General features: G+C 33.5%; 3 protein-coding genes across 5 annotated transcripts in view; 1 reads left to right on the top strand and 2 right to left on the bottom strand.

The window, feature by feature from the left end:
* The window catches only part of LOC129221423 (brefeldin A-inhibited guanine nucleotide-exchange protein 1-like), an 84,356-nt gene extending 64,147 nt beyond the window's left edge, over positions 1 to 20,209 (bottom strand). The window contains exons 1-8 of the mRNA XM_054855908.1: positions 19,975 to 20,209; positions 17,811 to 17,838; positions 16,856 to 17,000; positions 15,670 to 15,816; positions 13,510 to 13,689; positions 3,111 to 3,228; positions 2,116 to 2,371; positions 1,665 to 1,899 (exon numbers count right to left, since the gene is read on the bottom strand). Of these exons, the coding sequence (XP_054711883.1) occupies positions 1,665 to 1,899; positions 2,116 to 2,371; positions 3,111 to 3,228; positions 13,510 to 13,689; positions 15,670 to 15,816; positions 16,856 to 17,000; positions 17,811 to 17,838; positions 19,975 to 20,098 (1,233 nt within the window). The 5' untranslated portion in view covers positions 20,099 to 20,209. The remainder of the gene's footprint in view (positions 1 to 1,664; positions 1,900 to 2,115; positions 2,372 to 3,110; positions 3,229 to 13,509; positions 13,690 to 15,669; positions 15,817 to 16,855; positions 17,001 to 17,810; positions 17,839 to 19,974) is intronic.
* Positions 20,210 to 28,891: 8,682 nt separating this feature from the next.
* LOC129219794 (sodium-coupled monocarboxylate transporter 2-like) lies at positions 28,892 to 74,309 on the bottom strand. 3 transcript variants are annotated; one of them, XM_054854097.1, is made up of 16 exons: positions 74,099 to 74,309; positions 69,448 to 69,897; positions 63,567 to 63,632; positions 62,631 to 62,682; positions 61,383 to 61,450; positions 57,765 to 57,919; positions 54,700 to 54,840; positions 49,686 to 49,815; positions 48,757 to 48,845; positions 47,020 to 47,135; positions 39,159 to 39,226; positions 38,430 to 38,516; positions 36,800 to 36,984; positions 35,954 to 36,054; positions 34,373 to 34,488; positions 28,892 to 29,125 (listed from the first exon to the last, which is right to left on the bottom strand). In XM_054854097.1, the coding sequence occupies exons 2-16, from the start codon at positions 69,793 to 69,795 to the stop codon at positions 29,015 to 29,017; spliced, it is 1,833 nt and encodes a 610-aa protein (XP_054710072.1). In that variant the 5' UTR covers positions 69,796 to 69,897; positions 74,099 to 74,309; the 3' UTR covers positions 28,892 to 29,014. The 3 variants fall into 3 exon arrangements, with proteins under 3 accessions (XP_054710072.1, XP_054710073.1, XP_054710071.1); XM_054854098.1 differs by lacking the exon at positions 74,099 to 74,309 and adding an exon at positions 71,322 to 71,379; XM_054854096.1 differs by lacking the exon at positions 74,099 to 74,309 and adding an exon at positions 71,223 to 71,345.
* A 34,635-nt stretch (positions 74,310 to 108,944) lies between these two features.
* Positions 108,945 to 132,500, top strand: part of LOC129221418 (glycogen phosphorylase-like) — a 49,146-nt gene continuing 25,590 nt past the window's right edge. Inside the window, exons 1-6 of the mRNA XM_054855903.1 lie at positions 108,945 to 109,315; positions 122,852 to 122,953; positions 124,320 to 124,502; positions 127,621 to 127,752; positions 129,414 to 129,525; positions 131,066 to 131,148. Of these exons, the coding sequence (XP_054711878.1) occupies positions 109,070 to 109,315; positions 122,852 to 122,953; positions 124,320 to 124,502; positions 127,621 to 127,752; positions 129,414 to 129,525; positions 131,066 to 131,148 (858 nt within the window). The 5' untranslated portion in view covers positions 108,945 to 109,069. The remainder of the gene's footprint in view (positions 109,316 to 122,851; positions 122,954 to 124,319; positions 124,503 to 127,620; positions 127,753 to 129,413; positions 129,526 to 131,065; positions 131,149 to 132,500) is intronic.

Raw genomic sequence — 132,500 nt, 5'->3', positions numbered from 1 at the left:
ACAAATTCTAAGTTTAAAAAAATTTTTGAAGAAATGTGAAGTCCCTCACAAGTCACACTTTTAACTAGAGCTTTTAATACAACTAATTGAAAGCACTAAAAATTTCCACTCACAATAAAAAAAAGGGGCGGGGAGGGGGAATTATTGAAATAAAAAAAAAATCTATTTAAAATGATAAAAAACAATGAACTACATAAAAACATTTAATTTTGAAAACAAATGAAAAATTAAGACTTTGTTTGAAAAATTTAGTATATTCCCCTCAAAAAGTAACTTACTTTACCAGAAATTTGATATTAACTAAAATTGTTAAAAAAGAAAAAAAACTAAAAAAACTAAATAAATGACATGAAAATAGATGACTTCAAAAAACTTTCCATTTTTTAAAACAATTGAAACATTTTAGAGGATGCAAAAGGATTGAAACTTTAAGCACAACACTCAAATTTTCAGCAAAACATATTACCACATGTTTGAGAGTTCATTTCCAAACCAAACCTATATTTTGGAAATCTTGAAATGTTTCTAAAACATATAGGTTTGTACTTATCTCTTAAATGCGTGATTTTTTAAAAACACCTTAAAATATGTTCTTTGGCTTTAAACTTCGGTACAAATGATGAGGAAACTGCTTTAAAAAACCATAGTATAATTAAGGGGTCGTTCATGATTAAACAACGACTTGATAACATCAGGCTTTAACAGAAAAGCAAATAGCAATTTACCTACAAATGCCCCCAAGACTTGTTGTAGTAAAATTTTAAGCTGCAGTAAAATTTATTCGCCTTAGATTATAAGAAGTAGGCATTTTCAAGCGTACTAAAGTTTTTTTTCAAAAGGCCTACGTTGCAGAATTCCTAAAAAAAGAAATCTACTTTTGATTTCCATCAGATTGGTGCATTTATAAGTTTGAAATTAATTTAATAGCATCTTCAGTGGTTTTTTTTTTTTTTTTTTTTTTTTTTTTTTTTTTTTTTTTTTTTTTTTTTTGATTACTGGCAACCAGTTTCAAATTGTTCTTATAATATTTTAGAATCCTAAATTGTGTATGTTACCAAATGGCAACACGATGCATTTAAGGGTTAAACAAGGTAGAAATTAAGAAAATTCAAACAGTAGAAATCTTATCTTAAAATTTTGGAAAATTAGTGTAAATATCAAAATTTTACAGATCAAAAAATGTTAGTAAGAAAGTAGCAAAAAAGTTAGGATGTTCAAAAAATGAAATTAAAAAAAAAAGTTTAAAAAAATGTAGACAACATTACTAATCTTTGAAAACAAATTACTGTTTACTAAATAAGTGTAGTCAAAGGTTTTTAAAAATACAACAGTATATGTGAAAGCTTTCACCCTGATCGATAAATTTCTAAGTTAGCCTGTGATATTTCCAAAAAGTTATGCTTTCATTTGTTAGAACACCTCGGGTGAAATTAAGCCAGCTGATTCACTTCTCTCTGGAGTACTCAAATGAAAATAATGATCTGCCTTACTAATTCTGGAACTAAACCCAGGTAAGGGGTCCATGAGAAACAGAAAAAAAATCGACAAGTAATTATCAAAAAAAAAAAAAAAAATGGGAACCTCTGGTTAACGCAATACTTTAAGTGAACAAAAATGCAATTCATAACTCAAATTATTAAACTATAACAAAATCTATGACTTACCTCCATTTGGATCTTTAAATGCGTTTTAAAATTCTGAAATAAGGCTAAAAATATGGAAAGTGACAATTCGAAGACTTCTGGAATAGATGACACACCGTTTTTTGATAATGCAACACAAAGATACTGTTTTATGGCATTTATGAACATGTCTGTAGATTTAAATACAGGACCTGCATTTTGTAGAATTGTAAGTAGTAATTGTAATGATAATATTTTTGATCTGAGCTCATGAGATCTGAAAAAAATATAGCAAAAATTAAAAGTTTAATTTGATAAAAAAACTTATAAAAACCAAAATATCATGCTTTTTAATATTTTTTGTATATACAGTTTCTCACTTAGCATGTTTATTTTTATGCTGAGAAAACTTCTAAAAAAATACACTATAATTTAAATTTCACACTTCATAGGACACAAATTTAATTTAAATTATAATTATCTTATAACCTACTTGGGGTCCGGTTGACCAGTGGGTAAAGGCTTCATGCTCAATTTGCACAAGGAACGGAATACTAAGAAGGCATCTTTTTGCAAAATGTGAGAAAAATTAGTTTGAGCTGGCTCAGCATTGCTCAAGCTTTCTTCGGATGGAATTCTAGGAATGACACCAGGAATGGAAGGTTCACTGGAGGAACTAATGGAATCAGCAGCTGGACACGATGCAATGCTGGCAGTTCTCTCAGACTTAGGTGAAGAATTATACTCTTCTGCAGAAAAAAGTGCCATTAAACTTAGCTCAAAATTGTGAAAGTAAATAAATTACACAATGCAACTATATAGAAGGGACCTTCAGATAGTAAGTTCCATTTTGAAATAAAAAACTAACTAGTACAAATAGAGCAAAGAAATTTATTGTACAAAAATATACCAACCTTACGCTATTTTTCAACACTGCTCTTGTGATTTTCCAAGCATTTATCATAGTGTGGTACAAGTTTTCGTAGCCTATTGGTAAAATATTGCTGCTTGTGTAGTCAACCATGTGAACTCTTACAGGGGTTTGCTGGGACGTTTTTGACCCTCCTCTGCACAAACCTGACATTGCTCTCAGCAACTTTCATTTGTTTCGGCATCTGAAGTCTTTTCTTTGTGATCTTCAGTACAACAGCAATGATGAGCTCAAAAAAACATGTTACCCCAATGTTGACTATACAGGTTGCAACACTTTGCGAAGAGGGTTCACGAAAGCTTGTAACCATGCTATGGCTAATGCCTGGAAAATCACGGGAGCTATGTCGAAAAAAACTGAAGGTAGCAGATTTTTTGCAATAAATTTCATTGTTGTACCTGTACTTGTTCTCTTCTTATTTAAAAACGGAACTTGCTTTTCAAATGTCTTTCCAAATTTTTTACTTAAAAAGTAAAAAATAACATATTTTCAAAAAATAAATTAATTAAATTTTAAAAATGAAAATAAAGCTCAAAATTCACATGAAGTAAATTTACCATTTGATACTATATCGACTAAATCTTGGAGAACTGCAGCAACTTCAAATTTAACATTTTCAGTTTGTTCATTATCACAACTTTCAGAGTTTTTGGCATAATTTTCTCCAGCTATCACCTAAAAAAATGAGTAGCATGAGCAAATTATTCTTTTAACAATATAAAATGTTAACATCTCTGAAAATAGGGACACAATTAATTACTTTCATTTAAAAAAATAATTTGCAGTTTGACGGTGCATAATGTACAAAGATTGCTTTAACTGAATGAAATATTTCTTTTTAAAGCATAAAACTTAAATTTTACACAAATTGTTGAAACATCTTCATTAAAATAAAAAGTTTAATTGTAATCAAATAAAATACAGAATTGCGTTTGAACTAAACAAGAGCTTTATGCACATAGCATTCAAATAAGTAATTCTTTGATATTTGAAGAACAAAAAACAATATTTGTTTCAAATCTTATGCTTCTACAATAGACATTAAAATGTAAATTAGTTCCTACTCACAAAATGTTTTGGTGGTTATTTCTTTGAGTAACTGTCCATTTTTAATTCCAAAATTTTGAAAAACTTAGCAGAACTTTTGATCACTAGGTGTAAAAGCAGTGCTGCCCAACCTACAGTCCGCGAGCCACATGGGACTCCCAAAGCTGACCCGCATGGTCTGTTATTTGGTTTAACGTTACAAATTGACGACCGCAATTAGTAAAATTTCAAATCAAATTTTCAGATATTGGTTTTTGGAAAACAGATGCAATCTTTGCATCTTAATAGCATAAGCATCAAATAATGATAATAATTTTTTGTTTAGATTTCTTTTTATGTCATTTTTTTAAAAAAATTAATTTTAAAGGAAATTTTAAGTGTTTTGTGACCAGCCCCCGAGAATCATCTTAATATACAATCCATTCCTCCAGCAAAAAAGTTTGAACCCCAGTCTTAAAGTATATGTTTCACCGACAAATACAACTAGAAACTGAATACTAACATTTTTGGGTGGTAATACGAGGGAAGACCCGATCTTCAGTTTTTCTCGTGTGCTACTTACTTTCCTCAATGTTTGCTTGTATTTGGTAATACAAGCAAATATTGCAAATCTTCAAACATGCAGGCAACGAAATCTTAAATGTGTTATTTTAATTTCTGAACCTTCATGTATTATAGCCTGACCACGATCTACCTTTAAAAGGTAGTTCATTGTGGGTCAAGGTCTTTCTCAGAGTATTTTTTTCTGACTGATTTTGTTTTGCATGTTTGATTTTTCCAATTACTGAGATAAAGTTTTAAAGTTCAGGGGTCGATCCAGCGCGAAATTGGGGCCGCTTTGCGACCCCTTTCACAAAATTCTGCGTCGCAAAAGCGGCCCCATTCACAAAATTCCCCATCGCAAAAGCGGCCCCATTCACAAAATTCCGCGTCGTAAAAGCTGCCCCTTCACAAAAATTTATAAAAAGGCAGCCTTTTCACAATATTTTTTAACCGCAAATGTGTACGCATCTACGCGGAAGCCTACCCCTCTTCCCCCATCTTATCTTTTTGCCTACTGCGTGAGGTGTTTTTGCTTGAGAGCATCAGAGGTGGGGGGGGGGGGGGCGAGAGAGGGATGCTTGTGATTGGTGGCTAGCGAAAATCCAAGAAAAATAATGAGCATGTGATAAAGAATTGATTCGATGATTTTCTGCTGTTCCACGAGTGCGAAATGAAGACTGACTCATTTCACGCCACGGCAAATTAATCGCCTATATTCTGTTAATTTGATTTGCTTCAATGACCAAATACTTCTGAATTAAATATTCCTTTGAATCATTGTAACTTTCAATTGTGTCTTAGTTAGGACTCGACCGATGCATCGGCTAGGCCGATGCATCGGCGCCGATGGTTCAACAATTTAGCCATCGGCATCGGCGGCCGATGCTAACTTGCAGGAAACATCGGCACATCGGCCATAAAAAACATTGAAAAGCCGATGGGATTGGCCGATGTTTTTGAAAAAAGGACCTTTGTTGTTTTACTTTTCAATACAAAGTAAATTGAGTTACCGTTTTCATATAAAATCGTTTACTTTAATTTCAGTATGAATTTCTATTTTAGTCACCCCTGAAAGAGTTTTTAATACTGCATTCAGGTCCGAACATGTTAATTGTTGCGTTGTTTCTTGCAGCTGGATGTACGTATGTACCTGTCATGAGTCATAACTCAAAAATGGTAAGCTGTAGAAGGCTAAATTTTCGCATGTGGGGTGTGCGTGCGTTCCAGTTGTGCATTTCACCTTTTTGTTTTCGATCGGGTGTTCTAAAAAGCCTATTTACTTATTTTTTGTGGCTATTAATTACTTATTTCAATGCAAAACTAATTTAGCGTCTCAGACTGACGATCATTTGGTGATATTTTGCCGCATTGGAGACCATGGAAACAAATATGAGATGGCGAAACCGGTTTTGTTTCATTTCGTTAGATTCCCGTTGAACCGACGGTAAATTTTACTTTTTTGATATTTGTAATATGAATCACAGTATTGCAGTTTTTTCTGTATCGCTTCGGCGGAGTTACAAGTTTGAGGCCCGTCGAAATACATTCTGGGGCCCTATTTCTCTATCACAGAAGTTGTAAAATATTTATCATAGGCATTTTTGTAATTCCTGCGGTTCCCCTATGGTTATGGGGCCTCTCGCGCAATTACAACATTTGCTATATTTTAAATCCGCCACTGCACATCAAAACAAACTCGGATGCAAATATTAAAAGGGTTTTTCTGCTCAATGTTTATGATTATTTTGAACTCTATTTTTTACGACTATTTTTTGTATTTCTGAGAACACTTATGTGCCCCTCCTCCCCTCCCTCAATTTCTGAAACTAAACTCTAGTTGTACTTCTGAGTTGTTTAAAACTAACACCATTGATAAAATTAGAGATCTTTTTTTTTTCAAGCTTTATCTATTGTTTAGGAAGAATTTCGAGCATTAATGTAAGAAATTGATAAAAGACGTTTTGAATGGTGACATAATTTGGAAATCAAAGAGACTTTTGAATTTTTTCTTCGGAAGTGCTGAAGTAGATTCAGAAACTCTTCCGAGGCGTTGATGGTAGCGGTTCTGTACTATAAAAAGGGGGCCGAAGTTGGGGCCAAAGTTTAATGTTGTGAATTACTCCAAAATCAGAGGTTGACCCCCTAACCCACCCTTGTCGTTTCAAGCATTTCTTAAATACTTAACGATAATTTATTTTGATCAAGAAATGTCATTTTGCATATTTCTTATACTTGTTTCACCTATATTTCGTAATGAGCCATCTTTTTTGCATCATTAATAGCGATCGATTTTTTTCTGTTGTAAGTAAACTATTTTTATGTATTTATGTAAAATCAATGAATAAGTTATTTTTGTTTTCATCATATTTTTAATAATATGTTGTAGAAAAGTTTCAAGGATTTTCTATTATGCATTTTTTTTTTAATTTCAGAAAATTATTGTTAAATTGACAAATTTAATTTGAACTTGTTTCTAGTGCTTCAAAAAAGATTAAACAATCAAATTGTTCAATATTACGTGTGCAAACATCAGATCAAGTAGTATATGTATTCAGTGATTAACTTGGTGTAAATATTGAGTTTGTTTATTTTGGCTGCGTTTTAAGAACCTTGCTCTTTTCATGGCCATTTCTTTTTTCCGTAAAATTTGTCACTGTTATAGCTTTTATGAAAAATGCAAACTTTTCTGTTCATAAACTTTAAATAAGTATAAAAATATTCCTGTTAGGATTTAATATTGTAATTTATCTGTTACCTTTTTTGTTTAATTTGATGACTAAAAAATATCTACGTGCACTCTTTCCACTTTAATTGCGTAATTTGTTGACGGTTTCATAGTTTTATTTATTTATTTATTTATTTTTTTTGAATGATTAAACAACATAATTTAATGTTTTTTAACTATCTTTAGTGTACCTAAATCCAAACATTATTACAATATTACTTAAATCTTAGTTATATGTTCAATTAAAAAATAAAACAAATCAGTTGGTTATTAAACAGTCTCGTTGTTTTTCTTTCTTTTTTTTTCCTTTCTCTTTTTTTTTTTGACTTGTTTTCTGTCTTCCATCATACAGCAGTCGGAAAAGGAGAAGCATAACTACACCCTGTACAGATTGTACGTAGTACGATCCAAAAGCTCGAGGGACAAGCTGTATTATCAAATCTTACCCAGAATAGTTCACATTACCGAAGCACATCCACCTTCAAAAGGTCACCTTGAGGGACTATGTATTTCTGCCAGCGTTCATATAACTTTTAGAAACACTCCTGGAAGCCACTTTTTCGCTACCTTCTGTGATGCAGTTTTATCTTCTCCTGACGGAAGAAAGCGGTGCTCATGCAAATGTTTTTTTGCTGAGAACAGGTAAAAGTCACACGGAGCTAAGTCCGACGAAACGTTACGTTATTTTTTTGTCATATCAGAGTATTGACCAATCGAACAGTGCATCCTCAACATGAAAGTCGACTTCTTCCCCACGATGAAGTTAAAGCAGCAGCACAAGAGGCCTTACAGAAGGTTGCGACAAATGTGTTCCAGGAGTCCTTCTAAAACTATACGAACGTTGGCATAAGTGCATAGTCGTTCAAGGTGACTACTTTGTAGACATGTGTACTTCGGTAATGTGAACTATTCAGGGTAAGGTTTTATACAACTTGTCCTTGAACTCTTAGATCATACTACATGCGTATGAGTTTTCAACTTACTATTTCATAACGTTTTTGACTGACGCAAGTTTTCGCGCATTAAGACATCACAAAAGAATTTGCGATAATTAACTAAGGAGGTGTTCAAAATGTATATTTTGGTCATCTATATTTTCTTAGGTACATATGCATGTACACATGTGCCGAAAAAACTTGTGAAGTTTAAATTGGGTAATCGTAAAATAGAAATTTAGGTCGAAATCTGATTTTTTTTTTTTTTTTTGCGATTACAATTTCTTATTCGGAGCAAGGAGGCAAAGTGAAAGGAATTAATGATCCTTTAAATCCCTGACAATCTTATCAATTTATTTCTGTTAAATTTTCTTTTTTTCTTTTTCTTTTTTTTTTTTTGCCATCGGCCATCGGCCATCGGCAATCGGCCATTTGGAGGAAAACAATCGGCAATCGGCCATCTTTGAACAATCGGCCAACAATCGGCATCGGCCCATCGGCCAAAAAATGCCATCGGTCGAGCCCTAGTCTTAGTTGCACGTATCCTTCCTTTATCCATATTATTTTGCCAGATTATGCACTTTTAATTCTCAAAAGTAGTTGCAAATTGAAACCTTGCCAGTTGCAGATCTTCTAGTTTTTTTTTCTTTTTTTTAAAAATATTCTCCTGTTTTTTCAATTTGTTCCTATTTCCTTCAGTTTATTTTGAAAAAGTTTAAGGTTCATAGTAGGGGGGTTATTTTACGGAACGGACGAGCAAAATTTCTGAAAATTATTCCCGAACGAAGGTTAAAAAGAACACTCGAAAATCTTATATTTTCCTTTTTTACTTTCTTCTATATCTAATATATGGAAGAAAGTATTGGATTCGTGCAAATTTTCGAATTTCGAATTTTGACGGATTCGAACGTTTTGAGGTGTGCTGAGTTCATTTCGACTATTTTTGGAAAATGTCTGTGTGTGTGTGTGTATGTATGTGTGTGTGTATGTATGTGTGTCACGTCTGTGTGTGACCAAATTTTTGTGGCCACTCTACAGCAAAAACTACCGCATGAAATCGAACGAAATTTGGTACACATATGTGCCCGTATGTGAACTTGTGCCCATTGGTTTTTGGCGCGAATTCCTCCAAGGGGGGTGGAGCAATGGGACGTTTTTTGAGTTACGCGTGCTTGCTATTCCTCAGGAAGTAACTGGCGGAATCAAACAAAATTTGGTCCATATGTTGCCATTAACAGGAACAGTTGCTGATTCAATTTTGGTGTCAATAACTCAAACGGGGGTTGAGCTATAGAACTTTTTTTGTCGTCAATTGTGACTGCTGTATCTCAAGAAATAATGAACGGAATGAAAGAAAAATTTATCGGCAAGTGGCCCTTAGTGGGTATAAGAGCTGATTTTATTTTGGTGTCAACAGCTAAAAAGGGGGTAGCGCAATCGCCCGTTCTTTTTTTCCATTGTGAGTACCCTATCTCAAGAAGTAATGCTACGTTCTGGTTGAAATTTGGAATATATGTGAATACATACGTAAACAGGCTTTGGTTCAATTTTGACGCCAATCGCTTCAAGAGGTGTTGATTTTTTTTTTTTTTTTTTTGCGAATAAAAATAGTTTTATTAATGCAACAATAAGAAAGATAAATCGTAATAGATTGTCGTCTGCGTATTTCTCGTGATTTTAATTGTATGGAAATGATCGGAAATATTATCTCAATGATTTAAAATTTTTAACTGTTGCCATCTTATGTTTGTTAACACATAAAATATTTGTAATTAATTCAAGCAAGGCTTTTAAAATAACTTTCAATTTTCGCTCTTTGCTTTGCTTTTGCAATAATTCAGACATTGGGATGGTCGTCAAGTTTTTGCATGTGTAATTTTGTTTTTGTTGGGAATATTGCTTCCTCGTCAAGCATGGGGAGGGATCAAAAAAGAAAAATATAGAAGAAAGTTTCGTGATGGCCACAACATACTAGTTAATCAATTGCACAGAAATTCGCATTGAATACTGGCGCATGCTGATGCAAATCGTATTGTATGGCAATTAATTAAATCCTGTTAGAGTATGAGTGACTACGCGGGAAACGCCGAACAACCGATTGGCGAAATTCCCTGTAGTTTGTAGTTGATACTGTCCGTTCTCGAAAGCTCACTTGACACGATTGCATTTAATGAAAAAAAAGGTGTGATTAGTCCAGGGGTACCCACTTTTTCTCATATTCTTTAGTTTAAAGCAGCGTTTCTTGATCTTTTTTTGAATCTCGGACCGGTAGAACTTCGTCAAAAATTTCACGGACCGGTAGAGATTTTTTTTTTTTTCACTAAAATAAACTAATCTGTGTTGTCCTTTTTTTTTAAATAAATGCCAGAAAGAAAACCCTTCTACTTAAAATAAACTTACAAAAGTTAATTGTAAGATTTTTTTTAATAACTTACACACTTTGAATGTAAAAATAAGCGCAGCTAATTTGTGTAAATTTTCATAAGCGAATAAATCTTATAGAGAAACCACAAAACGTATGCAAAGTAATGGATATATTAATGTATAAAAAAAACGTATAAAATTAGGAATAAAATTAAAATAAGGAAATTTTATTTTATTGGAAATGGGTATAATTCTTTGAAGACCGGTCAAATTTTCTCGCGGACCGGTGCCTGCGGAGAATTGCTGGTTTAAAATGCATTATTCATTTTTTCTTTCCTGCTATTTTTCTTGTAGACTGTACGCGTAAGAGCAAAATATAACTTCCAAAGTCACGCTAGTTTGAGCGTACAGCATAAACCAAAAGAATAACGGTATTATTTTTTTGTAGTTTAATTCCTAGATTCCTTCTTTTATTGATAAAATACAATGCCAGCTGAAAAATATCGTCGGTCATTCTATTTAATCTTGCTGTCTTCTTAAAATAAATATGAAACTTCCAGATGAGCAATTTCGCAATTTTTTAACGCATGTCCGCTAATGGTGAGCAACGGGAACAGCACGTAAAGGAAGTTTTATCGAGTGGGATTTTATTAAAAAGTGGCGGGAATCGCGTAATCTACAGACGATAAATTAAAAAATTGCAGTAATTGTATATTATTCCAGTTTGTTTTCTTTCTCGGTATTAATTTTTCTTTTGTAACAGATCGTCTGCGATCCAGGAGCGCAGTCAATACTTTTCGTAGTTAGCGTTCGCGCCTTCGCGTGTTTAAGAGGACATTTTTTAGGCGCATCAAAGAATAAATTGATATTCTATTCGATTATAATTTGTGTGGGAGCGGATAATGGATAATTTTAGCGGATAATGGAGCGCTGGAGATAGCAGCCGCAATAATCTCAGTTTGGAGAGATTGCTTGTTCGTTGAAAATTATCCTTCAAGAAATTAAAATATGAAACGAGGACGTCCTGCAACGGGAGGTACCTCCCGAAATTGTGCGTATTATGTTAAAAAATTTCGCTCTTCGAACGTTGGGTCCCAAAATATTGTGAATTTCTTCAAGTCAGCAATTAACAACCCCGATAAAATCGCTACCACCACTTCATCATGCAGTAACAGTAACGCAAATGTTCCCGTTTTGGAGGGCTCGGGAAATGCGGTAAAAGATAGTACATCAAATGACAGTGAGGCAGTTCGCGAAAGTATAACGATTTTTGAGCAGAAAATACTGGAAGTGAATCTGGAGCAACTTCAACTGATGATGATATTGAGATTGAGCCATCAAATAATGATTCAAGCATTGTATTTGAGAGTACAAATGGAAATAAGAAGCATGCAATAAATAAAAAGTACTTGCAAATTATGAAAAGGTGTACTGCTGGCTTTACTATAGTTATTCAGCTAAGGGTTTTTGTGCAAAATATGTTCATCTTTCATGAATGTTAGTGATTTGAACAAACCTTGAGTAAATATTGGAGTTGATATCAAGAAAAGCTGTCACCCTATAGAGTTTTAAAAAAACATGAGTGCAGCAAAAATCACTGAGAGGCTGTCAATATACAAAAATAAAGTGCAAAAGAAGGAATTCTCAAAAAAATCTGAAAGTGAAGAGATTGGAAATGAAGCAAAAAAAAAAAACAGAAAATTGATTGGTAAGTTTATTCAAATTTTGTACTTATAATCATGAAGCAATGGGCCATTTTTGAAAATTTTGAATTTCTAGTTAGATTTTTGGGGGTAAATTTAGATGACAATGAAATGAAAAAACATTTGCTAACTTGTGGTAAGAATGCCACGTATTTATCCCACATTTCAGTTCAAAACATTTATCTTTGAAAATACCAAAATTCCGTTGTTTTCATGAAAATCCTAAATTTTACTTTGATTACGCAATATATATTTAATATTAATTTGTGTTGAGTTTCGAAATCCAATTCTAAAATAACTTTACTAAAAATAAAATTCTTTTATATGCTGTTTTTATATTTTTATTTCTTTCGAAGATCTTGATTTCCTTACATGCGCCATGGTAAATGAATTTTTCTTTCGCATTTTTGATGTTGACTGTACCTTGTTAAGTGGCAAACAAATAAAATTTCTTTATATATTTATTAAAATTATTAAATTGCAAAGTTTTAAACGAAATACCTACTCTGTAAGAACGTCAAATGTCAAAAAATTAAACGCTGAATGCTGGTGCAGTATTATTTTGGGTTTTAATTACTTTTAAGTTTTTCAAACACATACATTCTTCTGTGTTAAGAAATATGTGATATCTTTGAGTCTGTTCATATTGTATTTATTGGGAGTTATCATTACATTCAGCAGCATGCGCAATTTTCATTGATCTAAAAGTATTTGAAAGGGGCAAACAGTAAATCTGTTGTGAGACTTTCACCTTAAGAAAGTGTGCCTTGCATATGTATATTTGTAAGAAAAAATAAATGTAATGTGTGTCAAATTACGAATAAAATGTTAAGGGTCTTACTTCCCCCCTCCCCCAGCGCATTTTCTCTAGACAGCTTTCAGGTATTCTTCAAGAACTTGCAATCACCCCTGAAACCTGTCTAGGGCTTTTCTATAACGATACGACAGCTAAAAATGCTTTTATATAATCTTTTCCAAGAAAAAAATCACAAGAAGTTCTTTTTTGCAAAAATAAAGAAAATTCACAAAAATATTTTGCTTTTTCACAAAAATAAAGAAAATTCACAAAAATATTTTGCTTTTTCACAAAATGGGGACCCAAAAAATAAAACCTGGATCGACCCCTGAAGTTATTTTCTATATCACCATTTGCATATTCTACATCCTGTTAAAATATGATTAGAAATTTGCCAATGACTAACATATCTGTGATGATGATCCAAAATTGCCTTTCCTTCCAAAAATTGTTAACTTTAATGGCTAGTATGGACAGATGGCGTTACTTTCTGCCATATGCATTTTGGGTTACTTGCTTGTTCTCTTGAAAATGTCGAAGCCTTGTTTATAGCACTGATTTTTGTTACAATGTTTCTATCAAAAGTAGGTCACATAAGTTTGTCTCATTTTGTTAATGTGCAAGTCTCCAAGGCATAATTTAAAATGAATAAAATGATTTTTCGAGTGGTAAAACTGTGTGTTTTCATTTGACAAAAACTCAGAATTTTTTAAAGGCCATAAAGGCATTAGCTGCAAATATAAGACTATGCAAATAAAAAGTAATAGTTTCAAAATGATTTCTTTTGCCTCACAAAATATATTACATTCAAAAAATACAGAATTTTTTCCAAAGGGTACTTACAGCTTCACCTTCCATTCGAGCAAAAATCACATTAAGCATTCGAGTAAGAGTGGCTCTAGCTGTTGTTTGATTTATGAGGTTCCGACTGGCAAGATAAATATTATAGCAAGTTCTAACAGCAAGCAGTATGCTTCCTTCATGCACTTCACATGATTGAGAGGTAACTACTGTTAGAAGAGCCTGCAATGAACAATATTTAATGGGGAAAATGTCTAAGTTTGCAATACTGTCTAGGTTTTATAATAGGAAAAAAGATAGAGGTATTTAATCAAAAACTGATATATATATATATTAGTTTGGATAAAACCAAAAAAAAAAAAAAAAAAAAGACATGTGGTAAAATAAAATATCATAGTTTTGCAGGTATACAAATATTGATGGAATAAATAGCGAAAAATGGGCACCAAATCAAATCGATACATTTTTATTACAAAATCAAAAAAGAAAAAAAAGAAAAGATCATACTGTTTCCCAATCAGCTACAATTTGCCAGAATTAAAATGTAGCAAAAACCAATTATAATAAAAACCAATACAAGAAAATACCCATTAAACAAAATAAATTTTTGGTCCAGATTTAATTTTCATCACATCGCTTGAATTCCATTGCAACATAACTCCTGGTACATTGAACAATATTTGCAGTTCCTTGAAGTTTGTTGCAATGGGATTTTACTGTATTGGATTTACTGATGAAAGTTGAAGACATACTGAACAAACAGAGAGCATTGTTAAAAATCTTAGCTTTAGCACAGTAAGCAACAATAGTGTTTCTATCAGACCAAAAAAAAGGGCAAGGTCTGGCCCGGATATACATTCCCAGACCTTGCAATGACAGAGGGGGGGAGGGGAGTCACCCATGGGAACTGTTGGAAACAGTTAGGGGACCTGCTGAATTTTTGCAGGGGTCCAAAAGTCATAGATCTGGGCCTGGACAGGGTGCTTCCAAATGAAAGGGCACTTTAACTCAATTAAAAGCATGCTTTTGAATAGACTTTTCATTACTTAAAGGGGTGCTTTTTTCTTTTTATGTGTACTACTAGCTGCATTGCTCGGCTTTTGCACGATCAACCTAAAAAATAAAAGTTATGTCAAGTGAAGCATGTTCAACAATCAGGCTCCAATTAGAGGAAAAAATACAGTAAAATTTTCCGTCAATATAATCATTCTCAAAGAAAGAAAATGGCAAATCAAAAAATCCCGAATAAATTACACGCAACCCTCCATAAATACAACTAAACTACTTGACTATCTTCTGCTGGCAGTACAGAAAAAAGAAAGAAGATAATTCGCCATTGATATATGAGTTCCATTAGGCTTAAAAATGCTTTCAAATTTTTTTCAGATAATTTTAACGCCATGGTTTTTTTTTATAATTTGAAGAAAGTTAATTAATTCAAGGTTTTTTTTTATTTGGCGGGCTTTTGAATGGGACCTAAAGCAAGAAAATTGGATAATTATTTCGAGTAGAAAGAGCCCCTAATGCCATTTTCGGGTCTTAAAATTAAAATTTGAACGGTTCGGTTCCTTTTGATGGGTGTTTGAAAACCCCTTTACGTTCTTTCTCGGGTGCCCAATTACCTCCCTACCAAATTTGGTCGAGATAGGACGTAAACTGTGGATTTGTATCGGGAACAAATAAACACACTTACATACATATTCTTTGTTTTATTTATATAGCTATACATACAAAATCTGCATCTTTCAATATAAATTATTCTTTTGATAGTTATTACTACAATTATGTTTTAAATAATTAAAAAGAATCTTTCTAATATTTAGTTAGATATATTTCTGGTTTAAAGATGCACAACTGCAACACTTTTATTCAAATAATTTATTATTTAACACATTTCTTATGTTGCTTAAAGTTACCCTTTGAGTGTCAGGCTCACTTTGAGGAAGGCTAATAAGTCATTTTAAATGGTTTTAATAATAATCCTATTTCTTAATATTTTCTATAGACTAATTTAGGAATTTTTCTTTTATTTTAAGCTAATAGATACACAACAATCCAACTAAAATAGAAGTGAGACAATTAAAAGTGGAGAAATTGTAGCTCAAAGTTACTCTGAATGACTTTACAGTTGTTAATTAAGCAGAATAAATATCTTATGAGCAGAGAAGATGTCATAAAAGGTTTATTGAATAGGTTACTAACTTTAATAATTTGTAGTTGAACACCATCATCAGTATTTGGCCCATGAAAACAGCCACAGATTGATTCAACTATTCTGTCAATTAGCAATTTTGCTGGATTTGCAGGATCATAGATGCTTCCCGTAAGGTGACCATATGCAATTAATTTCTAAATAGAAAAATATATTACAACATATACTAATTGAAACTCATTTCTTTACAAAAATTAACTGACGTGGCACACTTGTACATTGTACACTTAATTTAATCTGTGTTAGAAATAAGTAGTTGATGGAAACATTTTGCAGTCAAATATTTTAACACCAAGATTTCTATCTTCTCTTGTCCTACATGTGTATTACTTCTACTTAATTGATTTTTCATCTGCTGGCCACTAATCTAGACCACATCTATTTGATGTGTAAAAAGATAAATGTTTGATTTTGACAGCTAGAAAATGGATCCGGGCATCATCAAAACAGAAATTTAAATTCTTATTTCTGACAGCACATTGACTGAATAACATATTCTTTGCAAAACTGGATTTTAAAAAACAAAAAATGAGAAAGAAATGTGGAGGAGGGGGGGGGGGCAAAAAAAATTTAATTTGAACTTTGAAATCTTGAATTCAAATTATGTTTATCGCAATCACGAGTGTGTGTGTGTATGTAGGCGTGCCTGTTTGTGTGTGGGGGGAGGGGGTATGTTTGTTTGTGTGTGTGTGTGGGTAGTTGTGTGTTTGTGTGGGGGAAGTGGTATGTTTATGTGTGGGTAGTTGTGTGTGTGTATGTGTTTGTTAGTATGCATGTATGTGTGTGTATGTATGCCTGTATGTGTGTGGGCAAGTGAGGCAACCTGGAGCCGGTTTTCACTAGAGGAGCAGCATCGTGAGGCGGCTGGCCAACAGTGGTGCTGCAGAGGGCGCAGGGGGGAAATAAAATCATAGGACATCAAAATAGTCAAGTGAGAACAATAAGCAATCGTGATTGCTCAAAAAGCATTAAATATAGCTAAAAATGCACTTTTCCCAGGCAAAATACCAATAAAAAGTGTCAACAATGACAATAGTAAACATTTTTATTGCAAATTTTTTCATAAAGCAAAAAAAATATTCTATTTAATTTGCATATTGCAAGAAACAATATATTTTATTTTTAATATTGATTTTCAATATCAGAACATAATAACTAGCTTTAAAGAATGCTCACCTCAATGCAATCAATAGCAGTAATTACAATTCGAGGAGATTTTGATTGTGTAGCCAACTCAAATGGTACGAAATATTTTTCAGCTTCTAAACTTCCAGCTTTTGATTTTGGCAGAGGAAGGCATGATGATGTATTTTCTTCATCACTAAAACATAAAGCAACCAAAAATATTAAAATTCAAAGCATTTAAAAATTAAAACAATATGCAAAATAATAATACATTAAGTTTGTGTTTAAAATATAAATTACTGCTAAATTTTCAGAAAATAAATCCAACATTTGCTGGTGGAGTGACAATTTGTCTTAATAAAACAATGTAAAATCAAGGAATTTTTACAAATGTCCTTGTAAATGCTCAATATACCTTTTGTTAGCATTCTAAACTTACAAAATATTTTTGTAGACCATAAAATTCAATGTTTAATGTAGTTATCAGTACATAATTCTGACTTTTGCTATATAATATATGCTAATTGATGTCTCTAGTATCATCTTTGTATCTCATTTAATTTTTTATTATTTCAACACAGAGTTTTGATATTTTGATCAACATTTCTTATTTTTCATTTTTATTTGAGACAGTAAGTTGAAATAAGATCCTCAAAGCAGTATGTGGTAAAAAGTGTGGAGCACTCAGCATTACAAGCAGGTAGCCACAGAACCATTTCAAACATGGGAAATGCTGTACCCCGGATACAAGAATTTTCTGAATGTACGCATGAAATTTCAAGCTCATATTGCAATAAAAACTATAAATAGTTCAAATGAAGTTATAATTTAATGTTACTGCTTCAAAATAGAAGATTATTAAAATTGCAATAGCTAAAATGAATCTAATGTTGTGACTCAATTAAAGTATGCTTAATGTTTAAGACAACGACAAAACTACAAAAACCACAATTGAAAAAAAATTCAATTGAGCAGTAACCTAAAAATAATATAAATCATTACATACCTATTTTTGCTCTCATTCTTGATTTCTTCTGCAAATGAAAGTATAATTTTCATCAATATTTGAAAATATTTGCTTATTAGATATAAAAATTTTATAGGATATTTCAAAAATAAACTGTATAAAATAATAATACTAAATAATAAATTATTAATAAACTAAATATTATTAATAATAGTACATGGTTTACAACACTCTTTAAGAAATATGCAGAACAATTTAATTTTTAATATTAATTTACACATTTTATTATATGATGCATATAAAAAATGCAATACAAAAAAAAAAAAAAATTGGAAGAGGGGGCTAGAGAATGAGCTGTAAATCAATAATAAAATAATTGAAAAGTGAAAGAAATATGGTTGTTCATGTGATAGCCAATGAAATTACAAGAGGGAAAAAAAAACAGAAATCCCTGGAAAAATTCTCGATATATGAGAAAGCACTGGGGTTGATTAACATGGTTTAATTTGTAAATTTTAAAAAACATTAAAAGAATAAATAATAAAAAAAATATATCTATTTTGGTCAAGGCATAAAAAAGACATTCGTTATTATGTTTTGTCCAAATAATATTAATGCACTGACTATATTAAATTCCATACAACTTGTCAGCACTGGAGGACATAAATAACATTCTAAAGTATAGGTCCCTGCACCAAGAACACTTGGATACAACACCTTTCGGGATTTTCTATCCTGACCCAAAATACCTACTGCAAAAATTATCCTATTGCGCAATGTTCCGCACATTTTCGGAAGTTTTGCATAATCTTCGTGCTAAATTTCTACTTTTTTTCTTGATCAATCTCAATGAAGATATAGTTCAGTATGCTAAGAGAAAAATTGGAGTCAATTTGCAGCAGTCTATGTCTATGATCTGTGGATGTCACTATTATACTTTATACGATGCGCTGCTGCTGTTCAATACAACTAATAAATCATACTTATGCTCAAAATAGATTATATTTTGCTCACTTGTCTTGCATTGCATTATTGTATATTGATAATAAAAAATTTTAAAATATTGTTAACTAAAGCAGGTGCTAAAAGATTGCTGCAATATTACAGCAAGATGCTAATTTACACATGACGGGTGGCATCGAAGAAACATTAAAAAAGCTGCAAGTACTAAGTTTTCAACAACTAATAGCCCAATGTTAACAATTTTAAACCTTTACCACGCTGTTTTTTTTATTTATTTTTTTTATTTTTAGAACATATCACATGCTTGGGGCATGTTGATCCGCTTGACAGAGTTCCGTTAAAAAGTTAAAGTTAATGAATTACGCTTTCAAAAAAAATCTGGGATATTAAGAAATGATTAATGAACCTTGTGGTGGAAAATCAAACTGTTCATTTAATTTTTTGATGAGGCAAAAAACAAAAAGTAAAAAAGTGGACCCACATACTCCATCTCCTTCGACATTACCTCTGACATCTATGGATTTCAGAACAGCAGATTTAAAGGTACACTGTACATAATTAACAGAAATAAATGAGATAAACATCAAAATTGTACTCTCTGCATCACTGAAATTTAAAAAACTCATCATGATGTGTTAGCATAGCTGCATTGCAGTTTTTTTTGTTTTGCTCACAAAACACAACATTACCTTATGGTTGAAGAAAATATTTATGTCACATTCCAGATATAATGTAAGATTTTGCATATTGAAGTTCTGAACTAATAATACTATCCTTAACAAAATATTCTCACATTAAAAACTTTTAAACAGCTGCGTGATAAATCTTATGAACTTGAAAATTAAATGCAAGTATTTATCAAACCAAACCCAGCAAGAGACATCTAAAGCAGTTTATGTGATAATGCAAAGTTTTTTAAATGCCTTAATAAATGCATTTTACATGATTTAACAATTACTAATAATGTGAAATTTTGATCAGAAAAATAAGTTTATGCAAAGTTAAATACATGTAATCAAACACAAGAAAAATTATGAGGTACGTAAAACAACCGGTGTCAACAAAACACAACTGCCGAACGAAACACAACTTCAATACACTGCAACTTTAAAATCAAGAAATCAAGTTTCCTCGCAAGCAAAAATTAAATATTTCAACACTACAAGGTCATGGTTCTGAAACCAATGAAACTTTTGGCTTGATTTTTTTAACGAAAGGAAATAAAAACAAAGTAAATTACCTAGGGCAGCTTCACACGCTTTGCGCAGCTGAGAATGATACGAACGTTTGATCTCACGATCATTCAATATTTTTTCCAAAGCACGGGTAATGAACATTTCATTGGTTTTTACACTTTCGCGCATTATAATGTAGGTAATCAATTAAGTTAACATTCTTTAAAGAATAGTTTTTAATAAAGAAAGACAAATAAATACATTTATTTAAAGAATAATCACAAAACTTGAGGACGTCATCATAACATTTCTAAACAGAACTGCCATGTTGATGTCATGACATTACAGTCATTGCCAAACCGAAACCTAAATGTATGATCAAAACAGAATGAGGCTTAACCAGATCAGAATACAGGTGACTGTGGATTTGTGGAATTTCGGAGACAGCCCGCAAATTTGAATTTTTATAGTGCAGTACCCCTAAATATGCAGGGTCGTTGAGGTAAATCCGGAATTTGTTTATTAACTGCCCTCTAGCGGTTGTTGAGTGCATATTTGCGAATAGGTTATCTAATGTGTAGTTCATATCGTCACTAGGCGCGCGCATATAGACACGTTACAACAAGCAACAACATGAGCCGGGAACAAGACAGAAGAGCAGCGATCCTTGAGTCCCTTCGTGCCGGTAAATCACCAAAGGAGATTATTGAGTGGTTATCTTCAGGTGTTATCTTCAGGTGAGTTGAGTGGATGCTTCAGAAGTGCCTATAGGGACTCTAGAAGTGCCCACCGTCATGCACACCAAATTTCCAGCAGCGGTCATAGTCCTTGGGGTTATCAGCAGCGAAGGGGATGTTATGCCACCTCATTTCTTTGAAGAAGGTCTCAGAATCAACGCCGATGGATACATTCACGTATTGGAAACGGTAGTCAAGCCCTGGATGGACATGGTGGCCGCCGGAAGAGATTATGTCTTCCAGCAGGACTCAGCGCCAGACCACAAGTCGAGAAAAACCCAAGCGTGGCTTCACAGTAATGTGCCCTACCACTGGACACCCGATTTGTGGCCACCCTCCAGCCCGGACCGCAATCCTCTCGATTACTACTTTTGGGGCGTAGTTGAGGAAAAGGTTAACGCAAAATTTCATAATACCAAGGACGCGCTGAGAGCCACCATTACTGAGGTGGTGCCCAACGTGGACAGGAAGGAGGTGAAACATGCATGCGGTCGGTTCCACGGCTGCTATATAGAATAGAATAATTTCTTTTTATAACATATTTTCTATAATATTGCAAAGTTGTCTACAAAATAAATCCTTTTTGTTTGCGTTATAAGAGTTTTAATACTTGTGTCCCATTTTCCGGATTTACCTCAACGGCCCTGTTAGTATTAGTGCTTTTGAAAGCAAAAAATGTATAAATTCAACCGTCTGCAACTGGCCGGTCGGTTGCTAAAGCATTGGAGCTGACGTTAGAGCCGCTATATAGATAGGGGCCGATTAACCCGGGACCAAATTGGGCGCCGAGCCTTTTGGGCGCTGGGAACTTTGGGCGCCGAGCACATTGTGCCCAATGTTCCCGGCACCCAATGTTTCCGAGATGCACTCAATGTCTGCGGGGCCCAATCTGCTGCGCCCAATCTTCTCATTTCGGCATTCAATGGAGTGGTTCGGTGTCCATATCCACAAAATTGATAATACACCCCCTCAAATGCAGCGGACCCCCCCCCCCATAAGAAAAGAAAAGAGACCCCACAAATCATCAAGGGTCATCACGACAGTTTAGCAGGATCAAAACTCCTGCTAAGTTGTCGTTCATGAAAATTTCATCAGTACGATCTGCGCTATAAACCCACCCCCTCTCTCGTGGGCATACCTGACATCTGAAAAGGCATAAACAATTGCTTGTATAATAGTATGACTCTGATAAAAAAATGTATGGCCTAGAGAGAATTCATTTTAGTGTGGACAAAAGAAGATAGGGATACTCGAGGGGGGAGGGAGGAGTCCTGACGCAGACTAAAGCATCATTCATATGTTTCAGGAAAGGGGAATAATTTTAGAAGTGTTTGATTTTTTCTTTTTCTTTTTTTTTTTTTCTTATTTATGGGGATGCTGTGTATCATTTGAAGGGAGCTTCCTGATCCTTGGAGGCTGGGCATTTTGACTAGGGTGTGCATGAGTGGGGGAGATGGTGCTATCTGTGCCACTGAAATGGTTAGGCGGAATAGTTTTTCAGGATTCCTGCTATCATTTTGAGGGGGGTTATGATTGGAGGATAAACAAAGCATTCGAAGGGTTGCTACTCTGCATATCCTCCCAAGAATGAGATCCCCGAAAGTGAGATCATAAATTGTCTAAAATACCCCCTCCCCTTCAGTAAAATTTCAATGGTGCAGTCTACGCCATGAACCCGCTTCCCCTTGTGAGCTCCCCAAACATATATTTGTCTGAAAAGGCTTAATCAAGCAATCATACAGTATGGCTCTGATAAAGAGATATTTGACCTTGAGAGAGTTCATTTCTGTTTTGAATTGCGTTGCGTCATTGACATTTGAAGGGTGGGGAGGGAGTGACTTGAGAGGGTTTTTGCTCAAATTTGCTCATGTCTCGGAATTAGAGATTTTCCAGTAGCATTTGAGGGTAGCATTCCTTGAAGGATGGGCACATTTCGCAGGGGTACCTGCGATGGGCACAGTCTGCATCATTTTGAAATTTTAGGGGAATATTAATTTTAGAGATTTTTTCATCTCACTTTTAGGGGAGGGGGCTCATTTTATTGATGTGTGTTCCGCAGTAATTGACGGGATGCGTCGGCACCCCTGTCCCCTGAACAGGCCAGCGTTTCCAGTTTCGACGTTTTCCAGGGAGTGGGTAAAGAGTAGTTCTCAAAGAAAATTGCATCGGAAAAAAACACGGCCACTAAGTAAATGCATTAATTTTTCAATGCCAAGGGGAAACTCCATCCTGACCAGGGACGGACTGGCCCGCCCTTCCGCTATGCGCCATTGTGCCCTCAAGTTTGACACCTTTTTGCTTTTAGTTGTTGAATTTCCCCCCAGCTTTTAATTTGTCTTTTTTTTTTTTTTTAAAGGTTGGTGCCCTCTTGAAGGCGGTCTAGGAAGATTGGGTGCTGCAAATTGAGCGCCGAGCATTTTGGAAGCCGGGAACATCGGGCTCCGAGCATTTCAGGCACCGGGAACTTTGGGCGCCGAGAGCATATTGGGCTCCAGAAACTTTGGGTGCCGAGCATATTGGGCCCCGGGAACATTGGGTGTAGAGATCTTTGGGTGCCGAAAAAATTTGTTTTCTTCCGCCGTATTGGATTTCGGCTTTTCTCGCCTGCTTTGCTTGACGCAGTTCGATTATTTTGTCCTACTTGAACTATTATGATTAGATAAAGTATTAAAATAAATTGTTGCTATGTTCATTTATCGAGATGGCCGATGTCTGTCTGTATTACAGATCTTAGAATGCAATAGGGGTGCCATCCCTGCAAGTGCGATTGCTCCCCACCCCTCCCGGCGCCCAAAAAAACTTCTTAACGATAAACTGATATAATCCTTGTATCTCAGTAATTTTTTTCCCCACAGAATAATGATATTCCTTGAATTCCTGTTAAGCATAAGTTACCTGTATTCTTCCGGGATAAGTGCTTTTCTTTTGTTCAACATAGCAAGCATATCAGTTGATTAGATCAGTGTTACATCTGATGCAGGGGAGGGGAGGAGGGATCTCCTCTCTCCCCTCCTCCGTATAAGATGTAACTATGTATCTCTAATTTAATTCTCAAGCCGCCTCCAAATATTGCTGCAACTTTCAATTAGACAATTTTTTAAACTTTCTTTTTCAAAATTTTAAACAAATATTTTTCGATTTGGGAAGGGGGGGGGCGTATTTTTAGGATTTTTTCTTTAATAAAAAATGTTAACAGGATTCGTATTCGTCGTCTGCTTTTAGCACCAACATGTGCTTCTGCTTGTGCAAGCCAAGCACGTGATTCAGGTGGCCAAATGTTGAAATTCTTTTTTTACATCTAGTCTATATTTCCCGTGAATGAAGTACAGTTCCAATTAGGTGTGTCAACCAAGGTAGTCAGATCTGATAGAATCCGGGTTCATGTCTGAAAGGTCGTGTGAGTTGAATAATAAACAGCCCTTCAAAGAACCTTCCTTGAACGCACTAATTCTGCCGTAGTCATAAACTCCTTCAGATTCCCATATATCATCAGTACCTCTTAAGGTGTTGATTCAGAAATCGCTGGTTTGAAAGGTTGCTTCAGAACCTAACTCAACTGATAAACTGCATTTGGGACCCTGGGCCAGCCCAGGCAGGATGAATGACGTCCATTTACGTTTACGCACAAGGCCAAACTTTGATATTGTACCAGCACCACACCTCACACACCCGAACTCTACCGCAACCATATGTTTCTCTCACCTTGAGAGGTAGGAACTCTGAAGATTTCGCGTTCCTCCCGTTTGTTAAAATAAAGGACGAGTTTCTCTCTAATTTTCCTTCAATGATATTAGGAAAAGTGGAATTCGATGAGTGGTGGGCTCCCTCAAGTTTTTTTTCGTAGTTGCAGAATTAGAAAAACAATTGCAGACTATCCTTGACAAAGTTACGGGAGGGATAGTATTCGGGACCCACCCGAGTTTTTCAAAATTTAATTCTTAAGTACGCAGTTGCAATAGGTCAGCTTTGATGACGGAAGAGGAAAAAAAAAGTTCGGGGAGTCCTCCCTCTCCTTCGAAATTCAAGTCCTAAAAAATAAAATTTTAACGGTTTTTACTGTCGCAAAGTTTTTGAAATAGAGGTCTTAAAAATGTAATTTTTGAACGTTTTTAATGATGAGGGAGCGGATGGGGGGGGGGGGGGGGGCAATCGGGGCTCCTTCCCAGAAATTTAAGTTTTAAAAACGCAATTGCAGAGGACATCTTCTATGACGTTAGGCTTTGGCTATTCTACCCATAGATATTTTTTTAAGTCTGAGACCAAAATACGCTATTATACCAAAATACGCCTTAGAAGCCATTAAGCGAAATGATGGGATTCGTTAGCTTTTCCGCGGAACTATTTCGAAATTGAAGCTCTAAAAACGAAGTTTTAGGCTATTTTAATCATGGTGGAGGAAGGCTGAAGTTCTTTCCCGGAAAGGTTTCAAAATCAAATTTGAATCTTTCACGAGTTTTAATAATGGGAGGGGAGTGAAGTCAAAGTCTTTCCCCTGTAAAGTTTTCGGAATCAAGGTCCTAAAAACGAAATGTAATGACGCAGATGTGTTTGACTGTCGGAGGTCCCTGAAAGATTTTCGAATTCTATATGTGCACCAGTAAGCCATATGCTAGGGCAAGGGAAGGGATTCAGGTGTTATCCTCCTGATATTTTCCGAAATGGAATTATTAATTATTGCTATTGTATCATTTCTAATAGGTTGTTTGTTTTCATTTTGTAATAGATAGGATCAACGAGAATGCGCCTCTTACTACTCGGCACTTTCGGATTCGGACTGATTCCTCCAATTACAAATTTTATGTCGTTTTTTCCAGTTCACTCTGGCCGTGCAACAGGTGAAACAAAGCATAGCTTCAATAGTCAACATTGTGCTAGCTAGATTTTTACCAGTCTGCTCGATATTTTTGAAGATGATGCAAAATTGGCTCTCTTTTACATAATCAAATTGAGAGAGAAAAAAATTTTATCATCTTATGACAAGAGTTCCCAAAGTGGGTGCCACAGAGCGAAGCTAAGGGTCCCGAGAAGTGTTCATTGCTTCAATAAATAGTAATATAGTAGATATAGGCAAGGGTGTCGTGAGAAAACTCTAAATCTTCAAAAGGTTTCCCGAATTGTGAAAATTTGGGAACCTCTGCCTTATGGGATAGAAACAAGGGTGCAAGAGAATGCACTTGCACCAATCAGGCTTTTGAAAATAAAAAAAAAAACATTAATTTGCTTTTTTACAAAAAAATTTTTTAATAATTAATTCTTATGTTAAATAAATAAAATTAGTTTAATTTTAAAAGTAGGACAAACCACAAAATGCTTAAACTACAATGTATTGGAATGTGGGGCAAAGTGAAATGGTGTAATATGTTGTTGCTTTTTGCACCTCCAATCCGGTTATATTTACCCATGTAGTGACACATGTAGTCTACTCCAGACAGGAAACAATTACGTCTGACGATCAAAGCATATCATAATACAAACTGTTTTCAAAAACTGATACTCAAACTGTAAGATTTTTTGTAAGTCAAAAATTATTTTTTAAATTATCAAACGATAAAGTTCTTGTTATTAACATTTTAAATGTTAATTGAGACCTACTAATATTCGGTGCAGTATATATTTAGTTAATATTAAGCTTATTTGACCTTTAAATATTTTGCACTATTAACCTAGTCGATGTGGGGCAAAGTGGATCGGGCAAATTGAAATAGTGTTTTTCATTTATTCCAACCCCCCAGTAAATCATTTAATACATCACTTAAGTATTCATTTATTAGTTCTTTCATTTACATTCCTTCATTTAATAATAGGGAAGTTTTCGATTTTTCAATTTTATTTTTATATGATAGAGTAACATGTATGAACATCATAGGTGAAAAAATTTTTGCGATACGGTAAGTAGTTTTTTTTAAATTAATTTTTAAAGTTCAAGCGCCTGTGACGTCAGATGGCATAGGAAGTGACGTCCGATAGGAGAGAAACGCAAGCGAACCGGTTCCCATGTCATGGGTTAAATCGAAGAACGTGCATTCGACTTCGAAGATGAAACGTAAAAGGCTTATCTTCTCGCGTTTCTGGAACATTAAACCTCTCATCCTCTCTGAAATATTCGAAGATCACCATTGATATTATTTGAGGAAGATTATTTAGATTGTGCTTTAACGAATCCGGCCTCCATAGTGTGTTCAAAAGGATTATTGAATTTCTAAAAAATAAAAATATCAGCGCGCTCAAAATGTCCCTAGCGAAAACAAGGGATCTTTGGCGGAAGGCTGCCCATTCGCGCCCTGTGACGTAGGCTCGTGACGTTTCAGAAGAGCGCACTTTTGCGCGTGGATTTTTAAAAATTCATTAAAAATCAACCACGGTGTTTTAAAATTCGGCGATGGTGAATTTTTTAGTTTTGAGGGTCCATTAACAATATCCAATAGCCAAAATATGAACATTTAATAGGTTGCAACTTCCCTATTCCCTTATTTATTCATTCATTCACTCATTTTCTTACTTATTCACTGTTTTAGTCACTCATTCATTTTTTCCCCATACATGAACTATTAATTTATTTATGTATTTGTTTACTGTATCATTTTATTGTTACCTTTTCATTTAGTAGAGAAATAGTTTATTTTTCACTTTGCCCCATTAAAATAAAAAGGGAAAAAATTTCCACCTCTTTTTGAAGCCACAAATGTACTGCCAAAAAAAAAAAAAAAAAAAAAAAAAAAGAAAAGAAAAGAAAAGAAAAATGTTTCAATGCTAGTTTTATTATAAAATATATTGTTCTTTATGTACTGTAATTTTCAAAAAAAAATTCCAATTCGTTCATTTTGAAAAAGCGAAGTCATCTTAACTATTTCACTTTGCCCCACATTCCCCTACATCACGAAAAAACCTTTAGCTCATGTTTATATCCATGAGTGCCCGGCAGGCGGATGCCCCTTCCCCTCCTAGCTTTTAAAACTAAAATTTAATTAATTAGAAAGAAAAAAGCTACTAAAAACTGCAAAATATATCGCGAAAGTTATTCATCGCATGTTTATGTCCATGTGGGTTGCAAGGGGGTGCATCTTCACCCACTAGCTTTAAAAGAAAAAAAAATTAAAAGTAATAATTTATTCTTTTAAAATACTATTGCTTTATGTATTAAAAAATGATATTTTTTTAAACAAGTAAAATTAAATGTATTTTAAACAATGAACAAATTACAAAATTATTGTGATCAGAAAAATATGTGAAACTTCAAAACTAAATAATTTTAACAAATATGAAAATACTTTTCAGTACTCGTTTTAAAACAAAATGAATAAAATAAAAATAAAAATGAATAAAATAAAAAATAAAAACTGAAAATCAATATTTAAAAAAAAACATAGTTATTTATTTATTATTTTTTTTAGTGATATACTCGAGGGTGAGCCCTCCTAAATACGATTTTGCCGGTGCTCATGAATAGAAAGTGCTTTTCTTTTATCTGAAGAAGCAAAGACATCCCATCGAATTCACTTCTTTTGTTTCTGATAATGGGGTTATTTCCCAAATTTTAAAAGTAATTTTTCCTGAAAAAGCATACTTAAAAACATAGGATTTGACCATTTTTTAAATAATTTGTTTAAGTTTAATATTTAAAAAAAATACTTAAATCGCTTTCATTATTTACTCTTCTGTCCGATGACATCACAAATGATGAAATGCCATTCAGTGTAGCCATTCACGGAGTAAAATAGTTGATAGCAAGCGTAGAGCACACTATTTAATTCGCTTCTTGATTATCATAATGCGGAACACGGTAAAAAGATGCGGTAAAGTGCATCATTTGTGACGTCATCAAGACCACACCTTGTTTGAAAAATCGGACATTTTCAAAAATTAATTAAAAAATAATTGTTGGGAAAATGAAAGTATTTTCTGGGTCTATGTTATTTATTTATTTATTTATTATTATTATTATTATTATTATTTTGCTTATTCTATCAATTTCAGTGACAAACAGTACTACTTTTGACTGAAGGAAACAACTCCATTGTAGAATAGTGCAATAAAACTCAGACATATAATGTGTCACTACACACAAATTGAATATGATTAAAATGGGACATATATGAGGCAAATTAAGCTCTAGAGTTTAACAAAACTAGAAAGGCAAAGAAATATAGTAACAAAAATAAATAAATAAATAAATAAAAATAAATAAAGGAGAAAACATTTTACACATAATTTATAAGAATACATCTTTTTATTCATAGCTGTACATTTCAAATATTTAAATATGCTTATAATTTGATGAATAATATGATGAAATGAAATGAGCAGAATAAAGTACAAAAATAACAGTAACAAATTATTATTTGAAAATTTCTATTTTCTATTCTAAATTTTATGAAATTTTAGAGTCAGAAATATAAGATATTGATCCTTTTTTCGACGCATAGTAAATTTCATCATCACTGCTAATTACACTGGTTCTTAAAGTATTCAATGACGTTCCCTAAAAATTGAAAAGTACCAAATCATAAAAAACAATGAAACATAATTGCTATTACATATATAAGCAATTTGATAAACTTAAGCGTTAAAGTACAAAATAATAATCCTCATATATATAACAGCAAATGATCGAGTAACGCTCCTGACGTCATTAACAATGAGACTCGCGCTACGACATGATAATTTGAAAATATTTTTTAATAATGTTTGACAAGCAGGGAAATGCTTTATTTCGACGAGGCTGAACTGGATCCGGTATCTTAACTGTTTTACTGGTAAGACTGTCATTTTAGGAGAATGAAGAAACGAAAAAGTGGCCAACAATGAACGCTATCTACTGGAGCTAAGGGTTAATTCGCTGGAGTTAGGGTTAAAATTTCAACTATCAAAATATCACCAAACAGAAATTTGCTTCGTTCAAAAAGCAACTTTCACCCGTCATACCTTGACGGGCGATTTTCTAGTAATTATAATAATGATACTAAAAGCATCTAAGAAACCGAAGTACAGTAAGTGGCATAAATATTAATGTATACGAAAACATTTGCTAGTTAACTACTGAAATTGAACCAATTTCGGTCATTTTAAACTTTGAATATGTTTATGACAATGCAATATAAAATTAAAAGTATATCCAAGTACAGTAAGTACTCTGAAAAATATGTAAAGTGACACATGGTCACTAAGAACCTGTATATAATTAATTTAGCTACCGTTTTGTTAGTTCAATCTGTAAATATAGCAAAAAATTCTCAGCTTATATTATGCATATATATATATATATATATATATATATATATATATATATATATATATATATATATATATATATATATATATATATATATATATATATATATATATATATATGTCTGCATCCTTCAAGCAGTGATGTTAACCAATAGATGGTTTTAATTGAATCACCTGCTTGATGAGCTCCGGAAACAAAAGGGTAAGATGTTGAAATTTATTAATAGTGCACTACAAACTTGATGATTAAACCTTGGTTAAACAATAAAATGTTCGTTTATTTATCTGTATTTTATCTGTCTGCCATGTTGTTTGTTTTATAATATTGTCTTATTAGAAAGAAGCTTCTGAAAAGGTTTATTCTAAAAAAAAGTATATTTGATCATTATGGTACGAAAAAAATGAAACAGTGAGAGTTATTTTTTATTTGATTTCAATGGGATATTGAAGGAAAATTGTTCTTAAAAATATTTTAAATTCCTCAGGGGATTTCAAGCCTTTTTAGAAAAGACCTTGACATTTATGAAAACCAGTGCGATCCGTTTTAAATCATAAGAATATGGGTAGGATATTTTAAGTTGGCATGACAAAGTTACATTGACAACATTAAAATATAAAGTGCTTGAACTCATTTGAAAATTAGTTTCCATTTTGTTTCGAGTAGTTACAATAAAGGGAGCTCCACCCTCTGCTCGCTAACGCTCAACAACCGAGAAGATTGCTTCGCAATCTTATTTGGTTTAATCGTCTGCTAGGAAGAAATTTATTAAAATACACATTACGATTAGAACAAAATGAAAACCCTGTTCCTTTCCCATAGGAAAAAGAATTTAATTTAAGGGCTCGTTACAATTAGAACAATATGAAAGTCTCGCTCTCAAAGAAAAAAAAGAGCTCGTTTAAAATAAGCAAAAAAAAAAAAAAAAAAAAAAAAAAACACCAAATAAATAAATAAATAAAAATAATATAAATGATAAAACCCTTTAAGTGCAGCCGTTCGAAGAAGGGGGGCGGGGGCAAGCTCATTTTTTACCAAATTTCACAGTAGTAGGTGCTAAAAAGGTTGTTGGGCATAGCAAAACGGCCGTACGTAACGTTTGAGAAATCGTTTACAAATTTGGTCTCCAGTCAGTAGTACAGGGTAAGCAAAAAATTCATTAAAATTCGTCTTGTTCATAAAGAAGAAAGAAACTAAGATAAAAAAAGTGCCGTTTACACAAAAGGGGCAACAAGAAAATCGGACTTTTTTTAGGAACAAAAAAAAAAGAGTTTAAATATCATCGATAGAGGCCGCAGACGACAAGAAACTCGCGAAACATGACAAAAGTACGCCCATTTCCTGCAGAAGGTGTTCAACATGTTTCCGCACCTGTTGGAACGGGTGCACTTCGAAGACTTCAAGAACATTGCACGACACATCTATGGCGACCTAACATCTGTTACAGCTGATTAAAACAGTTCGGAATGACAAGCAGGAACCTCACATTAGAAAGAATCTTTCAATTCATTAAGAATTGAAGGAGATGAGCTGTACAACAGTGAAATTAAATAACCGTCGACTGAAGTCAGGTCAGGTGAACAAGAAGGTACTGCAATCAAATAACTTCGACTAATCCCTCAATTTTAATCAAAGGTTACTTCATAGGAATTTTAAATAGGATTTGCATGCTGTGCAACTGGAACTACACTGTTATAACCATGGGTTCCAGATGAGTGAATATATTCCCCCTAAGGTGAAAGCAGGGTGTCCAAGGGTGCCATGTTGCCCAGGAAATAGAGCAGGGGTGCCAAAACAGCAAGCAATCGCTAAATGACTCGCTGGCGCATGCGCTGCCGGCATACATTCACCATTCAACCACTTCAATAGGGCGGACGAATGATAGGTTGCATCTATGCGTGGCCTTCCATGTCTTTCACATTGAATGAAGTACACTATTGGATTAAATCTCAACTTTTCTAGGATAATTCTTTAAAATAACAAGTAAGTACAGCTTTTGATCACTTTGTAGCTTTTAGGGCTTTCAAACATAGTTAAAAGTACATTCACTGCTTTTCAGTTACCGTTGGACCGTTACGATATCGTAGTACCGTTAGTTGTTTAGTTTCAGTTTACCGTTACTGTTGTGAAATTTCCATCATTCAAAACGCTACGAAATATATCTATCATTATTTTCTTGATTAGTCGATGAGCAACATTTAATCACAAAATAATAACCGCAATAAGATTATCAGTAATCAACAAGTGAGAACCTAAATAAAAATGATTCTTGCGCTATCGTAGATTACTACAAAACAGCAAACGCAAAAAATAAAAAAGAAATCCCTCGCCGCCTAGCTTTTTTTTTTTTTTGCTTTTTCATTCAAGTGTTTGAATCATTTCCTGTTAGCAGTTAATATTTCCATAGCGTTAGAAATTTCTTAAGGTTTTTAAACTGTCGAAAAATTTCATATGTGCATTTTATTTTAATGTTACTCTTGATTGAAATTTCGAACGTTCGAGAAACGATTTTGTTTTTCCGTAACTGTAATATTCCAGAATATTTTTGGCTCTTCATGTAAATAATTCATAAGTACCTTTACACTTTACTTTCGGTGCGGTTATTTCTCACAAATGATCATTAACTTAACTATTTATATTGAAATAATTACTCGTGGTTCTTTAAATATACTTGTGACAACTCTTTGATACCAAGTAAAGTGGGTATTTATTGTTTTATTTATTTTTAATATTACTTTGTAAAAAAAAAAACCCTCACGCAGAATTTTTTCACAAGTTTTTAACGGCCTGAGAGTTATTATAATTATTATTATGTATTTTATTTATTTTTAAGAAAAAGGATAAAAATTTCACAGGTCCGCAATGCTTTTCATTTGCTTTTACCCACCCGCGTGAGTCAAAACAGGTTGAGAAACACTGAGTTAGAGCACGATCAGATGAATTAAAGCAATGAGCACATCTTAACTATGATGAAAACTCTGAAATATGATTAAATGCTGTAATAACAAGTTTTAATCATTTCCAGTACTGAATTTATGCAATGTGAAAAAGTCCAAAACGTAGAATATCATAAATCAAAACAAAAGTATTAAAAAAAAAAAAAAATACACAACTGTATTAAAAAACGTACACAATACGGGGGAGGGGGAGGAGGACCTACAGTAGGGTGCATTTCTCTCTCCGAAGGTTCATTCTTTTCACCCCGGTTGCCTATTTTTTAAATGGTGCCTGTTTTTCCCCCTAGTTAGAGGTGCAATTTCGGCTCCGTATTGGGTGCCGCTGGTGAACAAGCGTTTCACCCATGAAAGGTGCCGAATGCAACCTGTAGTTTTAACAGTGTATCCTGCGTAAACGTATTATAGATATACACTTCTTTGATTCATCGTCTTTACATCTTTCGTTTTCGAAATTTTCACAACGCATGAGTTGCTTACTTAGTCGGGAAAAGATAACGTTTTGAAAACGAATGGGAAATCCTCGTGTGTGACGGTTTTTTGTGGCAAAACTAGTTTACGTAATTTTGCTGGAGATCTTAGAGATCCTATATAGGAGATCTTGCATGGCATCGCCATCTACCGGTACCGTTGTGGACTAAAAACGTCTTTGTTGCTAAAAATATCACGTTTTTCTTCTGAACACTTTCTTGTGAATCGCACTTCTTTATCCTAATTTTTCTATGCTTTTTGAACTTTCAAAGTTTTAACGAATTTCTGTCTCACTATTTTGCTCTTCGTCTCAGTGTTAAACTGAGGTAAGCCTAGGATTCTTGCTAAATTAGAAACCCATACATCTAATGTTCTAATTAATTGAGAAAATTGGAACAAACTTGAACTTGTGCAGAAAAACAAAAAGCTCTTTTGAATGACATTGATAACTAGGGGGTACCCAAGAATACTCCCCCTTCTAGATAACTAGGGGGTGGGAATTTGTTCATCCCTTTGTTAGTAAATAAATTACAAAAATCTTCGAAATTTAAAAAAAAAAACGCTCCGAGTTGCAAACAGTTGGGATACTAAGTAATTTTGAATGAAATTTTAAAGCTGTAGGTACTCTGGGGTCTCCTGGAGACGGGCAGCCACAGACACAATTTCACAATTCCTTTGACAAAACTTTTTTTAACCAATAGGGATAGTGACAATAAAAATTTCAAATACATTTTATAATGCAGCTCTGGTTAGTTGAGCTGTGACCTTGACTATGTTTACCTGTTTTAGGGGAGTTTAGTGAAAAATAGGCGTGTTATTGGCTAGGATTTTAGTTGGAATATTTTTGAAAAACTACTAAGAATGTTTCTCAACTCAACTTAGCGCCAATTGCTCCTCCCTATTTATCAAAACAAAGGTAAACATTGTCAGAGTTGGAGCTCAACTTCTCAGAGCCTCATTATATTATTGTGCTTATTTTTGTTTTGATCAGTAAAAAAAGGATAAAAAAATTATATAAGAATGAATTTGAAAATTGTATATCGTCTTATTTTGAGCAACTGAACAGAGTTGTTACCCGTCTTTTTCTTTGGATTCGAAGAGTTTTACATCGGCCACCGGGTAGGAACTTCCTTAGCCATATCACTGCTGGAGACAACAACTTCTCGTCAACGTCATCACATTTTCTTGGACCTATAAAAAAATTAAATATTGAAAAAACAAAATCATAAAAAATAAGACATCAGCATTTTTTAACAACCTTAAAACAGGCAGGTAACTGTGCTGTAACAACTTGAATTTTGAGAGTTTGGCACTGCTAAAATCTTGATCAAGTGAGGAATACAAGATTCTGATGCCTGCCGTGAGTATATTTTATTAAAGGGGAAAAATTAACTCATCAAGAGAATTAACTCATCAAGAGAGAAGGGAAAAAATTAACTCATCATTTAAGAAACCATAAAAATTATAAGTTATTTCTGGCTACACCGAGAATCCGTTTCCGGTCCTTGGTTACCTTGTACAATGTCAAGCTCTGAAGCACTTGGCATTGGTTAAAATACAAAACTACCATGTTAGTTAGAGTTTATATCTGAGTGTGATAGTGAGAAATTTAAATTAGATTTGAAGCACTACAGTAGAGTCCCTAAAACTCGGCCTCATATGGACCATAGGGTATAGCTGAGATCTGGGCAAGGACGGATACAAGGGAGGAGCGATGGGGGCGATCGCCCCTCCCTGAGGGATCCAACATTAGCAATTTTTCCAAATTGAAATCCTAAAATGCAAATTTAGGCCCTTTTTGATGACGTTAAGAAAATGAATAGGTTTCGAATTTCTATTCCAGAAAATTTTCGTTCTTGAAGTTTCGAAAATGACATTTTAGATGATCTTAGGCGGTTTTAGGGGTAGATGGAAGCCATTCTCCCAGTCATTTTGCAAAGTTCTAAGTCTAAAAGACGCGATTGTATACATCTCGGATAGTGTTAGGAGAAATAATAAATTCAGTGATTATCCTATGGTAATTTTTCGAAACTAAAGTTTCAAAAAACGCAATTTTAGACTACCTTCCATGATATTAGGAGAAGAGGGTTTCGACACATTCCCACAGAATTATTACGATATTGAAATTCTAAAAAGCAATTTTTGGGTAGCTCTTTTAACGGAAAAAAAAGGAATAATTTCGACAAAAATTTTTAGTTTTAGACAAAAGTGTTGAGGCAGCTTCTGCCCCCTCCTTGAAAACTTTCTGGATCCGTCCTTGGTTCTAGATTATCAGGAATGCGCATGCAATTTGTTTTTCCGGCGGGATTTCTTCATCTTGCCAAGGTGGGGCCGAGTTTCCTGGATTGCCCGGGTTTTTGAGTGCCGAATTTGTGCGACTCTATTCTGTAATGAATTTAATGTTTTAATAAATGAGTAAGGTCCGAAGAAAACAGAGTACCTTATCGCTCGGGTAACTAAAAACTACCTTGGAGACTAGTTTTTTCAAAACAAGAACCTTTCGAAACTCATATCATTCAGAATTTTCTTGTAAATTTGAGTAATAATTTGTCTGACTAGGAAAATGTTTTCCTGGCTCCTGAGATGCTAGTTTTTGTCGGTCGTTGCCAATGAGTTTCTTTTTTAATTAAGGAGCTTGCATTAAAGGATAAATTACCTGTAATGAGGCTTATGGTTACTCCCACAATAAGAACAATGACGAATCCAATCGCACTCAACCACAAATACGACAAACGATATGGAGGAAATATATGATCACTAGAAAAAAAGTTTTGCTTTTAAGATGCATAGAAAAGAATTCTTAAGGATCATACGTAAATAAATAGAAATATTTTAAATTTTGTGATGAATATTTTTTAGTTATTGCTCTAGTTAAATGAATTGACTTCATATAAAATTTATCATACATATAAATATATTAACAATACATTTCAATGTTTTAAAAACATGCAAACAGATTCTTCAAGAAGCAATAGATAATAACTAAACTTCTTATCATCTTTTAAGTTCAATGCGATTGACAGGGATATATACCGCAAGAAACAACCCCACACACTTTTTTTTTGTGTGTAATTTAGCTTTTAGCAAGAAAAAATAAAACAGCATTTAGTTTTACATAATGATGAGATTCTGTGGTTCTAAAATAAACTTCATCATCACACCTTATGAAAATCTTTAGCCTAGTCTACACAGTCATATTAGAGTATCAAGAAAAACGTATCATCTAAAGTTCGTTAAGCCAAGAAATTTAGCATTACACTAGTATACTATCATTGCTTCCATGAATTCCAACTCAAAGACCAACTAAAAATCTTCGAATTGAAAAATCCATCAGATGAATATACATTAACTATATACATTAATCAAAATCTTGCGCCATTTAAACTAAATAAACCAATCAAACATCATTAATTAAAATGTATTGAAATAATATTTATGAAGGCACGATTATATAAATAATAGACCTTTTGTTAGTCTCTACTTAAAAGTTCAGGACACTTACTTGTTTGGGATGATTTCGGGTATCGTAGTCATATTCTTGAGATCAATTTTAGTTACATTGTAATAAAGCTCTGTGCAATTTGTGTAGGATCTGGGAAGCAGCGGCTGATAAGGTTTACTGGAAAAGGCTCCCATTCCAAACCACATCGCTATCACAAACCCACTTAATAGACCTGTTGAAGCACCCTGGAAAGGAAGGTTTTCATTCTTTTTATGCATCATTTCACTTATTTCACACTGTAAAAAAACTAAACTGAAGTGTTTGACGATGTGATGAAAATGGCAATTTTTGTAAAACAGAATTGAACACACGACCTGCTGAGGGTACATGAAAACGAAGGAGCTATAAATGGTTGCTTTCAGAAAAATTGTGATAAGTCTAAAGTTTAGGCTTTAGATTTATCACAATTAAAGCTCAAAACTGCAATGGAAATTACACACATGTCTTCGCTGCTGTAAGCACGATTATGCTATCAAAAGATATCAACCACTCACTATATAGAATAAGATGACTATTATTAAGTTTCAGTCCAAAAGTTTTGCTAGATCGAAAGGTATAAATGAGTGAATGGATAAATAAATGAATGAGTGAATGGATAAATAAATGAATGAAAATATAAATGAATGACTGAGCCGATGAATGAACTAATAGATGATTTAATGAGTACAGCGAGTAAATGGATAAATGAAGGAATGAATTAATGAGTGAGTGGATATTCGCGCATGTATTAGTTCGTTTATTTAGTCATTTATTCATTCGTCACCTCACTCTTTCTCATTCATTCATTCACTTAATCATGCAGAGATGGGTGGGATCTGAATTTAAATTCATCACTGTAAAACCCACACATCCTTATTTTATAAGTAGTTCCTGTATAGAGACACAATCCCTCAAAATATCCAATTGTATAAGGCTATAAGATAGCGTTTCCTAAAGTGGTCGACTCCCTGAGGGTCTATAAAGTTTTCAAAGAAGTCGATGAAGCTCTAGGGTTCGATGAATCTTTCGTCACTAAAGGTCACTAAAGGTGTTGCGATTAAAAAAAAAAGAATAAGATTAGCAAAGGAATTTGAGAGATATAACGGTAGGGTCAATGATAGAAAAACAGTGAGAAAAGAAGTTATACATTTTCTAACTACATTGCATATTATTTCTCTTAGCTGCAGGAACACGCCCCTCAATACTAAACGCCATAGACCAGTCCAAGTATACTCGCCTTGTCGCCAGGAAGGTTAAATAGTTATGTTGTTTAAGTTGCATTCATGTTACTCAACAGAAGGAAAGCCGGGTATAAAATTTCCTTCAACCCTCCATTAAAAGAGAAATATAATTCTTAAAGGTTTTAGGCTAGTTTAAATAGCAGATCGATGCCTTTGTAAAGGCAGTCAATGCACAAAAAGGTTTCGGAAAATATGGTACCAGTGTCATAAATCGCAAAAATCTCATTCACTTTTAAATGTTGTGTATTGAGAGCTCTTCTAGTACTAGTAAAGTGCTATTGTAGCCTAAAAATATTTATTTGCTGTTGGAGGTAGTTTTTTCTCGATGTGCATTTTATTTACTTTGAGTACTGGTATTGATGTTTTAGCGGAAAGAATTTTTGATGATTTTTTATAACATGCTATCTTACCCAGGTATTTGCGCAAGGGAAAAACATTCCTAACGTAAACACTCCTAGCATAGGTCCACCAACGACACCGTGAATGGTAAGTGCCGCCTGAAAGAAAAAGGAAAGAGTAAATTCTCACATGAAATGATAACTCCACAAGTGTATGACATCTATTGAGAAAATGATGAAGCTGATATAAGCACCCTTTAAAACAAAAGTTATGGATATTCCAAAAAGCGGCCGTGTTGAGAAGCATAAGTTATGTGGGGGGCTTCTGAAATACGAAATTAAGTTTGAATACGATAAAACAAATGATGCCACATAAAATATTTGGTGTTTTACCTCTTGTGACAAAAATTTTAATTACAAAAATTAAAAAATACTATTAAATTCAGGTTAAAATCAATGACTGGTTTCTGTTCAGTTAAAAATCGGAAACAAATGAGTCAAAATAAATACATTGATAAGAGCAGGGGCGTCCCGACGGGAGGTTACGTTAGGTCACTGTGACCTCCCAAAAAATGTTCCGTATTTTCCTATCGACTCGGCAAATTTGGAGAGGATTGCAACATTGCGATTATTATTCATTTTCATTTTACATTTTAACATGCCTACTTTTTTTAAATGATGCCTAATGTCCTTTACCATTAGATTTTACGCAAGTATGGTATGAATGAGTTTTTTTTTTACAAATTCCTACTTGCTAACTGGAGCATAAATTTTAGCATAGAAAAGTGAAACTTTACTTACTTGAAGAACACCACCTAACTGCTGAGCTACTATAACTAAAGCAATAGATAACAGCCCATACACTGTAGCTGAAAATTGAAACATGAAAATCATCAATGGAAAAATTGAAAAAAATTACTATGCATACATATAGTAGGGGAATGTGGGGCAAAGTTAAATGGTTAAGATGTGTGAGATTTTTTTAAAATGAACAAATTGGAAATTTGTTTCAAGGATTACAATACATAAAGAAGGAACATTGTATTTTATAATGAAACTTGCGTTGAAACAGTATTTTTTATTTTTCGCAGTAAATTTGAGTCTTCAAAAAAAGGTGGAAATTTTTCACTTTTTTTCATGGAGCAAAGTGAAAAATAAAATATTTTTCCAATGAACTGTTTTTCGTTCAATTATAAAACATATTTTTGAATATATAACAAGAACTTTATCATTTTATATAGTAACAAAAATAATTTCGACAACAAAAGATTACAATATGAGTATAATTTTTTTAAAAATTGCCTGTATTATCAAATGTTTTAATCTTCGGTGGAATTTTTTTTCTGACTGGAATAGACTACATACGGTACTACATAGTTAAAATAATACTGAATAGGTGGAGCCAAAAGCAGAGTAAATATTTCACCTGTTCACTTTGCCCCATGTTCCCCTACTACATTTAAGTTACTATGAAAAATAAGAACAGTTTTTTGTAATGAAATACGATTGATTGAAATGATTATGGAAGGTTAATAAAGCACATATCGTGAATAACTCATGGCTATTTCAAGGCTTTTATGGAGGCATCGATATTACAAATAATTCAACTTACAGTTCTAACGGCCGGGGCCGTGGTGGCCTGATTAGTAAGACTCGGACTCGGGCCCGGAGGGTCCCGGGCTCGATCCCCGCCGGATCGAAGATCCACCGTCTTCATTAATGCTGACTGGGGGACGTTAAATATGCTCGTGGTCACAAATTCCTCCAAGTGAAACGATACCTCTGGGAGTTCTGGACCAGGGATTGCTCGGTTTCTGATCTGGATCAAAAAATCAGAGCTGTCTTCAGGGTTCCATCCAACTGGTTAAACCACAAATAGTGGTAGGTGGTAGGTACGAGGGACCCTGGAGTGAAAAGCTCTAACGGCCACATTCGTCACCTTTTTTGAACCTAAGTCGGACAACTGAACTTCCGATTGGTTTAAGAAGATCAACGGTTTTCTCGGTCAAATTTTCACACCCATAGATTTTACTAGCACGGGCTCCAAACCCGAGACCCTCCGAATGGTAATCTAGAGCCCTGTCTACAAGACTACCCACGACCCAGTTTTGTGCACATTCTACTGGATGAACAATTGAACATTGCCGTTGTACATTCATTTCAATCATCATACATTCTAAATTAAGCCTGTGTTAGGGAATAAATATGAACTAGAATGTTTCGAAAATTATTTTCTCTTACCTGCTTGTTTGTTGTATTTGAAGAATTCATACGCGGGAAGCCATCTCAATCTTGAACTCTGAAAATCTAATAATTGAAAAGTAAATTGCACTACAATTAGAAAAGACGGCCTCACTCCTTGATATTAGAACTTACACTTTACTTTCTTCTTGAGAGTTACACGCTTGCGCAGCGCCATCTGTGGACTGTATACGAAACATACCGCCCCCCTTGAAACACGGAGGGGTTTCAAAATTAATGAATTAAGTTAATCATACTAAATGAATTTAAATTAAAAATAAATCATACTTCTAAATAAATGAAATTAAGTAATTAGCGTTACAGATGAATAGACGACCTTAACCTTCTACAATATTAGAAAGAAAAATTAGGCATAGTTCAAGAATGCTCAAGTGTCTATAGGAAGGGGACACAGTTTTGCAATTGGTCTAACAAGTTCACCAGTGTCAGTTTTTACCTTGACCACACGAACTTTATTGTCTTTACCAGGGAACGTTTCCGTGACCTTCCCTAATTTCCACTGTAGTGGAGGTAAGTTGTCGTGTTTGATTAAAACAAGATCTCCAATGTCAAGGTTCTTTTGAGAATTGCGCCACTTCGCTCTTGATTGTAGCAATGTCAAATACTCGGACGACCACCTATTCCAAAAATGTTGGATCATTCTTGTAAGCAATCGCCAACGATCGCAATGACTGATGTCGTCTGGAACCGTAGGTTGAGGAACAGCTGTTAATGCTTTTCCTATTAGAAAATGTCCTGGAGTCAGAACAGACGGATCATCTGGACTGCTAGATAATGCACATAGTGGTCTAGAATTAAGGCATGCCTCAATTTGACTTGATAACGTGGCTAATTCTTCGAATGTGAGACTGGTGGCTCCAACAACTCTTTTCAAATGAAACTTGAACGATTTCACGGTAGCCTCCCAAATGCCTCCGAAGTGGGGAGCAGATGGAGGATTGAAGTGAAAGGTGATGTTGTCTGTTACCAGAAATTGATGTACGTCGTCTTCCTTCATCAACTGACGAAACTCCTTCCTAAGCTCTCTGCTCGCTCCATAAAAATTACTTCCTTGATCGCAGAAGAGGTCAGATGGCCTACCTCTGCGTGCCACGAATCTTTTTAAACAAGCGATAAAGGCTTTTGATGACAAGTCGCTGACGACTTCAAGATGAACTGCCTTCGTTGCGAGGCAGACGAAGACGCAGATGTAGCTTTTAGTATTGCGGCTTCCTCTTCCCTTGGAGTTCCGTATTAAGAATGGGCCTGCAAAGTCAATACCAGTTCGTTGGAAGACAGAAGAGGGGCAAACTCTGGACATTGGAAGATCTCCCATGATTTGACCAGCGAGCCTTGGACGATTTCTGAAGCACGGGATACATTTTCTTACAACTCTTCTAACTGCATCTCTGGCTGAAAGAATCCAAAATTTTTCTCTGAGAGCTGCTTGGAGAAGTTGTGGACCGGCATGAAGAAGTTTTAGATGATAATCGGCGATAATTAAATTCACAACATGGTCGGTTTTAGGAAGCAAGATGGGATGCTTCTGCGATTCTGAAAGCATTGAATTTTTTAGTCTCCCACCGACACGAATTATTCCGGAATCATCGTAGAACGGAGTCAAGGGATTAATCTTGTTGTTCGAAGGAAGCTGCTTTCCCGCTGACAGATAGGAGACCTCCGTCAAAAAATGATCCTGCTGGATAAATCTTACAATCCTTTTCTCGGCTTCGTGCAATTCTGTCGTTGTTAAAAAAGACTTATTTCTTTTATCCGCAGCCAGAGAACAGTTCTTCCCAAATCTTAAACAATAGGCTACAACTTTCTTCAACTTGTTCCAAGACGAAAATTTCTGAAAAAACTCTGCCTTGAAAGAAGCATCAACCACTTGCAGCATAACCAGCTTGGATGTTCCTTTAGCTTCTACAGACATGTCTTTTTGCAATTCTGGATTATCCTCAAACCCTCCTTTAGGAAAAGTAGAACTCCTTAGCCAATCAGGTCCGTTGAACCACAAGTCGCACCTTTCTAGTTTAGTTGGAGGTATCCCTCTTGTTCCGCAATCAGCAGGATTCTCCAGACCGCTCACATGGTTCCAGTGCACATTAGGAGTCAGCTCTTGAATTTGTGCTACTCGATTAGCTACGAACGGTTGCCATCTTCTTGGTTCAGACTTCAGCCATGCCAGTGTGATCTTGGAATCAGACCACGCAAATGTCTCAGAGATTGGCACAGTTAGCGTTGGCAAGGTAGCTTGCAACAAATTGGCAAGAAGTAAAGCAGAACAGAGTTCCAATCGAGGTAAAGACTGCGGTTTTACTGGAGAGACACGCGTCTTGGATGTTAGCAGTCTGGATGTCACAGCTAGGGTTACATCCTGGGAACGAATGTATATAGCTGCGCAATAGGCCTTCTCTGAAGAGTCGCAGAATCCGTGTACTTGCACGTCTGAAGCCTGGGGAATGAGAATACAGCGTGGAATTTTGATATTTGTAAGTACAGGAAGCTGTTCTTGAAATGTTCTCCACTGCTTTGCCAGAGAATCAGGTAGCTCCTCGTCCCAGCTTAGATGATGACTCCACAGCTCTTGGAGGAAGATTTTGGAAATGATAACTGTAGGTGCCAACCAGCCCAAGGGGTCAAAGATTTTAGCGACTTCAGAAAGTACCTTACGTTTAGTCCATACGTCCATCTCATTGACGGTGATGGTAAAGGTGAACTTGTCAACATCTGGAAGCCAAGCTATTCCCAGAATCTTGACAGGTTGGTCATCGTTGATCGTGTGTTTTGAATCAATTGCCTGTAATTCTTTTGAAATGGTTGCCAGTACGTCGGGATCGTTTGACACCCATTTACGTAAAGAAAAGCCTCCCTTTTTCATCATTTCCTGCAGCTCGGATACCAGTTGAATGGCTTCCTTCTTTGTCGCACTCCCACTCAGCAAATCATCTACATAAAAGTGACAACGGGTAGCTCTTGAAGCGGCTGGAAAATTCTCTTGTTCGTCTATGGCAAGCTGTCGTAAGGTTCTCGTGGAGAGGAATGGTGCTGAGGATGTTCCGTAGGTAACAGTAGTTAGACGATATTCTTTTATTGGTTCGTTTGGAGACTCCCTCCAAAGAATTCTTTGCCAGTCTACGTCTTCCTCATGAACTTTAATCTGGCGGAACATCTTTTCCACATCAGCGCAAATGGCTACATTGAAAAGTCGAAACTGAATCAGGATAGGGAAAAGTTCTGGCTGTACTCTTGGTCCAACCATGAGCAAATCGTTTAAAGAAAGTCCAGACGAAGTTTTACTTGAAGCGTCGAAGACAACGCGGAGCTTAGTTGTAGAGCTAGTGTTTCTAACAACTCCGTGATGAGGGAGGTACAAACTATTGATGGTATTAATTTCAGAATCTGGAACCAGCTCCATGTGCTTTAGAGCAAGGTATTCCTTCATGAATTTGCGATAGAGTTCGTATTTTTCTAGATTAGAAATGAGATGGCGTTCCACGCTGATTAGCCTACGAATTGCATTTCGTTTTGAATCACCTAACCGCGTGGGAGGTGTATGAAATGGTAACCTTACTGTATATCTGCCATTCTCATCCCTAGAATGTGTCTTTGCGAAATGATCTTCACACGACTTTTCTAAAGAAGTTAAGGGTTTAGCACATGGTACAGAATCTAATTCCCAAAATTTATTGATTAGATGATCTGACACTAACTGAATATTATTTACATGAAGAGAATTTTGATCACCAAAATTAGCCTTACCGCCAATTATCCAACCCAGTTCTGAACGAATGGCAAATGGTTTATCCTTACCTAACGATAACGTTTGACCCTTTAGCAATGGCAAAGTAAGGTCAATACCGAGAAGTACATCAATCGGACCACTCTTGTAAAATGTTGGATCAGCCAGAGAAATATCCCCAAATAATTCGCACATTGAGGAATCTAAGTTGTGATGTGGTAGCATACCTACAATTTTGTTAACCACATACACGGGCGCTTCAAAGGACTTTTGAGATGGAAAATGTGAGGTGAATTGAATCTCAGCAATCCCATTTGTACGCGTATCGGAAGCACCCAAACACGAAATACGAACATTGGCCTTTTTCCTGTGCAAGCCCAATTTTTCAATACACTCATTTGTAATAAGCGAAGCCTGGCTTCCGCTATCCAAAAGACATCTACAGGTCTGATAGTTACCCCAAATATCTCTTACTTGAATCAGAGCCGTGCAGAGGAGAATTTGAACGTCTGGGCCCACATCAGAAAGACAAGATGTAACATCCACCACTCCAGAATTTTCCCTCAATTCATTAGTACTTGGAACAAGGGCAGGTGAAAACACAGGGGCGTTGATAGAAAGTCCAGTCGAATTTGACACATTTACAGGACCCTGTCTTCCCCTAGCGCTAACATTTTCGATATGAAGTAAACTGTGGTGGGTTTTTTTGCACGTTCTACATCTAAACTTGCTTTTGCAAGTTTTCACACCGTGAAATTGAATTAAGCAGTTAAAACAAACATTATTCGATTTAACGAAATTTGAACGCTCTTGTACTGACAATTTTAAGAATTTATCACACCTCGACAATGCATGCTCTATTACAGAGAGGACATTGTGACTGGGCGCTAGACGCGACCAAAGTCACCTTTCTTTGAACGTTTCTCTTGGTAGTTAAACTCGGGATGGATCTCGCTTGTGTTGCAAGAAATTGCAATAGTTCGTCCAACTTTGGAATGACATCAGTTGAAAAGGTTCTCTCAAACCAAGTTCTTGAATTTGTATCAAGCTTGAACAATATCATATGCATCAAAAGAGTATCTGCAGTTGGATCAATCTCATATTCCAAGGACTCTAACATCCTTACAAATTCCTTAGTAGAATCTATCAAATTCAAAATTTGTGTGGAAGATTCTCCACTTAAGGGTGTTATATTGATAAATCTTTTCATTAAGGAGGACACAATTTCTCTTTTATTAAAATATCTATCCCTTAGCAAACTCCAAGCAATTTCGAAATTATCATTGGTAATCGATAAAGAGTTTACGATTTTTAACGCATCTGACCTTAAACTCCCTTTTAAATATTGCAATTTTTGTGCTCCCGTCAAATTTTGATTGTTGGAAACTGCAGCTTCAAAAAGATCGGAAAAGGTAAGCCACTCCTCAGTTGCACCGGAAAATACAGGTAGGTATAACGTAGGCAGTTTTACTTCAGCTGACTGAGCTGGGACTGAAGTTTGGCTTGAATCCTGGGTTTTAACCTGAAACTCGGAATTTACCACAGAAGGTACAAGCCGAGTATCTATAGTGACAAGTACTGCCTCTAAAGTGTCTAAAAGATCGTCCTTTTCCGTACAATAAGTTTCCTCATCTTTTTCTTCGCAAATACTTATAATAGGATCCAAAATACCCTTTACCTCAGCTTTAAATTCTATGAATCTTTCCTTCCTAGCTAATAAACCCACCTTATTTAAATTCTCAATTTCCTCGTCTGTTTTCTTTTGGAGTTTTGTAATCGAAGATTTGACACTCTTTTTTTTCTTTAACAAAGCGTCCATATTCATTTGAATATAGCAAATAAAATAATTTTATTAAAGAAAAACAACGCAGCTGTGCGGGAATGAACGAATGTCTAGTCCAAAGAACGAAAGAAAATACTACTTTGGCGCGTCACCGAGACGGTGGGGAAGCGAGGGGAGAAAATCGCAACAAGAATTACCAAGGAATAAACAGTCTAAAGGGCAAAACGAAACTGAAACTTTTGTAAATTATTTGAAAAGGAACGACAATGGCAGACTACCAGTAATTTACCAAATAAGAATAATCAACCAATCAAATGAAAAGAAAATAACCACTTATTAAACAGTTTGAAACTTTTTGAATAATCTCAAATTTGAAATAACGCATTTCGTAAATTTGCATTAAATCCTAGTACGTGCACTTCGTACGCTTTAAAGTTTAACACATTTAAACAAAATATACTTTTGAATGTTTCTCTAATTGAATTAAGACAATATAAAGCATTTGTTGAAACAACAAAACAAGCAAGAATTTAGAATAGAACGTTTCTCACTGGTCTCCGGCTCGACGGACCAAAAATGTTAGGGAATAAATATGAACTAGAATGTTTCGAAAATTATTTTCTCTTACCTGCTTGTTTGTTGTATTTGAAGAATTCATATGCGGGAAGCCATCTAAATCTTGAACTCTGAAAATCTAATAATTGAAAAGTAAATTGCACTACAATTAGAAAAGACGGCCTCACTCCTTGATATTAGAACTTACACTTTACTTTCTTCTTGAGAGTTACACGCTTGCGCAGCGCCATCTGTGGACTGTATACGAAACAGCCTGTATATAATGGAGTTAAAAATAAAGAAGATTGTATTTAAAGATGCGCCATTACATGACATCTTACCTAACATTTTAGTAATTCTTGTAGCCCACAGCTCAGATAAGTTCTTCACGAAATAAGTTTTTATGAAATCTTCCAACGTAACAGCTGCTAAGGAATTCACCCCAGAAGATACTGTACTATCAATAAATTATATAATTAATCATGTAACTGTGGTATTTAAATAACACAATTTTTTAAGTAAAATACAATTGAGAGCACAAATCTAAAATTCAGGATGTCATTCATAAAATATCGATAAACATTTCTTTGATTAGAGCTACGTTTCTCAGATAGTGTGCTTATTAATAGCACATGACATCTGTAATTGAGACAAACCTAACCTGTCAGCGTCGTAATGCTGCATTTGGATCAGCATAGCCCCATAATGCTGGCAGATTAGGTTTGTCTCATCAATAATTATCATAGTGTTTACGTATCATAGCATAACATTTGAATTTATTTTTCGATAGCAATGACAGATAGAAATATTTTGTTTTTTTTCTTCGACAACATGACATTGTTCTAAAAGGAGGATAGTTCCAATCTCATTCTCTGCATGGTTCCAACTACTTTTGAACTGGAATATCTCTGAATTTTGGTCGCAAATGTTTCAAATTTTTTTTGTGTTAGAATTATTTTTCAATGGAGATTATTTCCATAAATGCAATGTAGAGGATTTGGGACCCATATAAAAAGTTAGATTTATTATTTTTTCTCTATTTTTTTTTTCGCTTCAAGTTTTTCATTTCTTAACTCTGTATGTTATTTTGACCATGTTAGTAAATAGGAAAATATCATCAAGGGCTAACTGTTGCGACACTCTGTATAAGGAATTACTGGAGGTATATTTTGCGGGTGAGCGAAACCATAAAGTTGTGAATAAATAAAATGTTCTTCTTAAAATTCTGTACATGAATAAGTTCTACTTATTTTCCGAAACATTGCAGTTATTTATTATTTGTACGTTACTTAAGATTTAAGGCAGTAGTAAACATCAATTACAAAAAAAAAAAAAAAAAAAAAAAAAAAAAAAAACCTTAAGGTATAGTTATCATTCAGTTTGTTATCACTGGTATACATCAAGTTTTTAATACTTTAGAGCTAACTTGTACATCGCAAACAGTGAACATGCTAATAATATCTTCAAGAGCGCAAACCTGTTATTAAGTAAATCATACTGAACTGATACTTAAATGGTGCCCAACCTTTATCTTTCCAGGGGCCGAACCTCACATTACAATGATCCTCCCGGGTCAGAAAACATATAAAATTTCAAAATATTTAAGAATTTTCTAATCAACGTGGGAAAATGGGGGGGGGGGATTTAAAAATCAACAATTGCTATCATTATTATGTTTTTTTTTTATTAAATGCATCTGTTTTTAGAAACCAATTTCTGAATATTTAGATCCAGATTTGTAACATTATCATGATTTGAGCTTTTCGATGAAAAAAGAAAGGAGAAGAAAGAAATTTCACAACTTTTGGTTACAATAACTTTTGGTGGTCATAAAAGCATCATTAATATTGTGTTATTTTTTGTACAGATTAACTCTTTCTCTTTTTAAAATTTTTTGATCAAACCTTTTGAACTAACCTTTGTTTCTATTGAACTTATATGGTGTCTGATTTTGCTCTACTCATTGTCCGGTTTTGCCGTACAATTGGGGCGAAACTCATTTTGCAATGGCTGACAGAAAAAAAATGCATCATTTCATTGCCCCTAGTTTTAGTTTCTTTCGTAAGCTGAATATTTACCTTAATGCTCCACTAAATATTCCCGATACGAAAAGCCCTGGAATTCCTGGCAAAGAACCGAGGGTTTCCATCACAAATCTTGGAAATAGCTGAAAAATTAAAGCCATTCATATAAAAAGCAACATTGGGTATAAAGAAAATTACAACAGTTTTTTTTTATGCAACGATTCACATCGTTCTAATCCGAATCAGTGGTCAGAAGTAGCACGCTACTAGTAGCTAAACTACTGCAGTCGCTATATTCTTTCGTTTAGCTAGTAGAATAATGCGCTACTTTTTTAGTGTGGTGAGTAGTGCGGCATAAAACGTTACTAGTTTGATGCGATTCTTGGTAACTACTTTTAACGATAGTTTGGTATAAGATCAATGTGCAAACGATACCTAATCCTGTCATTTTGAACACTAGCTCCTTTATTGGGCATGAGTCCTCTGTATTCCGGTTTTATGCGGAAAAATAAGTGAAACATTTGTAAAACAAAGCCCTGGAAAAACGATCGGTTTTGACGATTTTTTAAATAATCTTAGGCAAAATACTCCCATGAGTCTCCCTACTAGCTCCAAATGCTCATGCTTTTGAACTTTGCCCCCTCTAGCCCCTCAGAAGAGTTAATGGCTTATATAATGCTCCCTTCAATTATAAATAAAAATAATGGCTATGAAACTGTCTAAAACTGAAAAAAATGGGGAAGGGGAGGGGCGCCATTTTCTTGGAGTGGGATGTGATGGAGAAAAACTGTGGTCCTATTTCCATATTTTCATTCAGGGGTTCATTTTGCATAAAAACTAGCAAGAATTATGTCAGAAGCATTTTGGTCATAGTTAACTACGTATGGTCATAAAGTAGTTGTAGTTAACCACACACACACACACAAAAATGAGTTTTTCCGACCACTGATCCCTATAAAGAATTCCAGATGTTATTTCCTCACCTGATCTGGAGCATCAATTACTTTGGTCCCAATCGGATCACAGGCAGCGTAGAATGCATAAATCACCAGACCGGACATACTGGTAATCAGAATCAATATCACTAAGGCTGGAAGGTTGATCCACAAGCAACTACGTTTAAAACACAAAATGGAATATAAACTTGATTTAAGAGGGGAGAAAACACATAGATACACATAAATTATCGACTTTCAAATGTAAAAGTTAAAAAATAATTTTTAAAATTTAGTTAGTAACAGTGAAAACGTTTTCACCTTTACTTCATATAAATAATAAGTCCATTCATGAAAAATAACAATGGTAATTGTCTTTGCAATAATGACTCATTTTAGGAAGTGTACCTATAAAAGTTTTATTGTGTTGCTAGGAATTTCGTTTGCTGCCCGCACATTTTAAACACGTAAGTTGATTTTCATGTCAAAGAGTAAGTTTTCAACTTTTTTCGTTTCGATACTTTAAACTTCATGAAACGTTTGGACACCTGTCTTGAACGTTTCCCTGCAATTGTATATCAGTTTTCCACGTAAGGGTTAACAAAGAGAGTGAGTAATATACCAGGAATAACATAGCTCATTAAAAATTTAGAACTGTTTCGGGTGTGAATAAGTTTTGAGCAAAGCTTAATTTAGGTTAGGAGCAGGAGGCAATTTTGAATTATAAAACAATGTTTTTGAAGAGAAAAAAATGAAAGCATCGTAAAGTAAAACAAAACACACTTATTATAGTTTCGTCTTGAAAATTTTTTCATTCACTTTTACGAATGTTAATAAAGAATTATCTAAGCTGAAGGCTAAAATGATTTTTTCAGAATGTGGAATATAAAATAACTTATTTTAAATTATTAGTGGACCAATATAACCATATATCGTACCCAGCCAATAATTAAGTCATACTTAAAAATAATAATAAATAAAAACGAAAAACATATTTTCATCAGTAGAGCAAAATTAACTTCACCTACACATTAAAATCAACACACTAGTATTATAAGCATGCACCAAATATCTCGTATACGGCATCCAGATACTGCAGATTTGCGATCATCAGTACGGAATAGCCGAGTCCGAGCTGGAGACAGTAGACCCGTCATTAAAGCTGAGACTACCTCCACACTGGTAACTAAAACTAGTTTAGCACATTAGAGGGCTCACAAACTGGAATGGCTCGCATTGTAAAATAGAGCCAAAGGATTGGGTATTATCTGGCAATATCTGAAAGCCGTAATCTAAACTGCTATAGGGATATAGATCTTAGGCATCCGTCTCAACTTTGCTCCGCCCCAACTACGGATGGGGAAAGCCTTACGGCATTAGCCCCGGCCGTAAGGCTTGTTAAACCTATTTCTAGAAGATGGTTACTTCAGTTACCGAGCGCTCAGTTTTATAACTACAGAAATGTAAATACTCTAGGCTTGTAGAGACAAAAAATGCACACACATTGAATTTACTGCCTAGTGGTGAAGTTCATTCCAGTCACCGGCGACCAAAACAAAATGCAGCGTCGCCTTATAGATTGCTTAACCGTTTAACCGCCGAACTATTGACGGATGATCAAATTTGAGTAATTTTTTGAAATTATGTCTATTTATGTCTAGTAAATACAGAAATAAAATAAAATTTCCAGAAAAAATTTTTTTACTATGATTTTCAGTGTGTTCCATTTTTGGAACATTGGCGTTTTGCATGAAGTTTTTTTTTCAGAGAATTTTTTTAAACTAAGAGGTTTTGAATGCGGTTTTTATCTTAACATACTTTATTGCGGAAAAAATAATATTAGAAATTGCATTTGTGTACATATCCAATACAGAAATATCTAATGCCCATCATATGAAAGGAAGCGTTGCTGGTGAAGTCGTTTGTCGCAATGGAAACATTTCTTAGCCGTATTTTTTTGCACACCGCGCAACGTCCTTGGGATGCAGATACAATATAATGTCCGTCAGACATTCTTGACCGTTTATGTAAATGACAACGAGGCCCTGGAGGTCTTTCCACTCGTACTTTTCTTCTTAGGAGGTGAATTGTTATTTCTCTTCGGAACTCTAAATGCTTCATCTTGACTTCGTGTAAATCACAATGAAGTAACCAACTAGCTACAACTGAAATATTCAGCGCATTACTAAAAAGATTCCACCACCATTTTTTTCTCCTCAAATGAGGTCTGTAGCTCCCTAAAAGTTTATCCAAGACGTCCACACCCCCCATTTCTTCATTGTATCTCTTGATAAGATGAGGTTGTGGCACATCTATCTTGCATTTCTGCGCATTTGAGTAACATTTTACAGATGCAAGTGGCTCATGTGTATAACAATTAGATGCTACTGTAACCACTGCATTATCTTTCCAGCTGCACATGTACACTGATCCATCAGATCGATAGTCAAAATTTCCGCGATCTTCTTTAGAAAGGGCTTTTTTGGATTTCCGTGACAATGGCCAGTTCGGTTTTCACAAATTGTTCCTGTTGCTCGTACACTTTTTTTTTGATAGCTGAGAAATTAAGCCATATGATGTAAAAAAGTTATCAAAGTATACTTCATGTTTAGACGTGTCAGTCAAAACTGATAATAGATCATTTACAACTCTGGATCCTAATTGCACATCAGGGGATCCTTCTTTTTTGCCTGAATAAATCTCCATGGAATATGGGTATCCACTTGAAGAGCACAGCATCCAAATTTTGAAGCCGAATCTTATTGGTTTTCATCTAATAAACATTTTACATGAATGCCGACCGTAGTAGGGAACCATAGATTCATCTATGCTTAATTTTTCATGAAATACACCAAATTGTTGAGGGTTTTTACACAATTCTTCGTAAATAAGGAAAACTTTTCTTAGTTTGTCATTTTGTTTTAATTCATGGTTGTCCATCAAATGAAAGTTGTTTTTTATTTTTCGAAAACGATTTTGAGGCATAATTGTTAGTACAATTGGCACAGATGTATCTTCTGCACTGCTCCAATACATATCTTCAGAAGGAACAGAATGGTACCCACTCAATAGCAACAAACCAAAAAATTGTAGGATTTCATCTCTGTCAACATCTATTCTTCCTCAGTGATATTGCCTAGTTCATCAGGGGGTAATTGGCATATATCTACATCTGACAAATCCGAATCTGACAATGTCTCTAAATAAGCCACAGCTTGTTCTACAGTAAGAAATCTTGTAGACATTTTTTAACATTTATGAACAGTTGGTATACGTCAAACAGAATTTCCTTTCGCCCGAAAACAAAGCTAGCGAATTATTGAACTGCATTTAAAATATGAAGAATAAAACTCTCACTAATATTATTTTTTATTATTACGTGACAATGCAGCTGTCCGAGCAGGTGTGGATTCGGAGCCATATAGTCCGTCAAACAGAAGACTGTTATTATTTTCTTTGCTAACGAAACGTCATATCCTTTCAAAATATAAACTTACTTGGTTTTGCCAACATCTACATCAGAGTACATTCAAAATGAGAAAAAAAAAAGAAACATATATTACGAAAAATGAAATTTCCCCTTGGAAGTCGAACGATTTACTTCTTGGAAATTTGACACCCTAAAAGTGCCAATGTTCCAAAATTGGAACATGCTATTTTGAAGGGGTACACCTTTCGGAAATATCATTGTACATTTCTACAAGCATTTTAAAATCATATATTGAAGTATTTTTCACAACTATAATAAATATCATCACATTTTCTGGAAAAACCAATTTTTGGTAAATTTTATAAGAAAAAGTTGCAAAAAGCTAAAAAAACACTCATGTTTGAAAAATCGCAATAAATAATTGAAAACATATAAACAATCAAGCAGGAAAGCAAAAAATACTTTGAAATAAGACTAAACTGTGTTAAAAAAAACTTGTTTATTTTAACGTTATTTCTTGGGAAAATTTTCACTTAAATATGATGTTCCATTTTTGGAACATTGGCGGGTAAACGGTTAATAATCTGCTGCTATGCTTTTCAAATGAGCTGCTGAAAAGCGCTTCTCTAATCCATCAATCGCCTGCGCTTATGGTGCGTTGTCAATAAATGTGCAACCAAAAAAAGTTCAAGCTCACGTTATTTTCGTAAGAAAACATATTTTGAAGCTTCAAACATGTTTGCTACAAGAGGAGCAAGCATGTCTGGTTTTAAGAAATTCAGGACACAAACAGTAAGCGTCAAAGTTTTGAAAATTAAGATATGTACATGCTATGTTAGTGACCTCCCAAAAGGTGGACTGTGATGAAATCTAACTTACATCGATGATAATAAGAACGAACGCATGCGCAATCATGTGGCAAATTTCATTGTCCCCGCCAGTGTGAATCAACCATTATCTTATATACTTACAAAAACTGTACATCGAACGCCAAACCTGTTCTTTGAATTAGACAGAATATTTCTTGATGTACGAAAAATTTGTATATTTACAAAGTGCTAGACTTTTCTAGTGGGAAACTCTGCCCTTGAAAACTGGTTCGTTAGCTCATGGTTGATGGAACTGCAGACCCTCATGGCTAAAATCAGTATTCACTGATATTTCTCCGAACTCTCTCAACGACAAGGTTGACGTTGCATCGATTTAGTATGGGATTTGAGAAGATTACGGTTTTTAAAAAGTCAGTTGGTTTCCTTCAGTTAAATAACCATTTATAAAGTTCAATTCTTCTTGTACGTCAAAAAAATTCTTCTCCTTCTAAATATTTTCTATTTACTAGAAGCTCTTACATTTCCGATGATTATATTACATTTTATAGATTTATTCGATCTTCTTAGTTTCGATGTTGAAATGCGCATGTGCAGAATTCGTTAACCTTAATCAGGAATTTGAGCACATTATTCTTCCATAGATGGTTTCAGAAACTCTAACCTCCGGTCTGCGTGTGGTTAAAGCTGACAATAAATATGAAATTGGAACTCTCGGTTTCGCATCTGACCATAAGGCCAGGGATGACGGTGAATGTGGTGGTTAGAGTCTAAGGAAATAATTTTTAACAGCTGTGAATCTTACTTTTGAGCTCCCCGCAAAGTACCAATGGTGAGGTATCTTTGTATCATGGCTTGATTGGCGGCATAATTACCCATCCAAGTGATGTATCCTCCAAACACCAAACTCCAAAATGTATGACGGACAGTTGGATTGATGTCGAATCTGAAAATAAGGCGAGCTTTTTCAACATGTACGAAGAAAAAAAAATCGGAACCAAAGTTACTTTAAAATACAAAATATTTTCAAATAAAAGCATATATTAACTCTTATCCCGGAACTTTTGTATACAAATTCTATGCTAAATTTAGATTACTGAATAATTCTATTTTGCATCTAAGACTTATTTATGGCCTTCTCAATAGTGATAGATGGTGATGTTTAGACCTTGCACTTGAAGCTCGTATTCAACAGACGATTCGATCCTCGGTCAAACAACCGCCGCAAGTCTCTGCAGCCAATAAGAATGCCTCAATCTGTGGTTCAGGGTTCAGGAGGGTTAGTTAAGGTGTTCTACTCCGGTAGAAACGTACGCTAACTGCTTTTCTTTAGTGATAAAAGCTATTGTTACTCGATACACGCGAGATCCAAAAAATTAATTTTATTCGTATTTGAAGGAAAAATTAAAAAAAAAAAATCGAATTCTCTCTCGGCGAAAATTTAAAAAAATAGTTCTTGAGTTTTGAGGTTCGGACATTTTATGTATGAGGACCCCGAAAAGGGCTTTGGGATTTGTTTAGAGTCAAAATCTGGTCCATCTACGGAAAGAATTGTTTAACTGAGACGACTGCTCAAGTAGCACATTGAAATGTGAAAACTATACTATTTAAACCTGTGCGGGTCTGTCTGCGTGTGTAACTTACTCCTTTAAAACCTTAAGAGGGCAGACTGCCAGACATCCTGTCCTGAGGATATCTTGGGAATATCCAGGGATGTCCTGAAACCCTGAAAAGCATTAAAATCCTCAATTGTCACCTGCCACAGGCGGCATTGAGCCACTGCAGATGGCGAACGGGGATTGGCGAGCGAAGCTAGCACTGGGTGAAGCTCCCAACTAGAGACAAAAATAACTGAATGGAAGTTTCCCCAAAAGGTTATTTTGCAACAGCATAGCTTTGAATGCCTTTGTGGCGAGTCTCAAAGCCATTACATCCCTGTTATTTCGAGTTGCAGTTCTAGAAACTAAAGTGAAACCAATGAAAACCGCAATAGTTGCCTAATATTTAGTATTTTCTAAGGCCGTGAAGAAGATGAAATGTACAACGTAATATTACCTACTTTAAGATTGCGTATATGCTTGCAATACTCAAACTATCTTTTCAGAACTGGAAAAGAAACCTGTTGCATTTTAGAGATATCATTTCGAGAGCTAGATAGTCAGACTCAATTAAATCAGCTGTTAAATAAGTTTAAATGTTTAGAAAGTCAGGCAAACTAGGGTAGATGCAATATCTGGATATTAGGTAGCATGAAAAAGGGCATGAAATTGCTTTCCTTAAATATGTAGTGCAACAATACAAGTTGCGTTTTTTTTTTTTTTTTTTTTTTTTTTTAACAGTAAAACACGAGTTGTTTAGTGCTGACGGAATTTCGGCGCATCAGCTTTTAAGTAAATACGAGATAATCGAACCTGACACACGTCGTGCAGTGTGAAAAGGGATAAATACCGAGAGAAAAGCCAAAATTTTCCGAACTGTGATGTTATTAAACTATATAAAATTGTCTAAAACCTAGGTCCTTTAAAGTCCACATGCATATGATTTTTCGGAAGACAATTATAGTAAAAAAAATTCTAATTGAACGATAATAAAAATTGAAAGAAATTAGGATGTGTAATCATTTATTTTAAAAAGAAAATCCCCAGAAAATTGCTTCAGAAAAGAAATCATGTAACTCAACTAAATGAAAAACAAGAATACAGAGATTTAATAAAAAATGACTCGTCCAATTGAAGCCAGTCTTTATAAACCCACTTAGATTCGCGAAACAAGGTGATAAACTAGATGACTAGGTGCACAAAAGTCATGTTCAAAATTCTAAACTTTGATATTGGGATAATGCAAACACTAAACCAAAATATGATAGCTATTTTTTTATGTCTAACTCCCTGCCGTCAGTGTGTAATAAGGTTCAAAGGTACGTATCCATTTGTAATTGAATAAATCAGTTGAGTTCCAGACATCATTTCTTCAAACAAAATTAAAGTGTTCCTAATTTCATATAATTTTATTGTTCAAGTTAGATATTTTTTATACTAGTAAGTGCTTGTTTTTCCTAATTTAATTAATCTATGTGATAGTTAAACAATACTAAATTTTTTTTAAAAATGAAGGAAGGATTTTTGCCTGTTTTAAAACTTTCAAGTGATGGTAATGACTTATACCCATTTGTACCCGGGCTAAATTTTCTGTATATAGTAGCTGCAGATTTCTTATTAGAAATAAGACGTATTATAGTCAGCACACTCGAGTACAACATTTTTTTTAACCCAAAGCTTTAAGTGCTTCAATAATTGTTCAAAGAAATCCCTACTCGAAAGAAAGTACTCTAGAGAGAAAAAAAATATGTTGTTGTGTGCTGAATATAATACGCCTTATTAATAATGGGGAAAAGTGCAGACATTGTATACAGAAAATTTGGTCGAGTACAAACGGGTAAAATCATTACCATCACGTGAAAGATTTTAAACGAGCAAAAACAACTTCGTTTATCTTTAAAAAAATTTTTAATACTGTTTAATTATCAGATAGAGTAATTAAATTAGGAAAAAAAAGCACTTACCCGTATAAATAATATCCATCTTGAGCAATTTAATCATGTGAATTTAGGAACACTTTAATTTTGTGTGATGAAATGATGAATTCTGAACTTGACTTTTGTCCACCTAGCTTGTATTAATCGAAACACTGTGCGGTTGCTCGTTTTGTTAACCGTTTTCAAACTTGCTTTTGCAAAAAAGAAAGATTAAATGTTGAACTGCTTTATTTTATATGTTTGAAATGATAAGGTTAATTTATTACAGTCAAAGGTTTTATACCAGTTAATTAAATCAGCAAAAGTTTCTTGAGCTTTTTGAATTCAAATGATACCTTAAAAATTCAATTCTGTCTCCTTCGAAACTTCTCTCGAAAACGAGATCGAATCCTCCGATATCAATGGCACCTTTAATGACTATGATTAGAACAGAAGCATACATCATCACAGATTGAAAGAAGTCAGTCCAAACGACAGCTTTTATACCACCCTGAAATAGTAAAATCAGTGGTTGGAAAAACTACAATTTTTTTTGTTGCGAGCTACAACTACTTTGTTACAAATGTAATTAACTACAACTACTTTTTTGAACATGTAGCGACTACAAACTACTTTTGAAATGTAGTCGCTCGCGAGCAACGCTAATTCATATATTTTTCTTTTCAAGCCAAGCTCTATTAAATGCAAACAGTGGCTAAATATAAAAATTACGATAACAAACAAATTTATCTCGTCTAATGGATAGAACGTATGGCGTCAAAATGATATGCCTGAGGTCAGTTCGTATTTTTATCAATCTTATTTCTCATTGCATCTGCTGATGTATTAGCGTAAAATTTGTGCCAAACAGTTTTAAACTTGCTAATTTTTTGATTTTCTTTTTTCTTTCTTTTTTTTTGTTCGTTTGTTTATTTAAAAGTAGTTTCCAGAAATCGCTACTAACTACTATTTTTTGTATCAAACTATTCACTACACTACTTTTTTTTTTAAAAAAAGGGCGCAACACTACAAACTACTGAAAAATGTAGCTACTTCAGTGGCGTCGCTACTTGTAGCGCGCTATTTCCAACCACTGAGTAAAATCATGCGAAACTAAATAAAGAAAATAAGCATATTTAAAGTTACCAGTTCGTAGCGCAATGACGTTTAAAACATTATTAGATTATATACATTTTTTAATATTGTGCTTTCTGTTTTTGAGTTTTATATGCATCAAGCAAAAGTGAAATTCCTCCGTAACAGCTAATTTAATTTCTGAAGATTAGACATGCTTTCGCACCATCAACTACTATGAATATTAACTGTTTCATTGTAAATAAAATCTATTATATTTTTCGTGTACCTCCTTACTTTTGTGTAAATAAATGAATATAAATTATATTTATTTGGCATTTACATTGAAGTTCTACTATTTACTTTTTAATCGAAGAGGAAAAGGGTATTTAATTAATGAATACTGAGCAGTCGCTGTGGCCTTCCTAACCAGGAAACCATACGGCAATGTAATAATGAAAGAAATTTATATAAGTAGCAAGCGAAAGAAGGTAATAAAACATGTTTCTGGACGCATAAATTATTTGTCCTCGTATCCCTGTTATCGGAATATGATGTCTTGAAGTCTGCCGAAATTCTGAGAAAAGTCGCCAAATTTAGCAAGTTTAGATGGGTGATGGAGGACATCCGTCACACGCTTTGCAGATGGATGTCCTGAACAGAAGATGAAATCGCGTCAAACTTTCAATTTCTCGTCAAACCTTTAAATTTGGCGCCTTTCTTAAAAATTTGGCAGACTTTAAGACCATATATCTTGATTGCAGGGGTACGTGGGCAAATGATTTTTGCGTCAAAAAGGTATCAATTATGCTCTTTCGATTGTTACCTACTTGAATTTTTTTTTTTTTTAATCATACACTATCCGTGTGGTTAACTGGTAAGGTATATATCTGGATTCAGTGATTGTTCGCTCTGTCTGCTGCACTATAGTAGTTGCACATAAGTTCTTTATGTTCCAATGCTGGGAAAATATGTTTTTGAATTTATATTAAAGTAGTTTTTACGTTTTTGGTTCAATAAATTTTATCAAAGCGTATCTTCAGTAAATTTGTGTAATCCGTTCAAGAATATAATTTCACAACAGTCAGAAATGGTTTATCTTAGAAATTTAACGAAATTCGCTCAATCTCCTAGTCAAATCACTGCTATATCTACTGTAAAAGTCCAGCAAGTTAAAGTAGTAAGCGATTTCCTTTGCGTTGATTCATAGAGGAAAGGGGGAAAAGAAGCACATGTGAACATATACGTTTTACTAAGATAACTTCAAGCAAAAAAATCTTGAAAATTCTCAAGTGATGGCAGTACCAGTCCTACCGCTTTTCCAAATTTTTAGAGCAGTGAGCCATTTTATGTTTCTCTGGTGACCACTTCTTTGTTTTAGCAAGTGTTGCAAATAATTTTATCAGTCTGCTTCACATGAAAACATATTTTAAACTAGCTAATAAGCTGAACCTAATTATTCCAAACAATTATACTAACATTCAAGTAAATTTATGACAACATTTGATTTTTTTATTGAATTGATTTCTGAACATTTACAAGTTAATTCTAAGGATTTTGCACTTGTGAACACATCTAGGGCACATGTGCGCTGATCCCATATCCCCTCCGAAATATTAATATTAGCGTAGGATATCATATAGTGATAAAAAAATATGCAAAAATTTATAGTTATTTTTCTTTACACTCAGTTTGTAAATTTATTGTCAATATTAATTAATTTAATGTTAACGTATTAGTTTTAAACATTTATTTTTTAAAAATTATTTTTATGTTGTAAATTTTTTGTCACTAAACAGTTCGTTAACAATTTTGTGTTATGTAACAGTTACAAGAAATAAAAATACACAAACTATTTTCATTTAATTAAAAACTGAAGTTTAAAATCCTTTTTAAATACATTGACTTTCTCTAAAAGCAATACATAATAAGAATAATCTTTACAAAATAATATTTTTTGTTCAGTAATATGTTTTGTTTCAGTTTTTTTCTTGTCTGTCCAGCGATCAGACCAGGCTACGAAACTTTAGAAATTGACAATGATCAGAGTTATAAACATGGAGGAACGACCTCTTAATGACAGTTAACTCTACAATTGAAACTGGCGCAGTATAGGTTACAATACTACTTCTAATGTAATTGGTATATGCGTAGATATTTCATATCAAAGAGTTTTTCTTTTATTAATGATGATTGTCGTGCATTTTTTGACTGTATTCATATGTGCCCCAGATTTGTTTACATGTGCTCCCTCTCTCCTCCCCTAGAGTGCACCTGTGAACAATTGAAGACATTTTCAAAAAATACCATAGAGCAAATAAATAGTAATTTAATGTCTCAAAGAATTCCATGACCCAAAGAAAGGATTATTCAATCATTGGAACATTTTTCTCTGAGAAATTTATAACATTTCTTTGAAAAATAGAGAAGTAAAAAGAATTGTTCACGTGTACCCCCTTTCCCCTACATTATTGAATGCTATTTTTTTTAGAAATTGTAACTTATTATTCGGCTTAATATATGTTTCCAGATGTCTCTGATCTACCGAGACAATCTGAATTTTTGAACCATTGTTATAATTATTTAAAAAAAATCAAATTCATCCCATCTGCTTAAATAACCTCTCTATTTACATGTGCTTTTTTTTTTTTAACTTTTAAAGAAGATGATTTAACAAATCGAAGTTACGCATTAAAATTTTCAAAATTTTAAGGCTGCTGTGAAGTACGAAACTGGTTTTTTTTCTTCAACAGTAATAAGAAGATTCATATTTACGAAGTAAAGTCATAGTTTTTATTGTAAGGCTTTGGAAAAAAATAGTGATTCCCGCAAATTTTGTGAAATATTCATTCAACAATAATATTTAAAATTACATCTTTTAAAAAGGATAATCAACTTACTATGGATGTGTAAAATGTGCAGACCAATCCTATGGATAGTACAGCAGTCCATATTTTTATTCCAGTTACTGCAAATGGAAAAAAATATTGGCAATTTAACCTAAAGGTTTTCACTTGAATGCGACACTTATTTTATATGTTTTCAATTTTTCTTTAAAAATTTTTAATATTTTATTTAAAATGTCTGAATTATGCGTTGACAACAGACACATTTAATAGCTTTTATATTTAGTTATTGTTTGTCAATTTTCCTCTTTCAATTAAGAAAGTCATTTGGATTTCAAAGCACTGTAATTAATGTTATTAAAATCGTGTGTACAGCTTTTATTTTTTTAAAAATCTCGTTAAAAAAATTATTTTTAATTAATTGTTTCTTTAAATGTTAAAGTCAGAAATATGCTCCGGTTCAAACGTTCCCGAAAATCTCGAATGCAGTTACATTCTTTCACGCAATAAGTAAGAAGGGTCATTCACGCAAAAAAGTACTAAAGTGGCCCGAAATGTATAATAGATAGTAAATAAAACAGAATTCGGAAACTGAAAATACGCTAATAAAGTATCAAGCAAAAGTAAAAAAAAAAATAACAAGTGAAAAATGTGGATTGAAACGACCAAAAGATGAAACCACTTTCTCTCCCTCAAAAAAAAAAAAAAAAAAAAAAAGCCCACAACAATTAGTATCCAGCCCCTGACATTAATTTGTTTTTGACATCTTGAATTCTTGTTCCTACAAATGTCTCCTATACCAATTACAATCGCGAAAAACATAACTTAAATTCAAAATGTCAAAGATCAAATTAATGCCAGAGCTGGATGCTAGATATTGTGTGCTGGATGCTGTTTGTTTACCAAAGAGAATTTTGTATAGTCGATAGGTTAGGGTAGAAATGTAGTCGATTCCGCGGGGGGGGGGGGAGTGGCGGGGCATGAACGAGGGTCTGGCGGAAGCGGAGGAGCTGGAGGAGTCATCCGTTGCCCCGCCCTCTTTCAGAGAGCGCACTCGCACGCGTAGTTCGGTGGAGATCAAAAATGATAAGACATCAACTACGGTCAAGTAAAAACAATAAGCAATCATGATTTCTCAAAATAAAAAATAATAATAAAAAAAAAAAAACCGCAAATCTCAGCACAAAAGCCGAAATTGTCGCCAGTAAATAAAGAAATAAATAACCCTATGTTCTTCTTGTTTTCAGAAAATTGTCTGAAAAGAAAATGATGAAACTGATAATGACAATGATTTCTACCTACCTTCCGAAAGAGCCAAAGCAGGAGCATACAGCACAACTGGCATATACATAAGCTGTAAGAGAACCATAAAAATAGATAAAAGAAAGATATACCGTCATAAAAATATTTGTCCCACTTCCCATTAAATGACTAGGGGAAAAAAAAGGTCCCCCCCCCAGCAGTTAGAGCATTAACTCCTACTGCCACTAAAAGTGTAAATCTAAAGTTCTCTACTTTTTTGAAACATTTCTGTAGCATTTCTAATTGTTTAATACCTATGTTTGTGACAATGCATTTACTTAATAATTCATTTTATTTTATTACCCGTGGCATATTTCACAAGAGGCTCGCTGGGTAGGTTAATATCTACACTGGAAAATTCAAAATAGTGACAAATCTTTTAGCACCTTAGAGGCCAAAATATACTGCCTAAAATCAATAAAAGTTATATTTTTAAACTAAAAGAAACCAGAAAAGTTTAAAAATTAGCATTAAATTGCCTCTCCCTTCGTTTAAGCCAGATTTTCTTTTATTTTGAACTCTCGGTACAATCTATAGTACTGCTATAGAGAGAAATTTTTATTGACATTTTATCTGGTTTTAATAAAATAAAACTATTTTGTTAATATGTTTTGTTTGAAGCATTTCTATTTCTTTAATCATAGGTTTTTGAAAGGCATGTTTTTTCTTTTTTATGCATCAAATTTGAACTTTTTTCATCTAGTAGCTGGAACTGTCTATTCCAGTGGGCAGGTCCGTCATTCCAATTTTTTCCAGAGAAAGGGGGGGGGGGGAAGCAACCACAAAACCACGCTCACTTATACCTGTATGTAAAAACATCCATTTTTCAAAGCCAAAGGAGCAATTTACTCCTCTAATCCCTTCAACGACGGCATGGTCTAGTAGGGAATATTTATACGAACTTTCAAAGAACTTTCAAGAGAGTATCTTACTTACCATGTGCATGAAAAAAACTGCTGATCCAATTGTTCGCACATACTTATGAAATCTCAGTTCCAGGTACTACAAAATAAAGAGAACAATTAAATTCCAAAAAAAAAAGAAAAAGAAAAGAAGAATTAGAAAGTTCGTAGAATTGCATCACAAAGCTATAATTTTTTGAAAACCAAATCATATCGTTAATAATATATGTACCTAAAACAGCAGAGAAAAATGTGTAAAATGGGCCCAGGTGTAAATATGGGCACCCCTCCCTACGAGCTATGGGAAGTACTGAAAACTGGCGTCGAGCACTGGAGACAGTACCATTTCCCAATACTAGTAGATAGCAGAGAGCAGTTGGAAACATTCTTTCAAGTAGCGTGATGCAGCTTAAGTTACTGTGCAAAATGGTGTTTTTCTGGGCTCCAAACTTTTAAGCAGTATGCGAAATCGCTTTCTTTTCATGTTCTTATGTCAGTCTAAAAAAGATTTCACAGCGAGCTCCGGAAAACGTAGATGTTAAGGTATTTTTTGAAGCACACCTTTGGTCACGCACGCTTTTAGGTTCCATGTGATAGTGGCCATCTTTCTTAGGAGTTTTTGGTGTAAATATAAGCCCTTATTTAAAGACACTCGGGGTGAAATGTGTTATGCGCCAAATGTTGGCACACTGAGATTGTGCCGGGCTGAAAGAGCCAGTCATGTTTGCGATTTCTGTAAATATTTCTCTTTCCTGTAGTAAATAAACTTTCTGCCATTTTGTAGTTTTATCCCGTTTTTAAACCATTGTTGATGACTTTTTTGAAGAGTGCCCATATTTACACCCCATGTTTTTTTTTTCTTTTTTTAAGTCTTTACGTTATTAAGATCCCGGCAGATAGCAGCACCACAAAGTTAAGGTTCAGAAACTTTGATGCTGCCATCTGTCGGACGTTGCTTCGATTTAGAACTGTAATTGGATAAAAAAATGGTTATTGATATTTTAAATAATATCTCTGCTAATTAAAGTCCTACAAAGATGAGACCGGGCGGTATGGGTTCCTCATCAAGTTTCAGATTTTCCAACACCTGGTTTGACTCTTATCTATCTGCCGTTCTAGAAGAATTGAGGTCACAGACAGATACACATAACAGACAGGCAGATACTCCCAGATTTTAATTGGATTGAAGATTTTATCATAACGATTACAATAAATAACCAGGTGAATCGTGGTGTCCTCTATCCAATCTATTTCACACACAGAATGTACTTCTAACGTGATTTAATTTCATTGAGATAAAACACTTATGAGTATAAAATTGTCGTATTCCGCCTAATGACCTTAAGTCTAACATTAGATCAATGCATTTAAAATCATATTGATTGTGATTGTTGAAATACTACTTCCTTTGAACCTTTCATATCATGTTTCAAGCTAAAATTTTCATGCAAATGTGCTAAAAGTTTTTTTATACGTATTTTTATACGTAATGGTGATCAGAAACTCTTTTCAGAAAACAAAAAGCTTTCGGAATCAAATTTGTCACATTAAGTTAAAACATAGCAACGCTAAGATAGATATACTATTTTCTTTTTCGATCCAATGACCTAAAATCAAACCTATATCATCGAGTGTAAAAAGCATTTCTCAAATGATTGATGAGCCCTTACATTCCTTGTATCCTTCTGATCGATTTTCAGTGTAAAACTTTCATCGCTTCTGGATTGATCTTTGATTTGTTTACGCTTGACCATGTTTCTGCTTGTTTACAAAAACCGTCAGTTCTCACTTATGTAATGTGCACAGTTTGAACACTTTCTTTTGTATTTCCTGTTTCCATGATCACTTGATAACAAGGATATTTTCAGAACTATGGATATTGGACTTTCGATTAAGAAGTTCAAATAGAACTCTTTGATCCCAAATTAGATGGGATTATCAAGAATGGGAAAACTATTCATCTTCCTGTTGTGTCTACAATGGCAGATAACTTTTGAGGAAGAAGAGAAAATGGAAATGAAGTGCTAAATTTAAAATTATTGAAACAAGAGAAAAATGATACTAAATTTAAAATTACTGAAACAAGAGAAAAAGGATAGCCTTTCTTTGACAGGAAGAAAATTAAAAATGCAAGAAAAAGTTTTTTAATATTTATTTACAAACATTGAAAAATTTTGCTTGTACGTTTTTGTAGAATGAAGCTTTCAGCAAGAGTAAGAAAAGCGAAAGCAGTATTTGGAGTGGTATCAAATTTATCGGATCCTAGTTTGCATTACATTTGAAGCGAAATTAAAAGATAAAAATTCACACTGCAATACTTTTAAAAAATCATTGCTAACGATATTTTAGAGAATTTCGTACTTCATCACTAAACCGCAGGCAGCTCTTTCTAAATTTCACGGTTGAATATCCCTGTTGAAAGATTACTTAACGCTTGAGCATCATTTTTAAAATCTCGATCACTAAACCACGCTACTGTGACAAAGCCTGACATTTATATCGAGCTGTATATCATGCTTGATACTAAAGAGCTGCATCATACTTTATTTCAAAAAGAGAAATAAATAGTAATAAAAGCCATTATATGCGGAAATTTATTTGTTGATAAAAACTTCAACAATAACCTTGAGTTTAATGCTCTATGAACTCCTATGTAACTCAGCGAAGTTTAACCCTCATTTCGAGCTTGTATTGAGAGATAGAATTATTGTTTGCACACATAAGGTTGAACTGATATTGTGCTACGGAATTTAAGTAGAAAAAAAGTCTATATCAGTCTAAAAAATAACAATAAAAAATCCTGTCGCTTTGAAAACAATACATACAAACAGTTAGGCAATAAACACAAGATACATGAGCAAACGAAATATCAAATTTTTCACCGACTCTCCAATTTAAAATTTACACCATCGTTAAGTCTACATAAGTGCAGCTTTTAATTAACAAGAAGTTCAGGCAAAACTAAACAATCCAACCTTACCGTATGTCAACATTCTTCTTGTAATTATTAACGTATTTTTCATTTTAGCACATGATGCACTTTATTTAAAATATCTCTTTACAAATTTAAAACAATTAATTTAAAACCAAATACATTGCTTTCATTTAAAATGTATTAGTTATTATCAAAACGACATCAAATTCATCGTCTCAAACGGCTGTACTCCAGGAATTAAAAGAGAAAGCCGGGCACAGTGGGGGTTTTAATTTCTTCTGTTACTATTTCCTTAATTTTAGTTCTGAAAAACTTTACTTTCGTAATTTAGTTCATAATTTTTCCTCACTATATTTCTTTTTAAGAAAATGATTTTCGAAAGCCTCTTAAGTTCTACTGTGCCCCATGTAGGAGATAATTGGAACAGGGCATGGGGTGGAGCGGAACATTGAGAAAGGATAATAAAACTCAGCTATATTACGATTACACATTATTATTCTGAATTGCAGGTTGAGATATACCTAGTACACAAAACATATAAAAACAGCTTTTCAACGGCAAGACTTAAAAATAGTTACAGTGGTAATGCCCATGTGAGAGTTGAAAAAATATTTGTAAAATAACGTTTGATACATCTTTAATAATAATAAAGCTGAAAGTCTCTCTGTCTGTCAGGATCTCTGTGACGCGCACAGCGCCTAGACCATCCGGCCGATTTTCATGAAATTTGGCACAAAGTTAGTTTGTAGCATGGGGGTGTGCACCTTGAAGCGATTTTTCGAAAATTCGATGTGGTTCTTTTTCTATTCCAATTTTAAGAGCAAAACTATCATAACATGGACGAATAAATTATCATAACGTGGAACCGTAACATGGGCACAAGCCAATTGGCGAGATACGAAATTATCATAACGTGGAATTGTAACATGGGTACAAGCCAATTGGCGAGAAAATTCACCACACATTATTTGTAAATATACAGGCGAACCAAAAAGACCTTTTAATTTTTCTATTACCGGCAAAGCCGTGCAGGTACCACTAGTAAGAACATACATTGTGAATATAATGACTGAATTTCTTTTTGTTGATTCTTTGATGTCTGTTTTTTCTCCTTTACAAGTAAGGTATATGATTCCAGCTGATCTTTATCTTTACTAATAACAAAGCTGAAAGTCTCACTGTCTGGATGTCCGGAAGATGTCTGGATTTCTGTAGGATCTTTGTGACGCGCATAGCGCCTAGACCATTCGGCCGATTTTCATGAAATTTGGCACAATGTTAGTTTGTAGCATGGGGGTGTGCACTTCGAAGCGATTTTTTGAAAATTTGATGTGGTTCTTTTTCTATTCCAATTTTAAGAACAAAATTATCATAAGATGGACGAGTAAATTACGAAATTATCATAACGTGGAACTGTAACATGGGCACAAGCCAATTGGCGAGATACGAAATTATCATAACGTGGAATTGTAACATGGGTACGAGCCAACTGGCGAGAAAATTCACCATGCATTATTTGTAAATATACAGGCGAACCAAAAGACCTTTTAATTTTTCTATTACGGAAAAAGCCGTGCGGTTACCACTAGTTCAAAATAATACAGTAGCATAAAATGAAAAAAAAATGGATAAGAAAATAGAAATAATGTGGAATGTAAAAGACAATAAAAACTTTATTTTAACCAAGGAAAGCATCGGAAATCTTCTTTAAAAGTAAAAAATTGCGTAAAATTTCTTAATGAAACAAAGAACATTGTATGCATGCAATTAAGAAAGTTTCAGCTTCAATTTAGTGAATTATATCATTTGTTGAATAACAATTTTCACCTCAAATTAAAAAAAGCTAAAATACAGCAAAACTGTAGCAACAGTACAAAGGACTACAGGTTCCCTACAAAATAAAATGTTGCTGTGGAAAGTTTCCACGGAGTTGCCATACAGATAAAGTATGGTGCTTCTTTTTTTTTTTTTTTTTTTTTTTTTTTTGTAATCATTTGAGCAATGGAAAAAATTCCATTTGTCCCACTGTGCCTTGTTTTCCCTAATTCAGAAATTTCAAACTTTTCATATTTTTTTGAGAAACAGTTTAAGCTATTGCTTTTTTTATTTCCTTAAATGTTTAAGAAAACAAGGGTAAGAAAAACCAAATCTTAGACTCAACTACAACAAAAACGTCTGCCAATATAAATTTAAGCGGAGAAAATTAAAAAAAATATATATATGGAGTTAAATAAGTAAATATAATTACTACACAATATATAACTAATGCAGTTAATGTATTTTTTATACAAATTTGAAAAATCTGTACATGCTTAATAGCATAACAGTGAAACATAGTTTATGTTATTTTAAAAACATTGCTAGCAGTTAAGACAAGAAACATGATGTGTAAACTTACGAAACATTGAATATTTTGCTGACTCTTTACGCCGTAGTTACGTTGCGTAAGGTCATGCTCAGTTTTTACGAAGAGGATCTTAAATTTAATGAGAATATGTTGAAATTGAAATTGTTTTATTCCATAGCAAAAAAATATTTTCTTTCTTCCTTGTACGAAGAAAAGGAAGTATTGTATTCACGAAAAAAAATGTCACTCGAATTTTAACCAAGGTTGAAATTTTCTACATTCCTTAGCCGCTTTATCTCCCTGTTTTTACACCAAGGTCTTAAAAGAGGGCGGATTACAAAGAGGAATCTTCTGAGCACAAGTGAAAGCATCTGGACACTAGGACCACATATTTTCTTTTGGTAGAAACTACATATTTGTGTGTATGGTTAACTACCTACCGTGATTTGTAAGCAATTAAGTTTGTTTAAAATTGTGATGGTTAAACATAAAATTGAGGAAAGCACCAGCAAATATTAAATTGAAAAGACTTTTCAGGTGGAAAAAGACGAGTAATCATGATGTGTTTTTCTGAATATTAAAAAATGAAAAAATAAATGAATACTTTGTTAAAAGAAACTATTTTCAACTTACCTCATACGCACTTGTTACTTGCAAATTGTAAAATACCGGGAGATACAAATACGCAGTAGAAGGAACGACGAAACAAAATGCTATGTTGATCATGATGTACTGCGTCCCATAATTGTAGATTTCTGCTGGTGTCCCAAGTAGGGTGATGGCAGACATAAAGCTGGCTAGGACAGACATGGCGACTGGCAATACACTAAGAGATCGACCTCCCATCAGGAATTCTTGAGTGTTACTCTTCTTTCTGTCAGCGAACGCATACCAAACTCCGATGCCAGCAGATATTGCTAACATGAGGGCAAATACCACGTAGTCAATTGTGCTAAATACGTCCTTGAATACTTGTGCCATGACTAGCTTTTAGTGCTGCAGTATACACTGAGGAAATTTTTACTGCTTTCTTTTATTCAATGAAATTTCAAGAGTCGAAGTTTTAAGAACATGGTGCAGAATCTGTTTAGAAAGACAAAAATGTTTAAAACATTAGGTTCTGTTTTTCTTTTGCACAAAAATAAATGTTTTTTGACTATTTTCCGCACTTGTTGGCCGTGGTAAATCCTAAAACTCTGAATTATAGAATAAGTAGCGACGTGTCCACCATCTAAACGGAAAAAAATGGACATGTCCGCCATCTATGGGCTAAATGATGCCTTCCTCTTATTTCTGCAATGGTGAAGCAGCGTGTTTTGCTTCTTGATTCTGGTTTCTTATTAACTCCGTCTTAATCCAAAATCAAGAAGCAAAGCAGGCTACTTCACCAGAGCAAACATAGGAACAAAGCATCGTTTAGCCCCTAGATGGTGGACTACTTATTCTACGATGCAAGTCTTTATTTGAAACCCATTGTTTCCGGGACTAGCAAAATCTAAAACTTTTGTCGTTGAATTTGATCAGGCCTGGATCTTTAAATTTTGCCCCTCCCCCTCCCCCTCCGGCAACGAAATCTGTAGGGACTCTCCCCAGAGCCTAGCAGTGTATATTTGCAACGTTAAAAAGCTTTATTGATAGCTCTTTTCAATTTTATTTATCTATTTTTTTTTTCAATTTCTTGGGCCATGGCCCCCCCCCCCCCCCCTCATTGTGGGGTCTGCGGCTACACAGATTCGGGCCTGAACGTGGCTGTCCTATCTGAAAGAGTGAAGCAGGTAATTAAATGAAATGGGTTCTATAAAAATGGGTCCCCCAGATGAACGTTTTTCTCACACAAATGTGGTTACTGTACTCTGTACGAGTACCTTTTGAAACGATCAAGGGAACCATAAAATAATTTGCGGCTAGATATATTCAAACAAAAGTTTATTAAATAACTTTAGTCGCAATAAAACTTTCTTTTCGTCAAAAGTGACTTCTACATCTCAAGAAAACTCAAGTAATCAATCAAAAGCTGATATACACATGGATCTCGATAAAACTAGCGTTAATTTATTTTTTGGCTTTAATAACTTAAAATCTACGGTAATTTTAATTCAAAGTATTTATAAATGCAGAGTAAAATTCTGCGATGACCGAAGAGAATAGTAGTAGTTTAAAGTTCGGTATTTTAAAGTACTGTCTATATTACGATTTCCCATTTTTCAGTAAACTTGAATAAATAGATAACAATCGAAACCATTTAAAGAATAATTGTCACTACTGTCCTTACTGTGTAGAATTAACGTTGATTTATTTTCAATGTGTCTTGTTTATGAATTTTGAAAAGAATATATTTTTATATTTATAGGAATTTAAAGGTTATTTTTGCATGATATAACTCTACATTCAAACTGAATCCAACTTACTTTAAGTTTTGAAGTTGCATTAAGTTGTTACATCAACTACAGCTTACTCTTAATGCTTTGTGCAAGATTCATGATCGCGTCACTTATGAGTGTACTTACCTTTAAAGTTAAATTCAACGCATGTGATGACTTTAATTTCTCAAAAGGCTTTTCCAAAATCTATACCATTGTGGATATAAAAGCATTTACGACAATAAAAGTGATTTCAGCTGGCATTAAGGTGTGTGTGTACATGTAATTCACTAAACTCACACATGCAGAAGTTTTCATGACAGCAGGCACGGAATGATAGCTGGTCTTTTATTCTCTTCTACTGGAATTTTCATTCTTCCTTTAGACAACTTTGGGGGGGAGGGGGGGTGCTAGAAAAAGCGTCTGTTGATCAAGGTATTTAAATATTCAACATAGACTGCTTGAGGATTTATTTAAGCGTAAATAATATTCATATTTATGTATTATCTACAGCGGATCCTAATGAAGTCATCCTAATGAAACATGATCAAAGAAAGGGATGCCCTGAAATCACTAACGTAGCTTTTCAAATTATCTGCTACAAAATAATAACAACCGGGGTGTTAAAATAGTTAAAATCTTATATAATTATACAAATGGTTAAAATAGTCTGCTGAAATTCATAGAGCTGTCTGCTTCAAAACGATAAACATCTTCATCGTTAAAATAATACATAAATGATCTAAATTCACTAAACTAGTTTTAGTAGGGGAATGTGGGGCAAAGTGAAATAGTTAATACAACTTCATGTTTTCAAAGTGAACAAATTAGAGATTTGTTTTGAAAATTACAAAGCGTTTAGAAAGAACAATGTATTTTACAATAAATTTATCATTGAAACATTATTTTTAATTTTTGTCAGTAAATTTGTACTCTCAAAAAAGAAAAGGGGAAAATGTTCCCTTCTCTTTGCATGGGGTGAAGTGAAAAATAAAGTATTTTTATACTTTCTATTTAATTGTTAAAAATATATTTCATTAAATGAATTTATAACAAACAAATGAATACATAAATGAATAATACTGAAACAAAAAAATGAATAAATGAATGAATAAATTAATTAATGTGATGAAAAAGATGAAATAGTGAATGAATAACAAAATGAGTGAACGAATGAATAAATAAGTGAAGGAATGTAAATGAATAGATCAATGAATAAATACGTAAGTAATTAAAAAATTAATAAAAAATGAGTAAACGAAAGGAACTATTATTCCACTTGCCCCACGTGCAATTAACTGATTGTATTTAACATTTAAAATCAAAACATGCTGTTTATTAACTAAATTAGTACTGCACTGGACAACAATAGATCTCAATTAATATTTTTAATGCTAATTATAAGAGCTTCATGATTTTTCAATAACGAAAACTGTTTTTTTTATAAACCAAAAATATAACAACATGTGCATTAAATTTGGAAAAGGACTTGCACTCTTTTTTGCTTGATCTTTAGAGCTATTAATTTATTTTTTGACATGAAACAATTGTACGTTTAAGAACATAATTAAAATATTGGCAGATAGATGGCACTGTGAACTGTGAAAATATTTTACTGTTTCACTTTGCCCCACATTCCTCTACTTATCAAAATATAATTGTAAATTCTTATATATTCAAGAATTGTTACATTTAAATTTAATTTCAATTTTAGTGCACTATGGTATTCTAAACTAAATGATTAATTGCATCAAAAGAGCTTTTTAAACGAATTGCAAAGAGAGAAATGCATTAAGATTTTGCGGGTGAAAATTGAAGTAAGGGCATCAATTTCTTAAACCTAAAAACTCTGCACCACTTGACAGAGCTCAGTTCATACCGGCTATACCTTACCTATGCATTACCTTAAAGAATGAAAAATGTTAGAGCGTGCTTGTGAGGTTCTGAAACTAGTAATTAAATTTAGTGCACTGATTTGTCACACACCGCTTCACTGCACCAAAGTGCAAATCTTTTCGGCAAAAAGAAAAAAAAAACTGTATCATGCCTTAAGCCGGCAATTCTCAACCGGTGGTCTGACGGACCGGATCCGATCCGCAGAAAATAATTGACCAGTCCTCAGAGATTTTTGCTCATCCACGCTAAAATAAAAAATTCCTTGCTCGAAAAAAAAAAAGAGAAAAAAAAGAAAGAAAAACAACATAATAATGATAATGATATCGTACACATCTTTTTACATAAATTTGCATTACATTTTTTAATTTGTCTGCTATTTTTGAGTTGTGTTTTGCAGTGATACGTGACTTTTTTTTTTTGCAATAATTACTTATCTTAACATTTAAATATTTGTGCAGCAGTTATTTAATACCAAGAAAAGTTTTACTTATATATTTATTCATCAATTTATTGTTAATATTATTATTTTGTGAAAAACTGGGGAAGGGGAGGGGGAAGTAAAAAAAAAAAAAATAGCAGGTGTTTAACGGCTCACGAACACAGTTTTTTTTTCACAAAAAGAAAAAAGTAAAAAAAAAGGTGGGAGTGGGGGATACCGTCGGTCCACAAGAATTTTTAAGAAGCTTTTGCAAGTCCTCGGGTCAAAAAAAGGTAGAAAAAGACTACTTTAAACATCAAAGTGATTTTGTTTAGAAAAAAACAAGAAAAGAACGACAATTTAATGCAGCCAAAATAAATATTTTAGAATGTAATGGAAAAAAAATAGGGAAAAAGGAGGAAAGTAAGGAATGTTCTTTTCTTCATTAAAAATTCTTCTTTGTACTATAGTAATAGTAGTACTGCAGAAATGTACAAGTGGAATGAGTTTCGAAAAATATAATAATTTGTTGTTGAAATATAAAATTGCAGATAATAAAAATTTTATCAAATTGTTGCAGTTGAACTGCCAAGTAATAGATTTCTCTTACCTTTTAAACAGAAAACACCATGTTTCTGACTTTCAGGAAATGAGTGCAGTGTTTCCAATCAACAGCTGATCAGTAAGGAACTGGAATCTTATTTCGAATTAAATCTAGTTTCAGTTTAATTTAGGTCAATGATATCAACATCGGAATATTAAACGGCGAGAAAAGTATTCCTCAAAAAAATGCGCGGTCATTTAAATGTAACCGCGAAAACACTTGCTCGATATCGGCGCGCAGAACTGAGATAATGTCAAGAAACCATTTCATAAGTCGGTTTTATAACTGGAAGAAATCATAAAGGAGAGAGGGCGCTGTTACACGTAGTAGAATTTCGTAAAAGATTTATTGATGCAACGCGTAATGTCGTCTGCAAAATTGAAAGGTAGGAATGTTCGTATGCAAAAAAAGAACGTCAGTGTCGAAGATATTTATGGGACTAAAGAAAGGACATTCGAACGTATTCTTACATTAAAGAATTGTTTTCGTTATTGTGTTAAAAAATGTTAATGTGCGCATATTTCGTAAAATCTGTATTCCTTCTAAATAAATTTATGTAAAATGTAAATTGGTTTTACTAAACGCATATCAAATTTTCTCGGATGCTTTTATACAGCGGTTTTAAGCTTCCAACCGTTTATTTGTTTTCTTTTAGTCCATTGAAAACAAAAAATTTGCTAAGTACTTTTATGATTTAAAAATGTGCTAATTACGTTTTCAATTAGGGTTGAACAATAGTGTTTCTGGGTTTGAGAAGATATTTAACTAGATTAAGAATGCTTTTATGATAAAATAGCTTATACAGCTGAACTCGCTTATAGCGATCCGTGAATTAACAAGGACCCGGCTTCAACGAAGAAGTAAGAAATATTGGTTAGTACAATGATATGCATGTAAAACATTTCACGCTTTTTACGAGAAAATACCGCTTATAGAACATACCGCTAAATTTCACTAAATTCGATTTAAACAAACGACAAATTTCAAAATATCTAAACTGTTAAGTACATCACGAGCAATACTAAAGTCATGTTTGTGTCTGTGAATACCGGCATGGAGGGGAAATTTCACCTCCTGGCTTTTCAGAAAAAAATTTAATTAATTAAGAAGGGACTAACTACAAAACACTTTAAAAATTACAATTTAAAATCACGAAAAATATTAACATCACGTTTATGTCCATGAGCATCGGCAGAGAGTTGCTCTCCCCCTTTTGATTTTTTAAAAATAAAATTTAACTGGTTAAATTAATTTATTACTTTTTTATTTATTTTTTAAAATAATTAATATTAAATAAGTAAATTCATTTTTCGCAAGAACAAATTATAAGCTACAAAGTACAGTGGTAGTCAAAATTATAAAGACAAAAGAAAAACCTCCAGATCTTGGCTGCATTTGGTCGGAAAGTTATGCAAATTTTATGACTAGAAACAAATGGTAAAAGACACTTTTTTTAGTACTTTTGTCTTAAACATATAGAAATTTTTTACTCAAACAATGAAGTTTGAATTAATGCATCCCTGTTATTTTCACAAAATTGTAAGGACAATTAGATTTTTGTGTTCTAAAAAGCAAAATTTGCTTGTTTTTTATTTTTCACACTGCACTACATAACAATATAAATACTCAGTAAACGATTGGGGACGTCACATTCTATTTCTACAGTCATGCAGTTAGGTACTAAACTTAAAGAATTTGAGAAAACGAAAGTGGTTGCTTGAAAAACTTCACGACTTACTGTACGTCAAATAGCAACAAATCTGAATAGATTAATATTGGTCATTAGAGCTTTCTCAAAAATCCCGGCAAATAAAGACCACAAAGACGAACGGGTAGGAAATCTTCTGTTTCTGTACGTGTGAAACACATGATAATAAGACAATTTTGCTCCAAAGAGCAGACATCAAGACATATTGGATGGGAGTTCAAGTTTCAATGCAGTTCTCGAACTATTCTAAATGTTATACCAAAAAAAAAAAAGTTTCATGATGTGAAACTAATGTCACTACCGACTCTATAAAAAAATCATAAAAAGGCAAGGGTTGAGCGTTGCCAAAAATGCGTTGCTATGGGTAAAATTGGGACAGTGTAATCTTTTCAGATGCGAAAAAGCTTAATTAGGGTGTTGACTAGATGATTTTTTTTTCTACTTCTGGTACGATCTCTGTGAAGGAAAAAAATCTCAACGCGTACATTTGGAGGCGGCTCAGTAATGATCTGTAGAAGTTTCGCTACGGACGGAAACTATACCAATGTTTTTTGTGCATAGCAGAATGAGTTCTGAGTGATGTTGATGTACTTAGCAGTATTTCTTTAAACCAAAAGCACCATTAATTACTACTTTAAACAATATGTTCCAGCAGGATAATCCTTAATTGCACGTTTCTTAAACCTCAAAACCATTGTTTAAAGCTCATTCCGAGAAATTGTTGTACTGGCTCGACAAAGGGATCGGTCTAAGTTTAATGGTAACTTTGTGAGACATTCTGGCATCCAAAGTATGAGAAAAATGGCATTCAATGTAGAAACAAGCAAGAACTTATTTTCTCCATCATCCCAAAAGCCAAGAAAAATTTCGTTCAAGAACGTTCTTCAACTTCCATGACATCAAGACTGATGAAAGTGATTGAAGAAAAGAAGGAAATAATTGATTACTAGGGGTTTTCAGGGCAAAATGCTCGTTGTCCTTTTGATTTTAACCAGTTTTAACGGTGACATTTTTTTAATTAATCACGGTAAATTATTTATATTTTTCATTTTCAAATATTCTGCTTTCTTCAACGATTTCTAGCATAAAAAGGCACTTTGTGTATAAATTTCACTGAATTATTGAGGAAACAACATTTTTTCTGTGCAGTTTTTTCCTGTACTTATAATTCTGACCACCACTGTACATCACGAAAAATATTAATATCATGTTTACATCCATGAGATCCAGAAGGCAGATGCAAGAGATGCACTTTCACACCCTGGGCTTTAAAAATAAAATTTAAGTACTTAAACAGGAACAAACTACAAAATACTTTAACAACTACAAAATACATCACAAAAACTATTAATCTCACGTTTATGTATATGAACGCTGGCATCCGCAAGAGTGGCATCCACACTGTGTGCTTTGATTTTTAACCCAGGCTATTGGCTTTGTAATTAAAACACAGTCCTTTAAAAATTAAATTAAATCAATTTTAAGAAGTGATATAAATTTCACGAGCAGTATTTAGGAAAATGGGGGGCAAACTGAAATATAGTTAAAATCATTCCCCTTTTCAAATTGAACAAATTGGAAATCTGTTTTGAAAATTACAGTACATAAAGAACAATGCACTATATAATTAAACTTGCATTGAAATATTATTTTAGATTTTGGTAGTAAATTTGTACCTTCAAGGGGGAAAAAATTGCCTTTTTATTTACACATGTATATGTATGGGGCAAAGTGAAAAATGAAATATTTTTCTGTCGAAACACTTTTTTAATTGATTATAAATGATATTTTTTCTCAAATAAATTAATATATTAACAAATGAATAAATAAATAAATAATGAAATAAAACATTATGAATAAATTAACTAATTAATTAATTAGGGAAAAATGAGTTAATAAAATAGTGAAGGAATGAAAAAATAATTGAATTAAAAAATGAAGGACTGTAATTAAACGAATTAATGAATGAATACTTAGAGGTTTTTAAAATGAATGAATAAGTAAACCAAACATCACTTTGCCCCGCATGCACTTGACGAATTAAGCATTGAAATTCAAAACATACCTAAAACTAACTACATAAGTTGCACTTAAAAATAGCAAAAACACTATCATTTTATAACAAACATTACTTTTGACAAACCGCAAAATATTGTAATAAGTAGGGTAAGATCACTAGTAACAGACAAGGGTCCAGCATGAGACAGTTATAAGTTTGGATTTAAATTATAAACCTTTTAGGCAGATAAAATGGATGTTGCTGTGACCCATGAATGCGGCATCCAGTGTTGTCAAAATGAATTTTATGAGTCAGTTGGTATTTACAAAGCAATGGTGGAATGTTATGAGCAGCCACCATGAGGTCAGTTGGTATTTCACGTTCATTTAAATTTAATAAGGCTTTATTTCTAAACAAGGGCGCCCATATAGGGGGCAAGGGGGGGGGGCTCAAGCTCACCCTGAGAAATTCCTTGCTTTTAGGGCTTTTTTCTTTGCAAAAATGGTTAAAAAATCTCTTTTCTAGCCATTAATGAGTAAGTTATTAAAAATATCAAATTTAAATATGTCTAATCTGTACTGAAATTGGTTTCTATGGTAAAATGTTCTGCTAAACCACGAGGAAAATTTTTGAGCCCCCACCCCTTAAAATTTTGCATATGGGCGCCCTTGGTTCTAAAAATTAAGAACTTTTGCACATTTTGAAGAGAAAAAGGGAATTTTGTCTATTACTCATCCTTTCCTCATCCTGTCTGTTACTTATCCTTTTAGCCTGTCTATTACTGGGGGTCATCATATTTTTCGGTGTCTGTTAATGGAGGTCGGATCTTTTTTTGAAACTGAGCAAAAAAAAATTGAATAAACTAATTCAGAGGACCCAAAATCAGCCAAAGATAAAATGAGCTGTTGTTGCAGGAGAGAAAAATAGTTTAAAAGTCTAAATACATTAAAAGGATAAAAACATTGAGTTAACCTGAGAGCGATGTCTTAAGCATGTCCGTAACTGAAGCCATTACCCAATACTCAATTTTGAATTAGCCTCGTATTATCACATACCTTGATGTTTAGAGTTGAGAACACTCCAATCATCGACATCATTCTTTTAGTGATGCAAGGAATACGAGTGTTCTCTACTCATTTTTGTACCATTCCATTCACTTTAGCCAGTTGCGGAGGAATTCCAGCTGTTTAATAATTTTGTCGTGCATAAAACAAATCAATGCGTCTATCGTACGTTTTACAATCGAACGGACTTTTAACTGTAGGAATCTGTTTTAACCTGTAAATGCATGCTCTTTCAAAAACACTTTAAAATTCATTCTTTGGCTTTCAACTACTGTTCAAATCAAAAGAAAAATACTTTAACAAATCATAGTTTAATTTAGGCATGGTTTATGGTTAAACAACCGCTTGGAAACATTGGGCTGTAGCTGAAAAAAAATAAAATAAATAATTTGGCATCGAATATCACTGAACATTGATAAAAATTGCAAAAATGCCTTACTATTCAAGTAGCAGTAAAACTTTATTCGTCATTGAATTGAAAGTAGGGATTTTCAAGCGCACTAAACTATAAAGAATAAGTCCTGCATTTGCATGTTTCCACAAAAGAATCAATTTTGTTTGCTATCAGATTGGTGAATTTACAGGTTTAAAAAAAGATCTAATAGCATCTTCAGTGAGTATTATTTTCTTGGTTATTGGCAACTACAGAATTTCAATTTGTCCTTATTGTGTTTTAGAAGACTCAATCGGGTATGTTAACATATAAAAAGACAAAATGCATTTAAGGGTTAAATGAATAAAAACAAGGAAGTTCATTTACTTAGTACAGTGAAATCCCATTACAACGAACTTCGAGGGACAGCAAGTTTTGTTTGTTGTATCGGGAATTTAGTTGTAACGAAATTAAACCAATGTAATTGAAATCTAGTCAGGACTGAAAATAAATTTTGTTGAAGGGGATATTTCGTTGTACTGGAACTTGTTGAAAGGGGATTTCATTGTATATATTCTAATTGAATTAAACATCCAAAGTTAAATAAATTCAATACATTACCCGGGAAATAATGGCTGCTTATATTACTTGTGTTACATTTTCATAAACAACAATCATCTTGGGGGCTCGTCTTGTCGTCATACCAACGATAAGATCAAAGTGTTTTTTTTATTATTATCTTCCTTCTGGAAGATAATAATAAGAAATAGCCATCGAGCAGAGAGCGTTTTTCATTGATTTCTGTGACGTGATAGTCAAAGTCTACTTCACTTCGCATTTCTTTCATTCAAAATCTACTTTAACCCCTGTGATGGTTATGGATGGCAAAACAAAAATTATGTTTACAGATGCCATTCTAGGAAATTTAACAGAAAAACACTTAAGAAAATGGGGGAAAAAATAAAATATGTAACCAGATATTATTTTTTGACTAACTCAAAGGTCTAAGGTCTCTACATCGATAATATTATTAATTCAAAATTTTTTTATTTCTTTTTACTCATAATTTAATGTCCAGCTTAATGTTATTTCGTAAAATATCAGTAACTGACAAAATAGTCCAAAGTTCAAGATTAAATAAAATGATTAATGTAATTTTTAAAAATTGGCTGATTTAAAACATGCTGTTGTGTAAAACCTGAGCAAAAGTTTTTAAATTCAAACGTAAACATTCCTAGATTATAGTAAAATTTTGTTCAAATGAGCCCATTTAAAATCATAACCTGAATCAATGTTGTTGTTAGTGATCGTTAATTGCTTCATTTTTCAAATTTAATGACAAACAATAAAAATATAATATTACAAACGAAAGTTCTAACGTATGAAATTCTGAATTTCCCGTTTTCTTATAAATTTTTATGACTGGAAGATAAAACAAACAATTCATCTCGTCATTACATATTGATAGTTGCTTTTTTTTAATTAGGTAAAACGCTGCTTGAAACATGAAATTCAGTAAAGTGCTATTTTCTATATGACTCATTTTCCCATTTTTTCGCATACTTTCCCGTAAAAGTGAAAGTATAAGAAAGAATTAAAAAAAAAAAAAAAACCTGAAAGAAGGCTTAATGCGTTGTAAAAATATCGTTGAAAGCAAAAAAAAAAAAGAAAGAAAGAAAGGGTCTAAAATAAGTTAAATAAGTTAAATAAATATCGAAAAATTGAAAATTGGAAAATAGGGTTTGAGTTGTCTATCGGTTTGTGTGATCTATCAGTAAATGTGTGTCTATCGGTTTGTGTGATCTATCAGTAAATGTGTGTCTATCGGTCTGTTGTCTATCGGTAAATGTGTCTATCGGTCAGCCTCCCTCCTCGTCCCCCTAATAACGTTTGAGAGAATAGTCCGATTCTAACAACTTTTTTTTGTTCGGACGATCTCGGCGAATGGCACCTCATTCCCATACTTCACTTTTTTTGATTTCAACTAGTTTTTATTCAATTTTGAACAGTTCAAAAAATTTAACATTAGCGCCTGCGGGGAAATTTAAGGCAAATATAGACCCCGAACTTAAAGGAGAATTTGCTTCAGACAAACTTCGTTGCACAAAGCTTTCGATAAAAATAAGTTAGACCGGGGAACGTCTGCGCGGATTTTTTTTTAAATTAATTTTCTAATTTTTATGTTTTAATCTAGGAAATTTTAGACATTGTGGTTTTATGAAGCAGTTAATGAAGTCAAAATTTGTTTTTTTCAGTTGTTGTTAAGCTTTTGCTTTTAACCGTAAAAAAAAAAATGTCTTTTGAGTTCATGTCAGTAACGTAAACTTGCCCCGAACACGAGGCAAGTTTACGCATCGAGTGGGGCACGCTTACGCAAAGTAAGTGAAATAGATATTTAACCAAATGTAACAGTTTTATTTCTCTTAAAACACTTTAAAAACAAGAAAATTACAAATTATTAACTATAGAATATTTTATAGGCTAATGTAAAATAATAGGACTTACTGCTAAATGAAAACAGAAACTATTTAGTCGTCTTCTTCAAAACTGTTAGATTTTACTAACAAAAATAAAGTATTTCTTTTCGAATATTTATCATGGGATCACGTTTTGATATCTAAGACCATTGAACCCTGTCTTGTCCGTTTTTGGATTGTTCTTGTGCTTTTAAACAATAGCTGCAAGCACAATTTTCTACTTCGTCATCAGAATCGTTCACTAGTTTCCTTTTTACAGAGTGTACTAACGTTTTCCTTGTCGTAGGTTTTGGTTTCATACTTTTTTCTTTGTTGTCTTCTAGTTTTGCTTTAACAGAAACTTGTAAACTTCTACGTAGTTTCTCCCTTTTTTTTTTTTTTTTTTGTACTGCCCATTATGCCTTTTTTCTTTGTAGCATCTAACTACTCTTGTCTGAGGTTTCTTTAATCGGAGTATCGGTTAGGATTAAGAGCATCCTCTTTTTTTTTCCTTTCCTGGTTCCTAAGCTTTGGTTACACATTTTCAAATGGTCTCAGTAGGAGTAGTCCATATATTACGAAGTGGAAGGCCTAACTAGGAGAAATACTTGGGTTATCGATAAGCCTTTTCATTATCTTGACATCTAACGTGGTTATGTAGTGTTTTGATCGTAATATCTTACCATCTTTGCAATAAAGAAAATGTATTACAGGCTGAATAGTGTGTAAAGTTAAAGCTGAACAGGCATAAAGATAACACTATATGATTATAAGCTATAAGATACAAACCTGTTATTCAACTAAAAATGAATGGTGATTTTTAAAACTAAATGGACTGAAAATACTAAAGCTCTGAGACAATACAAAGCGAAAAAAGCGTCATGGACACGTTTAGAAGTAAGACAGCGTAGTAAGACACAGTAAGAACATGCGTAAATGTGCCCCGATGTTAATGCGTAAACTTGCCCCGTCGCCAAGTTTGGATTTATTTTATACGAGCAACAAAATTTAATAACATTCAACAACAAATTATTCATTAAACAACAAATCTCAAAAAAAAAAAAAATAAATAAATAAATAAATAAATAAATAAATAAAATTCTGCTATTTTTTATGTATTCGTTTACTCTTAAATAAGTATTATTTATTCACAACTACCTTCAAAACTTTCAACACAAAAGTTACTCAACTTGGTAAAAAACAGATTATTCTTTCCGCATGCTAGATCGAAACTCGACTGATGCTCAAAAACTAACGGGAATATTTGCTAGGGAGCAGCATCAATCTATTATGACTGTTTGCTCTCCAGTGATAACTTGGTTTGGGAAAAGGGCACTGCGTAGACGTACCCTATTCGTGAACGTGCCCCGGTCTACCCTATAGATAGAAAAGATCCTTTCGATTTTAAGTTTCTTTGGTTCAATTTTGAACAATTCAAAATGTCTGAACAATAGCGGTTGCGGGGAAATTTAAGGTAAAAATACTTCCTGTGTGAACTTCAAGACAGATTTGTTTCAAACTTTGTTAAAAAAAAAAGCATTTAGTGAAGAATCTATATAGAAAAGATCTTTTTGATCTGAACAGTTATAACCAATTCATCCAACCTTAACATTAGCGCCTACGGAGAAACTTAAGGTCAATATAGATCTTAAACTTATAGGTGGATTTGCTTCAAACAAACTTTGTTGGAAAAAGTTCTTAATGATGAACATATATAGAAAATATTTTTCTGATTTAATTATTTTGAGGGCATTTTTTGAGCAATTCATAGTCCGGCACCCCCAAGCCATAATAAATGATCACTCTCTAACCCAGCAGTATTGTGAAGGCTACGCAGATCCTAATTACAGAATTATGACACTACCAGGTAAGGTTTGCCCCGACTATAGTAAAGAAAAAAAAAGAGAAAAACCCAAATAGTTTTTGAATTTGAATAGATAAAAAAAAGTAGAATAAAGTAAGAAATCTCTTTTCACAATAGTTTACAATAGCTCCTAATTTTAACCAGAGGATATTAAAAATTCTACATTTTCAACCGTTCCAAAAAACAAAAACGTAGTAGCATTAAAAATTTAAAATGAATATGGTTTTACTTTCAATAGTCATTTACACTCCTCGACATTGAAAATGCAAAACCAAGAAGGAGTGGTCAGAAAGTGAAATTTGGAAAAAAGACAGACAGCAAGGAATAATAAATGATCTTAATTTTAAAATGATAGGCAAAATACAGAGCGAAAATGGCGTCGGCTCAGTAGGATGTAGGATCACCGCGGACAGCGATACACGAAGAAACACGTCTAGGCATAGAGTCAATAAGGGTGCGGATGGTGTCCAGAGGGATGGCTCTCCATTCCCTTTCAACCATTTGCCACAGTTCGTCTTCTGAACGAGGCAGGGACGAGTCTGCAAACGGCATCAAATTACGTCCCACATATGTTCGATTGGTGACAGGTCAGGAGAGTATGGTGGCCAGGGAAGCATTTGTGTGCCTTGGAGAGCATGTTGGCAGATGCGAGCACTGTGTGGTCGGGCGTTATAATGCTGAAAAATTGCATTAGGTAGCCCTTGAAGATAAGGGATGAAGATGCGGACCGCATCCGGCCGGCGAAGCTGATCCGTGTGTCCTGTTGTTTTGTTTAATGTTACAAATCGGAATGCACGATTAATAACAACTTTATAATTTTGGAGCCAAATGTTCGATAGTTGGTTTCTGAAAAACAGTTGCATTAGAAAAAGAAGCGTCAGAGTAATGATAGCAGCAATTATTGGTTTTTAATTTTCTTTCCTTTTGTATATGTTCCCGTGTTATTTAGAAATTTAAAAAATATTTTGGGATTTGATGTGTGTTCTGGCTTGCGAAATGATTTTAATATGAGATGTAGCCTTTGGGTAGAAAAAGGTTGGGCACAATTGTTTTGATTATTAGCATTTTTCTACACGCAAAGCTATAATTAACCTCAACCAACGACTTTTTCAATGCATTATTTATGTCTGGAACAAGTTTCCAGTACTACTAGAAATTCGTCTAGAACCAAATGAGCCAAGTTTTCCGAATAGAAAAATCGATTTTGCTCAATTGCTTCAAATACAACTTTCTAAAAGTTTAAACTGATTTCTCAAAGCTATTGTCTTTTTTGCAAAAAAAAAAAAAAAAAAACTAGCAGTTGATAAGGAAACGATACCAAATACGTTGTCTGAAACAGTTCAACATTATGCTTCGGTAACTAAGTTCACACTTAATTGAATTGTTTCTGGAACACTTTAAACTCAAGCATTTCCCTCCAATACATTAGCGTACAAACACAAGTGAAACAAAGTGTAGAATCGAATTGCAGCAAACATTCCTACCAAGTAGTGGTGGATCTAGCCAATCATTTTGGGAGAGGCCATTCGAATTTTTTTAAGAAACACTCTTTGGATGTTTTTCCTAATAGTCACCTCTCAAACAGTGCCGGATCATTGATTTATCTAAAAAATCCCTGCCTCCACCCATTTTAAAGTTTTTATGCCAAGTTCGAATGTTAAAATAACAACAGAAATAGGATGAATTTGTAAAAATTAAGATATGGTTAATGCCTAAAAATTTTGTATGTAATTTACTGCTTTGAAGAAAAAGATATCCAAGTTTAGTTCCCTTTCGTGGCATTTGTGGAGGAGCATGGGAATAAGGGGCTCTCCTCCAGAAAAGTTTCGAAATTAAAGTCATAAAACGCAAGTTTAAGCTCTCTTTGTCTCGTGAGAGAGCAATAAGTGTACTCAGCGGACTGCAGCATTTATAAATCGTTCAAGCTTCTATAGTTGGCATCAAGAAATGTACTCAAAATTTTAGAAATAAAATAGTTTCGTTTCCAGTAGAGTTATGTAATTTCTCGCCAAATAAAAGTTTAAATTTCCTTTAAAGTGAAACGCATGCGAAAATTTTGAAAATTCCTTATAATATATATATTTTTTCTTTAAAAAAAATTCCTATCCACCCACAAGCTTTTGGGAGGAGCCATGGTCCCCATGGCCCCCCTCTATATCCACCCTTGCTACCAAGGATGAATTTGTAAATCTGAATAAGAAATAAATACACACATGCAGCTTAGTTGAAATTTTTCCGCAACAAAATTATTTTGCTCTTAAATCGATGAAATCACTGAACATTTTGGGGGGGGGGGGGAAGCGTTAATAGACTATTTGCATCAAAATAAAAACGTTTGCAGCTTTGTCTTTTGCATGAAAAATGAAGCTCATTGAATTTATTAAGTCAAAACTACCCGAACGATGGTTTTTTCATCAATGCTTATTAAAGCAGAAAGCTAAAAATGTATTTGGTGTCGCCATCTGTTGCGGACTAAGAGGAAAAAAATTGTATTTGATTACCCACACAGATTTATATTCACAATTGAAAAGTTATTAAAGATATGAGTGATAAATGGAAAGTGTAGATTACGCATATGTAGTTTAAAAATATGAATTGGGGATTTTTTTAAAAACTGAAATCTTGCCCTAAGCATCCAGTCAATTATTTGAATTTTGAAATTTTGAATTCAAACTATGTTTGTCGCACTCACAAATTGAGACAGGACTCTACACATAGGGTTTCTTGTTTCTACAAATGACTACCATCGCAATCATATTTTCTAAAAATGCAATTTGAGTTCAAGACATCAAAATTCAAATTAATGCCAGGGTCTGGATGCTGGATGTTATGCAGAATTCTGGATTATTGTGTCCTCGTTTGTTTTTGTCTAGTTGGTTTCGTCGTAGGGGAAAAAGAAATCGATTCTGGAGGGCATGGATGCCATCGCAGAGGAGGAGCACCCACGAGCGGAGGTTGGTGGATTTCAATAGTGACCCAGAACTTAACTTCATTCAAGTGCTAGGGACAATCGGGCCTTGGGATCAATTAGTAATTTATGATTGAATGTAACATACAGACAGTTCGGTTATGACATCCAGAGACTGCAGTTTCGTCTTTGTTGTAGACTCATTAGTCTGAAATAGTCAATTACAATGCTGGTAGCTTTAATGTGATGGCATCTGCCTCTAGCTCGGTTATTGACTATTCCAGACTGATGAGCCCATAACAGGGACGAACCTCTGGATGTCATAATTGAGCTGCCGGCAAGCAGTGCATGTAGTTCTGCCTTTAACCTGGCTTAGGGCAATAACTTACTGCTTAATTCATAATTGTTAAAAAAAAAAAAAAACTGCTAAAATCCTTAGAAAATATGATGATTTACGTTAATTGCTACGCACGAGTAGCTGCATGAGCGCAATTGTTGTCTATGCCCATGAGCGTATCCAGAGGGCGGTACCGAGAACAGCTGACCCTCCCCCTTTAATGTATTTGAAGTAAAAGCAAAAAACAAAAGAAGAATATATATATATATATATATATATATATATATATATATATATATATATATATATATATATATATATATATATATATATATATATTGACAGTTGCTTCAATTTCTAATTTAATCGATGAATTCGATTAAATTTCGCGATACATAAAATGCTTTAATTTTTAAGAGATGTTCACCCATTACACGCTGAATTATGAACATCAAATGAAGTGTGAGCCCAATTTTTAAACTTTTGAACCAGGTAAAAGTTGATTTTTCGTTTCATGTTTGATACATTTAACATAAGTTATTCCAATTCGAAAACAAAACGAATTTCAAAGTTTTTCAAAACACGAAATAATTTCAATATAAGGCAATGCTTCGTAAAAAGAATCAAATATTTAAGTTCCTTACTTCGTTGATTACACAAGTTTGAAATTAAACATTGGGATTGAATTGTAGATGTAAAGAAAAAAAGTTGGTACTACTGATAATGATAGATGTATCATTTTTTTCATCTCAAGTAATATTGAACCAAAAAATGAGCTTTGTCCACCATTTTAGCTCACCTCGGTCAGAAGCAGAAGTGCTGTTTTCGGCTACAAAAATGTACTAAGTACCAGTGCTGTAGTTTGGGGGGGGGGGACGTAGGAGAACACCGCGCTCCGAAATGTTCGGTGTTTTATTGGAAAAGTACTGCATTGTAATGTAAATCAGTTTCAAACCACCTTTTCATTTTGTGAGCCCCTGTAAATAATTTTTTCTAACTACGAACAACCTAGCACTGAGGACAGTCCATGAGCAAGAGAAAAACAACCGTAATATAGGTAAACAAATATTTGTAAATGATTTTTCTTATTATAAAACCATCAAGATGAATTTTGTTTAATTTTTTTTTTCTTTATTGTTTTATGTAACTAAAATTTTAGTATGAATTTTAAGATTCAACACAGACTTCATTACAGTTAATGCGTATGGGGTTATTCATTAATTACGTAAGGGTCCCGAGAGGGAAGGGGGATTAGAAAAATCTCTACATACTCTTACTTTGAGCGGGGGATTCAAGCCAATTCTTACGTAATAGTCGATATTTTACATTTGAAATCGAGCGGTCAGTATAGGGATTATATTTCATTTGCGTCTGGAAGGTAAAAAACGTATTACGATGAGCAGTTTTTAATTGTTTTACAAAGAATGAATAGTGTTAAATATAATGAAAGAATCGCACTATGTATGGTATGTTTTATTTTTAATTAGTATCGCATCATATACAAAAAAAATGTCGAAAGAACATTCAGCCTAGATTCTAACTTTTTCATAAATATTTCTTTACACAAAAAAGTTTAATAATAGTGAATTTAATGTCTATTCCAAGGGAGTTAGATTCGTTAGTTTATTATTTTGAAAAACGAAGTGGAATCTTACGTAAGAATAGAGAGAAGGGGGGGGGGGTCAAAAATGCCAAAATCATCCTTACGTAATTAATGAATGGCCCCTAAGTAACTGCCATTGAACGAAGAACAGTTGATACTTCAGTTAAAATATAACAGGTGGCGCCATGAAAATAAGTTGAGTTTCATATCAAAAATAATTGTTTTTGTTGCTCATACATGTCTCTTAGATATGAAAACAGGGTATCAATCCTTTGCAGCGCCGCATCTATTGTTAGTGAATCAAATTACTGGTGGTAAACTATGGAATAATAAAAGTAAACATGCCGTCATTTCTGTAAACATAAACTGTACAGGGAAGCCCCGAACTTAATTTCTAGGAGGAAGGAAATTCTCAGTGTGCCGAACTTTTTTCTGAAAGAACATGCTTAAAAACATAGGATCTGACTTTGTTTACGTTTAATATTTTTAAAAAATTGCCTAAATCGGAGCGTTTTCATTATTTACGGCTTCTGCCGATGACATCACAAATGATGAAATGCCATTCAGTGTTGCCATTCACAGTGCAAAATATTTAATTCGCATCTTTACTCACGTGTATTGGCAACGATATGGTTGATAGCAAGCGTAGAGCGCAATTTTAATTCGCTGCTTGATTATCATAACGTAGAAACGTATAGTAGAAAAATGCGGCAAATTGCATCATTTGTGACGTCATCAAGACCATGTCTTGTTTGAAAAACATGGTTTTTCAAACAAGACATGGTTCAACAAGACATGGTCTTGTTTGAAAAATCGGACATTTAAAAAAATTAATTTAAAAAAAAACTGTTGGGAAAATTAAAGTATTTTCTGGGTCCATGTTATTTTTTTGCCCATTCTATCCATTTCAATAACTAAAAGTAGTTTTTTTGACTGAAGGAAACCACCTCATTGTTTGCAGTTTCGATTCTCTTTATTTAATACAAAGTACATACTTAAATACATGCATTCATGTAATTCATTGCTCAGTAATTTTCACATTTGTTTATAAATTGTGGTAAAATTATACATGCAACAGAGGTTAATGTTTTACAGTTAGGTGCTGCTCATAAACACGTTATTTTTCTTGCAACAATAACAGTTCATTGATACCACAACAATATTTTAGACTGAAGATCATTTCGAGAAAATAATTTTGAAGTTCTCTGCGGTACATTTGAGAGATTTTCTCGGATAACTTGCAATTTTTCTTGAATTTTGAGCTAAACCTTCTGATGTTTCGTAACCGTTGAAATAAATCTACTTAAAAATAAGAAAAAAAGGGTCTATAATTTAATCTTCTGATTTTTAAAAACTGTTACTAAATCACCATATTTCATAACAATGGTCATTTGAGGCAGTGAGTAGCAAAGGGATGTAAGTGGATATTTTCAAGTTTTGAGTGAAACGACTTTAAACATAACGTCCTAGGCAGGCTTTCCCTGAAGTTTTTTTCTAACTCATGCTGTACCAGAGCCAGGGCTACTAGTACTATCTCTGGTCCCAAGGCCGAGGAGGGGTTCACCTACTATTAGTATTCCAAATTTTTAAGTTTTCCACTTACATCCTTTTGCTTCTTACTGCCTCATTTAACTTTCAAAGATTGAGAATTTTTTTATTATCTCACAAAATTTAGTGATTTATTTTATTACATTTTAAATTATTTTCTCCTAATTTTAGGATAGATTGTAATCGCAACTTAATTTTTATTTCAATAAAACAACAGTATAGTTTTAAAAATGCATTAAAATTTCATATTTTGCAACTGGGAGGGAGTTGTAATGAAGAAAAGAATAAGAGGTCGGAAAAAACATTAAAGCATGAAGGCCGGGGGGGGGGGAGGTTCTCTAACTAGCTTCTGCTCATGGTTCCTCCCTTGAAAAGTCTCCTGGCCAAAGCCATAGAAACAAAATAATAAAATATATATCATTCACGCCAAGAGTAGCGATTGTTGCTCATATATTGCATCTCGCTCTTAAATAAACATACGTTTACTACCGCTCAGCTAGGCCACGTGCTCTTCACGGTAGCAGAAAATACTAGAGAGAACTCTACAAACCAAATCATCGGGAAACGAGAAATGACACACTGCTGAAAGTTTTTAAGTGCTTGTTTTGTGGAGTTCATCGAAATAAACCTATTATTTACGTTTGCTTCATGTTTCATATTATGCAATCTTTGGAACAATATTGCATACAAGGTGGTAGCCAATGGGGGGATAAGCGGGACCATGAGGGTTTTCGGTTTTATCATCCTCCGGAATGTTTGTAGTAAAATCTTTATCAGATAATTAAGCAAGTTTTTATTCATAAGTTACTGAGTTACAGCTGAAACTCTGAGATGTTGAGGAATTAAAATTTCCTGACTCCTCACTTTATAGCTCAACCCGTGAGTTAAGATTTCACCATCCGGCAGTCGTTTAGAGAAGGGTGGTTGTAGTTGGGTCATAAACCCCTCTCATCGATCAAGCAATTTCTCTGAACTCTGACCTTCTTCTAATTTCCACACAGATAACCTAAAATGCGTCTTTTAGGTCTTAAAGTTCGAAAAAATTTACTGTAGAGGGTATCGAACACCCCTGTCCAATTTTCTCTCATGCTACAAACCAAAGATTACCTTAAAATGGGTTTCTAGATCTCACGTTCGGAACGTTTTCGAGAGCATCCCTAGCATCATTTCACCTAAAGTTTTCAAAGGTAGCCAAAAATTATGTTTTTAAAACTTCAATATCAAAAACTTTCCGGGGGAGGGACAGCATAGCCCTAACAATAGGAAGTTTAAACTTTCGTTTTCAGAAATTTCCGTGTAGCGAGCCCTCAAACTTCTTTCTCACAAATAGCCTAAAAGTGACTTCAGGTTCTAAAAATATTTGAGAGGGAAAAATGATCCCACAATCTTCTTATCGTTAGGAAGCATGGACAAAATTGCGTTTTTATGCCGAACTTCTATGCCGAAAATTTTCCACAAGAGAACAGTTTTATCCCTAACGCCTTCGAGGCTAGTTTAGAATTACATCTTGAAGCCTCCAATTCTGAAAATTTTCCAAAGAAGATCACTGAGCCCTCCTCGCTCCTCTTACGTCAAAAAAGATAAATGCGATTTTTAGAGTTCAATGTCAAAAAAATTATGCGAGCCTTGAATATTCTCCAATCCTTCAATGACACCGAAAATAGCATAAAATCGCGTTTATAAAACTACAATTTCGAAAAATTCGCAGGAGGAGCCTTCGGTTCTCTAACGTCGTATAGTTTGAAATATACTTTATTTAGGTATGTGGGAGCTATTACCTGCTCTATTAGTAGTGAATTTACAAACATTTCGTGAATATGACTTTTAAAAAACCATAACTTCTAGGAAAATCTGAAAAAGAGTTTTGATAATATCAAGAGAACTATGACACGATTCCATGCTAAAAGATAAACTGCATTTCATGCGAAAATAAGCAAAATATACACAAGGAAAAGATTTCGAGTTTGATCCGTTGCAGCTCATACTCCTTTGATCTGTACTTCGAATATTTCGACAATATTCCTCAAACATTAAAGCATTTTTCTTATAATGTTTTTTATTAACAAACCTCAGATAAATAAAAGCATGATTTTTTTTTTTCTTTTTCTCAAATTATGAAGAGGGCATTCAACTAACATTCAAATAACATTCAGGGTAGCCTTAAACCTTATTTTCTCTATTTTTACACTTAAATGCCTGATTTTTAAAAAAACACTTTGAAACATGTTCTTTTGACTTCTGTTTTAAATCATGATAAAAAATACTTCGAAAAATTATAGTTTAGGTATGATTTATGGTTAAGCAACCACTTGGCATCAATAAGCTTTAATGTTGCCAAGTTGTTGAAAACAAACAAAAAAACATTTAAAAAAAAAAAAAAAAAAACCTCGAATGTCACAAAACATAGATAAAAATTTCAAAAATGCCTTACTATTTAAGTAGAAGGAAAACTTTATTTCTCATAGAACTAAAAATGGGCATTTTCAAGCTCCACAAAAGAAAATCATTTTTGTTTTCCATTAGATTGATGCATTTTCAAGTTTAAAATAGATTTAACCAGCATCTCCAGTGAGTATTTCCTTGTTGGTTATTGACAACTACAGAGCTTCAATTTGTTCTTAATGTATTTTAGACGACTAAATTGGGTTTGTTGCCAAATGGCAACACAGTACGTTTAAAAGCTAAACTGCACCACTCATATAAATTTTTGTTAAATAATAAATCCATTGTAAATGAATTATTAGCCTTGCTTATACCTACCCTGCCATTAAGGATAACTTTGAGTCACGTCAAAAAGGGGGTACAAAATAAGTTATTTTAGCAAAGTATTGCAAAAAATTAAAATTTCTAAATGTTTTTAAAACTACTATTTTATACTTCGAAATATCACAATGTTTCAATCATTTATGGGTCATTCCATACAGATTCAACGGATGAGTGCGCTCGACCATTTTTAATTTTTTTGAAACTCATATCCCAAAAAGATGCATATGAATGATGTTTTAAAACCACTTTTATTTTTTCTCTAACCTTAACCCTTGATTTTTTAGGGGTCATCAAAAGTGATTTTCGCAGTAAAAAAATGGGACTTTTAGACCTTTGCATTTCGACAAAAATCTATTTGAATTACATTTATGGCAGTTAATTTTACGCTTTGATGTTAAAGTGCATAAGATGATAGTCTGACATGCTGAGTTACGTGGCTGTAACTTAATAATTAAAATAATGGCAACAGGTTAAAGTTCAAGGTCAAATGTAAAATTTTTACTCATTTTAAAGGGTCATAACTCGCTTAGGGGATAAAAACACAAAGTGAAATATGGCAAAAACAAATCACTGGAGTCACACTAATGAGAAAATATAGCTGTAATCGTGTGTTTGTTTACCCTTTATAAATTACAGCCCCTCAAAGATCAGAAAATTGAGAAAAAATGACATTTTTAGACCCCTGTAAACCAAAAGGGGATGGAATTAAAAATAAAATTTCTTGGCCAATTGAATATTCCATTCAAGTACTATACGTGTTATATGTATTGTTTTGTGTATTTGGTTTTAAGAAAGATACAGGTCTTTGAAATTGAGCAATTTTGCTTGTTAATTCACTCTAGAACAGAAATGAAAAGTGTGAGAACTTCACTGCACTTTCTTAAATTACGCATAGTGTGCTCTATGTAATATATTATACTGGAAAAAGATATTTTAAGTATAAAAATAATTATTTTAATTTGATAACTTAGAAATATTTGGATATAAATGAGTAGTTCATACATGATTGACAGCTTAAGTAGTTAATTTATAGACTATCTAAACACAGAAATTTTCTATACATACAAACATACGCTCTGTACATTAACCTATGTAGCTTGCCTTAACACGTGCAAAAGCATTATCTACATAGTTGATAGGAAAAAAAGGTGCGTTTTTCATTTCTTGCTTCAGTGCAGTTTTAAGAAAATGAACTCACACAGTAGTACTATAGTTCTGGTGGTGACACAGCATGTGGCGTACTGAAATACTTTACTCAAATACACAACAAAAATAGAAATAACTTTCTTAATTTATGTAATCACGAAACGGATGTTAACTTGAGAGCTGAATGGCATTTCTATGCAATATCACACGGTAATGGACATTGTAACAGAATCAGAAGAACCGAAAAAAGAATTGATACTACTAAGGCTATCTTGCAAAGAACTACTAGAAGTCACATTTTAATTCCTACAGAAATGTATACCTTCTGCATTTTTGCTACTAAACATTGCATGTATCCTTGTGAGCATTCAGTATATTAAAATAGCTGAAAAAATGCTGCAAGAAATGTTTGACTCTGCAAATAAAATTCCCAATACAATATTTAATCACTGCTTTATGCCACCGTATTTAAATATTATCACTGTAAAATTATTGTCTCCTAGCAATAGGTATGAAGAATGGTGTGTTACTAAAAAGACTATCAAAAGAAAATGCCCATTATTGTCAGAAAAGTTATTACATAGCTTGTGTTGATCACTAAATTTAGAACCCATCTCATTGTCTTGCTCCTAGTACATTTTCAAAGCATCAAATTATGAATGTGCCTTGGTAAAGCATTCCAAAACGCCATATACTTGAGTCACCATTACAAATTACTAGGTGACTACTAGGTGAGTTCATTTTTTCAAAACTACACTCAAACAAGAAATAAAAAACGCACTTTTTAAAATTTAATTTTATATATATATTGTTTTTGCATATGTTTAAGGTAATTTAGATATGTTAATGTACAGGCATATGTGTGTATTGAAAACTTGTGTGTGTAGATAGGCTATGAATTAACTACTTAAGCTGTCAATCAAATATGAACTACTCATTCTTATCCAATTATTTCTAAGTTATCAAATTAAAATACTTTTTTTTATACTTGAAATATGTTTTTTCAGTATAATATATTATATAGGTCATTTAAGAAAGTGCAATGAAGTTTTCACACTCTTTATTTCTGTTTTAGTGCGTAAATTAACTAGCAAAATTGCTCAATTTCAAAGACCTGCATCTTTTTTACAAACCAAATACACAAAACAATATATATAACATGTATAGTACTTGAATGGAACAGTCTATTGGACAAGAAATTTTATTTTTAATTCTATCCCCTTTTGGTTTACAGGGGTCTAAAAATGTCATTTTTCTCAATTTTCTGATCTTTGAGGGGTTGTAACCAATAAAGAGTAATCAAACACACAGCAACAGCTACATATTCTAATTAGCATGGTTCCAGTGATTAGTTTTTGCCGTATTTCATTTTGTGTTTCCGTCCCCTACGCGAGTTATCCCCCTTTGAAATGATTAAAAATTTTACATTTGACCTTGAACTTTAAACTGTTTCCATTATTTTAATTATTAAATTACAACCACGTAACTCAGCATGTAAGACTATCATTTTATGCACTTTAACATCAAAGCGTAAAATTAACTGCCGTAAATGTAATTCAAATAGATTTTGGCCAAAATGCAAAGGTCTAAAAGTCCCATTTTTGACTGTGAAAATCACTTTTGATGACCTCTAAAAAATCAAGGGTTAAGGTTAGAGAAAAAATAAAAGTGGTTTTAACATCATTCATATGCATCTTTTTGGGATATGAGTTTCAAAAAAATTAAAAATGGTCGAGCGCACTCATCCGTTGAATCTGTATGGAATGATCCTTATATTATTGCATATAATATTACAAATTTACAATGCAGCAGGAGCACTTTCAGCAACTTCAAAAATAGTTTTTAAACAGTAACCTTAGAATTATTGGATGATGTAACTAGCTATGTACAGTACTAATATATTTTTTCTGCGTGAAATAAGGTGTAGAAAACTTCTTTCATAATCGTGTCGGAAGGGTCGGACACAGAGTAGCAATTTAATGGGAACATGCTGAAAATTGTAGAGTTTTAGGTATCGAAAATACTGAAATTGTTTAAGTGTCAATCAAAAGCACTAAATCGACCAGTAATAAGGTACCCAGTAGGACGAAAACTTATTAATTAATATCAGAAAAAATGAAAGTGAGTATTATTTTAAATATTTACTTAAACAAATAATTAATTGGTTAAAAAGGTTATGGCAAGCACTTACGTTTTATATTATTTAATCTTGTAAGCAGATATTGTTGTTGTTGTTGTTTTGTCTTTGCAATAAAGTCTAAATGTTTTCAAAAATTTGGAGGATGGATTTTTAAAGTTCTGCTGCCTGGAGGCTAAGGAGAAAGGATAGGACTATTTAGCCAGCGGCACCTCTTTTATGTACCAATGTTCACTACGGACCCCTGTCTTCGAAAGTGTAGGTAGTATACAATGCTTAACTTTATTTACAAATTCAGGAGTACCAAAATCAAGTTGAACAGACAGAAATCAATGTAACAAAGTGATTAAAATTTAAAATTTAGTTTCGAATTAATAAGAGGAGTGAGGTTGCTTTATCTGGAACAATTTTAATATATTTGGCTTAATTGTGAAACTCTGGAATCGAATATCAGGATCAGCATCAAGACATCAGCTTCGATATTGAATTTTGGGTGCTGCATAGGTTGAAAATCTGGACTTGCATCAGTAAGTTGAGGCAGTAAGAAGAACGCACTTTGCTTTTTCAACATTTGATATTGTTTGTTTTCTAGACGCAATCAAAAATAGGGTACGCAGACACCGACAAAAATTGTAAAATCTTAAGGATCAGGTAAAACATTTAGGTCCCAAATACTTGATTTTTCCTGGGTTTCAGGAAAACTCGGTGAAACATAGTTTTTAAAATAATATTGTTCTGAAAGAATTAATTGCCAAGGTATACTTTTTTTAGTCGGACTTATCGAACCTTCGAGGATTCCTTAATTTGTCCAGGGGAGTAGAATTCAAGGTGCAGTTTGAAGTTATTAATATCAAACATTACTATTGACATGACTGTACGGTTTTTGTCAAGGCAAAAAACGGTTCGACCACCTATGCTTGATCTTGCAGTTTTGCACGTGGAGACGTCGGGGAGTAGTGCCCAAAAGACAACTCCGTACTTCCATTGCAGAAACCCTGGTTCTCATACGCAAAAGCATCATTTAAGTATCATTTGTTATAAAAAAATTTAAAAAGAATTTCTTCAAAAGGTTCCCAAGGTTCGTGAGACCCCCAAATGGTCAACAGATCACAATTTGGTAAGCCCTGATATACGATGTTCTCTGGTGACGAGCAGAGTGAAAAAAGTGTTGCTGGAATGACTTGACAGTTGAAAAAGTGATCAGGCGTTTGTTGTATATGGGGACAGTGTTTGCATATGGGGTGGGACCTGGTCTTGTCTGGAGAAATCTTCATGCCCTTGAAATGGCCAGTCTTGCTATTCTGAATGAAAGATTAAATCATGGTCACATACGATAATGATGGATGAATATTACTGTCGACGGTTTAAGGGGGAGAGAAAATGGGGGGGTCATGACCCCCATAAACCTTCCTTTGTATCCATTCCCTACATGCTAAAAAGTCAAATTCACATAAAAATTTGAAAACACACAAAGTTATTCGGCATGGAATAAAGTTTCTTGAATGACTACGTGTAATAGCAAACGAGTCAAATTACTATAAGTCTAGTTACCATAAGTCTGGTTACTACAAGTCTGGTTAGTCTTGGTTACTGTAAGTTTAGATAAATCAATGTGTCCCCATCTCAATTTTGCAATCAAAATTTTGTAATTCATCAGCTCATAATTGCACGAATAAAAATTTCTTGGCGATATATTTTGCAAGATTATTCACGGGCGAGCTGGAAAAAAGTCAAGGTTGTGACAGATGCTGATAAGAAGTTCAACGTTTGCTCTTATTTGATAACAGTAATTCAGAATTTAAAGATAAAATGGAAAGCAATAAATGCGTCTACACTTCCACAAGAAGATGAAAGTACGAATAAGTATGTGCTTCATATTACTATAAGGAGCAGAAATCACTCGCAAAAGAAAAATACTTAACAAATATGTAGGAAAATTTGGTACAAAATGAAAGAGTTAAGATGTCTATCTCTTTACTTCCTTTTACGAAGTAAAGGAAGTATTTATTGTATTCGCGAAAAAAATTTCACCCAAAAATCGGACTTAATTTCCATTAGTCTCGCTCCCGCAATTAATTACAACGATTTTTCGCGTGACGTCCGTATGTGCGTATGTACATATGTGCGTATGTACATATGTGCGTATGTACATATGTGCGTATGTGCGTATGTACGTATGTGCGTAGTATCTCGCATAACTCAAAAACGGTATGTCCTAGAAAGTTGAAATTTGGTACGTAGACTTCTACTGGGGTTTAGTTGTGCACCTCCCTTTTTGGTTGCATTCGGATGTTCGAGAGGGGGTCTTTTACACCTTTTTGAGGGAAATCATTGTTGATTTCAATAAAAACTCAAGTGGTGTTATAATTTGGCAAACGTGCGGCAATATATCGCTAAGCTTTTGGTCGCCAAGTTTTTTCGCACACTTGACGACAAATTTGACTTTTAGTTTTAAATATAAATCTTGGTCCACTATTGGCGATATTTAGAGAGTTAACCATTGAATTACATTAAAATGTCCAGTATTGAGAAAATTAGTCTGTATAAAACTATTTTTGTTTCAGTTCGCAACAAACTTGGGGTAAAAATATTTAGGCGTTTCATTGCTTGCGTTAAAAGGCACTATTATCATTAAATTGACGTAAAAGAAAGTCATGTGATGCACACATCAGCTCAGTTATTTGAATGAACAAATGGACAAGTTCCATTTCTTTAAGATTACCATTTCTGCAATGTTAAAGCCAATTGAAAATTTGTCTTTAAAATTACAATATATAAAGAAACTAGTATGTTGTGGCCATCACGAAACTTTCTTCTATATTATTCCTTTTTCTGATCCCTCCCCATGCTTGACGAGGAAGCAATATTCCTAACAAAAACAAAATTACACATGCAAAAACTTGACGACCATCCCAATGTCTGAATTATTGTAAAAACAAAACAAAGAGCGAAAATTGAAAGTTACTTTAAAAGCCTTACTTGAATCAATCACAAATATTTTATTTATTAACAAACATAAGATGGCAACAGTTAAAAATTTTAAGTCATTGAGATAATATTTCCGATCATTTCCATACAATTAAAATCACGAGAAATACGCAGACGACGATCTATTACGATTTATCTTTCTTATTGTTGCATTAATAAAACTATTTTTATTCGCAAAAAAAAAAAAAAAAAAAAATCAACACCTCTTGGAGCGATTGGAGTCAAAATTGAACCAAAGCCTGTTTATGTATGGATTCACATATATTCCAAATTTCAACCAGAACGTAGCATTACTTCTTGAGATAGGGAAAAAAAGATGGAAAAAAAGAACGGGCACAATGGAAAAAAAGAACGGGCGATTGCGCTACCCCCTTTTTATTTGTTGACACCAAAATAAAATCAGCTCTTATACCCACTAAGGGCTACTTGTCAAAAAAATTTTGTTTGATTCCGTTCGTTATTTCTTGAGATACAGCAGTCACAATTGACGACAAAAAACGTTCTATAACTCAACCCCCGTTTGAGCTATTGACACCAAAATTGAATCAGTACCTGCTCCTGTTAAAGGCAACATATGGACTAAATTTTGTTTGATTCCGCCAGTTACTTCCTGAGGAATAGCAAGCACGCGTAACTCAAAAAACGTCCCATTGCTCCACCCCCTTGGAGGAATTCGCGCCAAAAACCAATGGGCACAAGTTCACATAGGGGCACATATGTGTACCAAATTTCGTTCAATTTCATGCGGTAGTTTTTGCTGTAGAGCGGCCACAAAAAACTGGTCACACACAGACGTGACACACATACACACATACACACACACACATACACACACACACACATACACACAGACAGACAGACATTTTCCAAAAATAGTCGAAATGGACTCAGCACGCCTCAAAACGTTCGAATCCGTCAAAATTCGAAATTCGAAAATTTGCACGAATCCAATACTTTCTTCTATATATTAGATATAGAAGAAAGTAAAAACAATGTATTTAAAATACAACTTGCAACATTTTTTTTCTTTAAATTTTTGGCGGTCAATAAAGTTTTAAAAGAAGCGGAAATTTTTTTTTTTTTTTTACGGGACAATGTTAAAAATTAAATTTTTTTCTAATGAACTGAATATTTCATTATTAAAAACATTTTTGATCAAATGAATGAGTAAATAAAATAATAAATGAATTGGTGATGAAACAATAGACGAATAAATAAATTATTTAATTAATGTCTGAGGCAGTGAGAAGCAAAGGGATTTATAAGTGGCAAAATTAAAAATTTGGAGATAACCAGTACAAATAGTAGGGGAACCTCTGTCTTGAGGCAAGAGATAGAATTAATAGCCCTGGTAGGTGCTGCTGAGCAGCGTGATTTATAAAAAAAAGTTCAATGAAAGCCTACCTAGGACGTAATCTTCAAGCGCATTTTACTCAAAACTTGAAAATGTCCACTTACATACCCGTACCTTTGCTTCTCACTGTCTCACATGAGAAAAACAAATGAGTGAACGAATAAGAAAATAGCCGAATGCATGAATGAATTAGTGAATAATGAAGTAAAGGAGTGTAAATGAGTTCATTACTGAATGAGTACGTAAGTGATTTAATAAATGATTGAATAAGTAAACGAAAGGAACGATTTCGCTTTGTCTCGCATGCGCTTGACTAATGGAACGAAAAATTTAAAATATAAATAAGCCTAATATTAAAACAACAAATACTGCACTGAATATTAGTATTTCTCAATCAATATTTAAAACGTTAATAAAAAGAACTTTATCTACTTATAATTACACAAAAATGTTCGTCATTAACAAAATATTACATTACAAGAATCAATTTTTGAAAGTGGCTTGCATGGAATGCTTTCAAATTCAGAGAAAACCTTTTCCTACCTGGAATAGACTACATGTATCATTACATAGTTAAAATATTACCAGGTATAGCTAATGCTGGCTGAAAACAGAGTACATTCATTTCTCTTTGCTCTGAACCCCCTACTCATCAAAATAAGAGAAGTATTTCACTTACTCCGTTCTCCCGAAACATGGTTTTGCGACTCATTGTCGTATTGTAGGAAAAATGCAAGCTCACAAGGAAGGAGAGCATTTTAGTAATTCTTTTCAAAAATATGTATCGAAAGAAAGAATGATTCAGACTTCTCGAAGTGTGCTTTGTGATTCAGTGCAGTTTTACACAGTGCTATAGTTAGGAGGGGAGGGGGGGGGGGGGGAATATTCGGCTTTGTATTGTAAAAATAATGTCAATGTATATTGGTTTCAAACAACCTTTACTTTTTGGAGAGTCCCCCCCCCCCCCAAAAAAAAAAAAAAAAATCCAAACTTCAGTAATGATATTACAACAGAAAAGCAAGTTCATAAGGAAAAAGAGCATTGAGTAAAATTGTACATAAATTCATGTTGGAAGACAGAATGAGGAAGTATATTTTATTATACACATTCATTTGCATTCGACAGCAACAAAAGACTTTTATTGGATGCCTTTTCCTCCATAAGCTCACTCACTTTGCATTGAAAAAGTGGATCCTCGGAACCCCGAAACACGTGTATGCAGACAAACCAGTTCAACAAACCCGATTAACATTCACTTCTTAATCTCCAAACCCTACTTTTAGAGTCTTTATTTTTTTAAATATATGGGTTTAGTGGATAGTTTTTTTTTTTTTTTTTTTTGAGTTTTTAGTGATATTTTTAAGTTGCATTATGTTTCTTTGCAGGTTTTAGTTTTCTTTTTTACTTTCACGAGAAAGTAAAAAAGAAAAGTTACTAAAAATGCGATAGGTACATCCCTAAATGGTCACACTATACTCAATTTTGGTCAATTAGGCAAAATCATCATTTACTTGGATTTTATCCTTTTTTGAGCAATCACGATTGCTTATTGTTCTCATTTGACTGTCCTTGACGTTACGCTGACTTTATTTCCCCCCGCCTCCCTCTGCAGCACTCCTGCCACCGTCTTGTGCAGGCACGGCTCCTCCGGTCCTGAGCAATGTCCCCCGAAATCCGCTTCTCCTGGTCGGTGGCGTTCATGTCCTACATACGCTCATACACACACGCCTACGTGCATACACAAGTCTATGCACATACAAGCCTACACATGCACGCGCGCCAACACACACACACACACACAGACCGTGCATGCACAGGTCCACGCACACAGAAGCCTACACAAACATGCACGCGCGCTTACACACACACAACTATACACACGTAATCGCCCAGGAGAAAGGGCAGGTTTGGGGGACAGGAGCAGTTTCTAGAAACAATAACTCTAATGAGTAGGGTCCTGTCGCAACTTGTGATTGCGAAAAACATATAATCTGAATTAAAAATATCAGAATTCAAATTAATTTTTCCGTTTTTGTTTCTTTCTTTCTTTCTTTTTTTTTTTTTTTTTGTTGCGAGAGAGACATGTTTTATCTACATTCAAAATACTTGTCATTTTTATATCATTTACATTTTACTATTTTTAGTTTGAACTAATTACAAATCCTGTCAGTAAAAATGCCGTGATAACATTGTCCTATTTAGGTGCATTATTATCGCATTTTTTTCCGTTATCTTTTTGAAGACTTGTAAGGCGATAAATTTCGCTTCCTTTTGTCTGTGATTGGAGCTGCATGAGTTTATCACCTATGTACCAGCAGGATGTTAAGCAATGATTGAATTATTTTTGCATGGTATCAAACAGCATTAATGACAGCTCACAAACCCACAACGGAATAAAACAAATGTAAGCTTTAGTTTTTAGAGCTAAAGTCAAAATAAGGTTTTATGTTAGCTACCAAATATTAACAATGAAAATATTTATATTCTTTCAAAGCACTAATGTTTTTTTTTTTTTTTTTTTTTTTTTTTTTTTTTTTGCATAGAAAATAGTAATGTCGTTAAAAAAATTTAAAATGCATATAATTATTCAATTATTGAGTAATTTCTGTAGATACATTTTTTGCAAAATATTTTGAAATGCAAACGTTTTAAAGTAGTACAAACATTGTAGATTATGGGATAAATAATAAAATCTAAACAAACTAGATAATAAAGCATAACTTAACTCGAAATAATTAATTTATCAATGTTATTGTGGTGTAAAGCATAGCAGACACACGAAAATTCTCGTGATTTTCTCGTTTCTCCAGTTCCAATATACGAACTCCACAACCTGTTAATTTTTCAACCTAGCTTCTTAACATGAAAAAAACGTCCCCAACTGCTTCTTCGATGTGCATGCGCAGAGCTTTGTTTATATAAAATCGTTTAAAAATACAAAAGCAGCGACACAACAGTGGCACAATCGACTGTTAACCGCAAGGTTGCGGAGTCAGAGTCGAAGAGTCGGAGTTGGGTATGACTTCGGAGTAAAGGAGTCGGAGTCGGAAGTCGATAGCTTAAAATTCCAAAGTCAGCCCCAGCAAATCGGCAGTAAAGCGACATGGCACAACCAGGCTTTAAAAAAAAAAAAAAAAAAAAGATATACATTTCTATATAAAAAAAAAAAGAGAGAGAGAGATTTTTGTAATGTGTGATTAGTCAAAGAACAGCTTTTTTTTTATTTTATTGTCAATAATATTACCTTATTCTGACCCCATCCACCTACAAATTACGATACTCATTTCGTTTGTTTCTTTCTTAAATTTAAGGTTACAATTATTGAAACTAAAACGTGCCTTCGGGCAAAGTGGATCGGGCAAAGCGAATATAGGATTTAATCATATATTTATTTATAATTTCTTGACTCGTGTGCTGACTTAGATTTTTTATTTCAATAGGATATGTATAACTTTAAAAAGTTATTTTTTAGGATGACAATTAATTTGTCTTTTAATTTAATCCGTTATTTCGTTAAATGTGCTGACGTAGGAAATAATAACGTCAAAATGCACAAATTACAGATTACTGCAGACACGTGTTTCGGCGTTAAAAGGAACGTCTTTTTCAAAGCAAAAAGTCATGAGCTTTTGGATGAAAAGACATCCAACAAAAGCTGTGTTAACGTTAATGTGCTGACGTTAAATTGGATATGTACAAATTTTTTATATATATTTTTATAATGGCAGGTAGCTAAAACTTCATATTTAATTGGCAAATGTACCAAATCCGAATTAGTTAAGTTCACCCCCTTTGGGCTATCTGTTATGAGGCAAAGTGGGTTTTTCAAATGTTTGTAAAGTTTGATAATAAATAAATATTGGGTTTGAAATAATACAAAATCTCTTTTCATTTTGAAGTTCAAGAACACTGCTACAAAATAAAACCAAAATTGTTGTGATAAATATCCAAAAACTACAATTTTCGAACGTTCTTAGAAAATCTACCCGCTTTGGGCCACCCTCCCTTTCATTTAACTGTATTAAATGAAAGTTAATTCGATTTGTTGTTTCAGTATACCTTCAACATTATAAGCTTATGTTATTCTATAAAAGCATAGCTTCTGTCAGCCGGCTGCCATGTTTTAAAATTATAATCAATCCCTTTTTGTCACTCATATTTTTGGCATTGAGGAAGCAATTTTTTTTTAAACTTCATAAGTTTGCATTTTAACGAAAGATTAAGAGTCAATACTTTTAACACGAGCACGTAATTATGCTTCCTCCGAAAGCAGGTGCAAGAGATGTTGTAATAAAGAACTGTGTTTTCAAAAGTAATTGGAAATACATTTTCCTTAAGTTAAAAAAACAATATTGACTTTTTTTCAATTTTCCAATTTAAGTCTACCGCAGTGAGGTTAAGTTTGCAGCTGCTTAGAGTCAAGTCGTGATTGACTAAAGATATCATCTTTTCGGAAATTGTAGTAATTAAAGAAAATGAGAAATTACCTTCTGGTTCGATATAGCCTTAATAATGCAATTGATTGTGATGAGGTTAAACTCAACGCTGTATTGTATGCCCGTTTAAAAACAAGTGCTAAAAATAACTAAGTCGTTTGCAGTACCGGATCTACGAATTTTCCCAACCGAGGTAAAAACTTGAAACTAACGCCCTTACAAATCTTTAAGTTTTTACTTATTTCAATTGAAAAAAAAACAAACAAAAAACAAAAAAAAAATGAGTGAATTTGACCCCCCCCCCCCCGAAAGTTGTCGCCGTTTAGATCATTAAGTACTCTCAATGGTCTAAATATAGTCTCTCAATGGCTACTAAAAATGCTTTCCCCTCGCTTTCTTTTGAATATGTGATAGTTTACTAAACATTTTAATATGATATTATGATATTTTACTAAATTTTTTGGGATATTCATATCTCTCTTTTAAATTATAGAAACTGTTTGAAAAGTCAATTGCCTTTTCCAGGGTTTGTCGATATATATCGTGATACATATCCCGATATATATCCAATATTTATCTTGAAACTATCGTGATATTTTTGATATTTATTTTTTTAACAATGATATTTTCAATATAGAAATCATATTAATAATATTATTGTTCATTTATTATTAAAAATAACCAAAAAGTTATGTATATTTTTATGATGAATTAATACATAATTCATGCAACAAAGTAATATAATATTCCTTTTTTCCTTGTATTTTGCATTCATAAAATTAAGAGTAATGTAACAATTTAAAGTGACATAAAATGTGCCTAATTAAATATTTAATATTATTCAGAAAAAAACAAAATGTCTTATGACTGTGCACCAATTAATGCATATGCTTTATTTCTGAATCATATAACTGTGTAAATGTAGCTAACAGAAGGAAAAAAAAAATGAGTAAAACAGCTCGTGCTAAATTAACTCCAATAAAATTGATTAAAATGTTAAATGAAATACAAAATATAAATCATGAAAGAAGCCATTATTTTAAGTTTAGATATTGTAATATTCGAAGAAAATAAAGAGTGATTTGAGGATGCATTTACTATTTTGAAGGCTAGTTTGTGCTGATTGAAAATATCGAATATGTATCAAAATATCCGATAAATATCAAATATCATGATATTTTCGAACCTGGCTCTTTCACAACAATATAATCCTGACTTGTATTTTTATTTTTTTCGGTTGTTTTGTTTTTTCTCAACAAATAATTTCGAGGCTTATATTGCTGAGTCAAAAATGTATAATTATCACAAAAATCTGAACTACACGTCCGAATGAAGAAGTTACTTGACCTTGAGTGCAGCTAATTCGAGGGATTATGAACTACACATTAATGCGAATTGGTGGAATCAAGCCAATTTTTTCTCAAAATCACCTTTATTTACATCATTTAATTATAAAATCAAAATCACCACTTAGTATGCCCTCCTCCCTTTTTGTCCAGCACCATTTTCACTCTACTGCGCATTGAGTCAACTCGAGCTTTGCACTTTGAATTCTTGATCTCTATAAACCGTGTTTTCAGCCAAGCACAAGTCATTTTTTCTTTTGTTGTGCAGTCAGATTTTCACACAATGTCACAATGGCCTGCCTCTTCCGTGGAGAAATATCCACGACAGATTAAAAATGACCGGATTGAGATAAAACAGCAAAAACATGTAGAAAATTATGACACTTAAACAAAACACAATATTTATGACAAAAAACGTGAGGTTATAGCGCCTAACCAACTGGTAGGCTAAAAAGCTGTTATAAACGAAGATTGAACAACCTAAAAAATTCGAAAATTAAAAATTCCCTACTTGATTCCGTGAATTCGCACAAGGGTGTATCTGGAAAGCTATTTGACTTCTAACGTACTTCATGAGGTATCTTTGAAGCTGGACCTCTACATCAATCCGCAATACCATGGATATTGCAACGGGCCTGCATACTACGCTACCTCCTTATCCCCCCCCCTTCCGCTGTATCAATTTTTGGGTTGACATTTTGAATTTCAAATTTGTTTGTTGCTTAATTCTATGTTATACTACGTCATATAAGCTTATGAGAGTCGTAATGTGATTCACTTTACAGTTAGAAGAAGGTTTTGGTAGAAAATACTGAATCAGCACGCTTCATAACACATAGCGTACAAACATTTGCAGCCTACCAGAAATAAATACTAGAATATTTCATTTTTGCTGGGGGAAAAAATTATTATTTGTTTGTACATGTGTAATTCTGCAACTGAAGTTAAATTCAAAGTAAATGATTGAAAGATAATTTAAACACATATTTCTTGTCTTTTTAAGGTGCTCCCTACTTTTCGCCGACACGAAATTTCCTTCCTCCCTTGCTTTTGCCTTTCAATCTCATCTTTTGATTATTATTAGGGATTTCATGTCGACGAAACGACTGGAACGCGAGAAAAAAAACGAGAAGTGAAATTTTGCATCCGTAAGACATTCAAAAATATTTTCTCCTATTCTAAGTCATATGTGTCTTTCACTTTTTTTTTCTTTTTTTTCTTTTTTTTACCTGCTAAAAATATTATATTTTCATCGAGACAAGTAAATTTTACGAAAAATAATATTATCTGCATCTTTAATTGCCTTTTCTTTTATTATTACGGAGACGTTGATAAGAAATCAGTGGTAGGGTTGCTAGGTTTTGAAATAGAAGAATTAGAAACGTCCTCTGAAAAAATGTTATAAAATAATACATTTGTAAAATATTGCGCCGTCTAGTGGAAACAAATATAATTAAAGCTATCAGTACTCTGGCGAGTTATTAACGATTTGTTTTTGTATTTACACTACATACGAGCGTAAAATAATTAAATATGTTCGTAAATATCTTTCCAATAATGAATACATGAAATTATTCATTTCATTTTCATTTTCAGAAAAATAGTGTCGGTGAATCGAGAAAGTATAACCCACTACAGAATAAAATTATATACAGTGAAACCTGTGTAAATTAACGGCGCACTTGCGGTGCACTATTTTATTGGTCCACTTCAACAGGTGGTCAACTTTACAGGTTTTACTGTAATTCTGTGTCGAAGGTGGGTTGATGATTAAGCCGTCGCAGGCGGACAACGGGTGGTAGACGTGCGAAACTAGCAGAAGACGGAGCCCCACTAGTATAGTAAAAAAAATGAAATGGTTCTTTTTCATATTTTTAACTATGTTTTAATTCAAAGGTGACATCTCCTTGCTGCCCCAGGATTACTTTTTCTCTATTCAACAACAAGCGTCACTCAGAGGCAAAATCAGATAGGAGCATTTTTTGAAATGTATAAATTTGAAGGAGTAATCAAAATTCTTTAAAATTATTAAAGCGTAATAGAAATATATGAATACAATTGTTGTATAACATTTCTGATCAAAATGAATTAATGTAACAATTTAAAAGCTGAAATATTGGCTTATTATTATTGATGATTTATTTATTTTTATTATTATTTGTATTCTTATTTTTTTGATGGATTCAACCTATATGACTTATGGATCATATGACAAAATGCCAAATAATGCCTCATGTGACAAAAAACACTGCATAAAACAATCTATTTTTAAGTATAGTCATACGTGATAAGTTGGAAAACCAAGGGTTTTTTTTACCTTTGACAGGGGTGCCCCTGTTACAGCAAGAGCGCAACCCCTAAATATTGTGAAGACCCCCCCCCCCCCCGCAAAATAAAAGCAAGAGCTCCCCCCCCCAAAAAAAAGCGAAAAATACTCCGTAACCCCCCTTAAAATTTCAATGGCGCAGTCTGGGCCATGACTCCCTCCCCCCCAGGTGGGCACCCCTGCCTTTTAAAGAAAAAACTTAATAACTTTAAAATGCTCAACTAGCAATAAAACTCCAGAAAAATTGCACTAAAACTGCAGACAAATAGCAAAAAAAAAAAAAAATTCACATGCTTACAATTTTATTTTTAAACTTATCCTTCAGAAAAACGAGATAACATACTAAGATACGGAGGAAATGAAATTTATTTTGATCTTCACAATAGAAATCCCATCGGAAATTCTACCGAGTTAAAAGCTATCCGACTTGGCGACAATGATTTTTTTTCGAAATCGAACCCAGCGCTGATTTCTCAACAGCAACCCGCCAAACAAGAACGTGAAGGTCGCATGGCGAGCGCGAGCTCCACAAACACCATCAGACCGGTTGCGGTGACTTATATTATTATTTTCACTTCCACGTATAAATAGTGAGAGCGCATCGGCGGCAGAAGAAACATGTCCGCTCCTCCACGCACAGATCAGGAAAAACGGAAGCAGATCTCCGTGAAAGAGATCGCTTTGGCAGAGAACGTGTTGAACGTGAAGCGCACGTTCAACAGACATCTCCACTACACGCTCGTCAAAGACAGGAACGTCGCCACGCCCAGAGATTACTATTTTGCTCTCGCGCATACGGTCAAGGATAACCTAGTGAGCCGCTGGATTCGAACTCAACAGCACTACTATGAAGCAGATCCGAAGGTATGTTGTTGAATGCAAACTTTTGCCTGCATGGGTGCCCCCCTTAAGAGCAAGGGCGTACCACCCTCAAATTTCGGGGACCCCCCCCCCAAAAAGCAAGAGCCCCTCCTCCTCCAAATAACAAAAATACCCCTCAAAACACCCCCCTAAAAATTTTAATGCCGCAGACTGCGCCATGACCCCCCCCCCCCTTGGTGGGCACCTGCTGTATGCTTTATGCAACCACGTTCAAATGATAATTAATCAAAGTTTGACCAAGGGCCCGAACACCACCTTCCCCAATAGCAAGCCCCCCCCCCCCCCCTCCAATGCCATTAAGACCCCTTTAACAGCGAGAGCCCTCCCTTCAAAAAAGAGAAATATTCCACAAAAAACATCAATCCTAAAAATTTCAACAGCTTCGTCTGTGCCATGACCATCCCCTACCCTTCCGCTATGTACAAAGTTAAATTGTTCATAAATGCAACAAAAGATAAAATTGCCTACCTAGTGGGTTCATTACAACACTATGCTATTGAACTTTTTGAGGGGGAGGGGGTTAATTTTTGAACGTTTTTTTTTAACCTTAATTTTGGAGGTTTTGTTCTTTGGGAGGTCTTTGTGGACTTTGAGAGGCTGCACCATCTCCCTTGGGGGGGGGGGGGGGGGAGCGTGCACCATTGGTAAAGGTGCACACTAGACCGCATTTAACATGACTGAAAGTTTAAGTTCTTCTGCTTAAAACGGTATTTTTATTGATTTCTCTTCTCATAATTTCAGAAATCCCAGTTCATTGATGTTATTAATGTAATTTTTAAAGAAATGCATATTGTATAATTAATTAAGAGTTTGATAACAAAAGAATGATCGTTTGATATAATCTTGATATAGTTTGTATAACAAAAGAAGGAAAGTTTTCATTTGTCTCTATTATTTAACAAATATGTTTTAAAATAGCAATTTCTGATATAAAAAAATACACCAATAAAATGTATTTCATCAATTTTGTACTTCAGAGCCAGACTGACGTAAGCCCAAACATTGAAATTTTCCGTTTATTTGAGCATTGTAAGTAGAAGCCTATTCCGCATCGAACCACGTGATCGTAATTCTTAAAAAGAAATCTTTTTCAACTTTTTTCCAGGGCTAAATGACTTACGTCCTTCTGGCTCTGAGGTACAGAATAGTGCAGAATAGTGCCTGTCATTTCGAATTTTTATAGAAGGGAGGGGGGGGGGAGGTCAAAGGGTATATAACTCGGTGCAAATTATGCCGAAAAACAACAAAAACCACGCCCACTATGTGTAAATACATTAATTTCTCAAAGTCAGGTTGGATCAATTGCTCCTCCTAACCCCCTTAAATAACGGTCCTGGATTAAAGATGCAAAATATTGATAATATTGAGTTAAATTAGTTAATTGGGAATCAGTGTTTCTTTTTTTTTTTTTCTTAATTCATTGCTCCGATTCAATCTTCCTTGCACAATGCCTTCAAATTTGATATTGAATTTAATTGTAATTTGTACTGTATACAATGTTTTGTTCCATAGCGCGCAATCATTTTCTCTCTCTTGTTCTCTTCATTTGCATAGTTACCTTATGTACGTATATGAAGAGAGATTTATGAAGTGATTTTTTTTAAAGTGAATCGGGATTCTCTTGCAAACTTTTAGTATGGGCGCAATCCCTCAAATTATTTCATTAAAACCCTTTTGGTTAATCCATTGCAAAAAATTGCGCTCGATGTCGTTGTTTTTATTTATTTATTTATTTTTTTTTTTTCACGGTGACGTTATCGAAATTCGTGACATCTACTTACGTTCATTCCGCCGAGTATGCAAATATCCTAAAATTAACGAAAGAATTTAAAATCGGCCGTCAATAATACATACCTACAACATTACATACCCGAAAAATATTTTTGTTTTCCTAAGATGTATCTTTCAACTTTTTACATACGCCAAAAAAAAGAAGGGAGAAAAAAAAAAGCGGATTTTCGCGTTTTTGTGGAAAAGTTTTGATTTTCCCGCGGGCAGATTTTCTTTCCTGGACTACCTTCGAAGGGGGATCTGAGAAAGATCGGCAGAAAAGCCGCTCTCCCACCCTGAATTTGTGGAAAAAAGAAAAGCAGGGTATATATAATTTTCAAAGCGGGGACTTCGGACTCGTTGGTGTGTACTCCAGTTACAAATAAATAACGGAGGAAAGTGAGCAGCTGAAGGAAAATCAAATTACATGATGTATTTTACTTTTATTTTAACCAATAATGCCATCGTACCCAGGGGTGCCCGCATGGGGCGGGGGAGGATTATGGCGCCATCAAAATTTTTGGGGAGGATTTTTTTTTAATATTTACTATTTATTTACATAAATTTATTTATTGATTTATTTTTAACTTAAATTATTTATTTTATTTTATTTTGTTTATATTTCATTTATTTATTTAGTTTGTGTATGTGTGTATATTTCATTGGCGTGGCACAGAACTTTTTTAATAAAGTAATAGTAATAATAATTAAAAATTTAAAAAAAATCCTTAAAAAATAATGAAATAAAAAAGAGAGCTAAAAAAATATAAAAGAGAAAGAGAGTTGAGATTTTTTGAGGGAGGCGGAGGGAATTTGTGCCATTGAACGTTGGGGGGATGGACACCCCTGTTCGTACCTGTCATTTCTAGCTTAACTGGGTGAAGGGTACCATAGCGGAAATTATTGAAATCCTACGTGTATGCAAAAAATTAACAGAATAAGTAACAGAATAAATCGAGACCTATCTTAAGTGTTTAGTACAATTAGTACCCTGAGGGCACCTTTGACAGGAACGTATCAGGGCCTCTTGGGAACGTCTTCCCAAATCCTTAAAATTGGTCATTAATCAATTTCCCTTTTCACCTGTCAATGTTAGGCAAACAAGTGAAGCACATTGCCGCCTCAAAATCGTATTTTATGCGAAAAAGTACAACTAAGTTTCGCGCAACAAAAGCTTTTGGTTTTTTTATACTTTCATGAGAAAGTAGTGAATGACTGAGAAAAGATTTTGTCGAAAGAAAACCGAATTTGTATTTGTATTTCAATGATTCTTCTAAACACCCTTTATAAGTGTATTGCTTTTATTTTTTGCTAAGTGACATCTAATCTAAACCCTGGCAAATAAGATTTTTTTTCTTTTTTTCTTTTTTTTTTGGCATAATTTCAAAATAATTCTCGCATAGTTTTATCTTAAATGTATGTTTCATAGGTTTGCAGCAGATATTATCTCTAGTTAATAAGTATATGAAAGAAAAAGTTTGCACTGATAGACTTTATAAAATTTGTTTGTCTTTTATTGTATCAATTAATTATTTTAACACAAATTTTGAAATTTAATTACTTTTTTATGCTACTTATTTTAAGTGAAAATAATTGCACTTCACTGCTGCATTAAAACTGGGATTTATAAATATTATTATAAAATACTCATTTATGTAAAAAAAAAAAGCTTTATGACTAAAAAGTGGAAATCATAGCAAAACGTGTTATGCCCTATCTTATTTTTTATGTGTTGAGTTGAAACCTTATAGCACTTGTAAAAATCCAATTTCTTTAGTAAATGATTGATTCAAGAATGAAATCAAAGCATATACAAATAGCTTATCAAATGATCATAAAATTGACCCTGTAGAGCTGTAGGGATCTAACAATCATATGTATCCTTTTGCTGAAAATAATACTACCGAAGTATTTTTCCATTTCTGCGTCATCTGCTCCTGTTCAACGATTGTTTAGCATTGCTGGAAATTTTTTCACTTCTCAAAGAATGGGGAAGAAAACAGACATCTTTGAAGTATTTATTTCACTTAAATGCAATGAATCCCCTTTTTTTTAATTTTCAATTATTTAGTTCCGTATCTTTTATTTATACTTTCTGGGTATTTTATTACAATGTACTTTTTTCTGCATAAAGGTTCAATACAAAAGGTTCAATACAAAATACAAGGTTCTTTTTTTTAATAGCTGCTTATTAAACCTATTAAATTACCTGATGCTATGTTAAATGGTTCAGAATGCAATGCTGAAATATACGGCAAATTTTTCTGAAATTATAAGCTCTAAAATGTTGAGCAGTTTAGCAGTAAGTTATCGACCTTATGCAAGGGTAAAGGCAGAAATACTGCAAAGGCAAAATAATATTGATTGAGTCAAAAACAATATGCACTATGTATACATTGGAATAAAAGTGTGCTTATACCTGTGTACAATATACAGTTATTGTGGCGGTATGTAATATACGCAATTTAAATTACCTAAGATGTTTTTTATCTTTCATATGTTGCTCCTTTCCTGCAACAGCGCAATAATTCAAAATAAATAAATAAATAAATACACGGTTGTTGCAATTATCTCTTTAATATTAAATCAAAAATCATAATTTTCAACTATCACGCTGTTGATGCAACTGAGTGATATAGTATATGCATTATATTATGAGTCTGTACTGTAATCGTAATCGAAATCATAATCGGCCTATTATAATCGTAATCGATTACATTTTTTACATAAACACATCGTTGTTGTAATCGTAATTACGTTTTGTCATAGGATTATAATCGTAATCGTAATTGTAATCCCCTTTTTTTCGTGCTCATAATCCTAATCGTAATCGATTACATTCCCTCGTAATTGACTTCAAGCCTGGAATACTTCATCGCTAAAACCTCATTCTATTCTAACCTCTTCAAAGTCACAATTGCACTTCCTTATAACAAATATACTATAAGAGTAAATTCATAACTCAGAATCAGCGGTAACATAAATATAACTGCTGAAAAAGCCTTTGTTAAGAGATCATTACTTCTTTACCCCAAAATCAATCACTGTTTTTATTTGATTTTTTCTTCTGAGTGTCAAGGGAGACATTTTTGCTTTGTCTCTCATTTTGATCTAGTGCTTTACTGACAATGTAAAAATCATATTTTGTGCTGTGACCTCTCTCGTTTTTTTTTTTTTTTTCTTTTCAAAATAGAATAACTGAGGGTCACTCAAAAGTAAAGGCTTTATAAAGTCAGAGTCCCTTCTATAAATTGTAGGAGAGAGTTGTCTAAAACGGGGACGGCGGCTCAAATGAAAGCACTCAGTTTCCCAGTTATTTGTGCTGCCATTATTGGTGCAACACATTAATATCATTTTTTACAGTCTATGAGCCAGGTTGAATGGAGTTGATGGCATGTTTGATAGTTTATTCTTCTGCACGAAGTTTTCAAATGTCTTTCAATTTTTTCAAATTTCTTTATTTTTTCAAAAATATCATTAATTTCTCGGAGCAAAAATGTACGCATGGTTTCATAGTCTGTTCTTTGTGTCATGGACTGTTTCGAGAAATTTTTTTAAAAATATTTCTTTACTTCATGGTACTTTGAAACAATGTCATCAATTGTTCACATGTGCATTTATGCAGCGTTAATTTGACCTAATCTTCCAAACGAAAGGAGGTGATAGGAAGGGGAGTATAGAACCACCCCCGGACCTTGTCTGATCCCTAACCATTTTCGAGTTATGGTAGAATTAAGGAAAATGGCATCAAGTAACAAATATCTGAGAAACTGACCGAAACCCGAAATTCCTGGCAAACCTACACAGAAAATCAGTAGGGGAAGGGGGGGCACGTGTGAACATGGTATGTTTTATTAGGATAATATCAAGTAAAATAATCTTGAAAAATTCCCAATTAATGGCAGCACTAGTTCTACTTCTCGGCCAAACTTTTAGAGCAAGGAGCAGGGTCTGATTATCGCACAGACCGACTATGCCTGGGACTGGGGCCCCAAATTACTAAAAGAATTCTACGTAGCATGACAACAATATGAAAAATACATGTATTTCAAAAAGAAAGTAATAATTAATAATGACTTGTTATTTAGAAAAAATAACTCCAAAAGGATAATTTTTATTCATTCTGTCAGTAGCGAATTTTCCATGTCACAATTATGAGGAGCCCCGAAGGGGATTCATAAATCATAAATGCATGTGCACATGATAAATGATTTATATAGTTCAGTGATAGACAAAGAAGCCCCAAAAAATGCATTTAGACGGGTCCTAAACCTGTAAATCAACCACTGAATTTCGCTAAAGTCTTCAGGGGACCTCCAAATTATTCGGGGCCTAGGGCCTCACTTTTTGGTAGTCGGGCCCTGGCAAGGAGTCAGTATATCTTCCTGTGGTGACAGCTTCTTTGTTTAAGCAGATGCTGATGTAATTTTATCGCTATCTTTTTCACGTAAAAACATATTTTAAGCTAACTGTTAAACCAGACTTATCGCAAACCATTACATGAACGTTCAAGTAAATTTCTGACGATCTTTATTTTTTTAATTTAACTAAGAATTCTTTATTTTTGCAAGTTAGTCTTAAAGTAGATGATGAGGCACTTGTGAACACAATATTTGGGGCGCATGTGAACAGTTACCATATCCTCTCCGTACTATTAATAATAGTGTAGGGTATTATAAGTGCTAAAAATATATAAATATTTAAAATTATTATTTTTCTGTAATGAGTTTTAATTTATTGCCAATTCTGATTATTGTTATTATTTAGTTATTTGTTGTTATTATTGTTCACGTGTGCACCCCTTTCTCCTACATACTTGGAAAGAACAGATAAAATTCTAAGAAATGAGGCTCTTTTCTTAAAAATATTCGAATGTTGCAGTGAACTACCAGCATTGAAACAATGGAAAAACTCAATATTGAATTGGCGCCAAAATCTGAAAGCGACATTTTCAAAAACAATCGTTTGAGCTACAGTCAGTCAAATGTGCCAAAAACTACTTTACCCCAGTAGCTTTTGAATGATACCAAAGCAAACAAATCATATTGGGGTTTAAGTTCGGAAGAACCTAAGGCTTTTTGTTTGAAACACTGAAATCGGCGTTTGTCAAAAGAAGGTGACCAGTAGGGTGTCCCCCCCCCTAAAAAAAGTCAGTTTTCTCAAGTTGCACACCCTCTTATAATTTTCCTTTTATGTCAAAACGATTGCTAAAAAGTAAATATAATTTGAAAAACGGCAACCCTTGTCGATTGGCGTCTGAAAGTGTAAACCAGCACTTGTGTATTAGGCCAAATCAGAAAAAGAACTTTTTCTGTAAATTCGAAATTTAATGTTAATAAAACGTAGGCCCTATAGCCTCTCATGTACTACAAAAACATTTATCTAAATTGAAAAATAGTTACGTGTCCAGCAAGAGAGGCCTAGTATTTATAATTTTCTTCAAAAAATTGGATTTTTTTCTATTCACTTTTTAAAAAATTACTCATAAATTTACATAAAATATCAAGTTTAAAAAGTTATTAGGGAACACATTTTCAAATGAATAATAACAAAATAATGTATTTAAAATGAAAATTTTAACTTAAACTTGAAAAAATTCAATTTTTTGAGTACTTTGTGGAAGACTTCACTATTTGTATGAGAGCAAAAATATGTATTTTAAGATAATTATCTGCTTTATTGTTTGTATTTTTCAACTGGATAATTTCTTAAATTTTACCTTGCTTTTTTTTACAAAAAATATGGGAAAAAAATCAGTGTTTTGAAGAAAATTATAAATTTTAGGCCTAGTGCTGGATACCTAAATATTTTTAATTTTGAAAAAAGGTTTTTGTGGTATATGTGGGACTATCGGACAATATTTTTATCAACATGAAATTTCGAGTTTCTAAAAGGGTGTTTTTTTTTTTTTTTTTTCGATTTGGCCTAGCAGAACACAAGTGCTGGTTCTCAGGCGTGGGTCGGCACAGGGTGCCGTTGTTCAAATTACCTATATGAAACTTTTCTTCAATTGTTTTAACATAAAAGAAAATATATGGATGTGACTTGAAAAATCAACTTTCATTTTGAGCGGGGGGGGGGGGGGGGCTGAGTAACCAGTAATAATGATGTCACAGTCTTTTTAGCACAAAATCCCAAGGCAAATTTTAACTCAAATCTGTCTTTTAACAAAACACAATTTTTGTTCAAAAATTATGATTAGAGAAGTATGTTTTGCCGGGTGGTATCAAAATAGTGCGAAAAGTTATTACATATTATGCTTCAATTCTATGCCAAGTATGTGACATAAATGTCTTTAAGTATAAGACTTGAGTACAAGTGATTACTCAAAAAATCAGTAATCCAACGTTATAAAGCACAAAAATTGCAAAATATTGCAGACACGTGTTTCGGTGTTACAAGGAGTATGTGCGTATGTATGTCACATAACTCAAGAACGGTATGTCCTAGAAAGTTGAAATTTGGTACGTAGACTCCTAGTGGGGTCTAGTTGTGCACCTCCCCTTTTGGTTGCATTCGGGTGTTTCTAAAGGGGTCTTTTGCCCCTTTTTTGGGGGGGGGGAATCATTGTTAATTTCGATGCATACTCAAGTGGTGTTATAATTTGGCGTGCACTTGGCGATATATCGCCAGTCTTCTGGTTGCCAAGTTGCCGACAAATTTAGCGTTTTTTTTTAAATCTGATTTTAATTTGGCCATTGGTGGTGATATTTAGAGAGTGAACTACTGAATCACATTAAAATTGTCAATAATGGGAAAATGACATTGAAATTGGAGTAAAAGGAAGTCATGTGATACACACATCAGCTCGTTTTATTCTGCAACTACATTTCACACATCTTTTGTAATCAAATTTCGATTATTTAGGCGCTATCAAAAAAAAAAAAAAAAAGTCCGCAGATAAGCTCTTAGGAGAGAGAGCATGACGTTGATATCAATATTTAAAGAAGAATTTGAAGGGAACGTGGGCTACAAGAGAGCGTCTAATGATCTTCTAACTAGAGAGGAATTTAAAAGTTGATGGACAGAAGGAGCGGAGTTGTCATATGAAGCAACTGCTGAAAAAAAGCGCCAGGAAGAAAAAAAAAAATTGGAAGCCAAAGAAGTATGAATTGCTGCGACGTCCAGCATATTACAAACCCACTTCTGCTAAACATCAAACAACCGACAAAGGAAAAAAAAAAAAAAATGGAAGAGTGAAGTGACATCATCCGATAAAGAGTTGGAGACTAATGACACTTGAATCTTTTGTAATGCCAGTATGAAAATTTAAAAAATAAAAAGAATTGAATTCAATGTAAGCAGTGATTCAATGCTAATTTTTACTTCCTTTTACAAAAAGGGAAGTATTGTATTCGCGAAAAAATTTTCACTCAAAAATCGCCCTTATTTCCATTTTACTCGCCCCCGAATGAATATTGAGTTTTTTTATCGAGTCGAACACATGTGGATAAGTGCCTAAGAACGTATAGACACGCGAAATATCCGTAATAACGATTCCCGAGTTAATTACAACGAAATTTCTCGTGACGTCTGTATGTACGTATGTGTGTATGTGCGGATACGCGTATGTATGTTGCATAACTCGAGAACGATAAGTCCTAGAAAGTTGAAATTTGGTACGTAGACTCCTAGTGGGGTCTAGTTGTGCACCTCCCCTTTTGGCTGCATTCGGGTATTTCTAAAGGGTTTTTTTGCCCCTTTTTGAGGAATAATCACTGTTAATTTCGATGTAAACTCAAGTGGTGTTATAATTTGGCAAACACTTAGCGATATATCGCCAGTATTTTGGTCACCTAGTTTTATCACCAACTTCAAAACAAATTTGGCGATTTTTTTAAAATCTGATTTCGATTTGGCCATTATTGGCGATATTTAGAAAGTAAACTATTGAATCCATAGACTAATAATAAGAGTAGACCGAGCTATGGCAACCCTTTTGCTGCTCATAAACCAAACCATATGACTGGTGGATATCCTAGCAACAGCGAGCGTTAATCGTAGCAGACGATCAACGCCAGCGCGAAATAAAATAAATAGAATTGATGGAACACGAAAGAATGATCTTTTATGGAGTCCGATTTGTAAATTTGTTATTCTAAGTTGTAAATATTTTGTTAACATAGTGAGTTTTTCGTTTAGATAGCATTGTGCATTTTCTTTAGTCAATTTCAATAACTCTCTAAGCAATAAAAGATGCAAGCGACCAAGAAGAATCAGCAAACGGTAAGATTTTTACCTACAGTTTCAATTTAAGATACCGATTAGTACATTTTTGCGTTAACGCAAAACGTTTACGCTATTTCGTTCACGCCAACGCTGACAGCTCCAAATGAAATAAAAGTTACCGAAAACTGATCAAAAACTATTACTAATGTCAAAATAATGCATAACTAAAAGAAAAACAGTTCAATCTCTGCACCTGGAAGTTTTTTTTTTAATGAAAACACATTGTCTTAAAATACATGTCGTGTGCCAAACTATAGATAATGCTGCCATCTAGCAACCATGCTGCCAAAGTCTTCGCCAAGCCCTTCCACTAGTCACATGATACATCTAGGAACCAATTTTCTTTATCAGCAAGAATGAGAAAGCTCGGTCTACTCTTATTATTAGTCTATGATTGAATCCAGTGGTTGGAAGTAGCGCGCTACAAGTAGCGACGCTACTGTAGTAGCTACATTTTTGAGTAGTTTGTAGTGTAGCGCACTACTTCTTTAAAAAAGTAGTGTAGTGAGTAGTTAACTACAAAAAAATAGTAGTTTGTAGCGATTTCTGGAAACTACTTTTAAATAAACTGAAATAAAAAAAAAAGGTTCAAACGAATTTGATTGGCTTAAATTTTACACAAGTACATCAGCGGATGCAATGAGAAATAAGACTCATAAAAATACGAGCTGACCTCAGGCATTTCATTTTGACGCCATACGTTCTATCTGTTTGACGCCATTAGTTTTTTTTGCCGTTGTAATTTTCATATTTCACCAATATTCATATTGCAAAAAGAACTCATTTTCGCGAAAATAAAGATATCGGTGATTTCGCGAGTTGAAAATTTGGTGAATTTTATATGAACTGACCGAAGATTAAAAAACAAAAATATTTTAGCGAGGCTTAAATTTTTGACAGTATTCTCCAAATAAAAAGAAGCTACTTAAAATGTTATAGAAAAGGATGAAATTGAACTGTTCTGGAGGACTTACAATTAATACGAGCATTACAGTGTGTGAGAGTATAACGGACATTTTTCTTAATGTCTTCTGATGAGCTATTTTATCAATCTTTTTTGTTCAATTTTCTTACGGTGTGTATGTGTGTGTATCATGATCCCCCCCCCCCAAAAAAAAAAAATCGAAAGTTGGTTTTTCAAGTCGCACACTCTCTTATATTTTATCCTTTTACATCCAAAAAAAAAATCATATAATTTGAACAACGGCAGCAAGTGCCGATTATGTCTGTGAGTGAATCAGCACTTGTGTAATGCAAGGCCAAAATGAAATAAAATGTTTTTTTAGAAACTCAAAATTTCTGTTGATAAAACGTTGCTCCTATACCCACATATGCACCACAAAAACATTTATTCAAATTAAAAACCATTTAGATATCTCACACGTGCCTAACATTTATAATTTTCTTCAAAAAATTAAGTTTTTGATACATATTTTCAGAAATGTAAGATTTTACGAAATTATCAAGCTGAAAAATATAAACAGTAAAGTAGAAAAGTAGGTAATTGGCGTTAAATAGAAATGTTTGTTTTCCTGAAATTTTTAAGTCTCCCACATAGTACTCAAAGATCTGGTTTTTTTCCAGGTTGAATTAAATTTTTCATTTAAAATATATTATTTTTTTATTATTCGTTTGTAATTGTTGATCTGTAAATGTGTTCGTTATTAATTTTTGAACTTGATATTCTATTTAAATTTATATGTAATTTTTTAAAAGATAACTGAAAAAAAAATCAATTTTTTAAATAAAATTATAAATTTTCGGTCAAGTGTGGCATATCTAAACGTTTTTTAATTTGAATAAATGTTCTTGTGGTACATGTGGGGTGTTGGGTACAGGGGCAACGTTTCCCAACAGAAATTTTGAGTTTCTAAAAAACTTTTTTTTTTTTTTTTTTTTTTTTATGCGACTTGAAAAATTGACTTTCATTTTTTGAGGGACAGCCTATTGTGTATGCTTTTTATTTGCTTATTTTTTGAAAAGTAGCGAAGTAGCGACTACATTTCAAAAGTAGTTTGTAGTTACTACATTTTGAAAAAAGTAGTTGTAGCTGTAGTTAACTACATTTGTAACAAAGTAGTTGTAGTTGTAGTTCGCTACAAAAAAAATGTAGTTTTTCCAACCACTGATTGAATCACATTAAAATTGCCAGTAATGGGGAAATGACATTAAATTGGGGTAAAAGGAAGTCATGTGATGCACACATCAGCTCGTTTTCTTACCGGAGCGCATCTTGCGGTACAAAAGAAGTACCGCAAGACTGGAGTTTCTTTTCATAAATTTATTCAGTAATCAGGATTACAAATTAAACAAATATTGCTTATGTAGTCGAAAATGAAAGTCAAGATGCTTGGACATTATTCTGAGTTCAGGATTGAGTTTTAGTTAACATCGTGAACCTGAATAATTCCTGAAATGTTGTTGCAAGAAACGCGAACAGCGGAAGAGTTTTGAAAGACTACGAATTTCCTTCGAGCTGTTGGAGACAAAATAAGTACCGATAAGTTTGATGATGACTGGAACCTGAAATTGTCTGCTTGGAGATAGGTTGTCTGCTTTAGGGCTTTTGTTGAGTTCCATTATAATGATCAAAGGTCATTTGAAACTATACATTGGAATGATCAGGTGCAAGGGCAAACCGAAGCATTTTTCAGAGGAATGAAGTGTAAAGTTTTCACTTGGATAAAAACTGGTGTTATTTAAAATGGTTTAAAAAAGTTTGTTTAGTAAGAAAATGTTCGGGAGATGCATTCAAAAACAAGTTGTTTTTATTATTATGTGTTGCACCCAAAACACGTGATTATATTGATGAGCAACAGGAGTGCCCACAGGGGGGGGGGGGGGATCATGACGCAAGTTGCGCCGTCAAAATGGGAGGGGGGGAGTTAATTATTGAAATTTTTTATTGCTTTATTTTTAATTTGAATTATTTATTTCATCATTTTTTATTTTATTCTGTTTATATTTTATTTCATTTATTTATTTAGTTTGTGTGTATGTGTGTATGTTATTGGCGTAACATAAAACTTTTCTAATATAATAATAATTATTATTATAAATAAATAAATAAAAATATTTAAAAAAATAAATAAAATAAAAAAGATAGCTAAAAAATAAAATAGGGGAAAAGTTTTGAGAAAAATTTTGGGGAAGAATTTGCGCCATTGAACATAGGGGGGGGGGGATGGGCAGTGGGCACCACTGATGAGCAATTATCTTCTCTTGATTATTCAAATTTTTGGATATTATTAGCAACATTATAGATGGCTTTTCCCTTAGAAGAGTAAAGCGTTTAAAACTAAGTGATTAAAAAAATATTTTCTTTTTATTCATTCTCCTCTTTTTGTCATCAACGTTAAGACATTTTAACAAACATTATATTTTTGAACAGATTATAGAATTTTTAGAATGAAACAACTATGTTTTTAACTCTTTTCCTATATGACGTCTCCAAGCAACACGTTCTTGATAAAAAAAAAAAAAAAAACTATTTTTTTAAGTATATTTTTTCTTTTGCAGAGAGTTTATTACATCTCGCTGGAATATTTGGTTGGAAGATCACTATGCAATACCATGGTCAATTTGGGAATTCAGAGCACATGCGATGAAGCCTTATATCAGGTAATATTTGCTATTTCAATTTTGCATGCTATATTTACCCTTTTTTCTTGAATATTTCTTCCGTGTCATCGTTCTATTAATTATACTTCTATAAATACTTATCCCTATAATTTGCATTAATTATGAAAACGTTAATATTTATCTATAATTTAACTACACGAGAGCCTGAAACAATGTTTTTAGAACCTAATTTTCAAATTTATTAAAGGAACAGGATTACTTTGAGATTAAATTTTCCTGCTAGTATTGCACTTTTTTTTTTTTGTTTGATTGTGCGAACAACTACGAGAAAACGGATTAAAAAAAAAGAAGTATATTTTATATTTGCATAAATATCCATTGCATTACGCAATTATATTAAAATATGATAGAGAAGATTTAAAAGAACGAATTTCATGCCAAAAGAATATTCTTATCCTGGACGATGAAATTGTAGAGATAACTTTTTTTTTTCTTTCTTTTTTCTTTTTCTGAAAAAAGGAAAGCTTTTGTAAGTCACAAACTCAATAATGGTAATTCTAAAGGACATCAAAGTAAGTGAACTAACTCTAAGAAGTTAGGTCGTCTGCATATGTGTCAATATTTATACGACTGCAGGAGACGTGGCAAAGGAATTATTGATTTGATATATCTTACCACAACGATAAATTTACATTTTACTTATGGCAAAAATTTAGATAAATAAAATTAAATTTTATACATTTTGTATGAGTAGAGAAATGATGTATTTAATGCTTAACTTGGTCCATCAGATATTTTGTAATAACCTTGGATGTTAAAACTTAATTTGAGGTAATCGCATATCTTGCAACAACTAAAGTTTAAGTGAACGTATCATATGTATCACGAGAATAATAGATAATTCAAGTTAAATATTGAGTATAAAATATTTCAACAATTCTTTGAACAATGGAAAACAATTTATATGATTTCCATCAGCTGAAGTAAAATCTTCAATGTTTTAAACTAATAATTTCTTAACGAATAAAATTTAAACATTTCTGGAATATTTTCTAGCAACAAAAAATATGAATATTGCTGTAAACGTACTAAAGTTTCTTAAGTTTAAAAGTTGGTATTTTAAAGGTCCGATTTAACTTTCTAAAATGTTCAAATCATTATCTTTAGTTACTACTAAAAACTAACATGTACTTAACTAATAAATAAATTTATCAGAAAAGGTAAAACATAAGACTTTTTAGGAGCCAAAACTTCTACTTTAACAGAATTTCAATCTAACAAATTTTCCTACTTTGTTTTTTCGTCAAGTAATTAATTGTCTTACATATTTATTTATATCAGCATTAAAATTGGTTGTTTAAAATTTTGAATTTTATTTTTAAAATATACTTGTAATTTCTTCTAGCTCGGTTTAGATATGGAAGAATTAGAAGATATTGAAGAAGACGCAGGACTGGGCAATGGCGGTTTGGGTCGCTTAGCGGCCTGTTTCTTGGATTCCATGGCCTCCCTTGGATTGGCTGCCTATGGATACGGGATAAGATATGAATATGGAATTTTCGCACAAAAAATCAAAGGATGCGAACAGGTATTCTTCATTAATTTTTGTCATACCACATTATCAATTGCAGTTATAAACAATATTAGACTGTTTTTGCAGACTTTAAACTAAACTATATTCACATTCCTTTTTTCTACTAGAATATTTAAACGTTATTTAAACTGACCATATTGTCTAGTGGTCAGAAAAGTTTGACTGCGAATGGAAAGGTCCTGGGTTCGATTCCCGGCCGAACATGGATGTACTTTCTCTATCTTGTCCCTGTGATTTCTTTGTGTGAATGTGTTGCTATGCTGTGAATGGTTGCCTACCCTATAAACGGGTCCTTATGGTATGTAAGTATTGTGGAAGTCGGACCTCACACCAAATGACGGTACAGTTGGAAAAGTGAAGCATCGCACCCCGTAAATTGCCAGCTTACCTTGCACAAAACAACAACGGCAACTTTACTTAAGAACAGTTAAAAGGATATTTTTCCTTGGTTTACTTTCCTTTTAATCCAAAAATGTAGATAACATTTAGAAAATTTGTAGTCCGTTTACAATGACCATTTTTTGTAAACTGCAGTGGTAAAGACTACCACCTCAAAATGGTTATTTTCTTGCATGTGAGACGGAGAGTTCCAAACAGCTTTTGGGGTTCATTCAAAATAGCGGGTTTTCAAAGCGATGAGGAACACTTAGATATTTGAAAGCATTACACGTTGAAGATCTTCAATTTCCAGTTTCAAGCGGGGGGGGGGGAGAATAGCAGATTTAAAATGAATCAGTTGCAGGAAAAGCACAAGATTAAAAGTTTCTTCGTAACCCAGTCAAAGTGATCCATATAAAACAGTCAATAAGAACAACGGAAACATGTAGACGTTTTTCAAGATCCCTCTATCTGGTGCCTCAATGCTACAACGACAAAGGGCTCCGATGAAGATTTACGACAAAGTGCACATGCAATTTTCATGACGCTGCACACATTTATTTTTGGTGTTGCAATTTCATTTTTGAGGATGTATATTTACGCACTATAGCTGAGGCAAACCCTAACCCAGCAATGTCTTAAATTAGTGATTTGGATCTGAGTAGTCTTCACAATGCTGCCAGGTTAGGTTTGCCTCAGCTATAGGATTGGCAGTATGGCGTAAAACTTAGGTCTCTCTGAGTTTTAACTTCTCCCTAGCTGTGCCTCTGCTCTGATTGCAGTTTCTAGATTATTTGTGATTTTCTTTCTTTTCGTTCCTCCTCTGCCCATGTACGTTTTTTTTTTCTTAAAGAAAGATAAAATCTCTAAATAAGGAAACTCATACTGTGAATTTAGCAAAAACTTAAAAAAAAAAAATAATAATAATATCTTTCAGATCCCGTTTTTCTTTAAAACTCTGGAATGAACCTTGAGTTAGTACCTACAACCAGTGTACTATAAATAGTTAAATGTCCTCTGTTAGCTTAGGCAACATGAAATGGTAAATATGTTGCTGCTCTGAATAACAATTATAAATTTATCTTCAGTTTAGCTTCGTACTCCTAAATTTCTTTTATAAACACTTACATGTGTAGCGAAAGAATTGTTTTTACGAATATACGTATTGCTTCGATCTTTTACTGTTGTCATTTTCTTGTGACAAGTGCAAGAGGTATGGAGAAAAAAAAAGTCAGATGGGACAAAAGCATAAGCGCTTGAATTATCAGCCATTGCGGAAGTTCTCTTGTGTATTCCTAACTTCATGTGCTTCTTAAAGCACGAAGTTTTTGCATCAAAAATAAAATATTAAAAGAAACACAATTTTTAACTTGAAACATATAAAAAACATACTATCAAATATTTATTTTTTTTACGTAATCTTAAGACATTGGACTGTTGAGAAAGAAAAACTCGGCATCTTTTATGATATGATTATAGCTAATCTAATCAATCACTCGATTGATTAGATCTTTCTTATCATCATTATTTTGAATTGTTGGATAGTATTACCAACATCCAAAGCATTATCAATAGCAAAAGTTTTGGCTATTGACAGTAGCGTCACTACAGGAGGGGGGGGGGGCAAAAAGGGTGTTCGGCCTCGGGTGATACCCTTTTCGGAGTGACACGCAAAATGGTTTTAGGAGTTTACGAAAAACATGAATACTTCAATTCTGAATAATTTTAAACAAATGTATCGTATAATATGTTTTCTCTATTAAATTTCAGACAATATCGCGTTGAGGGGACAATTTGTCGGTTATGTACGCATCTAGGGTGAATTTTACGTAAAATGCAATCTGTTTTATACCTTTAATGTTTCTGAAAATTGGTTTGAACTTCATGTTTATATGAAATATTTTTTTTTTCTAGTAGAGAAGAGAGGGGGTGACGTCGCAAATTACCACCCCGGGTGACATCCATGCTAGGAGCGTCACTGCTATTGATAATGCTGATAATTTTCAGCTTTGTACATCTTTTTTGACAATAGTTCAGGAATATTCAAATTCAAGCCTATGGTATTTACGTTAAACAGGGTATTTTATCCCATTTTTAAAGGCATATTAGTACGTAACATATTCGTATTTACAATACCCTAACGTGCATCAAAACTAGAGAATTTAGCAATATTATCGGCAGAATATTTAGAATTATTATTACTGCTTTCTTAATTTAGAATAATATTTTTAAAATTTACACATTAAGATCTGACCGTTAAACTTTCGACTATCAATTTTTGTAAAAGATATTTCAAACTGACACGAATAACAGAAGCCGACGATAGAAAGTATTGAATCTTCTATCAGTACGTTTATGTGATTTAGGGAGGACTGGGGTCGGTTGAAACAGGGTACAGATGAAATACATGTTGCGGAGGGTATCATCGATAGTGGGAAAAATCCAAGAATGGTAGAAACGTTCGGCATAGTTAGAGTGCATCAAAGAGTGTTAGAAGAAATGTTTTGTTTTTGAATGTAAACATATTTTTCTTGATGTTCATTTAAACCAGAATTATACTTTTTATAGCTACTATAATTTTTTACTCACGAAATACGGTTATCTGGTTTACACTCGTTTTATATAATTTGTTTATTTCACATCTTATGGTGACAAATTTCTTTAAAAAAAGGAGACAATAAAAAATTAATCAGATTTTAAAACGTCTATAAGAAGCATAATTTTTCAACTTTAGATCGAGGAACCAGATGACTGGTTGCGGTTTGGTAACCCATGGGAGAAAGCGAGACCAGAATACATGCTCCCAGTCAATTTTTATGGAAGAGTGGAGAAAACGAGTAAAGGTTCAAAATGGGTGGATACGCAGGTAAGTTCCCATTTTTTTAAAATCTAAAAAGTGTACAATTTTTAATGAAAACTAATTTGTAAAAAAGAAATTCTGTGAGGAAATTTTCTTTTTTTTTTTTTCGACTTTTTAACTTCTTTCCACACTTTTTTAAGTTACATAAGAGAATCTGTAGCAATTCTCTCAAGTCCTTCATACGACGAATGCTCTTATCTTGAATAAAATCATTTGTGAATTATGCTCTAGTTTTATTATAGCCATTTTCGACTGCGGAGGAGGCATTTTTTACTGTTAGATTACATAAAATTTGGAAACTGGACAAAAGGACGTGCAAACAGAACTTGTAAGACCGTTCAGTATATCTGCCGCGTTTAATTTAAAGAGCCAGTCAATGTTTGGTCCTATTTTCACAACAGGGATAATCAGCACTTATTAGCTGGAATCCTGAATCAGATGGCCGAGTGACTTGTTTATAGTCACTTATTTGCCAAATGTTCGCTAACCTTCTAGATTTACTGCAGAAGTGGGTGTATTCAGAGTCAAGGTATTCGAATCGATCTCCTGCTGGTATTGTCCATTAGATTCAAATTTAGTTCAGCGATTCTTTGGAGCATGCATATTGGTACGTCTTATATTAATTGTTTTTTAAATCGGTAGAGGTTTGTTGGAGAAAAGTCAATAAGTATTCGTTACCTATAGGGGGAACTTACACCTGAAAGTAATCTCAGCACCATCTGGAAACTGATTCAAGAAAAGTTGGCTTCCTTAACAATTTTTAAAGCCCTAGATAAAGTTTATGTAGCGTACCGTCCGCCATCTTGGGACTAAATGCTGCTTTCATCTTATGGCTATAATAAAGTAACTCTTTTTTTTTCTTGATTGTGGATTAACCTCGAGTTAATAAGAAACCACAAGCAAGAAGAAAAGCAAGCTACTTCGTCGCAGCAAACATAGGAAAAAAGCATCGTTTAGCCCCAAGATGGCGGATGTGTCGCTACTTATTCTACCATTCATGGCTTTAGCCATTTCCTAGTTACTATGTCCCAAGCGTTTCGCTCCATCTTCTTCCTCATATTAAAAGTCTTACCTCCTGGTGCTTCGACATAATAATTGCTTTAATGTTTCGCAGTAATTACTACGCTAAAAATTAAGCCTATGACAACGCACTACCAACTTACTCCTCATTTACGCGATGCTACTGACACCTGCATTTTTGATAACAGCTATCCTGTGACTTCTGTGTAAAATTAAGTAAGTGGTATGAATTGATTTTTTTTTCATCAAAATATTATTATGTAGCCACCAGAAAGGCTTGAATTTACCAGATACTGAACGTTTATAGCATAAGTCTGAGCATCTAGGATCGGTAGCTACCAGTTTGTTTTTGTACCTGTCTCTTATGTTTTGGTTCTATTAGCTTCAGAGCTAGTGTTCTTGGCTTATACCCATGTAGACACGTCATTCCTTGCTCTAATAAAGTGTTTTCATTTCATTAGGGCAACGTTTTTTCTGTTTATGTGACAAACATAAATTCTATACAAATAAACTTAAAATTGAAAAATCAGTAGAAATAGTGAGCTAGTATCATTTTTCATATTCAACTATACTGCTAACACAATATTTATCAAATTGATTTAAATATAAAATTAAGTGACATTTTGTTAACACATTTGCTTTTCCAGATAGTGTTTGCCATGCCATATGACAGTCCAGTTCCTGGATTCAGGAATAATGTGGTTAATACATTACGGTTATGGTCTGCTAAATCTCCCAACAGTTTCAACTTGAGATTTTGTAAGTATCTACAAACATGCTCTAAAGCATTTTTTTGTTATTGACCCAGAAAAAATTAATTCGTGTTACCGAAAACGGATATTTATCAAGTTGACTTGGCTCTATAAACGTTTTTTGGGCGATTTTCAAAAAAAAAAAAAAAAAATATATAGTCCCGTGCGTAACGCTAAGTTTTTTTTTATTTTTTCCAGCTAACTAAAGCTTTCAAAAAATATTGCTTGTTGGGGAATAATACATGCTTAAATATACTATCAAAGCATAACAGTTAATCCCATATTTAATTAATAGTTACTTGAATAAAATAAAAAGCTATGCATTATGCACGGGATATATATTCGAGAATCGCCCTTTTGCAGTTTTGTTTTTGATATCATACTTTCTCTGCAAGCGAGACCTAGTTTTGATGTTTGCAATATACTGTTATTTTTTTTCTACAATTTCAATTTGAAAATAAACTTGGGAGAAGCACCTAAATATAGTCCTTCAGCATGATGAAATAAATGTCATAAAGCATAACATGAGAATGGGGGAAAGCAGAATTCTAGAATGAAATGTAAAAAAAATTACTATTACAAAAGTTAAGTCAAAATTGAAAATATCAAATGAGTGAGAAGGGAAAAGGGTATACTAATGTATCACATTTTTTTTATCATATTAAATCTGCTTCGAATTCAACCTGGCAATATTCATTGCGGAAAAAATTAGACATATGACACATGTAGACAAATCCCATAACATCACAGTTATTTCAAAACTTGTTAAAAAGGTACCGAAAAAAAAAATGTTATGAAAAACTTGTCATAGAAAAAAACTATTGATTACCCGTTTTAGTCGAGTTTTGTTTTTTCCCTCAACGTTCCACTCTATAGATACTAGTATAAGTTTTCCATTCTAGTGTTATATTAAGGGTTTGAGTTGTTCTAATGTTATTCCAAAATGGTACCAGAACATCTTTGACAGGCGTACCCACCAAAGAGGATCATGGCGTAGACTGCACCATTGAAACTTTTAGGAGGAAGGGGTGCTTTAGGGCTATTTTCTCTTTTTCTTGGGGGGGGGGGAGCGGGGGTTAAGGCTCATACTCTTGGAGGGTTGGTATTTAGGAGGGGGTGCGCTATTGCTCTTTGGAGGATGGACCTTTCTTAATAATATTAACTCGTCCGGATGGATAAGGAAGGAGAAATAAATAATTTTTTGCAACAGAAAATTAGACAGCCATGGCAAAAATACAAAAATGATTTTTTAAAGTTGAAAACATCATTGAATACCTTGAAAAAATAAGATTGATCTTGAAAATGATTACTCTAGCTCTTACTAACTCTGCAATTGAACACTGAAAATTCCGGACATTTTCTAGAAAGCTAGTCTAACGAAAGTTAAAAGATACAAAAGTCTCACTCTGGAGAGCAGTCCGAACCTGTCGTGGCAATTTGAAAAGATGTGAATTCTCTACGTAATATCTTGAAGATAAAAATTTCAAAAAAAATTTAGTCTTTAGTTTTTTAGTGTTAATTTTTTTTTTTTTTTTTTTGCCTTTCAGTTAACAATGGAGATTATATCCAAGCAGTACTGGACCGGAATCTAGCCGAAAATATTTCACGTGTTTTATATCCCAACGACAACGTAAGTGTATCTTTCTAATGACATGCTCTTGTCTGCTGTTAATGTAAACACAAAATGGAATGTTTATTTTGTTATTTTTCATTTTTGTCTACTGTAGTTCTTTGAAGGCAAAGAACTGAGATTGAAGCAAGAATATTTTCTGGTTGCTGCAACCTCTTCAAGACATCATTCGAAGATTTAAAACTTCTAAATTTGGATCCAGAGACCCTGTGAGGACTACATTTGAAAATTTTCCACAGAAAGTAAGTTTTTTTTTCAGAAATCATCATCATCCTACATCGCGTGGCAGCCAAGATAAGCTAAAGTTTTGCTTGTAAGATGCTGGATATCACTTTACCACTCCCTCCATTTTGATCTTTTGAGGATTATATAAGTATTCTTCAATAGCAACCTTTCAGCGAAATCTAAGATTTCCCCCCTCTTTCGGTAGTGACAAGGCTTGCTAAAAATGGCTGTTTTCTTATTTCATACATACTGATTACAGAATAAAAATTTTTACTACATCAAGATTAACAGGGTTTGAGCGGTCCTTCAAATGCAAAAAATAGCTTTAGTTTCTTCAGAATATCATTGTAAGCTTTTCAAAATTGAAAAAGTATTCAAAACTATTGAAACATTTTAATGAATCAGTTAATAAGCAGAGAAACTGTTTTCTGGCGTTTAAAGATAATTACATAATAACATATTCCAATGCCTTAGATTTTTTCAAACATTAAAAACAGAAATTTTTTGTCCCTCTCACTCTTGTAATGGAACAAAGTAATGGCCTCTATTTGGATTCAATAGATAAGTATGTTCAGAAATACCGGCAGTTCTTTATTTGTAAAAACTTGCGAGATTAAAAGTTTCCCATAGGCAAAAAAGACGCTTAGTTTTAGAAGAAGAATCCCATTTCACAATGCATACAAATTGCAGAATAAGGCTGTAAGACATTTGAAAAAAATGTTTGTGATTCATCACAAACAACAAACTATAAAACATAATTTCCCTATTCTAATGTTATTTGCATGTATTTTTCACATATTGTGCGGACTAATTTGTAATTTAATACATCGTTTTTCAGAAAACAATAATCATCCCAAGAACATTTCTCTTTCTTTTACGCAGCTAATTTTCTTTACTCGAATAGACTCATTAAAATTAATCATTCATTCAAGTCCGAGCTTTATAAAAACTAAAAAACCTAACTTTAAATTGAACTTTACATTTGAGCTGAAAATATAAGTAATAAAATCATTAATAAAGTACAGAAGTTGAAAGTGATTGTAGACAAGTGCTTTGCTATTACAAAGAGCACCTTTTTAAGCACTTTTATTATAGTTGACATGTTTGTCACGGAGAAATCTGAGGCC

Source organism: Uloborus diversus, chromosome 4 (assembly GCF_026930045.1).
Source record: "Uloborus diversus isolate 005 chromosome 4, Udiv.v.3.1, whole genome shotgun sequence".
Lineage (NCBI taxonomy): Eukaryota > Metazoa > Arthropoda > Arachnida > Araneae > Uloboridae > Uloborus > Uloborus diversus.
This window is presented reverse-complemented; position numbering and strand designations above follow the sequence as displayed.

What these genes read in the sequence shown, in the direction of transcription:
- LOC129219794 (XM_054854097.1), bottom strand. Translation starts at nt 69,795, where the DNA reads ATGGCACAAGTATTCAAGGACGTATTTAGCACAATTGACTACGTGGTA. An exon ending in AAGTAACAAGTGCGTATGAG is followed by an intron (nt 63,633 to 69,447) that starts GTAAGTTGAAAA and finishes TTTATTTTGTAG; the next exon opens with TACCTGGAACTGAGATTTCA. An exon ending in TGCTTTGGCTCTTTCGGAAG is followed by an intron (nt 61,451 to 62,630) that starts GTAGGTAGAAAT and finishes TTCCATTTGCAG; the next exon opens with TAACTGGAATAAAAATATGG.